Source organism: Dermacentor variabilis, chromosome 7, assembly GCF_050947875.1.
Source record: "Dermacentor variabilis isolate Ectoservices chromosome 7, ASM5094787v1, whole genome shotgun sequence".
Taxonomy (NCBI): domain Eukaryota; kingdom Metazoa; phylum Arthropoda; class Arachnida; order Ixodida; family Ixodidae; genus Dermacentor; species Dermacentor variabilis.
In genome coordinates, this window is record NC_134574.1 from 136,350,503 (window position 1) to 136,494,681 (window position 144,179).

Here is a 144,179-nt window from a genome sequence, read left to right on the forward strand (position 1 = left end):
ATTAACGGGAATAAAGATGAATTAAAGTAGATTTAGGTCTATTCGAGTCGGTTAAGGTGAATTAAAGTGAATTTAAAAGGTGCATAAGTGACGGCCAAATACTTTTTCCTTCTATCGTCAACTAAAATATCGCCTAACCCCATTTGCTCATTTTGCTTTCTACTCCCCCCTTCAGTGTCATCCTCTCTGTTAACGTCCTTTCGCCTTCGTTGTTCGTTGCGTGGTTCTTGACTCGTTTTCAAACTTCCTTGAGTCAAGTCTCTGCCCCATATGTTAGTACCGGTAGGATGCAATAATTGTACGCTTTTAATTTCAAGGATAGCGGCAAGTTGCCGGTTATCACCTGGCGGTAGAGAGAGTGATTGTGATGAAGAAAAAGCGGGAAAGTGCGGCTTATAACATCCAAGGTAAAACCGCACCGAGGCTTAACAGTCAGCAAAGAGTGTACAGAAGTTTGATATAAATATACTTTTGCAAGAGTTGCACAGAGTGCTCACGGAATATCCCGTGTGCATTCCAGCCATTCCTCTTAAGAAGGACGGTCATTATTGCCCGATCTTTCGAAAGTTTGATAGCACTTCACCGAGAGGAATCACGGCCAGGACCATTCGAGATTCGGCAAAGAACTGAAGGCTTTCTCGCTTATTCGGAAGCAGAATTCCATTAGTGCTCGAACTTGACGAGATATCGCTTCTCGGGACGAAAAGTGCGTACTGTTCTTAAAAATCTCTTCCCTTCGACGACTTAATCTACTTTCGGAACGTGTCGAATGACACGACTTCGTCTTTGTACTGAGCCTTCCGAGAAATCGATGAAATAAAGAAGAAGAAGAAACAGTATTTTGGCTTATCTTAGTATTCAAAGTAGCCGATTAGGCTTTACTTATGGATGTGGGGCGGGGAAATGCGCTTAGGAAAATTTGATGAGAACGTGTTGGTGAATGAAGCAAAGTGTAATAGCTGAAAAAAACATTGAAGGAGGCAGTCTATGCACTTGGGTGTGTTAAATGTTTTGCATTTATGATAGGAAACTCCGGCAAATCATGTGCAAGAAGAAGAATCTTGATTTATGGTCTGACAATTTTCGATAAAACTTGTCATATATAGGTTGGCGTGAGGACATCCTTAAGCACAAGGTTTACGAATCCGAAAGTCTGCAACCAATAAAAGACAGTGGATTTCTACCAATTGCATCTGGTGTAACATGCGAAACGTATAAGTTCGATAAATCAATTTACATGTTAATGAAATATTTACTGTTCTCAGGGATTTCTTAAAAGACTTACAAATTAGCGGCATGTTTCACCAGTGTCGTATTAGATAAAGTAACATTTATCAATTCACAAGTGTCAACTTAAAGACTAGTGTTATAGTTATCTTATTTTTTTAGTTGAGTTAGAAAGTTGGGAACTTGCTTCTTCAGTCTTTGGTTTTTTTTTTTTGTCATTCTCCCAAATTACTGTAAAAAAAAGGTCAGCCAAATTAGTAAACTCCGCTTAATACCCTTCATGACATTTCGTTTTGAGATACATGGAACAAACTTCATGAAATTCGGTGCCCTGGATGTCGAACAACAGAAATTCTCCGTTTTGTGTATTTGGGTAGTGGAGTTCCGCAGATAAACTTTCCTCTAAAAAATACGAACGGAGAGCTGCTGTTATACTATAGCTTCTTAGTGCGCCTGGATGTCATGTTCTTGTAGCAGAATCACAAGTTGATCGAGTTGACTAATGTTCAACTTGAAAAACGGATACCGGTTTGTAGCCGAAGACGAAAGAAGGAAAAAGAAAAGGCGATCTCTGTCTTGAAGAGGCTCGCGGGTATTGGTGGAACTGTACTTTCTTGTTCTAAAAAAAAACATGCCTTTGTTTTTGCCGTTCGAATTTGTGGAGAGAGAGTGAGAGTTAAGCAGAGAAGTTAACCAGATACAAGTTTGCCGTTTGCTACCCTTCACTTGCTTAGGAGAAATGCAGGTTATAAAGAACAAAGGCGCATAGAGAACGTAACAAATAGGCAGTACAGGCGTTCGAAGAGTCAGGTAGAGAGCTTGGGTGTTCCGTTCACCACTTAATACTCGATCTTGGCTCTAATTACCGATAGCGCCAAACGCAATGCCCGTGCCGGGGAATAAACTGTAGAACACCTTCTGTGCTCCTGACCACCGTTTGCAAACGAAAGCGTGTGGTAGCATTTCTGCATCTTCTGATGTGCGGGTCTGCACTGAACAGAAGCGCTACGAAAGGAAGATACGCGCACACACTATACCCAGCAGGGTAGCTTAGTGCCTATGAAGTTTCGCTGCTCAGTTCGAGGTCGCGGGTTTGATCTCTGCCGCGGTTGCCGCATTTCAATGGGGCAAAATGCAGAATTGCTCGTGTACTTAAGGTGTGTCCCAATTCTGGCCAGCACCGCGGATACAGTCTACGTAGAAAGCTAAGGCGACAGTCGAGACAGCTTCGAAGCCAAGTAATGGGACTCGTTTCGAGCCGTCTGGAAGACGCTTCGGCGACGTGGCGCCACCTCGTGGGGACAATAAAAGTTCAGAGAAGCATAGATTATTTTTGTATCTTAAGTATTTGCGCCTGCTAATCCATGAAAAGCTCGACGTGACTAGCATTAAGGGCATAGGAAGGCGTGTCCACGTTTTCTGGTGCGCAGATCAACCTTCCCGTCGAGTTTCCAGGGGCCCTAGAAAGCCGCCATCTTGTTTGGACAGAATAGTAGCCTGCATAGTCTTTTACTTTGATGCCGTCTTCGCGAAACTGCCTACTTTGACGACTTCCTGAGAATTGGAACGAGAGTTAAGATGGCCGCGGTCAGCTTAGTTGTCTACTCTGCCGTCTGCGGCGTGTATTGGAACACAGCCTTAGATTTAAGCCCCCGTTGAAGAACCCCAGGTGGTCAAAATTATTCCGGCGTTACCAACTACGGCGGGACTAACCTTCAGATCGGGGGTTGGCCACGCAACACGCGAGTTTTCGTTTTATTTTCTATTTGAATTTTCAAACACACATATACCTACACGCACGCACGCGCGTGCGAATGCAGCATGAAGCATTTAGTTAGTTGATGGTACAATAAAGTCTGCCTCAACTAAGCAGTTGTACTCCAAATTGACCGTAAATTGCTGCACGAAAACTTTTCCATTCAGAAAATAAAAAAAAAACGCCGGCAGATTTCACGCACTGTGGGAATCGTTATGCGAAGCATTGTGCGGGGAGCCTGCCAAGTTAACGAAACGACCATCAGAGCACCAAGACGTAGGCGGCTGTTTTGCGACCTACATGACACACGTATCAGGATAATCATGTCGCGACCTATCATTTATGTTCGTCATACACTCTTGCCATACTATGCCAGTTTTGGTGCATTCCAAGTTAACTAAACGACCATGAGAGCACCAAGACCTAGGCGGCTGTTTTATGACCCACGTAACACATGTCATGATATTAATGTCATGACCGATCAGTTGTGTTCCTCATACACTCTTGTCATACCACGCCAATTTTGGTACATTCCAAGTTAACGAAACGACCATGAGAGCACCAAGACTTAGGCGGCTGTTTTATGACCTACATAACACACATGTCATGATATTCATGTCATGACCGATCATTTATGTTCCTCATACACTCTTATCATACAACGCCAATTTCGGTACATTCCAAGTTACCGAAACGACCGTGAGAGCACCAAGACGTAGGCGGTTGTTTTATGACCTACATAACACACATGTCATGATATTCATGTCATTATCGATCATTTATGTTCGTCATACACTCTTGCCATACAACGCCAATTTTGGTACATTCCAAATTAACGAATCGACCATGAGAGCACCAAGACCTAGGCGGCTAAATAGATAAATACTATCAAAGTGGCAAATGTTCGCCAAGACATGCTTCTCATATAATATTATCCGAATCTCACGCGCTGTGGTAGTCGCTTTCAGTGAAGCTTTCAGTGGTGTTTACGACGATTTCTGTTGCTGTCTAGGTAATGTTTGCGAGTATATTGTACGAGGAAGCATACATTTCTACGAGAGCCCTAGTTAAAGGACAACTGGCCAGAATGCGTTGTGGGTCGTTGATAAAAATGAAATGACCATGATTTATAGTGATAGAATACAGCGCGCTGTTCGCGATTTCAGTAGCAATTATAATTTTAACTTTGCAAAAGAAGTCTCATAAAACCATTAAGTGACGAGATCTGGAGGTGAAATCTTGGTACTTCGGATGTATTCTATGAGATTACTGTACGTAAGTCTACTGTTATATGACGTATGTCGCGGAGTGTGTCTCCACAAGTACATCATAATTATTGCTTAAAATTGCAGTTGGTATATTACTAGACACTCGCGCATTATTCTAAGCTTCGGAAATCAAAATATTAAACGTGACTACGCCAACACGCTGAACTGTGGATCACGTGTAAAGGCGACGTTTCGTTTTGGATCCGTTTTGAGTGGTTAAATACCAAAGAAGATGGACAGGAAACGACGAGTTTCCAAAGGTGTTTTGACGAGCGTGGAAGAAGCCCACGAATACACGCTAAATGCCTAGAGCTGCCAGTCACGCGACAGTTTTTCGTGTATTCGTGGGCTTGTTTCACGCTCGGAGAAACACTTTTATGTAGCACGCATGGAGCAACAGAAAATTGTACCGTGAGCTTTTCATGTTTCCTTACAATTTTCTCGTTGAAACTTTTCATATAATTGCATTATTTGAGAAGGTATTTAATTAGCTAAGACTATTTATGTGATGAGGCAGAATGAAAAAAATAACCTGAGTATCTCCAAGCGCTGGCAAATAACACTACCTTAGTTCTGTGCAGCTACGCGGCATTTGTATATGTTTTATGTTAGGCTCAAGTTGCATGGGACCCCTTATATATATATATATATATATATACACGCAGCTTCGCCGTCATAATATGCAGCTCTTACACACTTCGAGAATCGTCGCACTTAAAGCTTCTTTGATTTACAACACACGTGAACTAAATGGTTTGACATTTTATTCCCTGAAAGAAGTGAGAAATCGTTATTGCTTCCCATTAGAGCATAGTCCTCGCGCCGGGCACCGCGGGAGAAACTGGTACTCAAGCAGCTGCTCTCCTTTTTATTAAACGTCTTTCTCTCTCCCTTTTATAAGCACATTGTTTTCCATGCCACGTGCTGCACGCGCCAGTCATCTCAAAGCACTAACTGCCACATGATAAGGAGAGTGGTAAGGTTAACGTCTGCCCTCTCATTGCATGCCTGCGTCTGAGGTCCGACGTGTAGACCATCCGGTCATTGCGTTGGAGAGACCATCAAGCGCTAAATGTGCCGCTATTCCAATCTGTTTTTATTCTTATCTCCTGACGTTAAAGTTACGTGGCCAAAGATGCAAGCATCGGGCGGTAACCCGCAGCGTGGTTTGAAGAGCTTAATCAAACGCCCTCCTCGTTTACAGGGGGCCCTTTTTGTTGGCTTTCAAAACGAATAGCGCTGCCTACCTTGACAGAATTTTCTTATCTAATCGGCTGACAAAAGGCGAGGAACACGCTGAAGTGGAGAGGGCTTTACTGGAGCCGAGCTAGCTCAGTTGAAGTAGATAGCTGGATGAGCTGGGTGGTGCCGGCGTCTGCGATTGGTCCGCTTCCCCTTGCTTAGCTTGCGGTGGCTCGCAATGTAAGGTTGAAAATGCCGCTAAAACAGATACTCAGTGAAGAAGTGTTTACAAGAACTGAAATTTCGGCAAGTTTGTAATAATTCATACTTAGAGCCCGAAAAATGACGGCACAAGCACACAAGAAGTAAAACCAGACAGGACGAGCTAGTTTATTCTCGGAAAAATGCGCCTATTTAGCAGTCGACACAGATATCACAAGCAACGTGTGTCATTCCGAAACCGCGCTCCAACACCCTGAAACGTTTGAGAAAGTTGTAATGTTAATTGTGGTAAGGCTATGCTCATAAAAAACACAAAACACCAGAATTTCCGCAAGCGTATAAGACTTCTAGAAACACACTCTGACTCATGCCTTTGTCATGTGGGCGCTGACAGTGTTAGATTTGCCGCGAAAAACGACTGATTGAGATATGCTATTTCACTTGTGTGAAGGTTTATCGAGGGCTGGCTGACGCGCGTGGAACCTTTTTTTTTCATTTTCTTTAATTTTGAAAGCATCTACGACCTCCCTAGTTATCGTGTCTCGGTGACGCAAAAGGACTTATGTGCTTTGGAGAATGGGTTCGCATCCACATTGCCGCCAATGCACGGCAAGATACGAAAACGGTGACCCTTTGAGGGAGCTGTACTGGTCTGTAAGACTAATGTTTCGGCAGTGGCCTGTCTGCCCGGTGTAATTTGATCATCCCGAAAAGAGAATGTGGTACACACTACAGGCCAAAGGAACGAAGGTTACGCCGTGTCTTTTGGTACACTGAGCTTGTCCCGACATCGCTTGCCTGCGCATGCGCGCTAGAAGAGCTGGACAAATAGCGCTATAGCTTGTATTTAACAGTTAAAGCAACGCAAACATTATAGCGGAAGACAACTCTTTAGACGATGCGAAAGCTCATGAATATACTGTATTACCGCCTAGTTATTTCAGTTCTCTGACGTATTCTTTGGTGTACACCCCACTCCTACCTTGATGGTCCTGAGGCACTTCAATCTGGCTGTTGTAATACCAGCTTCATGGTAGCCAACTTCACGAACTATTCTTCAACAGACCATCTACGCTGTGTTTTTCTAGGTGTTGGCAAATATTGGTAATCACACAGCGGGCGGACACGGGAAGAGGCGATGCTATTTTTTGTCAAGTTTGGAATGGCACCAACGAAAGCTTAGGAGGGTTTTTACAGATCGGGGCATGTATTTCCAGCATGCGTGTGATCCGCCAAGCACAAGCTACACGTCTAGGAAGTGAACCTTATGATATTTTGGGGTCTCAAACGAAAAATTCAAAACCAGCCCTTGCCCGCGTCTTCAAAGAGCCCAAATGTAGCCCTTGCCTGTGCGACGTTTGACCTTTTCAAAATCAATTTCCCACTATGAGAATCCTATAACGGTCTCTGTAGGCAAAATGACCTCTATTAGCTCAGAAGAATCACCGATACGATCATATTATTTCTTTTGTATTCTAGCGTAGTCTAGCAATGACGCAATAGTTCTGCGGAAACCAGCAAGGTGGAGAGAAGTAATTAATAAGGAGAAAGTGAGACATCCACCCAAACGTAACGACTGGGCGGATGTCTCATTTCCCCTTTGTTAAGTCTAGCAATTTTGCCAAATTCAATGGGATTTCAACTGCGATAAGAACGCTTCGAGCAGAGTAAGTTAAAACACTCTGAATGTCACCACGACGGAAAGAAAAGACAAACGGAGGGAGGATAATTAATAACCAACGTCAGCATCAGCGCTGCCGTCGAGTTGTTGCCAAGTGCCACGTTGTGTCACACTGTTGTCACACTCTGACGCCACACTTCGTCATATTCCAACATTATCACATTTTGTTGCACTCTTGTATGCTCGGCCACAACCTAACAAAGTATTGCGGCACACTACATTGCCCATCGTGCCATCTGTTTAAACAGGAAGGGCCATTTTTTGACATTCCAGAGAAGATCATTCTCCTCTTTCTTTTCTTTTTGTCAGCGCATATCCAGTGACAATGCGTACAAAGTAAATTTACGATAATATTTAGGAGCACGTGTTAGATTGGCGTCGACTGCTACTTTATTCCCTAAGTGCACAAGACGGTTACAATATCTCTCGTTAGAAAACGGCTGAACTGACTTGAATCATATGTGTTGCGTTTGGGACAAAAAGCCGAATTTCACTGACTAATGGATCGTTATGTTTGTCTTCCTGCGTGCGTTGTCTTTTCGTTACGCTAATTTTCCTCCTAAGGAATGAAATGCCAACTATCCCAGCATGTTTTTTCTCTTGCTCGATCCATTTACGTCTTCATAGCTGGCTTTAACCAAAAGGTACCCATTATCAAAATTTAAGTAAGTGTGAAGCACTAGGTTTACACCTAGATCAGATGTTGCTTTTTATGTAGACGGTCCCTGTTGGCCCATACTACGTCCGCAGAAATCTGATATATGAGTCTGAAATGGCGTGACACTCTTACGCTGTTAATGGATATTTTGCAAAACGTCTCGCCTATAAGTTACTGGTATACTTTATAGAAGTGCATAATACATCTGCTTTGTCTGCTTTGGATGTCTCAGATGTCTCTGTCCAAGGAATAGCGATGCCATTTTCTGCATCTGTGTTACATGGTTGTAAGTTCCATGCAGTATTTTTCTTAACTTTGCAATTTGTAACAATTGTAAGAAAACTAGTTGCTTGAATAAAAAAAAATTCCTTGCAGAAGTGAGTACGTTTAACGGTTGTCTTTTTAAGGCTACCGGCGTTTTAAGTTTGTTGAAGTACACGCCAAGTAAAATTATTTATGCTTTGCTAAGAATTTAGTAATGAGTGCATTAGCTAAAGCTGCCTTTTAATATATTACAGTGATCTTGAATTGGCTTATTACCGCTGTGGCTTATTACTTTGATCGGCGTTTCGTAATTACAGAACTGAAATCCGTTGCACTGCTCTGAGGATTTTTCACTTGGTAAAAAGTCTGAAGACAGCGCACCAGTTTCGAAGTATTTGTCCCGAAATTGTGTCCGAATATGCGTTTGCGTTCCACGTATGTCCGTCCCGCTTCGCGCCCTATAGACACTTTCGAGGCAAATGGGCTCAACGGCAACGCGATTTTCTCCAAATTTTCCAAAATTTATCACAGAGCGAGGTCAGTCCCGGCATTCATCCAAAGTGGAAGTACGTAGAGGGCCGAGTGGTTTCGATTCGCCACGTGTCACGTGAGTCCTAAGCCAATGATTGACCTTAACGTAATCAGTTCGATCCCTTAATGTTATTTTGTGAGTTCATTATGCAAAATAGAAGTGAGACGTGCAGACAGGACACAAGAGCAGAGAAGTGGACAACACGGCGTTCGTGTTGTCCACTTCTCTACTCTTGTGTCCTGTCTGCACGCCTCACTTCTATTTTGCATAATGAATGCTTACCAACTAGCTCGGCTTTCTGTCGTTCTAAGCGTTATTTTGTGAGTTATTTTGTCAGCGTCCTTAGCGCATTCACGGATGATAGCCACCCGTATTAACATTGCAGAAAATGCGAGGTTACTGTTTTATTGCGCCGTTTTATTAATATTTCGGGCTATTCTCGTTTGAAGTGTATAGCCTACTGCAGCGTAGTTCGACGAAACACAGACCTGAGTGGCTGTTACATACGACGGACGTGATTTCACGGGAACCGAACGAAAGGTGCCGTAATCAAATCAATGCCAGTGTAACGTAGGCATTCTTTTCACTCGATTATATTTCTATGTTATCATGCAACGTTCGCGACCGGCCTCTCCTCGTGATAACTTAGGTTGACCGCTGTTCGGGCTGTTATCGCAGGGAACCAAAAAAAAGGGGGGAATTGCAATAGCTCTGTCTAATATACCGGCCCAGTATCCACAGTCCTGCTTCCTGTCCATAGATGAATAAAAAAGAGATGCATGAATACACTTGTGCAGATGAAATTCGTGCCAGAAGGTCGCGATGATGACCACCCGTGCGGCCATGCGAAATAGCCGTGTCCAACAGCACCGGAAGGAAGGAGGGAAAACGTGGAGAAGGAAGGCAGGGAGGTTAACCAGTTTTGCCTAACCGGTTTGCTACCCTACATATGGGAGCGGGATGGGGGGGATGAAAGATGGGGATACGGGCTTGGACAAGCGGCTGTGACAGTGATGTCACCTACCGCACAAAAGTGACAGACTGTAACCAACGATGTGTGTGCCGTGTTATGTGCCATCTATCTCTTCTCCAACAGCATCGGAAGATATCTGCAAAGTCAGTGGCTGCCAGTTGCGAGATCGTGGCCACGCCTGTTACTTAAAAGAAATGAGCAGAGCTAAAATAAGGAGTTTAAGTTGACTCGGCGCGGTAGCTACCTTTCGTCGAATATTAAGAGCTGTAACGGTAGCTCAATGCACTTACTCTGCGAATCACAGCTCCACAAAATAAATATGACGCGTACGATATTGTTCCTGTCGACAGCTAGAGAACACTGAAATGAAATGCTCCCTTTCAACTGTACGACCAAACATGAATAGCTTAAACCAAACCAGGACCGAGCGAAGGGGAGGAAAGTTCTCACAAAGATACATCTCTTTCACTTGTGTGTAGACGGTAATTAATAAACTAAATAGTCTAGCTGCACATACGCACACATTATGAAAAACCCACGAAAGCCAGCCTTCCTAGCGTCACGTTGAGGAGAGAAAAAGAGCATAAACTGGTCTTACCTTCTATAGAATATATATGAACAGAGAGGTTAAATATTTTCCCGCGATGACATATAAAAAAGAAGAAAAACGCAAGGACCGCAAGGAAAGGCGCTTCCCGTTGTACCAGGCACCTATGATTAAAACCTCTCCCAGTCTTCGACAAGGAGGTCCTTCTCTTTTATATATATGCATATCTGTTTTTTTTATTCTATATTCACAGCGTTTCATGAACGCAACCACGAGCGGACGTCGTTGTTATTCAACAACGGAGACACGTCAGAAGTGAAGTTCCGGAGAATACATACCCATACGCGCAGGAGCGCCGCGTGTTATAAAGAGAGAATCGAGCAGCAAAAATATTCGTGCGCGTTGACGTGCCTAAGGTATGTATAACGCACATCCGGAGATTCGTTCGACAGGCAGTGCCATTATCGCGCGAGACCAAAGGTTGTATAAGAATGAAAGGGCCCACCGCATCGCGATGTCCTGTCGTCAACACAATGAAGTCGCGGAGAAAACAAGACGTTTCCCAAAAGGAAAAAGAAAGGAGAAAAAGAAACAGACACAGGGGGGAAACTGTGTCTGTCGGCTTGATTGACGTCTCAAAAGGCAGAGGTTTGCAGGCACCGAAGCGACATCTATGGTAACATCAAGTTTCCTTCGGCGTAATTTTTGTTTTTCTCTTTTGTCTTTCCCCACCAATTATTGATTCTGTCACCTTGCTGCTTCCTCTCTGATATTTCATAATGCTTTGAGACGACAACCACCGGGGAGCATTGTCAGAAGAAAGCGCGAAGGAAGCACGTGATTCTGAGGTGAAAGAAAAAAAAGAAGACGCACACACTGACACGAAAGGTGCGAAAAAGCTAAGAAAATGGTACAGAGATGAACACTATAGATATGGCACGATATTGTGTTGTTCCCATTCGCATGTGTGAGGTTCCTCGGTGGTTAGATAACTTCTTTTTTCCCTTTTTCACTTTCTGTCAAGCAACATTGTCGTGACGATGAATATCTTTCAGGAACACGACTGAATTTGGCGAGGCGAGATGATATGAGAGTGCGCATACTTGATGTCTCAAAATGCCGTTAAAGATACGCTTTAATTAAATATGAAGATCACGTTAAAGAACAATAAAGAAAGAAATTCGCAGTTCTGCCCGAAAGGCGAAGCATCGATTGCAATAGCAATAGCAAATTAATAGATAGCTGTGCGAAGTAAGGATAGTAATTTTATCGGCCGCATAAACTTGTAAACATTTGCTTACTAACTAAATATGTAAGCTTGACTCGGCGTGGACGTAGAAAGAAACAGATACACAGAGACAGCGCTAACTTTGTGCGTCTGCTTCTTTCTATGTCCTTGTTCAGTCGCGCAACCCATTCTATCATTCAAGCGAACTAACCCGACAACGTTTTTGAACTAAATTAACTAGCACGGTGCCATGCGCGAACCCATAAACATGAATACATCTCGCTCGATGAGCGCGGAAACTCGCTGTGAAAATTCTGGAGGGAAGAATCGCGGCAGCAGCAAGTGAATTGACTTTCATGCATCTCTCGCTTCAACACGAACGAAGCGTCGACAGCACAGCGCATACAACGCTACTGGCACCACACGCACTCTGCAAAGATCGCAGATCGCTTTGAAGATGAGGCCTGCGCGGGCGCACATTTTAGCCACGTCGCAGATCGCTTTCAAGACACACGAGCGCCGGCCACGCATCCCTGTGGCGTCCACCAGAGCGTCTACTACGGTGTCCGCGATTCACGTGGCCAACGCCATAGTAGACGCCGCGGTTGTCTCCACTCTGTACGGAGTGGTGGCGAGGAGAACATCGAGGCACCGTAGCAGCAGCAGCCGCAGAAGAACGCCCTTTCTCCCTCTCCTGACGCCCCTGCCTCGCGCGCCACAGGAGAGGGCACGATCCAGGCCGCGTTACTCGCTCGCGCATGCGCGATTGAACCGCGTTCGCTGGCTCACCCTCACAAGCTTTCACTCATACTGAACCCGCCGGCGACGGCGATGGCGACGGCAGAAATGCGCCTGGAGTGTCCCCATATAATTGCTATCGCAATAATATGTGTAGTCGAGCAAGATCGGTAGATTATTCGTCCAGAACTTTATTACCGTTTTCCTGTGTGCCGATACGTGACTTGCTGCGTAGAAAATTGCTACCAAAGGTCCTGCTACAGTTCCTCAATTTTCAATCAAACGCGTCAAAAGAAAAAAAAAGTCGACGTAATCAATTCCTGCGTGACGTCCTACGTAAATTAGCCAGTGCTGACGTCGCAAGTGACGCCTGTATAACGGATAACGTAGTTGAATATAATTGCCGTCGTCCCGATTTCTTTTTTTTGTCATTTTTCTCGCTTACAGGAACTCTGTTCTGGCAACGAATTGCGAAATCGTTACTAGAGAAGCCTTATCTGTCTGTCTAGCTTGACTTAGTATTGTCACGTTCTAGTGACGTTGAAGAACACAGTGCAGCAAAACTGTGTGTCGCGAAACTAACCTTTTTATTGGGCGAACCCGTGCCCACAAAACTGGCTACACTCGAAGCGCAATGATAGCGGCGAGCACAGTAGGCGACCGCCGAAATCTGATCTGCGACTGACATGAGCCGTCAAAGGTTCCAGCGCAATGGCTGGTGCCCGCGCGTCTTCCAGAAAGTACTACACAATTAGTCCATTATGCTTATGTAAAATGGTCGCTCTTCTTTCAGCAGGTGTGGTAGGCCAGAACAGACGCAGGAACAAGAGATGGCTGGTGACGTCACGCTGAAGATCGCGCACTAGCCGACCGCGACGTCATAAATTTTTGGCATTGCTTACTCCGCTGTTCAGTTAAAGGCCAACGGGAGCGAAATTTGACGTTGGCTAAGTGGATAATGAATTAGCAGTATATGTTACTCAAGCAATCTGGGTTCACGGTTTACGTGGCTGGTAATTGTCCACACTCCTATTATTAGCAGTCTTTCAATAGCAACTAAGCAGACGACCATTCCAGCTGGCGGTTACCGGATGTGGAATTTCATCACGTCGCCTCTGATATTTTTTTTTTTTCGCGCTCATTTCCTCATATTGGAGGTCATGTCAAAGAACGACGCGTTTCAGTCATGCGCCACTTCCAACGAGTGGTAGCGACGATGCTTTGTCAGTTTCGCTATAGAAAACCGAGCTATTGCGAGCCTTTCCCGATGAGTACAGTCATATTTCAAGCATAATTTTTTTTTTCACGCAGGCTGTTCGTTATCTACACTTTTTCGAACAATAGGCACATCAAGTGGCCCCAACTTTCATTGCAACTGGCATTTGATATTTTGTCAGCAAAGAATGACCTTACGCTGTGTTATAAGGAAACCAGAGTTAGGACCCTGGAGTGTTTCGGCAAATCTTGTTGGAAGGTAATCAAGGAAGGTAAGTCTTAGCTTCAGTTTCTGAAGTGCTAACGAACTTCCCCTTTATTTGCCGAAATAACCCACCGTGGTGATTCGGTGTTTATAGCGTCGCGCAGCTGAGTTCAAGGTCGCAGTTTCCGAGCCCTGAAGTGGCGGCGGCATTTTGTTAGGAATCAAATTCAAAACACTCGTTGAGTTAAGTTTAGTGCACGTTAGCGAAAAGAACCGGCGGTCAAAATTTATTCGGAGTTCCCCATTGCAGCGTGCCTCATAAACATATCTTGGTTCTGGCTCCGAAAAGGAAATAAAATCTGCTCAATTTAATTTGCGAAGTTGAACGTCAAGGAGAGTTATAAGAAATGCAGATCCAACGTGCATGTTGGGATAAAGGAAATAAACCGCATCGTTTCGGAGTTCTCTGAACAGTCTATATACAGACATATTGCACCCTATATGACATGTCTGTAAACAAGGCACAACGATTGTCAGTAGGTCCGTAGGAAATCCGTGATTTATAATATTAAATCTTGTTTGAGGGTGTAACAGCTGCAGACGTCACAGTGTCGTTGATGGCGTGATGAAATTATAATGGTTAAAATACCAGAATCAAAGCTGACTTTAACAAAATAGCTATATACTACGTATGGCAAATGCCAGAGACGTTTAATTTTGTTTTATGCAGTTACGTGATTTCTTCCACACGAAGGTTTTCTCTCATACCTGTCCCAGGTACTTGTACGTCACGGAATCGTCATCGACACACAAACATAACTCTACCTGGTTGCTCTGAAACATAATAATAAATGATTATAACATAAAGGTTACTTTGCTTATACTCCTCAAACAGACAGACAAAAGCTTCTTTGCGCGTTTTTTATTTAGCCAGCAATGAGTACATTTTGTTTTTCACGTTCGTGTTTTACCGGCTCTAAATTTAAGGCCAGCTAGTAGAAGTTCGTACGGCTGCAGCGGTTAAAGCTGATGGTCTCATTCTGCATAGCCGCTTGCGTAGGAGTCCCTAAAGTCACTAAAGTCCCTAGCGTAGGAGTCCCTAGCGCATGAGCATGGCGTCGGTGATGAATCATCCCCAAGGACAGCCACGAAGCAGACGCAGTTTCGCCGCGTACGCACTCACGCCACACGGGATATGCCTGCGACGACTGGCTGTCTGTGGGGTGCTGTTTACGCTGCACAGCAGCGGAGGCCGCATCGCCTGCTTGTTATCGCTGCTATCCCGGACGGTGCACATTTATGGACTTGTACTTGTGAATGGGCCTCAGAGCGGCTTCCGCTTCTTATAATACACCTTTCACTTTCGTGTGATGGCCAAATTCTCTGAAAGGTGAAAAAAAGAAATTTTAATGTAGATACGTAGTTCACCTAATTTAACAACCTTTGTTATCTTCAAGGGAGAATGGCATGTTTCTTTTGAGAGCTTGTATGCTTATACTCGCCTTGGTACTCACAGCGCCTAATCCAGACCAGACCTTCGCGCACATCTGGCAACAGCGATTACGGACTACGACGGACACCACCGCAATGGGACTTAAAAACGAGCCAGCAAGCGTCCACTTCGGCTACGGCACCGCATCGAGTGTGCAACGTACTCAACTACTGCTATTGCAGGCTAGTTACGTACGGTGTGTTTCATGCATTAGGAGTAACAACTGCGGTTTGATCGCGGTGTCGTGCCCAGTTGAGTGGTTTGATGTGTTAAAGCGTTCTGATTTATTCCTGTGTTCGCTATACTCTGCAATGTTTGAGTTGCTCCCCTTGCTTTCTGGCGACGTTGAGTCGAACCCAGGTCCCAGGTGAAAAGCTGAGGCAGATGCGTTTGCCTCGGCTCTTGAGGCGACACAGAAACTAGGCGCCGCACTAGAGGCGCTCTTGGCGGAATTAAAAAGCGCAAAGGACAAACAAGCTACCACTGATAATGAACACGTAATTCGAACAGCCAGGGTTGCGGCGCATGAGTTAGCCACTTCCACAGAAAGCGCTGTAGACTCGAGCGTGAAGGAGAAAGTGAGTAAGACTTTACGTGATGTCTTAGATCAGCTTCAAAGAGTAACTAGCAAGATGCGAGGACGCAGAAAATAGGCCCAGACGAAGTAATTTGCTCTTTTTCTGGATAGAAGATGATCCTAAAGAGGATAGGGCTACCCCTGAAAAAAAAATGTAATAAAATTGTGCTTGCCTTACACAATGCCCCCAAAGGGCCTGTAATGTATTTTAAATAAACAAAAATGTAAAATAATGTCCCATTGTCGGCTACAGTCTTTGATAAAGGGTAGCGCACCATAAGTACATAAATAAAACTGCGTACCTATGCCACTAATACCCACACAAGCTAAACTTTGGTTAAACTGGGAGTATTTCCATCCGACTGCCTTCTCCCCAAAATCTGACGCACGGAAAAGCGCCGCCCATGTGCAACGCAAGCTCAAGACGTGAAATAAACAGCAGATAAACAAAGACAACAGTTGGTAGGTTTTAATTACACGTTCTCTTTATTTTATGTACATATGCCAACACAAAGCCGTTAGCAAAACTAGAAGGAAAAAAAAAACACTTTTGCAAAGTATATTTCTTGCAACATATATTTTTTCTCCATATTTTTGACACATTTTTTCGCTTACTGCCAACAGGTAAGTAGAAATCTATGAACGAGTGTCACATCGAGGATGTCGTAAAATGACAATTTGATGCACTCGTCACGTGACAATATGTTCTTTTAGAACAACACAGAAATTGAAACAGGTACGGCAATTGTCCATTTCTACTTCGCCCTCCAACATCTACGTAAAAGCAAAAAAAAAAAACAACGTCTGCAAAATGTGAAATATACATGTGTATTTTGACACTGAGACTAGATGAAGCATGTGAATGAGAAAAAAAAAACGAAAGCAATACAATACAACCACTAACAGAAAGAACGTTCTAACACAGCAGCTGCTTAAGCAGAATTGAAAAGCGGTACCGCGCATTCCTCTTACAGGGTAAAAAATCGGAACTCAGGGGCCTTGAACATTTCATGCACTCACCGCGTCACTTGAATATCTCGAATGGGAGACGAATCACGACCTTTCAAAAACGCCATAGCGAAAACTCTTCCAAACTCGCCAACACGACGCTAAATGTGCTGCTGGAATGCTCCTCGATCTAAATGCTGGAGCAAGGGGAAACATTTTTTCTTTTAATCATTTCTACGACGAATATCTTGAACTGATCCCGTCTACGTGTAGCAGGGTGTAAACTGAACAACATTTAAATGCAATATGGTAACAAGTGGGAATATTTTCACTGCCGTTTGAAATGTCCAATGTAAACGCACTTAGAAAATTAGAAACTCGTGTCGAAAGTCACCAATAGACTGTAGCGACTGCAAAATTTTCCGTTTCCCAAAGAATAGAGAACGCTTTGACATAACCACCAAATCGTCTTATTAAACGCACCATTTCTCTCTCGTTGTTGCTGAATTCTTTACACGGCCTGCGATCCCGAGGTTGCGTTTGTATATGTTAAAGTGCGGTTTTACGATGAAGTGAATTGCAACTGCACCCTTCTGTACACTCGTATTCAAATCTGGAACATTATATTTCATAAAGATATCAATGCAATGTTTTATTTTCCTGTGTAATCTCACGCGACGCTTTTTAAAAGGCTACATTGTTGCTCACTGCTAAGCGCACCATTTCACTTAAAGTCAATCTTGCACTGCATCACAGATCTCTGATTCGTTGCAAGATATATCACGTGATTACTACGCCTGATGGAGACACCCATTAGTGAATTATATTCATCTCAGACGTTGAAGTTCAAGTAGCCGTGCGTGTTTTAATTCTAATTCAGTGTACCCTCTGAAAGACGATGATGTATCTTGTACAGGCCAAAACATTAGGCAGCTTCTTTTGGCCAAAGGAAGTCATCTCTTAACAACTATGCCTTTATTATCGCTGTCGTTCGGGATACTGCTTCGTTATTTGGCCAAATCGTGCAGTCCGGCAATGTGAAAAAAATATTTTGGGGACCCCTCGCAAGCTGAACAGATGATGTTTATTAAATGTGGGGATGCGCAATGACTTGGACAAATCGCCGAATACTTTCCAACGATGAGAGCTTTGTAAAAACGCCTCGTCACTGCCTTTTAGCACAGAAGGTGGAGGTGCACATAGTAGGAAAATTTATTTAAACGGCCAGTAAATGCTTAAGCGTAGCATTTTATTCAGTACAACATTGTATGCGGGGCACTAAGTGTGACATCAGAAGAAGGATCAAGCTGTGAAATGCAGAAGCAATAGAACCGTTTGAGGATGTGGAAATCCTCTTTTTTTTTCATTAGAGAGGCAAATGTGTCTTCAGCCCGTTACATTAAAACAAACAAAAAAATCTAAGCCGGGAAAAGTGGCAGAGACGGAACTAGGGAGACTAATTCTACATGGACGAGCTGTAGAATGAACGGGTGTGCATGAAAAAAAAAACACACACACACAGATGTAGGACATGTGTTTGCGCAATTTCCACACTTTGTATGTAAGCGAGGCTGCGTTAAACGCTGACGCATTACCGTGCACGATCGCCCGTGCCAGTGGTCTAAATGCACGCAGCCGTTTACATACCACGCACATAAGCACATGCACACAGAGTTGACGGGTTATGCTTCGGCCCGCAACAAACTTTTTTTTTAAACTCTTAACTTGGTACGCAGGGACTAAGGCACTTTCCCATTCATAGCGCCCCAGAGAGTCTTTCTTTGGTATATGTCAGCATGTTCAAAGTCTACGTCACCCTTGCGGTGTCGTGAACACGGCTTTGGAACAGAGCCCTTGGATTACACGGGCCCCTCGCACTTCAAACTTGGGTGGTCCTTCGTCCTCTCATGAACAAATGCGGGGTATAAGTCGCAAGCCGCCAGAACGGAGTTGCTTCACGTTGCGCCCGCGAGCTGTCCTCAAGTTCGAACAGAATGTATCAGTGGGTAGAGCTTGCGGCAAGAGTGTCTCTTCGACGTTTCGTCTAGGCGTCCTCCTAATCAAGCATGCTGGTGGATATGTTGCTTTTTTTTTCTGTACAAAAGTGTGCCCCACACTTTGCCGCACAAGAATCTCGTTAAGCCAACGTCTGTGGCTACAAGGTCAATGCGTACCAGTGCCTCTACGACGGGGCAGCCATAGTCCTACTGTGCCAGGGTCAGTCAACGTCTTCAGGGAATGAGCTAGAAACCGATGGATAGGGACACCGTACATTGCTGTCTTCATCTGTGGAAAGTTGGTGTTTTGATATGACCACTGTGTAAACGACCCTCTAAATTTTCACATTTAGACCTGCCGATCGAGTTCAGGACTACCTCGCTTTTGAAAAGTATTGCCTAGAAGCGCGGCTTAAGGCGCTCTGGCATGATTCAACTTGGCTTTGGGACAAAAGAGAAACTAAAAAGTTTTAGTCGGATGCTAATCATTCCTTAATGGTGTCCAGTAGTACCGGAGGGAGATAAGCTACAGAGAGTGCTCACTGCCGTGAAGACCCAAAAAGTAGCACACGTGCAACAACGATCGTGAAGACACAGCATGTTCACTTTTTCAAAAGCTTGGAATCGTGTGTTTCGAAATGTTCCTTAGAAGGTTTACGAGGTTTTCTCGTAAAAGAGATCCTTGTCAGGAACCTTACCTGGTCAGCCGAATACATCATCACTCTGTCAAGTGTAAATCAATGATCCCCGTTTCGATTCCCGATGCCCGAAACCTCTACAGTTCAGTCAACACCTACCTACCGCTCATGAAAGTGCTCCGTGACACTGTTGACGGACCACTGGACTCAAAGTTTCAAATTTTCCTGGTCATGGACAAGATCGAGAATACCGACAGCCGGCGACACCGCTACGCTTGCCTTCACTGTTATACGCGTGCACCGCGTCAGGGAAAGTCGCTTGTACGAAATTCGCATTCGACAGTCAACTGGCGCACAGAGCATTACACAACCCCTATCGTGCCTGCGCGAGGACTTGAGACGGAAAATATTGAATCTAAGCTGGACACCGTGTACGCTCGACTACAGAGTGTACTGTACATAGTTCCTTCAACTCTGCCAAGCATTAAAGGAGTTGTCACACCATACCTTAAACAACGACAGTAGCAACTGCAAGCCTATGTAATGGAAGGTGGTAGCGAGAATTTGCCTGAGCGCGAATCCCATTTTTTCCAAAGCGCGCGAGTAACGCGCGTAAGATTATCTTTCCTAAAATGCGAAAGAAAAACCTTCTCGCGCGCTGGTCGCTGGCGTCACAGCGTCTTCAAAACAAATTGAATGTTGCAGAGGGGGCCGCAACAGCCCAACGCTGCGTCGCGGTTGCGTAGGCTTAGCGACGTCCTCGGGCAACATCGTCACCACTCCGTAGCGCACACGGCGCGTTCCATTGTTCCACAGTGCAGGACAGCCTTCGAAGTTACATCCATCTCGGTGCACTCGCAAACATGGCGATTACCACTGGTCTGTCTTCCGACCTCCACGGTTGCGCCCGGCGCGACACTCGGCATGCAGCTGTAAGACTGTACAAATTTCTCCACCACATATGTGCAAGGAATGAATCCCAGGCGGTACCAATCGCGGCTAGAAGATGGCGCCACTCCTGGAATAGGAGGAAGAGCACCAGCTTTTTTTTTACGCAACGTTCTCTGTACACGTCGACACGACAATGTCGCGTTGTCGAAAGGGGCAGCCATTTAGCACTTCACCGCTTCATGCAGGGCCAGGCGGAGGGCTGTTGTCGAGAGTGTGTTCGTCAACGCGCATCGAATTCACCACTCCTGTAGTCCACGGAGTCACCTCCGTATCATGTCGACTTTTCCGTCTCTCCGTACGCATCGTCACGAGAATCGTCAAGGGGGGGGGGGCGCTGTCATTCTTTGTGAACCCAGCATCGGATACCAGGACCCCCCCACTCTGTCACCTCTTCAGTTAGGCGCAGTTATCAACACACCGAAGTTCTGGAACTCTTTCGGTCTGGGTGTGACATCAATGTCAAGGGGCCATCGCTAACTTCTTTTGTCACCAAGATTTGTTTCCAACAACGATATCCACTTGAGGTTATCAGTCCTGCACTCCGGACTCACGGTCGCCGTGAGGCGCGTCATCACTGCCGAATCGGCTCACCGCACATTTCGGTCCACGTCATGTGAAACTACGAACCACCACGCACTAACGCGCTAACAACCTCAGTCCTGGACTGCCATGAACTCCGGAGTCGAGTCAGGGCAGTGGTTGCAACCGCGAGCGCCTGTCTGCTCGGTCTCGTACTCCGTTCGGTCCACGTTGAGGGGAGGGGGAGGGGGCGAGCCAAACGTACTGGCGGCTCGCTGTCGGCGGCTCTGTCCCACAGCCTCCCGGACCACACGCAGTTCGCACGTCGCCACGGTCGCGGGGTGGCCGTCACTCGGTTCGTATCGCGATCAGTCCGTCCACCTCGCGACACATTCCTCTGTCTCGGCGTTCACCACCACCTCGGTTGCGGCGGTATCATCGGATGCGAGTAGGTGGGCATCACGCTCCCTCCGAAGGACCCCATGCACGTGGCCACGGCCGCCGCGGCCGCCGAGCCCAGGTCGCCGGGAAACGGCACCGGCGCCCCCGGCGGCGGTTGCAGCACGGACGAGGTTCCGTCCTTGAGCGATCCGGGCTGGCAGGGCTTTCCGTCCCGCACCAGGACGGGCACCGCAACCCGACGAGGCGACGGCAGCGGGTTGCCGGCGCCGGCCGACCCGTCCAGGCCCTTCTCCTGCCGGGCGCGCTTCGTCTTGTAGCGGTGGTTCTGGAACCATATCTTCACCTGCGTCGGCGTCAGCCGGATGATGGATGCCAGGTGCTCGCGTTCGGGAGCGGACAGATACCTGCGTAGCCGGCAAAAGGTGCGCGCGGACTTGTTAAGAACATTCTTATGCGGGGACATTGCACTATAGCGCTTAAAGAAGGACACGGACAGGAACGTAAAAAAGACACACCGAACGCTAGTAAAGCTGGGGAGGGGAGTACAGGGCCCAACGTACTAGAAAGTAATGCATTTAAGGCAGAAAGCTGGGCTAGCTTGTGGTTATTCTTGTAAGGGGACATTGCGCTAGCGCGTAAAAAAGGACACGGACAGGAACATAGCGCTTGGTGTGTCTTTTTCGTGTTCCTGTCCGTGTACTTTTTTAGGCGCTAGTGCAATGTCCCCATATAAGAATAACCACCAACTAGCCCAGCTTTCTGGCTCAGATACTTGTAAGAACACACGCGCAACCCTTTTTTTTTTTTGCCTTCGTGGACATGTCAATTCTAAGAGCACCATTGTACCATAGGCAGAAGATGCGGCTACGATAACGAATAGCGGTGCGATAACGTCTTAAACAGGCAAACGCTGAGTATATGGTCCACGTGAGAAGAGATGGTGGTTTCTACAGGGGCATAAGGTATTCGGGCCGTGGTGCTCATATACACCCAGCAAGAAAACGGGTACCATCCGAAGCCTGTGAACTATCCGAACGCTCAGATGATCACCATCCTTTATAACGAGGACCGCACATACAGTTTTCATTCGAAGTTAACGCTCTTTCTCGACTATACTCTTTCGTCTTCTCCACGTACTCTGGCTGCAATGATCACTTTAGAAATGCTAAAACACCATGCAAGAGAAATATATGCGTTTGAGGAAGCAATGGAAAGGCCCCGCCATGCAGGCCTGGCGTTCTACTTCAGATGTGAGTGACGGTCTAAACGTGGCACACAAGAGGCAAACGAAAACGTAAGCGATACCACAACAACACTTCCACAGTCAGTTATGAGCTCACATTAACATAACTTTACCATAGAGGACCCAAGTAACTTTCGTAGTACGCAATGAGGACAAACGGAACGTTACACGCAGTGCCCAATGGCCAGTCTGACAGTTTTTCCAACAACCAACACAAATGAGCTCACTATTGGCGTCTGTTCTCGCTTTGAAGGCGAGTGGCCTATAGGTCTTCGTCGACGACCTCCTCGGTAACTTGAAGCCCCGGCCAACATGTCATTTCATAAACCATGGCCACGTCCGCCATATAGCAATGTACCTATTACAATTCACTCTGAAATCTCTTGTGTTTCACCTCTCTTCATCTTCGCTAAGACGAATCACCAGCAAAGTGAACCAGCCACTCTTCCACGATGCTTTGTATTTTCTTTTCTTTTTCTTCACTGCCTCGGTGGCTTGGCGAGTTAGCGCGGGACATCAGGCTCCGTTCGTTTAACCATTCAAATGTCGCTGACGTACCGGTACGTTCCCACGTTTGTCCCACCATGTCCCTGGCTTACCTGAGGACCGTACAAGCAGCGCATTTGCCATCAACCGTGTCATCTTTTCCCATCTTTATTACCGAAAATATACCGTTGTGGTTATCAATACCCGACAAAAAAAAGATGAAAAGACGACACTGCAGTAACGTCCCCTGCGAAATCAACCCGACACTGAAACGCTTAATTAGCGTTTTATTCCCCTGATTGATTGACATCAAGCTCACCTCTGCTGCCGGAAACGCCTCTCGAGTTCGTACGTCTGTGCCTTGGAAAACAACACTCGACGTTTCCGTTTCTTTTGGGGTTGTTGCTGGGAGCCGGGACCAGAGGACCCACCGTCGCGGTTCTGCGCGCCGCCCACCCCGAGGTCGTCGCCCTTGAGGTCGGAGCCGTCCTCGTCCTCGCTGTTTGAGTCGTCCACCGCCAGATCCACTGAGGGTTTCGATGACTCTGAGTCGTTGGGGCTCGCCGGTCCTGCACGATGGCGGCAGCGCAATAGTTTATAAGCATGCAGAGCTAACACTCGGGTGCATATGTACGCAGTAAAACGTCTCCCAGGTGTCACTGCAAGCGCTATACCAGTGCGTTAGAGAACACTTTATGGAACAGAAAACGTGTAGCGAGGGCACAAAGGTTGTAAGTCTCGCATGTGTCATTTCGCGTATGAAATGGTTCTTGCTAGAGGCCCTGGATTGCACTTTTTAGACATGCTTCAATTGAAGTATAGACACAGCACCATGTGAATATTTTGGTTTTATCCGGCGTTGCCGTTACACTCACGGGATGAGCAGTGAGTGAGTGAGTGAGTGAGTGAGTAAGTGAGTGAGTGAGTGAGTGAGTGAGTGAGTTGAGTGAGTGAGTGAGTGAGTGAGTGAGTGAGTGAGTGAGTGAGTGAGTGAGTGAGCGAGTGAGCGAGTGAGCGAGTGAGCGAGTGAGTGAGTGAGTGAGTGAGTGAGTGAGTGAGTGAGTGAGTGAGTGAGTGAGTGAGTGAGTGAGTGAGTGAGTGAGGGAGCGAGCGAGCGAGCGAGCAAGCAAGCAAGCAAGCAAGCAAGCATGGCTTGTTCATATATAAAGCCGATACCTCAGTGTCGTAAAGCTCACCCTTACAGCATCGACGTCATGTATTGCCTGCCACTTTGAACCGCACTGCATGGCCCGTGTAATAAAAAAAATTGATTGCTCGTGTATTGAGACATCGCTCGTATGATGACGCCCAAGTACACGTTCAATAAACTGTGGAAGTCAAAATAAACTAGTAACCTCCATCAACAGCGTTTATCATAGCCATGCTCCGCCACAGTTGTTGGTTTTGCATGCCCGGAAGAGTGCTCTCTGAAGCTGCTGACAAGTTCCACGACTGCCCATTTTCTTAAAAAGAGACAATAAACATATCGAAGAGCCCAGTTGCGAAATGACATAAGCAGTGCGCGCGTTAAATGTGCAGCTGCTGCTCCTAACGGAAGTGTGGCAGTCTGACAGATTGTTATTGGTTATTTTTTTTTCTCGTTGTGATGCGGAAGGTGCAAGGGCGTACTTTTCACATCACATGCATGCCACTTTTTCGCCATTCTTCTCCCTTGTTTCATATTTTTTACATTTCTTTTTGTACTCTTCCCTTTCTCTCATTTGCTTCATCTTTCAGTGTCATAAATAACCCTTTCCCTACTAAAGAATAACTAATCGGATCTTTAATAGCTAGTTAGTTCATTAGGCAATAGTTATTTAGTTGATGATTATATTGCGCTTAGTGTTACACGGGCAATTTTAAGTGGACAGGACGTGGACGTACATAGCGCAAACTACCAACTGTTTAACACTGTTAAAGAACGCCCTTATATAAGCGCGTTCTTTAACAGTGTTAAACAGTTGGTAGTTTGCGGTGATACAAGGTGATATGGCGCGGGGGGGGGATATAAAAAGATATGACAAGGTGACGACATGTGATCATGCTTTGGGCCATGCATACATCGTTCACTTGCACCCGTTCGCCCTGGCAAACTCGACCTAAGACGGTAATTTTCTAACTGTATATGGTCGCCTTTCTTGAAGATGGGAACAACACGAGGCCTCTTCCATTCAGCACAATGCGTTGGTGGGCTAGTTGGTGCGAATCCATGAATACTTTGTTTAGCGCAAAACGACACACACAAGAATTCACTAGGTTGTTTTGCAGTTAACAGTGAACGTCGGAACTGCTCAATGACGAAATTAGCAATAATTTCCACATAATGCCGAATAAATACATTAAGTATGTTGTCATCGGTGCCTCTCCCTCTCCTTGTTATCTCTCACTCTTTAAAAGCTAACTTCCATGTAGCGTCGGCACATTGAATCAGTGTGCCTACTACGTTGACACTTCCTAATTCTCTCTTTTTTTCGGAAGGAAGACGAAGTGATTCTTTGATAGAACGCTTCTACGTTTGTCTCCGCTTTTTCGCTTTGTTTTCCTGCATTTCTGGGAGCTCCCGCTCCCTCCTTGCGGCAATGGATGAAGAAATCTCCGAGGACTTTCCTGATGTGCAGCCGTCAGGTCGGTTAGCGTCCAGGAAACGTGGAAGTGCGTCAAGCGCTACAGACAGCGAGGCCACTGAGATATGCTCGGACAGCTACGACTCATCGGACGATGACTTCCAGGTCGTGATGAGTAGATCAGCGAAAAGAAGACTACTGCAGGCATCTTCGTCGCCAAGTGCTTCTACCGTGAAGAGTGCACCGCTGCGCTGGCCGCACACTGTGCTCTTCATGCCCGTGGACCCGGCGACCAATTTGCGGCTCCTCAACAGACAGGTCCTCTCTTCCTTACTTGAGAGAATCGCACCAAATGAGATTAAAGACGTGCGAATAAACTCGCGGAAGAATGTCCTGGCAGTTGATGTTTTACATCGCAGCGCCCTACAACACCTACGTAATATAACTGATATCGACAATGTAAAGGTGCGATCAATGATCCCCACAGGCGGCGATGGTACTGCGGGCGTCATTTATGACGTCGACGTTGCCATTTCTAATGACGACTTGCCAACGTTGATAAAGCCAACGACAGAAGGCACTTTCATTACAAGGATTTCCAGATTGGGAAACACACGCTGTGTGAAGATTTTGTTTGAAGGAGACAGCCTTCCTTCCCACGTCAAAGTAGGACATGTCCGCCATCCAGTACGACCATTCGTACCGAAGCCCCTCCAGTGTTTCAAATGTTGCAAGATTGGCCACGTGAAGGGTGTCTGTGTGAACAACGTCGTGTGCCCGCGGTGCTCTGAGTCTCATTCAGAATACGCCTGCAACGCACATGTTCTAAAATGCCCTAACTGCAGTGGTCCTCACAAGGCCTCATCAAAGGATTGCCCGCGGATGCGGACGGAATTCACCATTCTAAAACGAATGGTGCGGGACAATTCAACGCATCGAGAGGCTGCTACCGCTGTACGGCGACGTCGGCATCGACACAGAAAACGTTCGCGAAATTCCGAAACTGCAGATAGGTACACGCCAGCTACCGTCAGAAGGACTGCCGCATCACCACACTGCGCCACCAAGACAGATACAAGGAAAGAAAACAAAGCGGGGAGGCTCGCCCGTCCTGAAGAATGGCCTGAGCTACCGAGCGCACATCTCCCTGCTAGGTTACCTCAAAACGCACCGACTTCCACGGCTTCTGCACCTGTTGAAGCGACGCTGATTGATGATCTCCAGGTCATCAACATTCTGCGGTCGCTCACGAATGCCATTCGCGTTATACTTACCAACATGAAGTCTTCGTCTGCGCAAAGCGCACTACAGGTGCTGGACACTTTGAGTCCAGTACTTGCAGTTCTTGGTTAAAATCATGGCTCTCCAGAAGCCGTCGTTTCGTGACGAAGTCCGAAACGCGTCGATATTTCAGTGGAACGCCAGAGGACTGAAGTCACGCATGTCGGACTTTCGACAGTTTGTGTTCACGAATAAGTTCCCAATCATCGTCATCTGCGAGCCCTTATCAGATAACATCAGACTGTCCGGGTATGAGTGTTTCATGTCAGCCACCCACGGAGAATGCAGCAAGATCATCGTATTCATGCGACGTGATCTTACGTATGTCCATCACCCAGTGTCGCCTGACCAAGAAAACCAATACGTATGTCTGACAGTAAAGAAAGGCGAGCTCACTTTCACATTAATTGGAGCCTACATATCGCCCTCAAGTCGGCTGGACTGCGAGAGATTACGGCGAATCACGACGGCGACTGCGCAGCCTTTGGTGATTACTGGAGATTTTAATGCCCACCACCATCTCTGGGGAAGTTCTAAGATAAACTCGAGAGGCAGAAAATTAGTGTCATTTGCCTCCGAACAAGAACTGTGCTTGTTAAATGATGGAAGCCCCACCTTCCTGCGTGGAACTGCCTACTGTAGCTGCCTGGACCTGACCTTTGTTTCACGCTCTTTCACTAGAAAGGTCAGGTGGTTTCCGGATATTGAAACGCGGGGAAGTGACCACCTACCCACTTATCTTAGGGTTGAAGGGTTGACGGACTCCAGGTTAGCCGGCGTCACACAATGTATCGACTGGCCAATGTTCAAGTCAATTGTCGAAGACGGCTGTCGTGACGACTTGTCCTCTAGCCTAGAGGACATCATAAAAGGTGCCCTAGAGGTTGCGAAACATTCGCTTCTGAGAACGTATACACGCACCGAATACGACATCGAGCTAGAGAAGCTTCGTGCAATTCGTCGTCGTGCAGAGCGAAGATACAGGCGCACGAAGTCTGTACATGACTTGAGGTTGGCCAGAAGAACTCAAAAGAAGATTCAGCGTCGCATGGACAAACTCGCATTGCAAAGATGGAAATCATTCTGCGAATCTTTGGATCCACGAAAACCTTTGTCTCACATATGGAGAACTGTTCGTGGTCTCCGTGGAACCCCTCAGCAGCGCCACCCTTTTAAGTCTTTGGCCCTTCACCAACAATGCAGCGAGATTGACGTAGCGGAAGCTTTCTGCAGGAGGATTGCTGGCGAAACTAGTTCCGCTGGAACATCGACGCTCCACCACTCACCGGTTTCACGCGACCCCCGCATGGATAGTCCTTTCTCCATGGACGAGCTCGAAGCTGCACTGGCCTTGTGCAAGCGTTCATCTTCACCAGGACCCGACGGTATAACCTACCGTGCCCTATGTAATCTTGGCGAAGAGGCTCGAAAAGAGCTCCTGCTCTTGTTCAACAGCTCCTGGCAGACAGGTACGGTTCCGCAGGAATGGAAGACCAGTCGCCTAATTCCACTACTCAAGCCTGGCAAGTCGCCTGTAGACATTGCATCATACCGACCAATCGCGCTTGCCAGTTGCATCGGAAAACTAATGGAGAGGATGGTTCTAGCACGGCTAGAATGGTACCTCGAACATTACCAGGTATATCCAGATGCAGTGGCCGGCTTCAGGCGTGGCCGTTCTTCCATAGACAACGTTATCGACTTAGTGACGTACGTCGAGCACCAGAAGTCCTGCAAAAGATTATCTGCTGCCCTGTTTCTGGATGTTAAAGGAGCGTACGATAACGTAACGCACGAAGCGATTTTCAACGCGTTAGAGGCAGTAGGACTTGGCGGCAAAGTCTATCTCTGGATAAGTAGCTATCTACATAAGAGATCCTTTTTCGTGCTTACCGAGGACGGCCCGACCTCACAGCATTACAGTAACCGTGGGGTGCCTCAGGGCGGAGTACTCAGCCCAACGCTCTTCAGTCTAACACTCATTGGACTCTCCGACATCCTGCCAGGCACCGTTAGGCTCTCCATCTATGCCGACGACATTTGCATTTGGACGTCGGCTGTGACGCGACTGCAGCTTCGCGCGCGGCTTCAAAAGTCAGCCACTTTAACATCATCCTACCTTAGAGAACAAGGACTTCGTATATCATACGAAAAGTGCGCAGCGGTGGCATTTACCAGAAAATCAATGTCTCCATACATGATATCCGTCGACAGACACATGATCTCGTACAACACGAGTCACAGATTTTTGGGGGTGGTCCTTGATAAAAATCTCTCCTGGACCCCTCATGTGAATTATGTGAAAAAGCGCCTGACAGGAATTTGTCATATGTTTAAGTTCCTTGCAGGAAAGACCTGGGGAGTACCAATACACTCTATGCTGCAACTGTACAGGGTCCTCTTTATTGGATTCCTACGGTACAGTCTACCGGTCATGTCCAACACCTGCAGAACTAACCTGAATATAATTCAAAGCATCCAAGCCCAAGCCCTCAAGATATGTCTCGGTCTACCGCGGAGTGCGTCAACGACTGAGGTTATTGCAGTCGCTCAAGATTTCACTATTAAAACGCACATTATCATTGAAACAATGCGTGTGCACATACGACACTTTGCCCGGACCCCTACCCACCACCTAGCAAGTCTCCCAGTAGATAGGCCCCACACGACATTCAGTGCGACTGTCTTCGCGCACTGTGCCTCTTTCAGGTCAGGTTACACACCTGCGGCAAGGCCTTCCATTCCTCCATGGTGTATGCGCCGTACTCAAGTGAACCTTACAATCCCAGGCCTTCAGAAGAAGTCGGACTTGCCATCATCAGCGCTCAGGCAACTGACTTTACTTCTCTTGTACGAGAAATACAGCGACTGCACACACGTCTACACTGATGGATCAACTACATCAACCAGTTCCGGCGGCGCTCTAGTTATACCAGCAATGAGAATAATCAAGCGGTTCAAGACTTCCCATGTCACTACGTCCACAGCTGCAGAGCTCGCGGCTCTCCGCTACGCGCTTCAAGTGATAAACGCTGAAAGTCCTAGAAAATGGGCAGTCTTCTGCGATTCAAGGCCGGCCTTGCAATGTGTGGAGTCGTTTCTCCGACATGGAACTCACGATCAGCTCACGTGCGAAATCGCGGAACTTGTTCATCACTTAATAGCAAAAGGACATGATATCTCTTTTCAGTGGATACCAGGTAATTGCGGTATCCTTGGAAATGATGACGCCGATAAGGCAGCTCGGACGTCAAACCAAGAAGACCGCTGCGTCCCCATTCCTCTCTCAAGGACCGACGCCGCGAGGCAACTTGGCATTCTAGCACGCACGATCTCCTTGACAGAGTGGAACACCGCACATACAAGGCGCACAAGACTGCACAGACTAAACCCGTCACTTCAACTCAAACCTCCAGCGGGTCGACACCGACGTGAAGCGTCTCTTCTGTGTCGGTTATGGCTTGGAGTTGCCTTCACGAATGCCTACTCAGCACTAATTGGAATGGCTAATACTTCTGCATGTGATGTTTGCGGATGCGAGGAGAACATTGACCACTTATTGTGCCATTGTCCACAATTTCAAGCACAAAGACAGTCTTTGTCCAACACATTGAGGAAACTAGACGATCGTCCTCTGAGTGAACAGACCATATTAGAGCACCGTCCCGACCGATCATCGGCTCAGAAGGCAGTGAAGGCACTTTTGTGTTTTCTCAGAACTTCTGGTTTGCTCGAGCGACTCTAACTGAAGTGCTGTCCGTACGCGTATCTACACCTTCTCTCTGCCTTCTTTCTCTTCCCCTTCTCCCACCTCCCAGTGTAGGGTAGCCAACCAGACTATTGACTGGTTAACATCCCTGCCTTTCCTGAATTCTCCTCTCTCTCTCTCTCTCTCTCTTTTTTTTCCGTTTCTCTCTCTCTGTTCTTGTGAGAATTCCTTTGGCCATTTGACACTGGAAGTTCAGCGGAAAGGGTAAAGAAATGTTGCTTTATGGTGCTTGTTGCTTGGTCATGTTACTATGCCAGCCCGTAATTCTTTTCGCTACTACTACCAGTGCGCTGTAAATTGATCGAGAGATGCGCAAGCGGGTTTGACTAAACCACGCCTTCCAAGGTTTGTAGCGTCGACGATTTCTTCTATTCATCATTCTGTAGTTGCGTTACCCTCAGCAAGCGGCCCTAGTGTGTGTGATCTGTATCGTGTGTTCTACTTTATTCTTTTAGATTTGTCCGGTTTCTCTTTCTTTCTCTTTCCTCCCCTCCTTCCCATCTTCCATTTCTGTCTTGCCGTCTCCTCCTTTCTGAGAGTAGGCAGGCGTTGTGCCCCGTCCGGTGGCAGTTGCCAGCCTGCTCTTCCTTTTCCCTTTCCTGCTAGATGTACATATGTTTTAAAAACAAATAATAATGATAATAATATACCAGCCACCTGGCCGGGCTCACACTCACTAAAACCAGCACAAGGAGCCACCATTTTTGTTGATTGTTCAGGTTCAGTTGAAAACTTCGCTTCCTTCTGGCAGCGCAACTGACTGGGTGTAACCGACCGGGCGTAACTGAGAGGAGAACTAGTGTTAACTGCCAGCTTCTTGTATACCACTACAGTTTCGACATAACCACTTCAGGAACACAGTTCCCTGATTCAAAGCAACTAGGACGAATATTCTCTGCTATTTTTCTGATTTTTTCGTCTTTTCAGAACTGACAGATTCCGCTAAAAAGATAAGGTGTTCCTTCCATCCCTTTATGGTACAGACGTCCTGTATTGTATCCGCGTCAATCGAAGACGATTAGGGAATCGTGTTATCGACAAGGTCACCGGGACTTCACTCACCCAGGAGAGGTCTCATAGATCCCGGGGACACGGAAGAGGGCGCCACCAGCGGCGTGCTCCCGGTGGGTAACGCTGGCGACTCCTGGTGGGGCGAAGCCGCGAGCGCGGGGGGTTCGCCCAACTCCCCGGCCTCCGAGAGGAGTGGCGATGGGTCCGAGCCCATGGGAAGCTGACCCTGCAATGCGTCCATGCCTCCACCGCCCATCGAGCCCAGTGCTGCGCGCGTGGCAAGCGGGAAACGAAAATTACAGGGTGAGTACACAAAATAAAAACTGAGGCTGCATTAAGCAATTACGTTTCGGTGATAAGGAAACGGACAGCTGCTGCTGTAAGATGATAATTAGCTAGCCCATTCGCAAATATCTCTTCCTCCTTCATTGGAACTGTCAAAGCGCGGAATTTGAGCTTTCAGGCTGTAAAAGAAAGACGCTTAGCGTGCCTTCTGTGTGATCGTTCACCTTTCAGTGAACAAAAAAAACGCGCTTCCCAGTGAGAACCTCCTTCGTAATCTATAAATTCGCACGAGCGCTTGCTTCTTTAAGAGCAAAAGAATGAAAATGAAAATTCCTTTGCTAAAAGGTATGGCTCAACTGGCTTCTCTGCCCTCCATAAAATGGCAACAAAAAGTTCAAAGACTGAGGGGGGTAGCGATTGTGTCTGGGTACACCAGTCCTGAAAAAAAAGGTTATTTGCGGCTCGAAAAGAGAAAGGTTCTCGAAAGAACGAAAAAGAAAAATGACACAAGGAGAAGCCATGTCCTCTGAAACAATAGCCAAAGGTTGCGGCAGTTTCTTTTTCGTCACGTGACAGGGCCAGCGTACGACAAAAAATTGATAAGCGCACGTACATCGCCATTGTGGTTTAGCTCGAAGTGACTAACTCGCGCAGTCCAATTAATGACGTAGTATTCAGAGCGCTTACCATTATCAGAAAAAAAAATCGAACTTCCTTAGTTCAGCTTAACCGCACGGGTATGCCCAATCTTTAGCCTAACCTTACCAAACTTCATGCTTAAAAGGTCTGGTTAACAAAACGATTACGTCAGGGTTAGTCTAACCTAAACGAACGCAATGTTTAACTATTGAGTTTTAGCTTAACACAATAGTTAGGTGAACCTAACTTATATAGCTGAACGTAAAATCATAGCTTACTTAGCACGACACCTCAGGCACTTTTGCAATGACCGGCGTCACATGTGAAGTGTAACATGACCCATTGCACTTCTGTGAATCCGTATGTATTATTTCAACTTATGCATTGCGTGTGACAAAATCACACTTTGAAAAGGAATTTACTCTTACGAACGCCGCTTTGTGGACGCTCAATGTTACTTATAAAAGCATCGGCACATGAACGAACGTTGGCTGAGGCCGCCGTGCCATATCACACCTAGAGTCCCCTAGGCTGGGGAATTACGCAACGGGTTTGCGATTGTAAGCTTATGCAAGTCACGCGATGTAAGGTGTGACGTAAGTCGTATACTGATAACGTAAGACATCTTATACTGTCGTCATATCGGGCGTTTTTCTCGCGCGCTTTTTGTTTCCAACCGCGACCCTTCGTCCCGATCATCGCTAGATATATTTTCTTTTTCTTTCTTCCGTCTTGTCTTTTCTTTTCTTTTTCTCTATTGATACTCTCGTTCGTGTCTTTGATCGAAGACGTCATGGCACGGAGTCCATCCACGCACACGACCTTCTTCAGATATCGTCTGCTACGCGGAGACGCATGAACAGACGACTTGGGGTTGCAAAATAATTGATGCCCTCCATCCAGTACGAACAAACACCGTCTTCGGGCACGTTCGGGTGTAGTACGACATAAAAGGCGAGCGGTGGGAGGTGATTTCCAAGAAAAGGACAACGCGATATCAGATGATAGACCGGTCGGGTCCTGTTGGTCTTATCGTGTATAGCTTCGAGCGAAAAAAAAAACGCAGTGTGTGGCTTGTATTGCGTTAGGTCTTGCAGTCGCTCGAAGGTTACGAAAGGGGGTGACCTTACCTCGACAAATCCCGAACCGCGTCGTACTTTAAAAATGACATTGTGCGTGTGCCTGTATTGTACGTCTATAGTGTTTGTCATACTTATAATGCACAATTTTATAATACCTTTTGTTGCCATTGGAATGTGTGATTCATGTTCACGTTAATCATGTGAAAAGGAGTGGCTGGTGAACTCTTATTTGTGCCATTATCTCCTATTTATTCATGTCAATGAAAACAAAGATACTTTGAACTTGTCACCTTCATTTGTGACACCATGGACCGCACATCTGTACTAAAAAAGAAAAAAAAACATTCAAATTGTATTTAGTTATAATTTATTTCGTGTGCTGATCATAAGTACAACTGACAGTCTGAATTATTCACGACTCAAGCTTTGCTACAGTGTAAAAAGACATTGCTCTGTGTTTCCAGTTGTGTGTATCGTGCTTGCATGAGAATTCTAAGGAATCGAATTCGGCGTATCAGCAGTAATACACGTTAGGCTTCCGTAGAGCTGCGCAAAAATTGCGCAGGTTCAACTCACGTATTCCAAGCTTTCTTGAATCGCCTTAGTATAACCGCTATACGCAAGGAATACCATGAGACGTGAATTTGCATTTTTTTATTTCCAATACACGTAAGCTTTTTACACAAAGTGTTTTACAAAAAGTGCTTCAACGTAAAAAAAAAACTAGATCGCACGCCTCTGATGATTGAGATTAAATTGTTGAATTTAACATCCCGTGCTACAATGTGTGCTGCGAGGAACGGCTTAGAGGGGCGGGGTAGAGGTTTGCGGTTTAATTTTGACTACAGAAACATTTCTATCGTGCTATCAATGCACATTCACGAGAATTTTTTTTTCGCATTCGGCCGCCGTCACAATGCGGCCACTGCAGCTTGTTATCGAACCTGCAACCTCGTACTCAGTAGCACAGCAGCGCCGTGTTCACTGAGCCACAGAGTCGGGTGGTCACGTGGTGTGCGACGCGAATGCACTGATGAATCCCGGGCGAATGCGACGATTTTCAAGTCGTTACAAGGGAGTATTGTGCGACGAGGTGTATATGGGACACAGATAATTATTAACCGTCGCGATGCGCGTCCAATGCTTGTTCGAACATCTCTGATTATGGCACGGGATCAGTCAGTCCCCCTCACCCGTTGCCGAGAGTGTTGGAAACCCCGGGAGAAACTCTGCGAGAGCACGTATTGCGCTCTGGTGTGAAAGATCCTCCCACCAGCTCCCGCCTCTGATGACGCAGACTGCGGGATAGGTCCCCTTTGCTATTTGTCTACTACCCACGGTATCACATAGCTAAGCAACAATCGGGCAGACAGAAAACTTGGGGGAGAGGGGGGGGGGGTGTAAGGAAACCTTCCCTTTAAATTATGTCTCTTGCACTATAGCTTGGAGAATAATGTATCGCAGAGGAATTACCCGGGACAAATTTGGCGCAAATCCGGGCCGAAGGAGTCAATGCGAATTTTTGATCGACTGAGTCATTGGTTGATTGATCAGGTGCAACATCCCAAAGCGACACCCGTGCAAATCACGCATGCGCATGCTGTCTCCTCTCTTCTTATTCCCCATTCCAAACAATGAAATTAATTATCTGCATAATCACATTGCATCCGTGTCAACACTCTGTTTGGCGCTACGGGTGATCATTCAGGAGCTTTTCGAATATTCTGGATTGATGGCAGTGTCGTATTTTTTCGCTCCATCGTGCCCACTACGATCTCTCTGAATGTATCGTGTGCAGTCGATCAATTTTTATTCAACATCTTAAATATGTTGTGGTGCACGGGCAAAAATAGAAGTATTCGCGGATTTACGTCAGCTGGACAACGGCAACTCATGCGAGTACATGCCTAAAATGCGCCCCCATCTTTCTCGAACTTTAGGCGCACTGCGTCGGCGTTTATATTTGGCACACCGCTACGTTCCCGTTGCATGTTGTATAACTACTACAACTTGCTCACCAACGTGGACTTGCTTCAGAATGAGTTAGTTGTTAGCGAGAAGCTAGAATATTGAAGTGATAAAAAGAAAATTCACGCAGAAACTCCTCTGGGATTTGTCTGAGTATGCGTAAGCATTGGGCTACTTGCTCATCTCCACACAGCCCGGTGTCGTTACCGATGTTACGAAACGTGATTCGACCAGCATCAACACGAAGAGTCTATGCTGATTATCAATTTTATCGGTCGTTATCAACCTTATCGAACATAATCCGACCCCTATCAACTCTTATTAGTCCCTATCAACCTGGATTGTTGCAAGGACACAGTGCGAATCTGTTGAGAGGCCATCGCTACAATTGCTGCGGGGTATGCAATGCATTATTGACTGTTCGGATGCTTGTTTTGAGCTTGTTCGATAGCTGAAACGTGCGCTTGTTCTGTGTGTTGTATGGGTGATTTCAATGAATGTATGCACTGTTCGCTTCCATTATCTGAGCGCTTGCAGCCTTTGCTTTACGTTGGTATGAGACATTCCAATTTTTGGTTGGCTACGGGGGTATGAGCCATTGCTTATGTGGGTATGAGCCATTGTTTAGGGGAATATGAGCCATTGCACTCGTCTTACGTGACGGACGGACAGATTTCTGGTAGGGTAGGCGTAGAAATGCCTACGCATTTGAAATGGTCGAGGAAGCGATGCCTCAGACTCGAGCGCCGATGTTCAACTTCATTGAGCGCAACGTTGTCGCAAAATCTTACTTTAGCACCCTCTTCTGTTTGTGTTGAATGTATACCCATTCAGTGTATCTTAACGGATGAAAATCTGAAATGACCGAAACATTTGGACAAGGGGATTTGTGTTTGTCAGTGACATGCTTTAAGCGTCAATCACGCTGCAGCAGCTCACATCACCCAAACTGGTTTTGGTTCAGAAGTTCTAAACGTATTAATCGGGTATTATACGTGTATTCAGGTTAACGGACGGACGCTTGGCACAAAGAAAAATGATGGTCCGGGCTTTTTAGTTATCTGCCACACTTCAACTGCTGTCGTGGCATTTGTGAATGATGACATATATATGGTGAACCATCACGGTGTCCTTGCAGCGTGGAATCTCATCATTTCCACGCCAAGATTAGAGTGTCATATGTAAGCGAGAGTCGACACTCCTTGTCAATGTAAGCTAATAGCTGAAGATTTCTAGAAGTCCAATCGCTTCGATGAACGAGTGATTGACGTGTTGGCGAACATTTGTCGAAGTGCAAGAAAATTGCCTTGGTTGAACGCGGTCAAGCCAAGTCTGTCGAGCGATAGCACGGTTTTTCTTGCTTTTGGAAAGGACACAGAAGCTTCTCGGTGCGGCAGCAGCAGCGAGCGAATTGACCTTCGTGCTGTGTCTCGTGTCAACACGAACTAAGCGTCGAAAGCACAGCGCATACGAAGCTAACAGGATTCAGCGCACTTCGTCCACATCACAGATCGCTTTTAAGATATGGGCGCCCACGCGGCGTACGCAGCAGCCGCCGGCAGTGGCAGGCCATGTCCCAGTTTGACCTTGACTGAGCTCGAAGGTCAGATTTACGGAATCGGGCGTTTTCTGGGTTTGTGCCTGGAGCAGTACAGCTACCGCTCTATAGAAGTAGGAGTCGCTCGTTGTTTGAGTGCGTGATTATGTGGACAACGGAGTCGTTAATAGGCACATCTGTAGCGTTAGCACAGGTGGCTTTACATATATAAGCCTGTTGATAATGGGCTTGTTGTGTGCAGCGGCGGGAGTGACGGCGTGGCACGCTACAGCCATAGCTCCCCTCAATTTGGAGCACTCTCCCGCGGCCGCCGCAGGGAAAGAGAGCGGAATGCAAACCTTTAAACGGCACGATACTCATGTGCGATCGCGCGTACGTATCAAATGGATATAATCTGCGTAAGGTGACGAACCGATCCCGCAGCTAGGTTGGCTCGCAACTCGACGCCTTTAAGTTCCGAGTCGAACTCCTTCAGCTATAGTCCGGCCACCGACAGCCAACCGCGAAAAATGGGTGAAAAGAGGCAAAGAAAGCTATTCGCGTTAATAAAAGGCATCGGCACGGCGTTTGATGCGATACTCAAGGCTGTGCTTGAACTTCTGGGCACCGTGTCCTATAACGATACGCGGGCGCGGCATGTTTGGCGCGAAGCAGCGTACGCAAGACCACTGCTGTAGCCCAGGGGAAACAGCGCCCCGGCAGCTATTACGCGTCGCACAGCGTGGCCGCCTCCGAGATCTGTTAGTGCGTGCGCCCGCCGATCTTGGAGGCCGTGTCCACCGCACTGACGTGGTGAGGAGTGGCGCCAGCATCGTTGCAGGCGTCGCGTATGGACGATTCGCGGGATGAGCCCGAAGAAGTACTGTCGGCGTTAGCCAAGCGCCTGGCGAAATATTATATAGAGTTAGCTTGACGTTTACCCTCCGCTAAAGTCGACGTCAACGCCACCCTTCGACGAAAATTGCCAAGTTTATCTATAGCGCACGAAAACGCGAGGACACAGAAAGACGTGGTACCCACAGGCGCTTTGTGCGTCACGTTTTTTTTTTTTTTTGTCCTCGCCTTTTTTCCTGCCCTATGTAAACTTCCACGTGTCATGCCAACACGCCCAAAGCGCTACGTAGCAGCGAGTGTCGTCTTTTCTTGTGTGTCTTCGCTGTGTCCGTGTCAGTGCGCTGCTTCAGCAGCAAGGTATGATTACTGAACTTCGACGAAAGCAGTCACATGTAGACTCTCCCTAACATTCCTTGAAAAGCGTAGCTTCTTCTTCAGTCGAGGAGTGGCGCTACGCTCAACTGAGAAGAGGGAAGGAAAAGCTTCGAACGAGGTATTGTGCGAGAATAGGGGGGTACATCAAGGAGGTTCAAGAAAAACTGCTAGAGTGGAAACTATGTCCCAAAGGTGAAGCTGCACTGGAGGGGGCACACGATAAAACTATACATACACGATAAAAATGGTGAAGAAGCACTATTTCCGCATCTTACCAAAGTTAATCAACCTCCTCGGTTAATCACGGCTTATTTTCACCGGACAGACACTCATCTACGTGTATCTCTCTGGTACTGGTTTTATTATGAAATATGGCTGTCCTGGCATGTTGTATTGGGCAGAAATAACGTCGTCAATATTCAGAAGTTAATATTTTCGTTGGCAACAACCAGCTTTTTATTCAATTAGCCAAGCATTACAATAACAGAGCTCAATCACTTAACCTGCAAGCGGACATCACCCGACAAGGCTCTTTTTCAGGCGAAGGAGGTGCAAACATTGGCTTCATATTTCGTGGTAAGAAGCTACGGGAGCTTCCACTGCAGCAGCTTTTCGTTAATCTCCTTGGGGCATATATGCTTTACAGGCATTCGCCGCGCGGGAGGCAATTTCCGCACCCAGAGAGAGAGCGGCACCACACGAGCAATGATAACAAAAGGCAGGCGAAGAACGAAGGTTGGTCTTATCACTTCGTCGCACAGGAGAGCACAGGCGAGCAGGGTTAAGCCAATCCCGCAACGCGTGTTCGAGCGTCGACCAATCGGTGTACGGACGACGCGCGATAACGCGTGACGGAGGGAGCGCGATTAGCTGAGGTGCATGCGGCAAACAAGACAAGAAAAAGAAAAGAATGCGGCGATAACGCTTCGAATGCGCTCTGGCGCTTGCTGGAAATTCGGACGATAAAAAAAAAACGAGATAAAGATCCAGCGCCGAGATTTCTTCCTTTCTTTGCAAGAGCTTCACGCGCAGCTCGGTCTTTTTCTTTAGTACATCGAAGTTTGTGCCTTTATGTAAGTCGGCGTCAAAAGTTTGCGGGACGAGGGTATCGCGGTAAACAAGCTTGAGTACCGAACAGTTCGTGCCTACAAATAGTAGAGAGAGAGAGAAGGTAGGAAGGAAAAGCGGGGAGAACTATAAAGTCGTTTTTTCACTGGTCGATTCGGAGCAGGATTTCTTGCTCCGTGGCAACGGATCCGAATTTCATTGGTCGATCTGGAGAGGGGTTCGCGCTTTCCGCTGGTCGTTTCGGACCCACTCGCTCCGCACCGGATCGCTCTCACTTGCTCCGCCCCCGAGGCGCTGATTCGGGCGGAAGTAGCTCGCGTCACTTCCGTCTTCGAGCGTAATCGGTAACCCGTCGGTACGCACAACATTTGCGTTGCTTCGCAAAATGGCTGCATTCGGTGCTGCAGCTGTATAGCTCGCGTTTAGCGGTGCATGCTAGGACTATAGCGATTACGAGGTGACGCAGGTGCCGTACGAAGCCTTCTGTGCACGTTGTCCGGGCACAATCCTTGCGGGCGCGACATAGAAGGGACGGACTCTGCGACTGCCGCGGTCAAATTATGCGCGTGGGTCGGCGAATTTGGTTGCCGTGAAAACGTACTGAGCGGAAGTCGGGCATGGTTTCCGGAACCGGTTTGTGTCACGTGTACGCAGACTTCCTGTGCGATCCTCCGCGGAGTGTTTCTGCGCTCCGCTGGTCGATTCGGATTTCTGATACCCGAGCGCTCTATCGAGGATTTCGGCGGCCGCTCCAGATCGACCAGTGAAAAACGTCATAAGCTTAGCTCAATAGGTGATGTCCAAATCCAGATGGTTCTGTCTAGATAACAAATACAGATCTCAAAGACTATATATATACACAGACTCCTATAGAACATTGTGAGACGTTATATTTCTGCATTTGGGTTACATGACTTCAAATCTGACCTGTCTCTTTTTGTTAGCTTCCGTTTACTCACTGCATACGTGTCTCTGACGAAGGCTGGCCCACTAGCCGAAACGTTTTAGACCGGTAAATGCGTGTTTGCACGTATACGTCGTTGTCGGTTTTTTTTTATTCTTTATTTATTTGCCGCTGCATATTTTATCCGAATCCCGAACGCTTACGCACCATGCGGCTGCTGGCAAGAAAAGCAAATGAAAAGGTCAAAGAACAGCACCACGCGATAACAAGCGATGAAAATAGCACCAGAAAGAAACATTTCCGCACTGACGTTGAAATAACGTACGAAATAAGCTTAACTGCGAGTTGGCCTAGTTGAAACAGATTCATCTTAAAACTTTTTGTGCGCAAACAAACAGGGTTGCACCTATTCTTCGTCCCTGTTTGTTTGCGCACAAAAAGTTTCAAGAAGTAAGCTATAACGCGCACTGCAGCGCCTGCCAACCTCGTATAATGTGGAAGGCTCGCTTAAACTTCTCTTGTCAGTTCGCTACTGCGCCGCGACATAATAGCTATACCGTGGCTGTGTAATATCCACGACAATGTTGCAGCTGATAAGGCTATGCGACAAGTGCATTAGGACAATGTAACATCCGCACTTCATTTATCATAAGGCCTATTGCGCCATCTTCATGGGCACTATTCCCGATCCCAAATGGTATAATCCAGTGTGGCTGTGCCTTATGCGACCCTTCACGTGATCGTCGTATTTGCGTGCCTTCCTGTGACCCGACATCGTGTTATACGCGGGGCTGACGTCACATTCCAGAGTGTTTCATGCGACCTCTATTGTGCGCTATCTCCTTGGCGCATTTATGTGCGCTAGCTTTAGATCCCAAATATGCCCTCTTTTCTGATTTGCCTTGCCCGGCATTACGTGACCTGACTCTGTGCGTTCCAGTGTGTTTTATGTCACCTCTGTTGCGAGGAGTTGCATTTGAGCATTTCCGTCCCGTGACTTCAAATCTGAATTGTTTGTTCTTGTCAACTACCGCTCACTCACTGCAGGCTTGTTATTTATATTTTATTATATACCCGTTCTATTCGAAAAGGTGTTGCCGGCGCAGGTTAAATATCATGCAACAGAAGTCCCTAATGTCGAGGAATAACAACAACAATACACGCCTCCAGCGGGGTACTCAATAAAGTTCTTGACTCCAATAGGCATGCGCGTCTTAATTCGAGACTGTTGAAATACGTTTCACAAGGCAGCTATAGAAGAAGCATTGCAGCATCACTTCGTCAACGACTTCGCGAAGAACTTATACACGTGGTCGATATAAAGGCAATATATCGGATGTGACTTCCAAGATGGCCACGTGCCCAAGCTTCATACGAGATATTATACGCTTCAGATCTCATTGTTTGCACTCGTGAGATTCAAGGAGGCCACGATAAGAGCAACCGCAATCATTTGCCTTATCTTCTAATCGAACGCGGCGCCAGCCTTTTCCGTGGTATATCGTCAGACAGCGCGTCAGCATCGATGAATTAAGTCAGGAGGAAGCCAATATACACGCCAAGCGGAACTTTGTCCTTTTGCAGTATGGGCGCTTCCACAAATTCTTGATTGTGTCGAAATTCCTGTGTGTGCATTTTGCGCCATCGCAGCAGCTGAACGTCAGTTACGCGTTTGGCGGTCGCATTTCGTCATACACGAAACTGAATGCGTCAAACCGTCTTCCTATAGCAGGGAACACAAAATTTTAGCCCTATAGTGCAGGCTTTGCGAGCCGTCGTCTTTTGTAGATGTACAGTATGGTCGACTTTTAAAGCGAGCACTGAATTATTATTCCACTATACCGATTAGAGCTAAAATAGGCTCCAAGTCACGCGGCCAACGTAAAAATATATCAGCCTCCTATACTGGTAGCCGTTGTTTACCAATTCGATAAAGCAGGTGTTTCTTTTTTTTTATCATGACTTTGGCCGCTGCGTTACCTTCAACTTTGCAAGACAGATTTACGCGGTCTACCGGCTTCCTACCCCCCATATACAGATCCTGCATAACTTCTCTCTTAACGTGCCGCGCTTGCTCTTTCTTTCTTTCTTTTTTTCTTTTTTTTTTTTTGACAGTGCATAACATAGAGAAACGCCGTAAGTACACTAGGGTGCAAATTGCGAGACTGGAGAAAGCAGTATGCTCACGGACAGCCCACGGAATTTGCAGATTCGCACAATTCAAAGGCAAACGCGTGTATGGCACATACGCAACGTTTGTTTTTTATTACAGGCCTACAAGGAAACCCATGAAGTTTCTGTATATATCATTGTGTCTCATTCAACGCTTTCGCCGTTGCAGAATGTTGCAGGGATGTTGGAGACAGCAAGACATATAATACCTGCGTGATATATTGCGTGTTACCAGGGGTGCACATCTTGAACTGATTCAAATGTTGAAGTGTATTACCTGTTTTAAAAGTTTATGTAAAGTTCAAAAGTTAATGAGTAGGGGCATACGTGGAATAGCGCATGTTTCACTTACTCGATCCATTTAATATATATATAGTGTGTTGTTATCCACGCAAACATTCATGGACACTCTGTACAGAGTTACAAAGCTGATTTTTCCTAGAGTTAATTGTTCGCAGTATATATATATATATATATATATATATATATATATATATATATATATATATATATATATATATATATATATATATATATATATATATATATATATATGTATATATATATATATATATATATATATATATATAGGCAGATTTGGCATGGTAAAGATGTTAGGTAATATTACAAAGATATTTTACCTTGAGCGAAAAGGCGACACTGCATAGGAGTGCGCGCACTTGAGTATTAATCAACTTTAATCCACAATTAATCAACAATTAATCCAACTTGAGTTGGATTAATTGCAAGAAGTGAGCCCATATGTTGCGTATACGTTTGTCGGAGTAATCTGTCGTCTCGATAAATGAGCTGCAAGTACACATTGAAACTGCTGCAAACGGCAGGTCTTTAAGCAATGGATTGCACGCCAGTTCACCCACTTCCCGCGCGGTCGCTGGCTGGTAATGTCGTCTTTAAGTTAAAGCCAGTTGATAAGCCTATAGACAGTGGTGTTGGTAAAGCGCAATGGGCCTATACAGTATAATTAAGCGTGCTTCTTACCGTGTAGAAAAAAAAAATGGTCATAATGCCGCGGGACTAGCTTAATAGCCAACTGCATACATACATATCCCGCATACCGTAAGTTAATTTACACCCTTAAAATAAAAAAAACACGTAAATCAATCTTTAACTTACACCAAAAAAGGTGTAAATCGGTGTATTATTCGCTCCCTTACACTCAGGAATGATGTAGGAGTAAGACCGATTCACACATTCTTTTCTTTTTTTTTTGCTTTTAAGGATGTAAATTATTTGACATTGCAGATGCCCGAAAGACCGGCTTCGCTCGCTACGTAATGAAGCAAGAAACGGTGCCTAAATATCCTCACCACGACGAACCCCCCTTCAAGCGGATAATTCGTTTACTATTAAAGCGAAGCTTCATTTGCCTTCGATAAAACACGTTGTTGAGTTGTGTTGTGCATGATTATTTACCGGAATTGTGGCAGCAGACGAGGGAGGACCGAAGCAGACGAGGGAGCAGACGCAGCAGCAGACGATCGAGGGAGGAGAGAAGTAGCGCCTGTCTATGCTACATTCTGTCGTGTCTCGTCTCTTGCTGCGCGCCGTAGTTCTCGTAATTAGTTTATTTGTCTTCCTGCCAGGTGTTTTGCCTCTCTTCTCGGTCGGTAATCCCGCCCAGTACATGCACTGTAAAATAATTTACTCACTTTAAAGTAAGAAAAGGGTGTAAAATGCTCTATAAGTCACACTCTTACACCCTTTTTGAGTGTAAAGGTGTGAATCATAGACGTATTTGCACCATTTTTTTTTTTGCTTTAAAGGATGTAAATTATTTCACAGTGTAAAGCTGTCGATCCGGAAGATAGTGCGAAAGGAAGCTGGGTCATATTCCGGATATTGTGTAATTAATACTGGCAAGTTCCTAAAGGTTGTGTAATCTGCGGTAGCTAAGGTGAGGCCCAGCATGTTAAAAAGCACCTATTTTTTCTATCGCTGTCAAAGCGTCGCTCGTCGGTGTAAATAGCGTTGACTTTCTTTTTCCTTGCGCGAATGTGCCTGTCGAATGGGGGGGACAACTACGCCCAAACAAAAACACAGGATCCCAAGACGATGCAGACTTTAGGTGCACCGCAAAAGTCAAATGAGGGATGTTGATTGCTTGATTGACCTTGATTGTTTTTTTTTTCGTTTGTGCAAATCAAAAAACTCAAAATCAAAAAGCAAAAAACTTGCAAATCAGTGATACGATCCACCACCCAAGGCTATAGTTCTGGTTCATATATAACTCAACCTTGGGCCCGGTTACATGCAGCTGGAGCCTGCCTAAGTTGCGTGCAGTGATGACAAAGAAAGTAATCGTTATGTAAAAGCTACTGCTACGCAGCGTTCATTTCGACGTGCGAAAAAGAAAAGAAAGTTGTGTGATGCGTATAAATATTCCAATTTTCTTTTTATTCCTCTCTTCTTTCGTCTTAGACGTTTCCTACGGAAATGAAATCGACTGTTAGAATAAAGAACGATTGATTGAAAGCTTCGTGGTCAATCGGGCAAACAAGTTAGCAACTCCTCCTGTCATTTGTCGCTCATAAAAGGAAAAAAAAACGAGGAACGCATGCAGACCGTGCAACGCTGATGCACAGACAGACAATCGCGCATAAGACCAGAGCTGACGTCTACGAACAGATTCGATGGCGGCGAAAAATAAAAATGAAAAAAAAAATATATTCAGTGGCGCATCAACAAACGCCACAAGAGAGTGGCATACGCCAATTCCACGTTTTTAGACTCACTTTACGTTTTTCAAACTCATCACCAACGCCGCATCGGTCTGCCGAGAAACAGCGCCGAGCACATTCTGCGCAAAACAAAACAAACGCAAAAGAATGCAAAAAGGAAGTTTCGCCCTAATAAAGCTGGCCCATTCCGCGCGAAAGAAATTGTACCCGGCTTTGGACCAAATGAAGTTCTCCCGCCGTCATGCAATCGCGTGTTCGGCGACTCCGCGAACGTCGTGCGCGAATTCCCGATCGGGGGATATGCGCGATCAGCAAAACGAATCGGCGACGAGCACGACAGTGTTTCGAGGCTTGCTCTCCGTCCTCGGTCGGAGGGGAAAAAAGAACATCCTCCGCCCCGAATCCTTCGCTCCCCCGACGGGAGCGAGAAGGGCGGAGTCTCCGGATCGAATAGCTCCGCCTACACCGGATACCTTCCCCTCTCTTTGCTCGTGACCCGGAGAGGGGCATGGGACGGCTCAGTGGAGAGGAGAAGTGGCGTATAAACCTTCCCTCCACCTACATGTCCTACCTCTCTCTCTTTCTCTCTCTTTCTTTCTAAGTTTCTCCTTTCAAACGCCACCTCTTTGTACTTCTACCCACATATGCTTTCCTCTCCTCCACCGTTTACTCTTTTGCCTTCCCTCCCTTCTTTTCCCTAACAATAGCAGAGCGAGCGGCATTCCCTTTTCTCCTGAAACCGCTCTCTCTCTCTCTGTCTCGTCGTTTTCTTTCTATTTACAAGCTTTGTCACTGCGCCTATTCTCTCTCTCTCTCTTTCTCTATGCCAGAGCACCAGATGTCCATGTTCCTTTCCCTTTCCCACCTTCGTTGCTCGGTTCTTGGTTTTCTCGAACCCTCCCTTTCCCAAAAACATGAAAGAAAAGAAACTACACGAAAAAAAAATCACGTTTTTCTCTTGCTTCCTCCTCGTGTAACCCCTGTTTTCTTTTTTTTTTTTTGCGAGTGTATCCCGGATTTAACTTGCCTTCCATCCGATCAAAAACCCTTTTTCCCCAGCTTCTCCTCCTCACCCAATTTATCGTCTCGATCTCCCCCCAAAGACACTCTCTCTCCGAGTCTGTTTGGAACGGGTTGACGGCAGCGTCGCGGCGGTGACTGCGCGCCCACATGCCCGACCCCCCCCCCCCCCACACCCTCTCCATTTTATCTCTCCTTTTATTTTCCCTCTCTCGCGGAAGGTGTGCCGGAATCGACGCATTCTGTGCACTTCCGAACGCCATTTCCGGTGACGTCACGGTGAGTTGTCACTCTGATCGCTGCCCCGACCGACGCACTCCTTCCCGCCCTCACCCCATCGCTTTTCGTCTAGTTCCCCTTCGCACTGTTACTCTGCTGCGATACACACCTTTTCCCGCGTGCTGTACTAGATGCATGAAAGAATTCGTGCTTTCCTCCGTTACGCATCGAACGCCGTTAGTTAGCTTACAGCAGCGTTGCTTGCGCATGGAACAAGCCTCGTTCGTTTGCATTATGTCTGCGGAAACGGTATGCCCGTATGCAGTGTAGCCTGATCGCCGAAGGATATAAATGTTGGAGTAAGTTCATGGCATAAAAACGACCGTTAGTGATGCCTGTGGTTCGGTGTGCGTGTGCACGGAAAGGACCCATGCATTTGTGCGATCATTAGATAGATTACTATTAGATAGATAGATAGATAGATAGATAGATAGATAGATAGATAGATAGATAGATAGATAGATAGATAGATAGATAGATAGATAGATAGATAGATAGATAGATAGATAGATAGATAGATAGATAGATAGATAGATAGATAGTAAATACGGCATGTAACAAGAGCTGCTGATGCGCCGGATCACCGACATTCCGTCCAATAGTTTGTTCGCCTGACCGAGGTTTAGGGTGGTACGTTAACTTCATCGACCGTGATTCTCACACGCGACGGATGATGTCAAGATAGCGTGCGCGATCTGAATGCGCACGTTTCCGCTTGGCCCGGTTTCACGCGTGAGCTACAATAGTGCTAAATTAGAGCGCGGTGTCGCGGTTCCTGTGGGGGCGTGTTGCGCGGGAGATTTGCCCAAATTTAACCAACCAAGGGTGCGCCGCATATACGCGTGACAGCTGAGTCATAGTGGGTTATCAGGTACGGGAGATGGTATTACGGGTGTCCGGCGGACGCGTGAACATATCAATCTTTATTGCTGACTCGCAGTATGAGTATGTCGTTTACGGTATACATGTGTACATGTGTATACATAATGTGCGGTATACATTACTACCCCTGTACATATACAAAAGGTTTTAAAAAAGGGTGAGATAGGGCTCTTTCATTTATTAGCCAATGTATTCGACTGCGGAAGTTTGGGTTGGTGAGCGCTGCAGGAATAGAGAAAGTATAATCACAAAGTTGTGTTCAAGAAGCAAGGGAGTTGTCGATGGCCCTATATATATATATATATAGTTCATATACGACCAGCCCCGTCACAGCGTTTCCTTGACGGTTCCGAAGACACTCCCTCCTCCTGCTCTTCGTCTATAACGTCAACTGGTTTACCTAACTCGGTCCGAACTGATTTTTTTTTCTTTTTTGCCTTGGATGCATGCGCTTGTTTCACGACGGGTCCACGGGGTGTCGTATAGCATATAAAACACAACAAAATCCGGTGCGTCACTGTGGCTTGCGAATGATAAATCGAAACGGTAACTGGAAGGTTTTTCCAGCTCCCACTTGATCGGGGCCGACCGATAACGGCCCGTTTAGCAGGGAACAAACACGAGTTAGTGATATCTTAGTTGAAATCAAGAAGAAGAAATGGGCATGGGCAGGACACGTAATGAGGAGGGAAGATAACCTATGGTCATTGAGAGTTACGGAGTGGATTCCAAGGGAAGGGAAGCGTAGCAGAGGGCGGCAGAAAGTTAGGTGGGCGGATGAGATTAAGAAGTTTGCAGGCATGGCATGGCCACAATTAGTACATGACCGGCGTAGTTGGAGAAGTATGGGAGAGGCCTTTGCCCTGCAGTGGGCTTAAGCAGGATGATGATGATGATGATGATTATGAAAGCTGCATAGAAGGGTTCTAATGCATTCGTTAGGGTATTCGTCCGTGAACGTGAATGCGAGTTTAAATCGTGTCGAAACGCGAGCTCCGGCGAACAGTTAAGACCCGAAATGACCAAGGAACGCGCCTTAAAAGCTCTTCAATCGTAAGCGCTATATTTCCCATTGGCCGGCTTCGATAATGATATGTCCACAATTCGAATCGGCTGAGTGTTTTTTTCTTTTTTTCATAAGAAAAATTCTAGTCCAAGAGCTTTCGTAAATATTCGGGCCCAGAATTGTTCATGCCTGGGGCCTTGTCTGGGTCCTTGAGCGTTTTGCGATATTGTGCGCACCAGCTTCGGTATTGCACGCAGTTACATCTAAAGCTCGTAGAACGAGGGATGTAAAACCGTTCTGACAAGTTGGTGCGTTTGTGTACGTCTATGAGCGTCACAAATGTACTTTCAGGGCGTGAGCAACCACGAAGAAAGAGCATCGTATGCGTATGGTTGCGCGAAGCCGCGCCAATCCAAGCCAGTGACATGTTGAGAGCCAGCTGTGCGTTAATTGCCGTATAGGCTATAGCCTTCTTGCCCCGATGTAGAGTATGAATTTGGAGAACATGGTCGACGTAATGTTGAAACATTCCTGCCGAGGTTAGATGAAACGTGTGGACACATTATATGACAGCATTCACTTGACGAACAGGGGGCAAAAGAGTCACAAATTGCTGCCTGTTCGATCCGTGAAGGGTTAATTGGCTCGGCTGCCGCCATTTTCTGTTACTACTAGCGTTCCAAATGTGAACATTCTTGTGTGGATTGCGAACATTCGAGAAATAGGTCCCTCCAAACATCGAACTAAATGCTGAATGTTACTCTGTGTCTAAAAGAGTAAAAAATAGAACAGCGGAGATATAGCGGTAAACATGAGACAAATACGTTATAGGCAACACGTCGCACCGTTCTGTGTTCCCGGATCCAATAAAACCGCGTTCACCACATTGCAAAATGTTGTTGAGGAGCTGGTCCCTCCTCGGTACACGTTCTGCCACTCCGTCCCCTCTCTACCTCTACCACGTGACAGACTTACCACACTTAACATAGACATTTTTTCCACCCTGACAGGCGTAATGCCAACGCATTAAAAAGAAACATATAGGGCAAATGCGCAAGAGAAATACCGATTTATGTTTTTTTTTAATGTTTTCGTTCAGGTAAAATGCATTGTTTATATTACCGACTCAAAGACAGCTGTGAGTGACAGACGAAAAGTTTTCATGACATTCGTGTAACTGTTGTTAAACGGTGACACCCCCAACTGCGTGATCACCGTAATTGTACTCCCAATCCGTGTGAATTTTCGCGAATGCGATGACTGCATTTGTAATATGGGAAAAATTGAAAACAAAACGATATATCATTTCAAGGTAAAATGCATTGTTTATATTACCGACTCAAAGACAGCTGTGAGTGACAGACGAAAAGTTTTTATGACATTCGTGTAACTGTTGTTAAACGGTGACACCCCCAACTGCGTGATCACCGTAATTGTACTCCCAATCCGTGTGAATTTTCGCGAATGCGATGACTGCATTTGTAATATGGGAAAAATTGAAAACAAAACGATATATCATTTCACTTAGAGCGTGTGTCTGTTAACCTAAATAAGATATCCAATAAATACGCTTGCGAACTTCTATCAAAACGCCTTCTGGAAAGTGTTAGAAATTGAGCGATTGACGCTTGAAAGATGTCGCTGGCGAAGACAAATTTCCTTGTCGAAACCTTGCGCTCCAGGCAATGGCATCCCTTGTTCGACTAGTGCCGATTGCTTGAAGCGTGGACTCTGAGATCCATCTGAGTTGCCATCTCGGAGGCCATTCTTCTAGACTATATCGTCTTGCTAACGTCTGTCTTACTGAAGGAATGTCAACGCGCGAAGCACGTTCCGGTTGTTACAGCGTGGTATGTGACAACCACTCTGTGTGAAATACTCCCAAGTGCCGACATATATAGTGCACCAAAACTTCGCGGGATGAGAATGCATTCCACGTATGCTTTTCCCACTCGGAGAACAGAGCGTAATTAGGAAACCGTTCGCTCTACCCTTCGCTCAGCTCTTCAATAATAAAACCTTGTTCTCATTTTGATGAAAAATTTCCTTCGTCCGTAGCCCGGCTTTAGTCACAAACACGCGAGCAGACGCGCTCCTGTCTGCTTCGGTTTCAACGCAGACGACAAACGGGTTTGCTCGCAGACGGCGGCTCAGTCGCATAACCCAACGGCTCGAAAATGATGATGGCCTTCATCACGCGAACGACTTCTGTCGACTCAGCCAAAGCCTGACGGCGTCCGCCCGCCGCCTTTAAACGCTCTCTCGCACACGTAATGCGTGCGAAAACTCGTCGACTCGAAGAAGATTCCCGCACATCAGCGTATATAGGGACGAAATCTGGTGAGAGAGAACCGCGAAGGAACGTGTCCGCGGCTCGCGGGGCGATGCATGCGTGAGCTAGGCCTAACGAGTGGAAACCGCATCGGAGGACGTCATCATCGTTAGGCTTAGCGTAGCTCGTTGGGGCATCCGCACAATCCTGTATAGTCGCCGAGCCCTCGTCGTCGAGCTAAAGGATTGCGCCCGAGCATTTGTACCGCGCTGTAAATCGCCGCTCATGCCGCAACGCATACATTATACACCGCATGAACTCGGCCGTTGGTTTCTCCTCCCCTTCAAACGGCAACACCCCCTCCCCGCCACCGCCTTTCATCCCCGCTCCCGACTTCGCGTCTTCCCAACGGCAATAAAGCACGCGATGAGGCACACAATCCCGTTAGGAATTATTACATGCCCAGAGTAATAATGCCAGCGATTACGACCACCATTATGTACGGCTCTGTCGGTATATGTATAGGGAGCAGTTATAGCTAGCGCTTTGAAATTTCTTTGCATGGGTATGTAGTGTATATACCTCTCGGCGCGTATATCCCCGGAATGCTGAGGGTTGGCGGAAAATATAATGTTTCGCAGGTTTAGCAAGCACTGTTGGAGCCATACGCACGGGAGAAAGAATGTCTATGCGTCGCGTGCGGGCACTGCGGCACATACAATGGGAGCTATACATTTATGGCTGGCGATTATTACAGTCCCACGCACGCCGCTGCATGTGGTTGTAAAAGCCAAGCGGCGGCCGTATTGTACGAGTTGACTGGGACGGCTTCCGTCACAGGTTTTCGTTGCTTTCGTCTCCACCAAATGTACCGGAAGCGGCTGCTGAAATGTGCATTTGGCGAAACTAGAATCTTCCGAGCTGAAGAACAATCCTTCTGAGCGAAACCGGAGTGGAATGGCCCTTGCCCCTAAGCTGAAAGGCATGGCTTAATGTACCTGTGTACTGAATCAACTGATGTGACAGACGCGCCTCCATTTACCGTTGCGTTTAAGTCTGCCTTGGCGCGCCGCTGATATGTAGAATACAAGGAGTTGTGCCAACGATGCCTTACGAAACATTGCTTGCTGCGGAGCACTATTTGTCTGAAGTAGGGCTTTGGATTCCGCTTGCTATTAACCATTTATTTGTGTTTTTAACCAAGCAGTTCATGTGCAACAGAAATTTCCAGCCATTCTTTGGGCCTGCTTACGCGTATCGTCTCAAACGAACACTGCGAAATATATTAAGTGCGCTATTCTTAATAAATCGCTGCTTTTAGCATACCGAACAGTTGGATTCTAGCAAGTGTGAAATTTCCGCAACACATTAAGCACTTTTCAGGCCTTACAAATCCTGACAAATATCATATATGCAGTTATAGCTTAATGAATTATACCTGTACGATGACACATTCTCTCAACAACAGCCAATTCTGCTCGCATGGACAAGCACGTTGCTAAATCGCAGCTATATTTAGCTGCGATTGCTTAATGCATGGCGCAACGATGACGTCATCTGCGCGCGTGGCACATGCACGGTAAAGTAATGGCTTCTTTCCTGTACACAACGATATACGAAAGTAAAGTGCGTGGTTAGCATTGTTCGAAAGCTATAAGCGATAATGCTAAAAATGTTTTTGTCACATTGACTGTAGCTAGCGACTCCCTTCGACCCTTTCTATAAACACGCTTCACGAGAAAACTTGCTAAAATTATGAATTATAAGATGTGATGACCACATCATGTTAATGGAGAATTCAGGTGTGCTTGTCGCGAGAGTTATTTTTTAAAAAATTGTGAGCCATTCCACTCTGTAAGGTGAATGACCAACGGAGCTGTATATAACTATAATAAAATAAAACAACAATGCAACATAACCCAGATATGCATGTTGTTATGTTTATTTGCACAAACGTTTGCCTTCTGACCACAGTAATTATGACTTCATAGTCGCTATGATAGCCCGCCATGGGCTCTACGACGACACTGGAGATGTTCGTAGCGAGCGTTAGGTCTATGCTCGAGCTACGGCGCGTCGTGGAGACATTGGTCTTGGTGCAGCGCGGAAGGCCGAACCTTTCTTAAGAGAAACGGCAAGAACCCCTTCCCGTCGGGACGCGACACATCGACGTTAACTAAGCACACCGGCGCATAAAGGGGTCTCGCCAACCACCCGCGCAGTATGCTGACGCCCGCTACCACTCTGATCCATTGTAGCCGAGTGTTCATCGGCGTTAACGTCACCCGCAATGACAACGGGATTGGGGTCCACCGGGAGGATCCAACCAAATGTTGTCGATCACAAAGTGTTCAAAGTCCCTCTTTGACGTTCCGGGATGAACGCCTACGGTGGCGACAACTAACGATTCCGACCCCGGTCAGTACGGCGCATGCGTCGGCACATTCCACGGCGAGCCTCCCTCGCCCGTCCTCGGTAAGGCAGGGGGTGCAACGGGCACCGCTGTCGTTCTTTGCGTAAAACCCCCTAAACTTCGTAAAGTATAGCGACACTCTCCTCCTCCGCCTTCACTCCTCCTCGTTTCTCCTCTCTTTCACGCTCCCTCCTCGACCGCGGCGCCGCCTACATCGCTCGAGCGTAGCAACGACGCCAACATGCGCTCCTCTCCACTCCGTAGACGCTTCTCGAGCGAAAGTGGCGCTGAAGCACGGCGCGAGGGCCCACGTGATGCTATTAGGCCAATAGCGACGCGGCGTCGGTCTCGGCCAGAGCGCGCGAGGAGGAGGCGGCATTCATCAAAGCGTGGCACTACTTTACGAAGTTTAAGGAGCTTATCTTTGCGTAGATCGCAACACCGCCCGCTCGGCAATCGACACACCGCTGTCCCGCCGTTGCTCTTCGCGCGCGCGCTGTTCTTCGGCAGTCCTGAAGACACGTGGCCTTTACCCATCGTACGGGTGAAACGGAACTGAGATAAACTGCGTCTTTCGCCTGTGTAGAGTCATGATGTCAATCGCCCTTGATAAATGTATTGGTTATTCGGGTTTTCCTTTTACTATTGTTTTCGAGACACGACGGCATAAACGTGCCATGTATACCCGTGCTCTCTGAGAAAAAAAAAACACGTGGCGAGGAGGCAAGAACGCTGCACATCACGAAACGCTGGAAACAAGCCTAAGACAGTTCCGGTGTAAAAAAAAAAAGATAATCTATGTTCGATTCGATTCACTTCTGACTGGCACAATTCAATTTGCATGCAGTGCGGTCTCAGAAGTTAGTATTCGCACACTTCTACATAGGTCTCTGGAGGACCGAAGAAAGCGAATAATTAAAGCAAACGAAGACGTCAGCCGGAGATGTGGCAGGAATTCATTGCAACCAGCATCGGCGAACAATCACGCAGACACTGTATAAGAACGAACGGAAAGAGTCGACGGCGCGAATACATATATAGTAGCATGTTTGGCTCGGCTTGGCTTGCTGGTTCACGGTTCCAAACACTACCAAATAGGTGAAGCTCTCGCTTGGGCTACAGTGAGATCCCACGCATACTCCCCTGCACTCCCGAAGGACCCCTCCTCCAATATCCTTCCCGTTGCGCACAAAAGCAGAAGAAACACGCGCAACCCACCAGCAGACGGCCGCAGACGCAGACGAACGCAAGCACTAACGCCTGCTTGCAACAGCGCTAGCAGAAGGCCCCAAAATACAGACGTACACAAGCAGACGAGCGTGCTATACAGACCCACGCACACACTAAATAAAGGCGAAAAGGACAGAAAACACAAACACGCGCACAGAGGCGGCGGGAAGCCTGTGTTCTCCGACACTGGGCTTGGAGCTGTAGCTATAAAGACCCCCCGCAAACGGTTCCTGATGACTGCCTTCTGTCTTTTTTTTTTTTTTTTTCGTCTGTGGGACCCGCGAGAGAATGAGATCCCCGGCGCTGATAAGAAGGCACAACGGGCGCATCCATCTTCAATTCGCGACCCTTCGCCGCAGCGTTGATCGTCAACGTTCTCGTCGCCGACGCCGCGTGCCGCTTAAGGCACATACGCTCAGACACGCACGAACACGCACGCACATACATATAACGCGATTGTGCGACGCGTTCGTGCGAGCAGGCCGCGAAAACCATCATCGCCGAACGAACGCCCCCGGAGCAACGTCGGTGGTGTCGCTGCTGCTGCTGCTGCTACTGCTGCTGCCGCTTCCTAACGTTGGGCGCCATCTTCTTTTTCTTTTTTTCCCCCTTATTTCTTGCCGTATGGCGTCCTTTTCACTTAGATACACACCGCTATTGTATAAACGCTGCGATATCTCACTACTCCGTAGAAGAAAAAAAAGAAGGACGCTGGGGATGAGATCCGTATGGTTTTTAAAGATGTGTTCGGGAGCGGTCTCGTTGCATCCCCTTTCTTGTCGCCTTTTGTGCTGAATCACTCCTCGGTGTCGTGAACAAGATCCTTATGATTTGTGGTGTGGAGGCATCGTGGGCAACTCTGACGTGACGGTGCCTGGCTGTGCGCTTCTTTAGCATCTATGTTTATCTTTTTCTTTTTTCTCGCAGCTCGATTGAGATGTCGTTGCGTGGTCAACCGCGATTGAAACGCGTATCGATTTCGGACGGGATGTCCGACAAATGATGCATTCCTATCGGATGGTCGTTTTTTTCCCGCGCAGGAGAAATGAACCGCAGTGCCATCTGTGCGCGGGCGTTACCGATTTCTCGGACAGAGTTTTTCCTGAACGAATGCCAATCTTTCTCTCCCTGGTCCGAGGTCGCGCTTATCTTATCAGTGGCGGTCGGAAAAAGGAACGGCCGCGTCCATTTAGTTCCTTTTTCTCGTGCGTGTCGGTGAATGGAAGCGACGTCCTATGCAGTCCTGTTGACGGCATGGCGACCTTGAGATCGGCGCCATTTTTTCATTCCCTGTCTTCTTAAATGTGACTGCCGATATTACTGCGAACGTTTATTTCCGGCTAGCTGTTACGATCTTTAACTTCCTATAATGTCTGCAGCTTCCAACAAATTTGGATAATAGAAAGCTGAGCTTAGAGAGAAGTGCAATTTCATTCTTTAGGTGCTTGTGAAAAGCAGCCTAAAACCATATGGGAAGCCTTTGACGACTTGACGTACTTGACGAACCACAGAAGCCGGACGCTCTAACCGACAGGCAACGGACGCATGCTTAAACACACGGAATAAAATAGCCTTACGAATTTTTTTCTCTCGTGCGAACCAGGGTTTTGAGACGCTGTGCGCGCGCTGGCCGCACCGCATGGCAACAATCATCAAAAGTAGGCGCACGTATCCCTGTATAGCTGTCATTGAACACAGACGTTAACAGGACGCGTTAATTTACCGAAATTCGTCGGGCGTGTTTCTACAAGGTCGAGCGCGTCGTGTCTCGTGATTCGACATGTTTTAATGCCGAATAAAACTAATAAATAAAAGCGAGGTCCACCATGGTGACTGAGGGACGCTTTCGTCGCTGAAATCTGGAGCGTGTACCTCTTGTCGTATTAATGCACGATTTTGCCCCGCTGGCTCATATGAAATCTTCGCGCGTTCCGATGCCCACAGTGCATAAAATATGCATACATTTTCGGCGCACGGTCGTCAAAGTTATCGCTTTGTGAAATCTAAGGCGAATGCACGGCGCCAATACTCCGTCTGTCCGGACAGAATAGCGGATACGGCGGTATTAAAGCTTTTTCTTCAAATATTTCTTTTACGCTTACAACTGATCAAACACGAAGAGTAGATTAAACGCCGTTTTCCATTTGCTCAGTTCACTTTTAGTCTACTTTGCTATCACTTTACCTCCCCCTCCCCTCTCTCCCCTGTGTAGGGTGTGGCAAATAATAAATGTCGCGTAATAAAATTTAGTTTTCTCGTATAGCCAAATTGCAATCCCACGCTATCATGTCTGTAGGCTGTGCGTAAGTCGTACATTATGATCATTCTACGTATTTTAGCTTGAGAAATTCCATTAGTTCAGTAACTTCCTGGCCCCACATGGAGGGCCTGGGTATGGTTGGTTCGAAAATCTTTTTTATAGAAATGACGTTCGGCGCTGGACGCCGACGCCGGATTTTCTGCGACATGGGGCCCTTAACGTTGTCGCGTTAAAAATGCTCTTGCACTTACGCCCGTATTCATGAACGTGAAGCTCATGCGCTACTTGATCTAGGTGATGCGTGTCGTGAGTGAGCCGTAGGAAAGGCAATGAGCGTTTTGGACAATTTCAAGCCAGGCGGCATTCAATTAAATCAGTTCAAGATGCCTGGTTTTCAAGTTAAGGTGCATTTCTGTATACGGGAGCTTAGATTTAGGCGCACAATAAAGAACCTCAAGTGGTCAGAGTTATTCCGTAGTCCCCCGCTAAGGCCATGCCTCGTAATATGGTCGTTATTTCGGCGCCTTGAAATCAAGAATTTAATTTTGAGGCGCTTGGACAGCGCACCTCTGCTTCTGCTGCTATACTATTGTCGTTCAGTGTTCACCGATGGAGAAAAAGAAAATTGAACTCGATAGGAAGGTTTGTCATTGTGGGAAAGGCGTTTCAGAAAGATGTACAATGAGGAGCCAAGCCAACGGTGTTGCAGGCACCGTATACGTCTATGGTGCACGAAGTCAGACCGAACCAAAAAAAAAAAAGAAAACGTGGGAATTTGCCAGCACCCTCAGGAAGGGTTAGCTATAGACGAGCAGAACATCTTGCTGGCCTATAGGCGACTCACTCTTACAGAGAATGATACTTATTGAGCGAGACGGGGAAAAGACAACACACAAGAGAAGGAACATGAAGACAGCGTGAGCGCTCATGGCTTTCTTCGGGTTCCTATATTTTTTGTGTTGTCTGTTTGCCGTTTCGCCCAGTTAGTATACCAGTCCCTAATAATGGTTAGGTAGACAGCTTGACGCTTACAGTACGTTCCTCTCGCACCAATGCGTTGACCCAGGTGGGATGTGAACAGAGCCGTTGGGCAGGAACGCCAACACGCATGCGCGCAGCGCTCATCTCAGCGTCCTCGTGCCAACACATCGATTTCAATACAGTCAATGTCTGTAGTTAGTTCCGAGAGGGTTATTTCGCATGAGTGTCAGTCAGTAATTTTCGCGAGTTCGATATAAACAGTATTTCGCTTTTCACGGGTCCGCTATATGCATATAGGGCTTCCACCGTACAGTCCCAAGCTGATGCTGCTACTGAAATTCATGACGTCCCGACACCTTTATATGGTGTCGGAAGTACAATATGGCGCCAGAAGTTGACTCCCCTTCCCCTTCTTCCACACCATTACTCCACCCCCCCCCCTCTCAATTTTCGGTTTTCCAGCCTACTATAACGAAGCAATTGACATTTTATTTTCGACGTTCTACGGGATGTGCAACCTGCCGTGCGGTGGTTCACATGGCACATTGTCACTCAGAACGAGGTCCCGTGTTCGATTCCCTTGACTGCCGCGTCGCCATGAGGGGCAAAGGCAAAGTGCATATATATATATATATATATATATATATATATATATATATATATATATATATATATATATATATATATATATATATATATATATATATATATATATATATTGTGCGCTTAAAGCTACGCTCGCTTTATAGAACGTAAGGTGTTCAAAATTATTCCAGAGCCTTTCCCTTTACGGCCTCTCTCATACAGCTCAAGTCTTAAAGCCAAACAAACCCCACGACTCAATAAAGTGGTAACTCACAAATTTACCAAGCTTGCTTATAATGTTCGTGTTCAGCACTCCTGTAATGAATTCATATATTTGGTGTAGTTAGTCATATATTTCACAACTTTAAAGAGAATGAAAGAAAGAAATACGCCTATTCTTATTTACCAGAATAAGTTCTTCAACGTTACGCATTTTACATCAAAGTACACTGGAAAATGTGGAGTTATTTATACGACGGGCCCATAAACTATTTTTATGTGATAGCACATCTATATTTCGATTGTTTGCTGTTAGTACAATTGCTGAGTGCGTTGGCCGGGAAAAAAAAAAAGATCAAAAGTGTGTCTCGCATCTTGCCTCAATGCAAGGTGGATTACGCGAAGGTTTAATCCATCGCCAGATACGTTCGGATCCGAGTCATTCTTTTTATAATGTGGCTCTCGGAATGCCAACTAATACATATTAACCTAATACGAAAGTACATTTCCATTGCACTGTTCGTATAGCAATCGACTAAAATGTTCAAACGACGAACCTTACCTACGCCGTGCACTCAGCGAATAACGAAAAATAAAGGCACAGTCCCGAGAACCCATGAAAAATAGAAGCCTACTCCAGATAGACGCGGACACAATCACTGTGTTCGCCGTTTCTTCGATTCAAAAATGTTTACCGTTACCCTATGCGCCACTCGAAGCTTTTATAACAGGTCAGCATATAGCCATATCGCCAACCGGTTGTAAATTATAAACATAATAAATGAGAAATAAACAAATATAGGAGCGCAACGAGCGATGCAGCTTGTCCTACTGATATTGCGTGCATGTACATGTTCGTTCTCTGCGTTGTGACAAAACATCGCAACACTAAGGGCTACTGCATTACACACACATGCTCAGACATTTACTCATCGTTTACACAGGCACCGGGGCAGTTACCAAATAGAGCTTGCAGCAGGGAGCGACAGAGTGTGAAAGCGAGAAGAAAGCAAAAATTGATACAACTGGAGCTGACAGCAACGTCGAGTCAGCATATATCTGCGCGAATTCCAAACTTTTATTTACAGCCTGCGCGAAGTGAAATTTTGGCGTCGTCGGCAGCATTATTGGCCTTTTCCTTTTGCTAGTGTGTTTCGGCATACGTATATACAGTCGTCAGTGCTTGCAGACAAAAAAGTGAGTGTGCTGCTGAAAACTATCAGCTCACGTTAGCGCTATTGTCTGTGTTATCTGCTCTTTATATTTGCATCCCTCTTTATCATATTTTAGTTCGAAACCTAACCGCTTGTGCTTGTGCTTAAGAGAGAGCAAGTACAAGCGCAGCTGAGTCACGCGAGTTCTCTCTTCACAAACTATACCACAGACATGTAGTCAGATTGTATTCACGTATTTTTTAGTTTTGGATACTCGTTCAACCCTTAGCTGGTTATCGGGTCTTTCATTACATATCGGCTAATCTTTCTTTTAAAGGCAAACGAATAGATTATTAACACACAGAGAGACAAGGCAGTGTCTGACTCGTATTCACGTGTTCATATTGTAGGCGCCTTTAGCGCAGCAATGTATAGTTATTTACCAGCGTATAAAACAACTAGCCCTGCGACATAGTTTCAGCTCATTCTTCTTTGCTCATGGGCAATGACTGTTGGTGACATTCGCGTTAGTTTCTTGCTCAGGGCAGTTTCTTTTTCTGTCGTTAACTGGGAAGTTCAGCTATATGCTCCGTATGTTAATCTATGCCCAGTAATCGCATAAAGAAAACCTGTCGTCGAGTTTAACTAAATGTCGGCGCATGGTAAATCAACAACAAAGAGCCGCACAAGAACAGTTGGTGCTCGTAGAGCATTCCTTCGAAACACTGTTTTGATTCACTTGGGGAGGAATGACGTGTTATTAGTATACTATAGCGAAAATGAAGGCAAAACCTTCTTATTTTTTCATTTCCGCGCACATTGCATTATTTACATCACTTCGAAAGTCGCCCCATGAACAAAAAAATAAAGAAACGGTTAGTTCTCAATGAACGCAGGCCCGTTATTTACAACGCGAATTCTGCCCATTTTCTGTATATAGTATACACCTTACGCTCTTAATTACAAAGCGCTTCTTGACTGACTTGCCACGGATCTCTTGAAGTAGAGGCCCGTTTTCTTCGGGACTGGACCTTCCACTGTAGATGTTTGAGGAGGAGGAAATTGGGATAAGAAATAATCGTGGTAAAGTATACTGCAACTACATATAATGAACTTGTCGTGAAGTTTGATTACTGCTGTTGCGTGTGATGGGTCATCTGCCCCTGCTGATAACAACAACCGCGCGTTGCACTCTACAAAAGTGTTTCTGGTTTTTCTATAAGGCACGCGTAGGTAACTCGGTGAATATAGCTTTAGCGTCTGTGTACGTGCGCGGTGATCCTCCGACTCTGCATGATGCAGTGATAGGCGCAAATTATGTACATTTTGGCAACTTGTAATTTTCTCGGTGTACTTATGTGGTGAGGGCCTTTTTTTAAAAAGCAATTGGGAAATATAGACCAGTCAGTGCTTTGTATTTACCGTCTACTTCGAGAGAGCGGCTTTCTCAATTGCCGGGGAATGTCCCACTTTGTTGAAGTTAATAATGAAAAGCAAAATGATGTGCGCATGGGCAAGGGCCATTCCTGCGTCCGCGATAAGCGTACGCATATTATACCAACAGATGGAGTATCATGCAAGATCCAGTGGGGCTAAGATAACCTTATGATTAATCTCAGCACTTCACCCTACATCGCGCCCTTAATAAAGGAAATGCCGTAATGGCTGCTTCCCTGCCTTCCCCCCAATCTGAGTCATGAGCGCAAAACATTCGCAATATACACCGTAAAATATTTTACACCATAAAAAGTGAAAAAAGTGTGTAAATGTGTCTATAACTCACACCCTTAGGGTGTTATCTATATAATGCAGACCCTAATGGTGTGAGTTATAGACACATTTACAGCCCTTTTCATTTTTTATGGTGTAAATTATTTTACAGTGTATCGGGCAGACGACTGTGAAGTTCCTTACGGAAACTGTCAATTATCCCTTTGTACAAGGTTTCAAACCTAAATTTATTTGTATTCTAAACTTGGACAATATCGTTGTAGAGTGCGCGTGACAATATGCGCTTCCTTTTGAGTCGTTTGCGAGTTGTTTGTCCGGGATATCAGCCGTTGCTCTTATCTGTCCTTCGACGTTATAAGAGCATTTCAAGTGTCTGTCCATTTGTCTTCACAGATAAACTAATGAGCACTGACTAAACCTAAAACTGACAAGCTAGTGATAAATAAATTCTATATACTCTAGTGATAAGCAACCATCTCTCGCGGAGGCGCTGCAAAAGAAAACTTTAAACATTCTCTGGGAAATTTACAAAAAGGAAAGAAATACACTCTCACCAATTTACGCAATTGGGCGTCAGTGTTTGGCGCCAATTTTAGGATACCAAACGTCAGACGTTAAACCGCAGCGCATTTGAAAAGCTGAGACCAACAACCAAACGACATTGTACAAGATGATCGACATGTACTACTTACTGATATTATTTTATGGCGACGGTTGTTGCTATTTGTGACATTCTCAAATTTTCTTCAAAGCCAGGGAAAACGAACCACGTTAAGGATACATAGCATCACAGAAACAACTGCACTGGGTGTTTTCTGACATTTGTTGAACTTTCTGCATAATTGGGGCACTGCGATTAGCACAGCTGCAAAGAATATTGTGAGTTATATTATTCGAACTGACTTCGAGCAAAATGTCGCCGGATATCTTTGCCTACGATGTACTATACCTTGAAAAAGCAGACGTTTTGACATAATTACTCGAAATATTCTGTACCGTACTCGAGCTTCACAAAACAAAACACAAATGTCTACTTTTTACTGTTACACCGGCACGCTGCATCCGGGTGAGTAGCAAATGCATAAAGAGAGCTAGTAAGGAAATATTTGAATAAGCAAGGACACATCGGATGTTACGCATAGTCTTGGAATAGAGGCGTCCACGCTTCAATCCGTTTTTGCTTTCATGACTGTGCCTGGTTACAATCCACGCAAAAAGAGTCTAAGATCCTCATTGTACCGCTGAGTGGTTGTAATGTAACAGCAATAACGGCACCATATCCTTTTGTGATAAGACAGCGACAGTTACACTAACTTGTCCCTCTTGCCATGGTCACCGGAGAAATATTACCGCCTTCTGATCTACCGATTCCTTCTATGATCATTCATTCATGTATCCGTCACGGTGGTTGTTACTCAGGACTGTTAGTATTGTGCGCCTGCAATAGAACACTAGTACTGCAGTTAGTACGGGATTAACCATCACGTAAGGTATGTTATCTAACATCCCGGTTACATCGTCTATCTTGTGTAAGAAAGTTTACGCGCTGGTATGGGCAAACTGTACGCTTTTGATTACACGGCCTCAAAAAATTGGACCCGCGGAAGTGAGTTTTCCGTCGGCATCTTAAAGGAAGGCGTGGTGACTGTTCTATAAAATGCTATCGCGTTAAAGGACAATGAAGTGCATTGACACTCACCAAGGGCGCCGTACGACAGCATGTCCGGCGTCGGGTGGAGCCACCGGTACGCGGTGTCCGGGCACACTCCGCCGTAGTGCAGGGAGTACGGGGACGCTCCCAGGTCCTGGCCCAGGCCGCCCGTGGCGGGGTTGCAGCCGTGGACATGTCCGGACGTGGTCCAACCTCCAGCGGGCCCGCCGCACAGGTCAGCCGCCGAAACACCGCCGCTGCCGACCGCACCACCTCCGACCGAGGTGCCTCCTCCACCGCCTCCAGGTAATACCGGGGACTGTCCGTTGGCTCCGAGGAACGAGTGCGGGCTGGAACAGCCAGATTTGACCTCGGGTAAGTCCAGAATGTCGCGCACCGAGAAACTGAGCTTGGCCGGCCGACCCTGGCCGTTCCTGGACGACTTGGCAGCCGCGGCTGCCGCCGCGGCCACGGCTGCGGCCGCCGCTGCATTGGCTTCGGCCGCGGCTGTGGCTTGGGCCACGGCCCGCCGGAGCACCGACACGTACGCAATGTTCTGCAAGGAGATGGGCAGCGCGGCGACGCGCGGTCCCGCCGACGGAGCCAGACCTGAGCCGCTACCAGCACCACCGACCGCACTGCCGTTGTTGTTGTTACCACCAGCACCGCCAGCGGCGCCACTGTGGTTTCGTTCTTTGAGAAGCGGAATGGCTAGTTCCCTCAGCGTTTGCATGTGGGCCTCATCGCGGGACGCGCTGTGCCGGTGCAGCTGCATGACGCTGACGACGAAGCGAGACGCTAGCGCCGGCGACCCAGCAGGGCCGGTCTACGAGAAGCGCGGAGTCGGAGACCTCGGACAGGGACACGTTGTTGTCTTCTGCTGCGACTCGGCTCGGAGGCATTGCCGCGCGTACGTCGCGTTTCCCGGCGGTCGGATGCGTGAGAGACGTCCTTCCGACCTTGCGTACGAAGACCACTCGCTCAGACGTCACCGGCCTGCGCCTATTCTTGACTCCCGACGCGAAACGACGCGGCTGGCGGGGGAAAGAGAAAGCAGACCGACCAAGTGTGCGCCATTCCTGGGGCTCTCTGCGATACCTTTCTGAGAAGCATCAGCGAAGCTTTGGTCGGGTACACACCTCGAGAGCACTCGACGTTGGCGCAGAAAGAACCCTACTTCTCGTCTCTTCTAGACTCGTCTTTCTGGTGTTTTTTTTTTTTCCTTCAACAGCTTAGGATGAACGACTGGTCGCAAAGGAAAGTCTTAAAATAATAACGTCAGGGCAAAATGAATTGCGAAAGCAAAAGTTACGTAGAAAGAGCGGGAAACAGCCGGATCACTTCAAATGCTGTCTGTCTGTGCAGCTCCGGTGACTTGAAGACGCGCACGCTTCGGAATCGAAAGAAGTCGACTTATAGGCAGCAGCAACGTAGGAACAAGTCTCAAGCGACCACGCAACACAAAACACACACTTTTGCTCTCTCGATGAGTTCTCGTAAGGCGCCTCACACAGACACACGCACGCACAAAAGTAAGAAAAGAAATAAAATAAACAAGATTAAACCGAAGAGGAACCGCAGCTCCGAAGAGAAATGTTCCGGTGCTCCCGTAAGCCGGCAGGTATAGAAGAACGCAAGTGCAGCCGGAACGCGCACTCAACACGCACTCGTTCCACAAGAGGGTGGCACTAGTGGCGACCGCGGGGGGTGCGATGCTTCTTGACGAGAAAACGTCATCGCCGCCGTTGAACCAACAAACGAGCGGGCACGCAGGTCCGCAGAGCCGCTCAGACGAGAAGCCGAGATGAGAGCAGACCTCTTGAAGCGGTCGCGCGCGCCGACTTCGACGAGTGCGTGCGGTAAGTAGCCCCGGCGAGCGTGCTGGCCCACGTCGGTCGGCCTCTCGAGCTCGTTGTAAATCCGCGCACTGAGGACAAAAACTGACAAGCACCGCCGACACCCGCGCCTTGTCTCTCTCTCTCTCTGTCAGTCTCGTGCTCTGCCAGCCCACTCGTTCACACCCTCTCACTCCGCAAGGCCCTCCACCACCACTAGCAGCGGGAGCAGCAGTGTACCCCCTTGTCTGTCGCCGAGCGCGCTTTGGTGTTCGAGTGCGAGGCTCCGAAAGTAGGGAGTAGAGAGATGGTGGGGAGGAAACACGTAAGAGGGGGAAAAGAAAGAAATCGCGGGGGAAAAGAGAGAGAGAGAGAAGGGGGAGTCTCGAAAGATGGGGAGGAAAGCGCACGAGAGGGGCTGGACGACGGACCGGGCCGAGGATCCTCCCGCTGACAGTCGTGAAGCGCCAACGAGGGGCGCTTCTGCTAATACCACTTGGCCCCCGCCACCGGAGAGGGGGGTGGGGGGCGACACATACTCTCTAGAGGAAAGCAGAGACCCACCCATGTTCCCGACTTGCACCCCTCCAACCTTCCGCCCCCTTCAAACCCCCTCCTTTCGCCCGCGTCCCTGGTCGTTTCGTTCCCCTCTCTCCATTTTATACAGACGGGAAAGAAGGGACAGAAAGACTCCACTACACGAAGGAGAGGTTTCGGCGCTCTCTTCTTTTCTCGAGATCTGTTTGACTCCCCTCTTCTTTTTCTCAAACTCTCGTGTCGGGGTCGTCAATAACATCCCAACGTATAACGCTAGAAGCAGCAGCGGACGGTGGGGTGGAAAAGCGGCGTGTGCATGCATGGTGTGGCCATGCACGTTCCAGCGGGTTGAGGTTGGGGGTAGGGGGGCAGGATAGGGGGGAGGGTGGTTCTCAATTGGCGCCCGGCTCCGGTCCGGAGGAGCGCCATTGGCCCATCGATCCCGAACTACTCGACCAATGGGGGAGACGCGCGCTCTGTTCTCAACCTCCCCCCCCCCCCCTTCGCCCTCGACACCGGCGTCTCCGCGGCCACCCCTTGACTTAAGTGAGAAGGGGCTCTAGAAAAAGACGAGGGTTTTGTCAAATCTTATGTCGCCGTCCACGACGAGCGCTTGCGAGAGAGAGAGAAAAAAAGGTGCCCCCCCCCACCATCCTGCGCATTCTGTTTCGCAGCAACCCTCTTCGCATGCACTCCGTACGAACTTCCCCGCACCCCTCAATGCGCAAGTACCCCCCGTCCCATTCTCTCTGCCACTGCCTTGGTTATCCTACGCTGGCCCCAAGCTCTCTTGCTTCTCGTAATGGAATAATGACTTTCTTTCTTTCTTCCTCGTGTTTCCAACCAAATTCACTGTTTGCAGCCGCATTCTGAGACTCTTGCAGACGAACTCCATTTACTCAGCTCAGGCGCAGAATGTACTCTACAAGAACGTGACACGATCATCCTGACGCATGGCTTCGCCGAAACGGACATATGTACAATCGATATACTGATCTGCAGAAAGCCAATCGGCACATACTTTCTGGAGACATCGACAAGTACATAGATGTAGAAAGAAATTAGGGACATAAACTGCCTATCTAAACCGTCCAACTCCTCGTCTATCAGATATTAAGAAGAACGAAACTTGAATACGCACGCTCTGTTTGGGACCCTCCCCAACGCAACCTTAATAAAACGCTAGAATCTGTGCAGAACCGTGCAGCCCGTTTCATTTTGTCTCTATAGTGTCAACGAACTGAAATCCGCAGAATAGATGCGGATGCGCGTATTCTTCAAATCTTGTCACGCGTTATTAGTCCTGTACTCCTCCCATCAAGCTAGCCCGCCGTCATTCAGAATGCGTCAATCACGAAAAAGCTGTGTACCCGCCATCTGCTCGAACCACTGCGCGTCTATCTTCATTACTTGTCGAGACATCACGCAATTGGAATTACCACCCCGCTGACGTTACGGGTTACGGACTGGATCCCAAGGGAAGGGAAGCGTAGCAGGGGGCGGCAGAAAGTTAGGTGGGCGGATGAGATTAAGAAGTTTGCAGGGACGGCATGGCCACAATTAGTACATGACCGGGGTTGTTGGAGAAGTATGGGAGAGGCCTTTGCCCTGCAGTGGGCGTAACCAGGCTGATGATGATGATGATGAGGATGACGACGTTCTGCTCCATGCACTCCAGCAGCACCGCCTTCAAGGCAACTATCGAAAACTTGTATAACATTTAACACATCTATAATAGCGAACCCCATCACTGGGGTCTTTGAGGTACTGAAAATAAATAAATAAATAAATAAATAAATAAGCAATTTCCATAGTCTGTTTACAGCCCAAAGACTGTCCACATCCATTGTGTTAACCTCTAACCTGAACCTCTGCAACCTCTCAACGTCCCTCTTAGCAGTGACATCCAGAGGTTGCATGTAGAGAAAAGTTTTAAAACATATCCTGAAAAAGCAGCTCTAGCACGCGCAAGATTAGGAGAGTAGCTTAGGGCTCGACTATCTACAGAAAGTCCGGCTTAAGCTTATTTTGATCTTGCCCCGACTGACTGGCCAAAGCCTTCCCGAAACAACCTACCGATGCCGCATCAAAGTAACTGGGCTTTCCTCCGAGAAACAGTGCGGCTCAACGACAAACTCTCCATCAAAGGAGCCGACCGTCGCGGGCCCTCGATACTGGGGCAGCAGGCACGCGGGCAGGCTATCAATTCATGGCCGCTTTTCAGAGGAGACGTCCTTCACTCCCAAGTTGCTGCTCTTTATGCCATCTCCCGTATGCACATTCTGTCGGCATAGCGCTTCCCGTATAGGGAGAGCCGGGCGTTGCATATCAATCACAGCGAAAAAGCGCCGCAAACGCTGGGGAAAGCAGCAGCCCGCATCGACGTAGAGAGCGAGTGAGACGGGCCGGACAGTCGGCGCACACGCACCCCTAGTCGACTCGAGCGCACGCCCTCGCAACGACAGCGCAAAAAAAGGAGAGTGGCGCACAAAAGTGGGTCCGCGAGCGAAGCCATCCTTTTCCTCTCGACTCCGTACGCCTTCTTTCTCTCCTCTCAGCTCTTTCGACCTCTCTGCTACTTCCCTTGCCCCATCGTATCCATTTCCCTCGGCTCCTCCCTCTCCCGAGCCTCCTCTCCCCTTCCCTAAACTCCGCGTTCGAACTCTGCATATTCTCTTCCTCGCGTCCCGCTTAAAGTATCCCTTGTCTCCCGAAGCCCCTGCGTAAGAAAAGAAGAAAAAGAGAGAAAGAGAGAGAGAGAGAGGCACCGATCCAAAGGAGAGGCTTCCACTCCGCCGCACCAGATGGCGGCGGTGGGTTTTCCCAAATGTGGGAGTGAGTATTTGCACAACGCTCGGACTGAAATAATAAAAGGCCCCACCGTGCCCTCCGGGCTTTGAATGTCTGCGTGTCGGAGGGGGGGGGGGGGTCGTGTAGATAAAGTAAAGAGTCAGAAAATATAGCAGACAAGGACAGAAAAAAAAGAGATCGTGAGCTCGAGCTTCAACCACACCACCACTGACTGCCAACACTATTTGGCGCAGCACCTCCGGAACAAAAGTAGTATACTGGCTTTGGGCGGGAGCAAAAAGCAGGTAAGAAAGAGGACAGGGGAAGGGCGTGACAAAAAAGGAGAGAATGGAAGAAAGGCCTTCGCCAGAGGCGGACAGAAGAAAAAAAAGGAATCTCCTCGGTCACTGTTTGAAAAGCGACTATATGTTTCTCTTCCCTTCGCAGCCTGCCCCCCTCCCCCCCCCCTCACACCACTGCCATCCAATTCTCCCATCAGCGCCCTTTGCCTTCTTTCTAAATCACCGACGTGTTCGCGGGCGCATTGCAGCCTGGCGTTGACGTCGAGACCGGGCTGCAGCGATCTCCGTGCTTGCCGCCTCGACGTCGAAGCGGCGGACGGCCCCACAATGGATGAGGCCGTTTCCGACAATTTGCCATTGTCGCGAGCGCCTCGGTCGCCGAATCCAGGTGGTACGAGATCACCGGGCGCGCCGCACATTGTGCGTGCTGCAGCACGGATTGCCTCGTGTGTGTGTGCGCACACTTCCATCGCGCCTTCTTCCACAGTCGCCCTGCATTTCTTCAGCCTCTCTCTCTCGCTCTCTCGTCCTAGCGTGTCAGAACGGTACGGAGAAGATGAGAGGAGAGGCATCCTTGCATGGGCCGGTATCGTTTTAAACACCCGCCGACACTATGGGCCTATTGCCCTCCTGTACGCTGTTTGCCGCTTTGCGCCTTAGAAATATAGGGACTGACTGGCTTCTTATTCTCTCTCTCTCTCTCTCTCATTTCCCTTGCAAAGCGCGCTGCGTTTAGAGCACACGGCTCGAGAGCGATGCAGTGGTGTCTCATAAGCACCCTCGATCTTGCCTTCTTTGTATGGCGCGCGATTTTTGAAAAGAGAAGCGGCAGATTTTGAAAAACGTGCGAGGGGGTTGTCAGAAGTCAAGCGCTCTCTGCTGCGGCTCTTTTCGTTGTTGTTGCGTGCGCGGTGGCGAGCCCTCCCACCTCCTCCTTTCCTTCATCCCCCCCCCCCCTCTGGAAGACTTCTCGCGTTCTATTCCTCCACGTTCGAGGAGAACGTACACGTACACTTCACAGAGAGTGCGCGATTCCTTTGCGTGGCGGTGAGATGAGGTTGGATGGAGATTTAGGATGCGGCGGAGAGAAGAGGGCGTGAACGCGAAGGCCGCCAGCCGATGAGCGAGTTGAGCTCGAGGCAGTCTGAAAAAAGAAACAAGAAAGAGAAGAGGAAAAAAGAAAAGCGCGCCGTTGGTCGTCGAATGTGACACTCCCTTCTTCGTAGGCACCCCCTCACCCTCGTTCCTGCTTGAAGTTCTCAGGAGAGAGGCGCCCCGCCATCTCGTCGCTCTAAGACGAGAGGAAACAGCACTAATCCCCACTCCTGACTCGAGCATCGGAGCTACAGCTCGCACTCCTGGATGGATGGTTCGAGGCACGGTCGGCGCACCTCTTTAATATGCCCCCACGAGGTGTTTGCGAGAGGTGTTGGGGAGGGGGTGGGGGGACACCGGCAGGAGGTGTTTGCCCCCGCACCTCTTATTCTTTTTTTTTCAGATCTTTATAAGCCCTCTGCTAAAGTTGCATGTTACATATATACATAGCTTGGTAGAGAAGAATGTTCCTGAAAGCTGCAACGCTTATCATTACCTCCTCCATACCTTCATTTGCCTATTTTCCTTTTCGTTGAGCTCCTGTCAGCTGTCTATTGAAAGCGTTTCGTTCGCACCTTTTGGACCTGCTTTCCCACTGTTTGGGTGCGAGCCAACTCGGCGAACGTTGGGACATCGCAAGCGCTAGAGCGAATAAGGGCCAAGCCTTCATGAATGCGTGGAGCCGGAGACCCATGGAGGACCTTGGGCAATGTCCGGGGCATTCGCGATCGTATGCACTTAATGGCTGTCGCCGAAGACCCGTCGTGTCTCCGCATAAGTGCAGGGAATCTCTCGACTGCGCTCTCGATGAGAGGACCGCTTAGATGAGATTACATATCTGTGCGGCCAAAATCCTTCACACGCGCGGGTTTCGATGCATTGGGCTTAATCCGTATGGCGTTCGCTTTATGATTTGCTTTCTTCGCGTTGGGGCTCTCTCTTGACGGGGCTGGAGGCGCTGCATACTTAGGCATGGCTGGCGGATTGAGCGAAGTAATGGTGCGGGGTGTCCCGCGGCAGCTGCTCGGGCTTGAGCTGAGCTGAACGACCGCTTTGAAGCTTGAGGAGACGTGTTATACATGCGGCACTCGAGAACTTTCAAGTGGTGATCTGTTAAGGGCCGCAATCAATGTTCGTGGGCCTTATCGAGCTACCATCCCCCCCATACATTTTGTTATTGTCCGGAGTATCTCAGTGCTGTGAAACTTCAGCGTTAAAAATGCGCGTGTCCACCTTTCGCATCAGTCAAAAGTCGAAGATAACAGTTTCCGTTAAAGATGAAAATAAAGCTCGCGCGTTTTCATGCTGCACCAGAGTAGCTTATGCAAATTACGAGGTCCCATCATTCGATGATTGTTAATCGACATCCGTATGAGTTACTCTTTATTATCAGTCTCCCAGCAATATGTGAGTTATGACACAATGTATATGCTGTGGAAAAATAGCATGAGACGTCAACTAAGGTCAACATAAACACAACAGCACAAAAACTGCTATTGGTTTTTCTTTGTTTTTGTTTGATGTACAACATGTTATCACTAGTACATAACGTACACCACGCCGCTATAGCTGTAGACGTCACTACACGCAAAACATACGTGTTGCTGTTTAAACCCGCACACTTATCAACCTGTGTAAATCAAACTCATCGCTGTAATACAAACGCCTCCACAGCGCAGTGTGGTGGAAAGCAGTGCGCAATTTAGAAATTCCATTGCTTTACATGCGGATAGATAATCGGTGCCTCACCATTCGCGCATATGACTCGAAGTCATTAATCGAAAGAAAACACCGCGCCCGTCTCCAGGGTGCCACAAGCTTTGCAGAGGCTTGCTGTTGTTGAAAGCTCAGTGATGGAGAGCGTCCTGTAGAACGTTTATGAACCAGAAAAGTGCGATAAACGCCTCAAACTAGCGTTTGCAACTTGTCGAGAAAGTCGGCGAATTTAGGGTGTTTTTGGGTGCTTTATCGGCAACTTTGCCGTCTTGGAATCTGTGGCGACATTTTAGTGACCTTTTGCTAGTGGTGTTAGAGTTTCCGGCAGTACTGCCAGAGTAAATGCTTTCTGAGACTATGGAAGGAGTCAACTGTAATGCGCAAATAAATGGGGAGATTCTCGGCGAGCACGCATGTATACCGCATTTGCCGAGGTGGCCATCTTTGCTTATGCAAGCTCCGACTTCACCGTGTGCAGCAGGCTGCGCCGTCTTTGGAAATGCCAACACACTCGCGCTATGCCCTTCTTGCCGCTACACATATAAAGACAGAGCGGTTAACTTATTAGAGAGTCTTCTGGATGCCATGAAAGCTCTAGCTGCTTTATTAGGCGAAGCAAAATTGTGATGTCTGCTGTTGTTATCCGGCGAGGAAGAGCAAGAAGACGGTGCTGGCTACAGTCGGCCGTCTATATAAGTATATATCGTTGAGAAGGCATGACGGCGAATTGCTTCGCCAGGTTGTCTTTTATTTAGCTGGTGCGCACGGTATTGTGTGATTATATTGTGACGGCTGACTCGCCGCCGCTGAAAGTAATTTAAACCTATAGCTTCAAAACTAATAGACAAGATACCCAGCAACAGCCTTTATTCCACATAAAACGCTCAAATCTGAGCAAGTGGTTATCATTATCATCGTCACAGAGATAATTAACGCGGATTTGAGACTGTATATGCAAATGGTCTGATGCACTATATTACTACCATCCCTTCGTCATGTCGTTGGATTCAGTTACTTGCATCAATGATTGCGCGAGTTTTTATCGGAATGCGTCTTTCGTTTCTATAGCAGAAACTACGCGGTAACTTTGTCGAGGATGCATTGTTCATAAACCCCAACACCTTTAATCTAATTCTTATAGAAAGCGATCGGAATGCAGGACGATGCTGAAAATTGCCTACTCACAGCTCACCTAATTAAAACACGGAAAATAGGACGACTAAGATATAAATACCTTTGTGCGCTAGAGACTTATTCTCGTCATCATCACTACAGAGTGAATTATGCAAGGATTTTTGCATCGACGATGGTTTTCAAACCAAGCAATATAACTGAACACTTATTAAAAAGCTGTTCACGTTAATGAAGCAACGATGCACCGCTCGAAAGCGCGTATTGATTTCGGTGAGGTCATTTAGCTAGCGCTCGTTTCGTTGCGTAATTCCGCAGAGAACAACAGAGTCGTTAACCGGCACATCCGTAGCGGGGCCAAAGCCCTCTCCTGCTGCATTCGTGAAGGGGAAAGGGCGGCAAGACCGGGAGGAGGAGGGCTGTCCTTCACGACGGTTCCACCGCCGTATCCATAACCGCAGCATGTAGGCATTCAGGCGCCCTTTAGCCCTCGCGTGAGGTCAGTCGCTAAGGCACGCACAACTCTGTTACGCTTCACGGGCGATGCCAGAGAGGCGCGCAATTTTAATGCGGAGCGGTGATTCTACCTCCGCATTGTCACCTCCCCCCCCCCCCCCCCCCCGTTGCCATACCTTCGCAACCTCCGCAATAGGCCTGGATGCTAAAGGAACATTGACGAAATATTTGCTTTACCGTCGCAAGTGCCACCCAAGTTTTCGAGAGATACTAGTTTGTGGGAAATCACGAGTTTGTGAGAACCAAGTTGGTGTGGAAGGTTCTTCTTTTTTTTTAATTTATTATAATTGCTGTTGACGTTCGGCAAGCGCACCGCAGCTCGGTTGCCCGAAAGCACGTGCTTGTCGCATCGATGCCATCGTTATCGGTGGTGAAGGCCGGATCACCATGCACCGACTACCAGCCACACGCAGCACCAACCACGGAGCACCGGTCCTCGAGAAGGGGCGAACGAGCCAAAGAAGGCTATTCGCTTTAAGAGTGGCAGTTTGGCCCGAAGGCTATGGCAGTGGAAGCGATGTCAAGGCCTTTAGCGCGGCGCTCCAGCTCCCCGCACGATGTTATAACGAAACGCTAGTGCGACATGGCGCGACACATCGCGCTAGACGGCTATAGCTGGCCAGCATGCACCCTTAAAAACTCTATTTGGACAGTCTACGGAAAGTCCGATCACATTTGACTGTCACGTTAACGGGGTGTCTATAAACAAATTTCATAGACCGTGTATACACAAAACTTAGACTAGTCTACAGGCAGACTAAGCACTTATTATGTTGCACTTTCTACAGAAGATATTCCATAGACAAATACTTTACGCTGGTCTGCAAGTCTAAGGATTTATGCTCTTGCACTTTCTTTATCGATTATCTTGTATTGAATGCCTCTATATAAATATATCTACATTCCCTGTGCTCTTTGTAGCATATTGCATTGCAATTTTTTTTTCGATATTGTTTATTGTCGGTCTGCAGAGGAATCCCACAAGCTTGTCCGTATAGGCGGTGTAAATTTCTTTTTTGTAGGCCCGGAACAGAGGCCCGGAAGATAACGGGAGCGTCACAATGCTGGCGCGACGATGACGGCCTGCAACGGCGTTGCAGGACTATTCGCGCCACCAACGGCGCCCATTGTCCGTGCAATTTCTAATCACAGTGATGTTTACACGTGATTGCGCATTTCCTGAATCTGCAGAGCACTCTATAAGTAACGCCGTTAGTGGAGCCGTTCCGAATAATTTTGACACCCATATGTTTAACGCGCTGCGAAAGCACAACTACACGAGCCTTTTTTGCATTGTGCCATCATCGGTATGCGGCCGCCGCTGCAGGGGATCAAGCCCACGACTTCGCGCTCAGTATCGATTGATCGATCGATCGATCGATCGATCCATCCATCCATCCATCCATCCATCCATCCATCCATCCATCCACCCATCCATTCATCCATCCATCATTGATTGATTCAATCAATCAATCAATCAATCAATCAATCAATCAATCAATCAATCAATCACACTTTATCCATCTCGAGAAGAACAGAAACAGCCATATCCCCTGATCCATCGCTGCTTGTCAGCCTACTAAAGGGAATACTAGTCAAACATATTCGATAGTCACTCGTCGACTAGAGACGGTGTTGGGCTTTAGCCTGTAGGGTCAACATTGATCGTCTTCAACGTCACGAGTGGGGGCGCTTATTCCAGCTTCGGCGCTTGTTCGATATCTTGAAGTAGTTATTGTATATGCGCTAATGCTGACACCTACTGTTGTTCGTTCGCTGTTCGCGCGCTGACGACTATATTTTTTATGTACCCTTGAGAAAACCGCTTAATATTACGGCGGTCGCCAAAGGTGGCTTCTCCGGAGGGGTTCCCTTGATGCGGCGAAACTAAGCTTGACGAACGAGCGTGCTAAGTACAGGCACGCCCTTGCGCGGACAGTTTTTGGGGAACGTCGAAATAACGACCCACAGACTACAGTATCTCGTCTAGAAGCAGGCGATTGACTAGCAGAAATAGCGTCTTTTCATAATTGCCCACTAGTTTTGTAATGGTGGTTGCACTACTCCATATGAGTTTTTTCCCCAGTTATAGCGATCATGCATCGGTACTAATGAGGTAACGATCGGGTTTGACCAAAGAAAAGTGGTAAGTGCCTGTTGTACCAAGAGAGGCTAGCTGTTGTCAATCCATGGCTGTTTGGTCGAAACCGCTTCTATTTACATAAAGCTATACAATACAGACAATACAGTACAATACTAATATTGCAATACAATAAAGACCCCGCAACAGGCGATGGAACAAAGAAATGTTAAACGTAACGTTGAGTGACACAAAGACAGCGATGTGGACTAGATTGCAAACCGAGGTAGGCGGTATTCTAGTTGACATTAGGAGGAAAAGGATGTAGCTGGGTAGGCCATATAATATGTAGGGGTAGCTAACGGGTGGTACATTACAGTTACAGATGGCATGCCAAGGGAAGGGAAGGGCTGTCAATGATGGGAGAAAATTAGGCGGGGGGGGATGAAATTACCAAATTTGCAGGCACAACTTGGAATCGGCTAGCTCAAGATAGGGGTAATTGGAGATCGCTCGCAGAGGCCTTCGTCCTGCAGTGGACATAAAGAAATATAGGCTGATGATAATGAAGGTGTTGATGGAAATGGGGATAATACAATATGGGAAACGCTCGTTCATTTGTTCGTGTCGTTACTGCTACACTCATTAGCTCGCTCGCTCGCTCGCTCGCTCGCTCGCTCACTCACTCACTCACTCACTCACTCACTCACTCACTCACTCACTCACTCACTCACTCACTCACTCACTCACTCACTCACTCACTCACTCACTCACTCACTCACTCACTCACTCACTCACTCACTCACTCACTCGCTCACTCATCTGTCCATCCGTCTGCTCTATCATTTATTTAATCAAGACTCACGGGGACACCGGCGGACGAGTTACACGTGACCTTGATAACGGCCTGCAATATAATCGCCTAAACTACAACAGAAAGCCTTGGCAATCAGCCTGCAAAGGCCCGTTGTATATGTTGCAAATCCTATAGGAGACAGGGGGCGTTGCCCCGAAAGCGGCCGACCTGGGACAGATAACGTAATTGCTAATCAAGCACTATCTTCCCCTCGCAGGTACCGGCGCCCACCGAGCCGTGGGCTCCGAGCTCGTTTCGAGTGAAACAGTAGCCGCCGTTTATCTCGGCCACCACGCATGCGAAGTGCCCATGCGACCAGCCTCCTCGCCCACGGACCACTGAAGACACAATGGCGAAGAGAAAGCGCCTGTTTGCTATGTACTAAACACGACGCGTTCCACTTGTGGTTGGATCACGCAATTGACAGGGCCCCTGTCCACCCGCGTTCGACGCCGTCGCTGCGTTTCGTTCCTTCGATAAAAGTTGCGCTCCAAGCCACCGCCCTCGCGTGCCACGAGTGGTCGAGCACTTGTTTCAAGCACCGATGCTCGAGTCGCGTACTCCTCTGTTTTGAATGGGCCACTCAAACGTGGGATCCCCGTATGCGACGCGTCGCGGCATGTGACATGCTGGTAGTGAGAGCGGTGCCAAGTTACGCACAGTGGCTTAGCGATAACGTTCAAAAAAAGAAAAAAAGGCTCGTTTATTATTGACGCTACATCGGAGTGACGCTAATGCGACGTCATTGCGGCGTTAGCCGATTGTCCATCTACTTCTAATTGAACTACCCGCCTTCCACCTCTCTGCAATGCGGAGGTCATCCGTGAATGATAACTGTCTTACGATCTGTCGATGCTACCTTCTTTACCCTGCAGCGCATCATTATCTGCTGCTGATTCTGTTAAGCTAAGACCCATCGCTTATGTGCACATTAACCCAAGCACCTCTTAAACCAACAGCGGTCGAACAAGCGATATTGCTGAAGCGAGTGTTTAGACCAGTTCCCTTGCCAAAACGTCGACGTAGCGACATCCCTTGATTATCAGACCGCCGATATCTGATCAGTTAGTGTCCTCCATCTTCCTATGGTAATTTCTCTTGTTTCACTTTCGACACCACCAGTGCTCATTAAAATACACCAGTAAGTTAAAGAGTTCAACTGCTGCACTTTAACGCGCAGAGCGCGCGGTTAAGCATCACTCCATTTGTTTTGTCATACTTTGATTCTCCGTCACATTATAGAGGCCAGATGAACAGTGGCCGTAAACTCAATTGAGGGCTTTTAATATGCTGCCGCATAGTAAAAGGGGCTAAGGAGAATGTTTACCTCGGGAGCCTCTTATCTCCAAGTACTTGAGAACGGAGAAACCGTGTTGCTCAGCATTCAGTGTATTGATTTCGATGTAGTTTGTTAGACCTTAAAAAAAAATGTGAAGTCTACCGACTGCGAGAAGCAGATTTTTCTTTTCATTTTAGGCTGTCGACTGTTAAACGGTTGCTTCAAGTCGTAGAATTAAAAAGCAAGACAAAATAAGAAGAACATGAATCATGAAGATCACAACTTTGTAACTCAATTAAAAAGCGATTACCCATTTCTACAAACTATGATTATTGAGACATCTAAAGCGGACAAAAGTGAATACACTACAATTGAATACACTGCCCTTACAATGCATAACCCTAGTTTGTTAGTAGGAGTTGACGAAAACCCTCATAAACATAGTAACAATTTCACGCCAGATCCAAACTGTTATACAATCATTGTCCGCTACAGATGTCCTAACACTTGCGGTTTTGCAGAACTGCAATATCTATATTTAGGGCAGAGTGAAAGTTTGGTGAACTCAGTGGTCTGAATTTTTTTTAACTTGCCAAATGTTGCCAATGTTCGCAAAACTAGACGGGTCTTCAATAAAAATTCTGCTCTCTACAATAAGTACAATTGCAAGTATATATATATATATATATATATATATATATATATATATATATATATATATATATATATATATATATATATATATATATATACCAAGGTTTATATGGTCCTGATTAACAAAATCGAGCCCCTCGGTTTCATTTCTTCTCATGTTCATATTTGTTTGAAAAGGAAAATCGATGAGTTACCCACGAGGTACACCTTCCTTTTAAAGTGAACAATGATCAGTCTTCTCACACAATCGGCTACATGCGTTGGTGTATATCGGTCGCTTTTGTCTATACGACCTGCGTGCGCGCCAGAAAAAGCGATAAGGAGAGATAAGTCTTGGCAGCTCGAGCCGAATACTCTCACTATCTCCTTCGAGCTCTCTTCCTTTGTTTTTGTCAATTCGTACTCTACGCAAGATAACAAAGTGCTTTTTTTTTTCGAGGGTTCGTCGATGACCTAACGTAGACACCTACTGACGGCAGATTGTGCCGATGGCAGTGTTCTGGGAGTAAGTCGCGATAAAAGAATGTGCAGATAAGGGAACTAGCTGATCATATCGGTTATGCGAAACAAAGATTAAGCCCCGCTAGCAATGCGTAATTCTCGTAAGATATTGAAGCCCGACGACATCACTTACATGAGCATGCGATGGCTTGACTGTATTAGCTAGACAGAAGTAATTCGATTTCCTTTCGAGACGTGTCCGTCCTGAGGTGAACATGTTTAAGAAGCAAAGTGGTGAACTGGGCTAGTTGGTACATTTTAAAGAAAATGGATAAGCATCTTGCAGAAATGCACAAGAGACCAGATTAGCTAGACGACGGGACTAACTGGAACTTACGAGCCACGTTTTGACGCAACAACAACTTACAACTATACCAAATTGTAAGTCCTTTAGTAGCGAGTTCCAGCGATAGTGCTCCCGTCGTTATTATCTGGTTCCTCTTGTGTTTCCGCTGTTTCTTTAATCCGTTTAACATGTATAAGGCTGATAATGACGAAGCTGCTGCTGATAACGATGACGCTGACGGTGTTGATGTTAATGACGGCGACTTCCTTTAGTCACCAAGTGTTCGTTTAAGTGAATACATCGTTATGACGTTCACAGCGTTCTCTTTGCTGAATTTTTTTTTGCTGAACGACAGAGCTCTAGATTTGAAATCTCCAGTCTCAAATAACGCACGCTTTCTCTACACAAGCAAAGTAGACCTTGATTCGCGCCCCTTGAGCTAGACGGAAACGAACGAACAAAATATATAGAATTGATTGGCAGGAAAGATAGGGAGGTCGACCTGAACTAGTGTGCTCTAGTCTGCTACTCTGCAGTGGGGAAGAGGGAAGGGGAGTAAAAGTACTGGGATAGGTGATGATGATAAGATAATGGTAAGTGCTTATGTATATTAAACAGTGGCCCTACTACAGGCGCTCGTCTAGCTTGATTGTTTTAAGAACTTGTACAGCGCCTAAACATAGATACCGACCCGCCGTGGTTGCTCAGTGGCTATGGTGTTGGGCTGCTGAGCACGAGGTCGCGGGATCGAATCCCGGCCACGGCGGCCGCATTTCGATGGGGGCGAAATGCGAAAACACCCGTGTGCTTAGATTTAGGTGCACGTTAAAGAACCCCAGGTGGTCAAAATTTCCGGAGTCCTCCACTACGGCGTGCCTCATAATCAGAAAGTGGTTTTGGCACGTAAAACCACAAATATTATTATTATTATTAACATAGATACCCTGTTTGACGGGATAGCTGCTTGGCCCTAGTTAAATATTAACCTGTCATCACTGAGTTCACCGTTAACGAACAGTTCATTGCATAAACGGAAGTTCTTGTGTTGCTCACAAATGTATATAAAGTCTTACACGGTAAGAAAAAAAAATATTGACTTCAACTGGATGGATGGATGAGTGCTATGGTCGTCCCCTCTGAAACAGGGCGGTTGGTTGCGCCACCAAACTCTTTTTCTTATTTTTGCCGAGTGTCATACCTATCTTACTATTTAATTTTACGGGCAAATCCTTCCCAGCGTGAAAAATTCTGAACCATTATTGGGAACTCTGTTTTTGTACGCTTCCGTAGTTTGTAGCCTCTCTCCTTTTTTTTTTTTCTGCCACCATACCTCCAATCGCCTTCTACAAATCTGTGCAGCGGACTTGTTTACTTTCCCCTTCCTATCCCTGAACCGAAGGGCTTTAGGGAGGCCAGCGGAGCCTAAACCGACAGCCGGGCAGATATCGTTTATTTCTAATAAAACATGTTCCATGGTTTCCCTAGTTTACCGCAGCAAGCCCATGCTTCTTCTTCTTTGAAAGATCTCGCCTTGTTGCTGTACTAAGGTTACCTGATCTAAGGCATTCCACCATGGGCGAACGTTTTCTCCCCCTAGCGGATTTTCGTAGAACTTACCTTCAACAAACCACGATACGTAACCGACCCGCCTAGGTGGCTCACTGACTACTGTGTTCTGCTGCTCTGCACGAGGTCGCTGGTTCAATTACTAGCCCCCTTCCAAAGGGTATGGAATGTAAACGCTCTTGTGCATTCAGATTTAGATGTGTTAACGAATCCGAGGGGGTCGAAATTAATCCGGAGCGTTCCACTTCCGCATCCCTCTCACTCGTAGCCAGTTCTTTGCCTCGGGACGTTAAACCCATAAATTCATTTCGTTTGCTGTCGTTGTTGTTTTTAGCATGCGTACGATGAAAAGTGTGAGAAATGTGAAAAACGAACCAACACCCGCCCACGTAACCGCGTTGACGTGGATGACCACGGCCTTTCGACTCACCGCGTCTGAGGAGCCTGACCAATCCCAATCAAGAGGCACGCAGTGGCATCAACGTCATGCCCTCGTCCCAGTTTCGCCGTCCACTCTCACCACCATCCAAACGCACCGTCGCCTATAAATGTTATTTCTCTCTCGGTGCTCTGAGATTTGAGCGGCAAGATCTGTTAGACAAACTTGAACGCGAGAAACTCAAAACGTTTTTCTTTTTTTTTTCCTCCAGGAGAGCTGTCAAGCTTCGAAAACTGGAAGTCCCTTCTAAAACAAATCACGGCTCTGCTCGCGATGCAGCTACCGCTGACATGCAAACGACATGCGCGGTGAGCCAGATGTCGCACTGCATTCTAAGAGGTCTGACATTCTTCCATAGCGACGTAGGCACACGAGCGAAAAGAGAGCCCGCCGTCTCGACTATAAGCTCTCTGAATGGCCCGTTCTCGAGAGCTTACTTGAAACGGCGTCTTCCTCCTCTCCTGCGCTCGGTATTACACTCCAGAGTGCGTGAACATTCGCACGCGTTCTCGAGTCCAGGAACGCCAGACGCACCCAGACGTTCGAGGGATCAACAATGGCTGCGCAAAGTGCGGCATAAACTTGCAGACGTATTATATAGGCAGAAAAGCGTGCCTGTACGCATATTTCATAGCATTACAAATCTCTTTAAAGCCCTCTATCTAAAATCGATGGCCCCTGAAAGGCGACGCTCGCGGTAAGCCCTCGAAAGTCAGTGCAATGCGTTTCTCCCAAACAAGCAAAAAACCGTAAGCTTGCCACCAGTTCAATGTGCGCGAGAGTTTCTTCGTTACTGACAGAAAAGGCAACAAAACGAAGTGCACACAGCTCTCTCTCTCTCGCACACACACGCACAAACACACACGAGAAAACACAGACACACACACGGCAAATGATCACACAAAATAAAAACCCTGGTGTGCCGAGAGGACGCAGCTGAAGCAGCAGGCACGACACGCAAGGAGTTGTACGCGCCGTTCTCGCACGGAGTATATAAGGGAAAGAATATCCACCATCTTGACCAAGCCCCTCGACGCGCGAAACGTGCCCCGCGGTAAACAACGCTTCTCGCGGAACTACAGTTGCCTCAGCGTGTTCTTCGCCGAGTAAGCAAACACAAACGAATGATGTGCGCGAACGGCCAAACGCACACGCGCACCACACTCAACCGACGCACGTTCCACGCTGGGAGCCCAAGCAAAGTTCCTCTCTCTCTCTCTCTCTCTCTCTCTCTCTCTCTCTCTCTCTCTCTCTCTAGTCTCTCTTGTACGAGACTTGAGCTCGGAGAGCAGACGCTGTAGCCGAGGCACCACGTGACGCGAATCTGGAGGGCCTCATAAACTCTTCTCGTGTGGCCTCGCACTAACGAAGAATAACGTCGGTTCGAGGACCCGCGGGCTCTTACGTCGGGACTAATCACGCTTTACTATAGCCTCTCTCGCTGCTCTGTGTTGTCCGCGTAGTGCGCTGTCCGTCGAGCTATAGCGAAGCCGTGATGAGGGTCTAGCGTGGCGCGAAATGAGGATCACTGGAAGCCCGAAGTGGCGAAAGTGTCTGCACTACTCCGCCTCGATAGCTCCGTGCAGTGCGGTGAAGGCCACATATAGGGTTCGTGTCGGCAGTAGTAATGAGAAGCCTACGGCGTGTTCCAGATAAGCCTGGAAGGGGAGGGCTCGACCATTGCACGGTACTAATTCTTCAGCGCACGGACCGTGTTCAGCATATAAGGATTTAAGGAGATCGCTCCGCGACTTTGAAACCTGCGGACTGTGTGACCTACTATAGAGCTACGTTTATACATTAAACTCGATAAAATCGGCTCGAGTTGGCTTGTCGGCTCGAAACTTGGCCATCGGATTCATGTCAATGTTACCGCGGGTCGGTTACAATGAGTGTCGAAGAACCCGGCAGCAATGAGTGGGTTGAATTATCCAACATGCTTGGCGAGATGCGTGTAAACAATGTCGGGTCGGTCTGGGTCAGATCGACTTGTGACTCGACCAGCTGGGGTCGAGTTCTTGCAAGCGAACGGACGTAGCGCGTTGATTCGCGTTTGTGTGCGCACTTTTTCTTCTGTCTCTTTTGTTCTATTTCTTCTCTCCCCTCCGTGCCTTCTCACTACCTTAATCCCCTTTCCCCAGCACAGCGTAGCTAGGCGGTGCTTAGAGTGCATGACCTCCCTCCCTTTCCCACCCTTTCTGCGCCTCCTTTCCTTGACACTTTCAAAGACGGCCAGTGAAGGAGCCCTCATTCTGGTTCCCTTGACACCGGTTGAGTGACGCGACCCGTAGCTTTAGCCGCACTGCGCAGAATTGGCAACACAAGGAAAGGCACACAGCTCTCCCTCTCCCTCTCCCTCTCCCACACCCTCCCCCCACGTACAAACACGCACACGGCAAAGACGATGGCTGTGGCGTCGACGGCATAAAGATGTTGGCCGAGTACGGATGAGGATGTGTGGGGGGCAGAGGGCTAGTAGGGCCAGACTATGTAGCTGCGCAAGAGCTGCATCTGAGCAGCATACGGAGTTCGTACGGGCACACAGTTGCCAGCACTCCTGACGAGGAAAACACAGAGGCTTTCGGCGGTTGTGCTTAGTTTTCTCTCTTTAACTCCATTTTTGAGGGCTGCTTCTTTTATTCAATTAGTGCTACCTGCGTTCATTATTTCTCGGTAATCGTTGTTCTTTACCGTTGTCGTAATTTCGATTTTTTGCCTTATTTACCATCGCGTTCTTTTCTTTTCCCTTTCACTCCTCTCTTCCCGTCTTTCATCGCTATGGTTTTGCCCCCTCCTTCCTGAAGAAACAGGCTGTCGTTATGCCCCTTCCGGTGTCAGTTTACAGTCTTTCCCGTTCCTTCTTTTTATCTCTGTCAATACTTACGCACATTTACAAACGAAATAATGATAATTCTCTTCTGATTCGCCATCTTAGCAAGAGCAACCCGTGTGCTCAGATTTTCATCTCACCCACCATCGACATAATTATTTTGAGTTTCAAGCAAGTAGTCAACCACTTCGTGATGGCTCAGTCGCAATGGCGTTCTTCTTTTGAGCACGGCGTTGAAGGTTCAATTCCGACTTTCCGCGGCAGGACTCGTTTTAATGTGGCCGGAATGCGAAAACGCTCGCGTACAACGCTCCGGGTGTGCTTCGCAGAACCATACGGGGTCAAGACATACCCGCAGCCCTCCACTAATGGCCTGCTTGAAAACCACTCTGTTGCTGCGGTATCTGAAAAGCCGTCACTCAATCGAATGATAACTGATTGATTGATTGATTGATTGATTGATTGATTGATTGATTGATTGATTGATTGATTGATTGATTGATTGATTGAGGGATCGATCGATCGATCGATCGATCGATCCACGGGCTAGTAGAGTCCGCTTCTTCCGTGATGTCAGGTGGCACTACCCCCCCCCCCCCCACACACACACCAGTGGCATCTGCTCGGTGATAGGTCCTGCAGTTAACGTGTGGAGAGTTCTTTTTCTTTCACCTTCTGCAAATGCGGCCTACAGTGGCACTGGGACTTGAACGACACTAGAAAGAGGTAGCCTCACCTTTCCCTCTTCATTTGTCTCTCTCTCATCCCAAGCTCTCTCCTCCATGATGCCACAGAGGTTCGCCTTCAGCTGCCACGCACTTGGACGCAGGATTCTGAATGTCCGTTTGTCTAAGCCGAGGTGCAATTCCACCCGAACCCGGATCCCCTCGCAAACGCACCCCGGAGGGACGATGGGGCTAGTAGAAAAGGCTTTGTGGAAGGCTACGAATGAGCTTTGGCCCTCATATGGCTCCACCCCGATCGAAATGAGGCCATCGCGGCCGGCAATCAAACCCACGACCTGATCCGCCGTGGTTGCTAGTGGCTATGGTGCCGGGCTGCTAAGCATGAGGTCGCCGGATTGAATCCCGGCCACGGCGGCCGAATTTCTATGGGAGCGAAGAGTGAGAACACCCGGTTCTTAGATTTAGGTGCACGTTAAAGCACCCCAGGTGGCCCGAATTTCCAGTGTCTCTTTGTACGGCGGGTCTCATAATGAGATGGTGGTTCTGGCACGTAAAACCCCATAATTGTTTTTAACTCGCGACCACGTGTTCATTCACAGAACCTGATAGCCACTAAGCCACCACCCTGTGGTTAAATGATCCGTGAGTCAGTCAGCCGGTCGGTCAGTTGGGCGGTCAGTCGGTCGGTCGGTCAAAGTTGGTTGATCGGTCGGTCGGTCGGTCGGTCGGTCGGTCGGTCGGTCGGTCGGTCGGTCGGTCGGTCGGTCGGTCGGTCGGTCGGTCGGTCGGTCGGTCGGTCGGTCGGTCGGTCGGTCGGTCGGTCGGTCGGTCGGTCGGTCGGTCGGTCGGTCGGTCGGTCGGTCGGTCGGTCGGTCGGTCGGTCGGTCGGTCGGTCGGTCGGTCGGTCGGTCGGTCGGTCGGTCGGTCGGTCGGTCAGTCGGTCGGTCGGTCGGTCGGTCAGTCGGTCAGTCGGTCAGTCGGTCAGTCGGTCAGTCGGTCAGTCAGTCAGTCAGTCAGTCAGTCAGTCAGTCAGTCAGTCAGTCAGTCAGTCAGTCAGTCAGTCAGTCAGTCAGTCAGTCAGTCAGTCAGTCAGTCAGTCAGTCAGTCAGTCAGTCAGTCAGTCAGTCAGTCAGTCAGTCAAAGTCAAGTCAAGTCAAGTCAAGTCAAGTCAAGTCAAGTCAAGTCAAGTCAAGTCAAGTCAAAGTCAAAGTCAAAGTCAAGTCAAAGTCAAGTCAAGTCAAGTCAAGTCAAGTCAAGTCAAGTCAAAGTCAAAGTCAAAGTCAAGTCAAAGTCAAGTCAAAGTCAAAGTCAAAGTCAAGTCAAAGTCAAGTCAAGTCAAGTCAAGTCAAGTCAAGTCAAGTCAAGTCAAGTCAAGTCAAGTCAAGTCAAGTCAAGTCAAGTCAGTCAGTCAGTCAGTCAGTCAGTCAGTCAGTCAGTCAGTCAGTCAGTCAGTCAGTCAGTCAGTGAAATATTTCAATGAACAAACGAATGACTGTTGCAGCAATTCATAGCAAACCTACGCTTGTCTCCTGTCAAAAAGCTATTTCCATACCCCCGTCAGCATCGTTTAGCACTACGTCTGTATAATCAATCTAGCGGTGAAACGTGCAGCAGCTCACAGCAAACGTGAGCTTGTGTGTATGTTTTTTCGCATACTTTGTATGCGTCAGCACCGTCAGTACCGCGTGTGGCATCGCTGACCTCGAAAAAAAAAAACAGTAACCTGCGCCTCGTTTCAGCGCCACTCGCGTTCTTGCACTGCGGGACACCTGAAGTGCGCGGCCTCGAGGCTTCGATTTTCAGACGTCCACTGCCGATACGCGCACCGCAGCGCAACGTATTTCGCATCCGTTCGGTCGGTCCCGTCCGCAGTGCCCGTATGTGCGCGCGACCGCCTCCGCAATCTTATCGCCGCTGCTTCTTGCTACTTCTTCGGTGAGCCTTTCTACTGGCCATGCGCAGAGGACAGACACACGCACACCTATGCGCACTGCGTCTCGAATCTAATCTCGAGTGCGGTGCTCCCAGGCAGCACACTGCAACTGGGAGTCCACGTTGCTTCTCGGAAACAGGGTTCGGTCTCGTGTGAATCCCAAAGAGAGAAAAAGAAATCTAAGCCATTGAAATCACCGCCGACAAACAGTTTCGAGAGCTTGCCGACAGGGAGACGTGGCGCTGTTGTCTACTGAATTTTCGCAACGGAAATCGGCGATGTCCTGCTGAACATCAATGTCGATGCTGCGATGAATATAAGCATAGGATTGATAAACTTTTTATTGAACACTTGTCCGGAACTTATCATTTTTCTTTACTGCGTACATGTACCTCTTGTTGGCAGTCTTTCGTTGACTATAATTTTTTTCTTTGTGGGCTGTGTATTTATTGTGTATTCACCTGGGCATGTAGTTTCTTGTGTTGTGTTTTTACTTGTTGCTTCGCTATACTGCTTCACATACTGCTTCACATAGTGCTCCTGATACTGATAATGCTGGTATTAATGATACTTCGTTGTACTGCTTGCTACACGTTACGTTACAGCGATACGTGACATGTTAGGGCCTTTATGCATGCACGTCGTCTACCGCGAATTACTGTGGTGCTCACCAGACGAGGCGGCACAGATGCATTAACACATATCGAGGGGCAGTCGGCCTTCCTGTTGGCTGAGAAGTCCTGCAGCTTCCTCAGTGCTGCCAACAACTTGTGGGATGGAGTGTACAGTTTATGAGTTTAAAGTGAAAAAGAACGTCATCCCATTCTTAGAGTGGAAAAGTTTCAATATAGCAAGCTCTGGTAAGTCTTCCTGTTCCATGGTTGTCAATGCAGGAGAAAATACATTGAAACCAGTAATATTCAGACTACTTATGTTTACAAGCATTGAGGTTTTGATGATAAATTCTTCTGGTTTGCAAGCTGCAGAAAGAAGTGTTTTGTCCAGCGTAAGGATATTTGCGATTGTAAACTCTGTGCAGTGAAGATAATTACATCTGCGTCCGCCTATACCTCGAGCTGAGAACTGCAAATTTATCGTTTATATTCACCAGAAATAATCGACATTTTCCCGCCTAATGAATGAACACTGCTTTGAAAGAGTACTTTAGCCACGTGAACTGATTTCGGGTGATACTATATACTGTATAACCTTGCTGCAACCGCTATCCGTTCAAGCTGTACGAAGAGACACGTCGCCTAATCGTCCATTCGGAGGGTCGCAGAGCCCCACAGTGAAACTTCGCAACTGCCCGCATCGGCAGGACGGTTAACCGCCACCCCAAACTTCCGGTCCCGACCGCCACCCTCCCCCCGTTTCATGGACCCGCAAACGAGCTTTTCCCTCGGCGATGGAGCCAAATTAAGGGACCACCGGATTCGGGAGGCATCGGAACGACGAGACGTGCATTTATGGTGCGGCAAAACTACCCTAGATCTGTCTGTAGCGAGAATCACGAGAAAAGAGAAGGCTTCATTAAATTTTCCTGGTCTTAACGCGTATATGGCTTCCGTTCATCCACGCCGCGTCCCAACCTTCTCCTCCCTCACCCCCTTCAACTCGCACGCTCGCCCCTTCTTGCTCGTCCCGCCAACTTCCCACCGCTCCTACAACCTCCGCAAAGAGGAAATATACTACGTTGCTTTTCCCTAATTACGCGGAATCTAACTGCTACACCGGGCCCTTCCCATATCCGAACCCCGAACGTATCGGATCGGCCAGCGCCGGCTTTGCCGGGCAGGAACCGGAAGCCGGATTCCGAAATGAATCCCGATGATCCCGTCTGATCTCGGCCGAAATTTTAGTGGGAGTCTAGGGAGAGGGGGGAGCACGGGCTCCCCCGCAAGACCGGTGCTCTGGGGCTTAATCGATGTCCTCCGTCGCACACCTCCATCGCCGTAGCTTCCGGTGACGGCGATCTCTTCCGTCAGCCTATATATGCATTCATCCGATTGCACTGGACCGCACGACTTCTTGAACGGGCAAACGAGGAGGTATGTGAAGAGCCAGGCAATTTCAGGAGCGGACGGCGTCGTCTTGTTGTGTTTGAGCACGTGCGAACGCTGTCGCCGAAAACGTGTCGGGACAGTGCCATTCCTCCCCCCATTCCCGTATAATGTTTACTAGCAACGTCTAGTTAGTGCTTGTACTGGTTGGTGAAGCACTTGTGTGAAGCCGCTGTCATATCTGCATCTGAGACGTGTAACTACGCAGAATGTTTGCTTATTATAGCAAGGAAGAATTCCGGTACGCGTCATTATCTTTGAAGTCGCTTGTCTGTCGTACGTGCCCCCGCCCCCTAGACCTGTAATTATGCAAGATTTTACTTCTCATAGGACAAAAAATACACTTGTTTCGGTCGCCTTGTATGAAGCCGCATGCTCGTCATGTGTCTAATCACGCAAAAAACAAGAAACAGGAAAGGCAGAGGCACAGGTATGGGAGTTGGTATCTCGGAGGCAACAGCTGTAATTTGCCAAATGCATGCTAGATGGCACCAAAATCCGGCGCGGCAGCAAACACTGAACCTTAAGACGATGCCTGACGCCAAGACGATGCCTGACACTTGTCGAGAGAAAAGATGAGATTAAGTGAGAGAGGTCGGATAAGACAGGCGGGAGGTTCAGTAGGAGTGAGTCGCCTGGTCAACTGCTCCGCACTGGGGAAAAGGGAAAGGGGACTGAAATAGGAGAAGAAGGAGGGGATTCCACGGAGCGTGCACGCTCAAGCACGTAGTGTAGAGTCAACCTCTCTGTACGCATAGGCCGGTACATAAAAAAAAAGAGAGAGAAACGCAGCCACGCTTTTTTGACTTTGTGGTACGCCGACGTAGGAGGCGCTGCCTGGATCCTCTCTCCTGTTAAAAACCTGTAATCTAATTATCATAAGGCTGTCCGAAGGCGAAGATTGTGATCTTCGTATGCGCGCAGTCACGCAGTAGGTGTTTTCTAGGTTTCTTTCATGCCGCATGGTTACATTTGGCATGCTCCGCCATATTACAATTGCAAGTGGTGATGTGTGTATGCACAAAGAAGTACGACCCATATCTAAATTCAGTTAAGGCTTCTATGCCGTTGGTATTAGAGTAGTACACAGCCGTTGTGGGAGATACGCCAAAAATGGGCACTTACCCAGTGGTACAAGAAGGCGGTAACCCCAATATAACAAATTTAAGAAGTTCAAAGAAATCATTTAATATGTCTGTATTTCTGTTAAGAAACTTATGTGAGTTAAAGCTTTGTATGAGCAGGCATTAAATGTAGAGCTTCTATGTCCTTACTTAATTTGCTGCTATGCGGCATCCGGGTATGCTCACTGGCAATTTTGTTGATGAGCATTCATTCCAATACAGCCCTGTTTCTTCTTTCAGAGAGCACCGATGAACAGGAAACTAGGTATGGTAGGCAAAGGTGTTCGTTATGGTGCGTGTGTTTTTGCGTGCGTGCTATTGATCGACGTATCTGTGCACACATATAATTCATATCAATCTGTGCAAAAAGAGAGGGAGCGCAGTCGGCCGAGGCACCGGATAAGCTATACTTATAACACTAGGAAGCCTGTATGTGTAGCGTTCTACTTCTTCTTAAGCGTGCTACACAAAATTAATCAGGGAAGCCAGTTCCTTTCTTTTTCCGGTCCTTCTTTTATTCAGCTAGATTTATGAAATTGTAATTGTTCCGTCACATTCATCAAGCTACTTCAAGCACCTGTAAACCGCGTGGAGGCACCATAACATGACTAGGCATTGCGTTTTTCCGTGAAAGAAGACTTGGGTTTTGCTTTCAGTAAATGTGTTCTCGGTCTTTCAAGTTGCCGAGAATATTGACAATGATGATTTGGAATCGTGGCGGAATCCTGGGAAATTCTCGGTTAATGATTTGTAAGAAAGCATGTGACCACACGTGTAACGAGTTGACAAAGTGTAACGGTATGCGCCATATCAACTATATTTGTGCCATGTGTACTATATATAGTTCACATGGCACAAGATTGTAGGTCTCGAGAGACCTTCGCCCTACCGTGGACCTATATTTCAGCTGCTGCTGTTCCTGATGCTAATGGTGGCGACTGCGGTAAAATCTACTAAAGCAATTCCCGCCTTCTTGGCGGGGTTCGTTATTGTGTATTTCTGTTCGCATTCTCTCCTGCCGCCGATAGCAAGTGGTTCCGATGCGGTTAAGATAGTCCGCAGACTGCAGGGAATTCTTTATAGGCCAAACTCGAATAGAGCAGAAGGCATTTACAAGAGCTCGACTTCTCTGCAACTCTAAATGCTCCAACGTCATCTTGCGAATCGCTACGTGACAGCGGGCTCAGATGTTAGTCAACGAAACGTCTTCATCACGCAGCCGTCGTCCCCATGTCCTCGTCGCCATCGCCGCGTAATCGTTCTGCGTAGTCGTCGTGCCGTCGTCGTGCCGTCGTAATCGTGTTTAGCAGTCGTCGTTGTCATCGTCTCGTCATCGTCGTGCAAACGTCATCTTCACTTCACTTCACTTTTATTTTCCTTAAAGACCCCTGAAATGGGGGTATTACATGCGATCGTCATCGCGCTGCGCTTCATTATCTTTGTCACATTGTCGTCGTCGCGTCGTCGTTTTCGTGCCAGCCTCATTGCCTTTGCACTCGTTGCTCACTGGGTGTCGTCATCGCCATTGTGCCGTCGTCACCATAGTCATCGTCTTCGTCGATGACGCGGTGTCGCAAAGTTTCCGTGTCGTTATTACTTAGTTAATTATTTTTTTTACAGCCCTGCCTGAACTAAATGACAACGAAAGAGCGAACATACCAACAACTATCCCGGCCTGTTTTCTCATTCGTAACTGTTGGTCACGGCAACAGAAAGAAGAAAAGAAATGAAAAAGAGGCAAGTGCCACGTTTACCGTCTCGCACGTGCAACGGCGTGCTCCTCCCAAAGGGTGAGGCTGGCGCTGTCCACGTGATACGCGAATAGCAGCGTTCGCCACCGTCGTGTCGCTATCGACGCATGCTCGCGCGAGCGTGTAAACAGCTCGCACAATGCACAGTGTAAACTCTGAGTGCCGCGCAAAGAAAACAGAAAAAAAAACCAGGCGAGGTCACAGTGTGGCCAACGTGTCCTGTCTGACCCTTCTCGAGACCCGCCCGGATGATATCGTTGCGCTCGCCGCCGGGTTCCCACTCGGTCGTCCCTGGTCGGAGGTCAGCGGTGGTACGACTATAAGCGGCTCTGAGGGGCCTCGCTTGGTGCGCTATGCGGCCCGCACGGTCAGATCGAAGTGCCTTAAACCGCATTCGCACTAAAAGCTTCGAAACTTCGAAAAAACGGGGTCGAGCTTCACAGTCTTAATTGCTTCATGAACTTTCCGGCAGCAGCTGTTGCCTTAGTGACTAGTAAACTAGCTTGTGATAAAAAAAAAACAGAGAGAGATTTTGATTACAGGAAAGGCTGAGAAGCTGTCCTGAGCTGTGGAGCTCTAAGCCTGCGACCCTGCACAAAGGGGGTGAAGGCACAGGGACGTATCATGGTGAGTAAGACTAGGTAAATATACTAATAGCCTACACAACTTAGTAGTAATAATAGCAATGAAATGAAACACTACGGTAATGTCCCAAAAGCTAGTTCTATAGATATTCTCAGTTTCTTTGCCGCATGAAATCGCGCACATCTACCGCTGTTGCCCGAGCTGCCGTGGAACATTCGTCAAGTATGTCTGGACTGAATTAAGTAACACTTAGAGTATTTGCCGCAGAAACAAGGTGGTTCAATGTCTGCTCGCTACAGCGCGGCGCCGTTAATCTCGAGGTCGTGGGTTCTTGTCTCCAGGTTGGACGCCAGTGTAGAGATCAGGTTTCCTGCACTCAGCATTGGCCTTTAAGACCACTTTCAAGGTTATATCCGAGCTTATCATCCCAGGTTACTATACCTCTTTCGGCGAGACTATATTCTGGCTACCTGGACGCTTCGGGCGCTTCGGGAACTAGCACCACAACCCGGACCGCCACAGCGTACCATGGGCTGCAGTAGCACCTGCAGCAGTGGCCGAGGGCGCCCCTCGCATTTTGGCGAAGTTTACTGTTACAGTAAACTTAACAAAGAACAAAAATGTGCCTTCTATAACGGGCCCCACATTACACGAACTTAGGGTCGCGGTATTTCATGCAAAAGGGAATCTCGTTTCTGAGCGACCAAAACAGGCATTACCCTCGTAATCACGTAGAAAGTAAACGAGCTTGAGACGCCGGCATGTATGCCACCCTCTTGCTGGCCGTGTGGACCACCAGCCTATTTTGCCAGCTTGAGGTTGATACACGAGGTTCTCACGTACTGACACCCCTCGACGGAGTCCTGACACTGCCACTCCAGTAGGCGACCTACGTTGCACAACCTACCGACATCCGGAAACGGACGCGCTGAGGTCTCCAGCGTGCGGCAGCGCCTGATGACGCACGCTCAATCTGCGCTCAGAGCGCATCAATTGTAGGGACAATTAGGGAGAACCACCTGGGGGGTGTGGATAGGGAAGCGGGGGTCGGTTTCCAAGGACAAGCGGAGCGCGCGCGCTGGACAGGGAAAAGGGGATGAGGGAAAATGAGGAGGGACAGCGCGCTTTCTTCCGGGAGGCTGGGAAATTCGGGACCCGCGCGCGGCTACATCGATTTGCCCTCCCTAGTCTAATGAGACATCACCGCCTTCGCTTCGTTAAATTGCTCCATTACCCGGGTGACGTGGGAACACCCTCTCGTAAGGGATTTTTTTGTTTCTTTCTCTCATAGTTCCCTTGACATTCCTTGAAGGCCGGCACTTTTTCTCCGGCCGAGACCGTAGCACAATTACCTCTTTCTGGTGATGATGATCCTAATGATCCCGATTTCGTCGGAAAATGACAGGAACCAGCACTCATGGTAGGCGAAAAATACCGTACTGAAGATACAACCGGAACAGATTGTAAGTCAAATAAACGAGCGCCTAATAGGATAATCAGCCTTGAAAAAGAAAGAAAAACTATAGAAAAGCAAGGAGAAAGTATGAAAAGGGGAATCTCCGGAATATCAAAACTTAAGGATGCTACACTCCTGTTTTCAGAATATGTGTAAAATTTTTGTAGTAAAAGGAAGAGCCATCGAGATACAGCATATAGGCAATGTGCAGTAAATTATAGAAAATTATTAACGTGGTAATATTGTCGTTTCACCCACCGTGGTTGCTTAGTGGCTATGGTATTGGGATACTAAGCACGGTGTCACAAGACAGAATCCCGGCCACGGCAGCCGCATTTCGATGGGCGCGAATTGCGAAAACACCCGTGTACTTATATTTAGGTGCATGTTACAGAAAGTCAGGTAGTCCAAATTTCCAGAGTCCCCACTACGGCGGGTCTCATAATCAGATCGTGATTTTCGGCACGTAAAACCGCATAATTCAATTTTTAATTGATATTGTTGTTTCGCAGAGGTGGCTTGGCAAACGTGCCCGCGGCTGGCCGAAGCTCAGTACAGAAGCTTCAAACAGAGTATAGCTAAGCTGCACAACCTCACCGAAAGATTGCTGAGAGGAACTTCCAGAAGCTTTTCTTTCTATCTTTTTCAATTATTAGCAAAGATTGCAGCCCGCCTAAAGACATCTATTCTTTCTTTATATACATTAGATCAAAGGAGGTAGTGACGTACTGATGTGACGGCCGTGCTTTATTACGGTGTGAATAGAAAATATAACGCGGATGAGGCGGCAGACACATACACGTAGCTGTCGCGGGTTATCCGATACACTATTTCATAATTATCCAGGACAAAAAAAGCCGCAGCAACAGTAAAAAAAAAAGAAGATTTAGAAATACTTGCGCAAGCACAACCTGTGCAGGATATAAAATTGTACACCTGTGTATACCCAGGCGATTGTGAAGCAAATAATACGTCTAGTTTAATGATTATGTATAACGTATATTGCATTCATTATGTGTACATAGTGCAGACAACACCGGTTAAGATATTGTTTGACGACATAGGGTCCGACAGGGCAACTATCTCCTCAAATTTTTTTTCGAAACTACCTAAAGCACCCATTTGGATCATACTTATCTCCAAAAGGAATCGTAATCTTTCAGACTGAAATGCCAACTACATAAGTACATGGCTATCATTACGGACATCGGCCGCTGTCTTGTGGAAGGCAGATGTCATGTAAAATAGGAGGCTCTCTGCATGTATCATTTTTCTCGTTGATATAATTAATTTGTCTGCGTGTGCTAGCCTCTCTTAATTGTCGCGCATTCCTCAACCTTCGCTGCTACTAATTGCACACTCATCAGCGATTCAAACGTGAGGATCAGAGCTCGTGGCTGCCAGTGCCTTCTGCGCTACTATTGGGCGCTGGCAACACCATACTGACACCTTGCACACCTGCAACTTTCCCGATTTGGGAGGGAGGCTCCCGAATTCTAGCCAATCCTTTCGATTGTACAGGCGTGGACCTAAATCTCCCGCAAACTGGCCCTACTTCGGGGCAAAAAAAGAACATGATGTGGCACACCCGAATCGTAAGTGCCATTAAGCGCTAGGCATCAAGCCGAAGTGGGATTCAAACCCAAGACATTCTTTCGTCGACAATGCAGGCCTAACTGAGTTCGCTTCAGATCTAGAAATGCGCTTAGGAGTGCATGTGAGGCAATTGAAGGTTGAATATGTGTTGCATGAACGTTTCTGTTCTTTTTTGAGGACAGGTTTTGTGCAGTACATCAGTGTTATGCGCCGAAGCATTCGCAAAGGATTGAAGTTTAGCGTCTTGAGAGTAAAACTGGGCTGCTGTCACGGCGACATAGTATGCAGTCATTTCTCAACAACGTACGAGCGCCTGCACCTTATCCGGTCATAGTACGAACGCCGAGACGTATAACAACTGTTAATGGCAGCTATTGACAGCTGTTTCTGATGTCATTGGGACCTAGAAACAAAAAAGGCTGCGAAAAACTTATTTCTCTTATTGTGTGCGTGTGCGCAAACGCCTGATCAGAGCATTCGTATGAAAGCCGGAACGGCTAATGCAATTGCTAATTCCTTTCCCGTCCTTTTGATGCAACCAAAATGTGTGTCGAGATGAAATTGCGCTCGTGTAAAGAAAAAGTTGAGAAACTTGTCTGAAGACACAACTGAAACATAGGTTTCGGTTGCGCAAGACGAATCAACATTGGGACGCCTAAAACGTCGGCACACCGAAGAATTACGAGAGGGATATCTAACAACCAAAAAAAAAAAGAAGTATAAATACGAATTGTTGTATATTATGCGAGAGTTTATGGTACGTATCAACGTTTTGTTTGGGTGAACGCTTACTATCATACTCCACACTCGGTGCTCATTCGAATGCAGAATGAGTTCCAAGTGCCAATTTCCCCGATTTGTCCCATCGCTGAAACGCTCTTATTCTGTATCGGCTACGAGATATGGCAAGTTTTGCAACTGAGAGGGGCATGTATTTCTAAATACGTAGGCAACAGAAGTCAACAGCAACGAAACGAAAAGAGGTAACGACATAAGATAACGGTATCCAAGGCAGCCCATATGCGGCAAAGAAAAAGAAAGAAAAAAGTGTAAATCCAAAAGAACAACACATCCCGGAAGAAGTGATGGGAGCGTGCATCAAAAAAAGGAAAACTCTTCAGTTGACAAATAACGGATTAGTCCATTGTCCATGACGAACATCTTGCTGACGTAGACTGCGCATGAGTGTAAGTAGTTCCTTGGACGAAAAGCACGAACACAAAAGGTGCGGAACTAGTGTGTTCCGTCCATTGCCGCATTTAAAAAATATTATTATTATTATTATTTGTTATTTTGGGTGATCGTTTGTTTCAGGCAAAGATCTACTTATTCACTGTGCGGCCGAAAATCCCGTAGACATTTAAGTGCAAATACCTGCTTACTGAAGCACGGCAAGGGTCTAAGTTTTCTGAGCACAGAAGGATAGCTACCTAAAACACTGGGGACGAGTGCGAAATGTACGTTCCCGAATGCAGTCCGACATTTCCGTACGGTGTATCAGGTTGTACGTGGGAATAGGAAATTTTCAAATGCATCTGGGGAGTTATTCCGCGAGGATCACATTCGGGCGATAGCATCGTGGTTAGGCGCGCGCTGATTGGCTAGTTGAGGAATATCTGATGAGCTGATTGGCTGACTAAGCACTACGCCACGCAAAGGCGGTTGTACCGCCGAAGTGACCGTCGCAGAACACGTCCCCCGATTTGTTCCGCCTCTTCGTAACGATGTCACGGAAGGATTTTTAATCTTCTTGGTAACTGAGGGTCCCGCTGCAGTCGTTTGACTTCGGGATCCTCGCCCCGTGTGCCACTAACAATCAACTATGCATTTCGAATCAACAACAAACTGAATCCGAACACCGAAAAGCCTTGTGGAATCGCAGGACAGGCGTCAGGAGCGTTTCGACAGTGTCCCCACATGCTCGGCGCGTGCTCGAAGCGATTTCGTCAACAGGAACGCGCCGGAAGATAAAAACGAGAAGGGGAAAAAAAACGAAAGAAAAAATAACCAAGATGGCGAGGCCGCCTTGCAAGCTCGCGCGCTACCAGTAACGGCAGAAGCGAACGAATGTGTAAAAACAGTAAAAAAAAATAAATAGGAGAGACGAAAGAATGGAGACAGCCCGGAGCGCCGATAAGCGAGTGGCTTTTCTTCCATTGTATTCGCGCCAGGTCGGCAAACCCTGGTTAGAGGAAAGAAGGTGGCCGAGGTTTTTGGGCGAGAGTTGGAGGGGAGGCAGCCAAGGGGGTTCGTTGTTTGTCCCGAGGAACAAATCGAGGCTTGCAAGTCTTTAGCGGCGCGTTAGGCCGCAGGGAAAGGGAACAAAGGCTTGGCCCGGGTGTGCGTGCGCATATTCGGGATCAAGCGCGATCGACGTGGAAGCGACTCGCATGTTGCGGAACGCCTCCGTAATCAGTTGCCATGGCCTTAAAACTAATCTCAATGTAGTCCGTTCGGGAAGTATAATGTGGCATAGGGGGAAATTGCAGTTGTTTCGAAACGAAATAAATGACGTTCCCTACGAGGAGGAGCGGCTACAGGCGCCGTTAAAATGGTGTTCATCACGGACTGGCACGGGTCCATACACGCGAGTGCGAGAGAGAGAGAGAGAGAGAAACAAGCATGAGACGAATACACACATAAAAAAATCTTGAGGCGTTTGACATTTGACGGAGGCCACATTAGCGGGCTCCAACGTGGCGCGATGGTCATGTGACAGCGCGACGTTCTCGAGCTCTCTCGTCCGACGGGAGCAACGCCGCGAGAGGGCGCACCCTGTTCTGCCTCGACATTTTTGGCGCGAAAACGACGTCATGGCGTCGTGACGTCACATTCGTCGTTTTCTATTGGTCGTTCGACTCGCGGCAGCCAATAAAAGAAACGCAATGAAAACGAAAGATCCTTTGGCGGTCAAAATTAATTCGGAGTCCCCTGCTACGGCGTGCCTCACGATCAAATCATGGTTTTGGCACGTGAAATCCCCGAATTCAATTCAAATTGTACTCTGAACTTTATGGTGGTAGTTTGATCATATTCTTACAGCAAGCTTATGAGAAAACCTACCTTAATTTTGTCGAGGTCGTTGCGTCGTAAAGGAAGACGAAGACAAATATGGAGTTAGTTTAGAATACGGCGAGAATACTTGAAAATTCAGAATGCGCCTGTCACCACGTAAACTCACAACGCGATATTCCAACTTCATCTCTGTGTTTAACCGAAGAGAAGCAGTTTTTACAACATCAAACTACAGGAGACGTTTACTCTGTTCACGCACATGGAGTCGCAGCTTCGTCATCTAACTGTGCGTAACTGTGTATTTAAAAAGTGCGTAAATGCGAGTCCGTAATAAGGAACAGCTTGAAAAGCGATTATGTTTGTGAGCTGTCTTCGCGGTGCAGGGATTCGTGCACCACGCAGACTTCTAGAGTGGCGGCGTCTGAGCGCATATTTCGGAGGCCACTACAAGCCATACTGAAGTGAACGAAGACGTTTCTTTTTTTTTTTTCTGGACTGCCCCTATAACGTAAGGTAACGCTGCATTTCTCAACCAACACCACTGCCTTGCAGCAAAGTATTCTTTCTAAGATAATGACGGGAAAACGGGTCACGACGCGGCGTTGTTCGGTAGCAAGTTAAAGGATGTGTTTTAGGGTGCAGTTGGTAAGGCGACTTTATCGTTCCAGAAGCCCTTATCACGAGATAGTGGTGCAAGACCAGTTAGTCACTTAGATTGCTGCTGAGTGCGCCCCTAATCAGTTTGCGGGTCGTAAACTTCAAGGAACACACACACTGACGATGGCAGCCACGCCCGAAGTGGTGACCTTATCTGGCCTGCTATAGTTCTTGCGCTACAGCATTTCTTGAAAACTGGCACCTGTAAATCACATTGACTAGAATTATGATCAGCGAAAGTGGTTGGCCCAATACAAGGGCAATTACGAACAGAAAGCTTAAACACTCTGTCTCTGTCCTTTCCACAGCGAAGCTGTTAATGCGACTAATAGAAACGCCCGAAAGCGTGTCTTTAGAGTAGAGCACGTGATGCAGCGAGAATGAACTTGGATAAAGTAGGCCCACGTTACGTCTCGTGTGCGGGCAAAAATTAAATTTTGTGCGTCAACGGGGGGCTTGCTGAGATTGACAAAAAGAAAGAAGCTTGCTTTCTACCTGTTTACAGAAGCGTTGTATTCAAAGCATTCAATGTTCCCTGGTGTTCTGGCATAAAGATATGTGGCAACGGTATTATACAGTCGTTTAGAAAGGATATGAGGGCATGTTATGGCTGATGTGCGTCGAAAATTTGAAGCGTGTGGGATAATTACGGTTCTGATTAGGAAATTAACTTTGGCTCCTCGTTTGGAGTTGTCGTAAGAAGAGCGCTGTTTCTGCGGTTTCCTGGGAGAACTAATCTTGGCACGTAGATTGTAGTGACATGGGGATATAGGGCCTACTATGAGTTATGTACGATCAAACGTTAAATTTTGTAGGACAATTACAGAATTGGCATAAAAACACTAGTACGAACGTTCTAGAGGAGAGGAGGGGGGGGGGGGGGCATTATAACTTTTCCCAATGCCCTGGAAGAAATGCGGCACCGAGCTGACATTTGGCATCAATATAGGGTGTGTTAAAGGGGATGTGCAATCAACGTTTAATGTTTGCGGGTTAATTAGGGGCTTTGTAAGTAATTGCTAAAAACTTATTACACGGTACTTCGAGGCGTTATACGAGGGGCTTGAAAGGTTTTTGCGGTGTCGTCAGTGTACCTGCAGCGGCGCCTAGTTTATATTTCGGAGAATCTGGGGGAACGTTACGAGTAACGCGGACGGCAAAGTTTCAAGTGAGTGAGTTAAACAAAGCGTTTGCAGCAATTTACTCATACCTGTGCTATAAATCGTCTTACAGATGCTATGCGCAATGCTTCCCAGTTTCTGAGGGCAGCCAAATCGAGCACCAAACTTAACCAGCCTGGGAATTGGGGCCACGCTACAGATCTTGTATCGGTAAACTTCAAAGTGCCTTGGATAACGCAGGCCTCGAAGTAAATTGTTTATGCCAGCGCCATCAAGCTTCATACGCGTGTTGTACGAACAGCGCACAACGTTTGCCGGCTTATGGGCCCCATCGTAACATTTAGCGGAAAAGCCGGGCATCTTATGGCTGATGTGCGCGAAAAATTGTATGTGTGGGGGTTAACTGCACCCTTTTGAACAAATTGTTCAATTCAGCGCCCGAAGGTGCTATACAAAGGCTGTACGTATGTTTTGTCGGTGTCCTCGGAGTACTAAATCAGGGCCATATTGTTGGTCAGAGACTTACGTTTCATTAATTGTTCAAAAAGTTCGAAGCATGCTAGTTAATACCAGTCTTCGCAGGTAAATTATTATTCAATGATGCGCTCTGCCTTAAGGGTAAAATAGGCGGTTACGATGAAGACGACGACAGTCTGCCCGAGTCTGAAACTGCGCGGCTTGAATTATTACATGCTGTGGCGTGGAGCACTTAGTTTAAGAAAGGCACAGCTAGAGTAAGGCACACAAATAAAGGAATGTCCAGTTTGTTTGTGCGTAAGTTTCACTATGTCCACGTCTTAAAAGCACACACCGCAACGGTATGCAGTTGCAACTCATCCAAGAAGCATCACTCTAAATTAATACAACTGCTCGGAAGGAATGAGTCTGCTGAAAATCGGACTGTGATTCTGAAAGGTCGCACAAGTCTGCAGTGTTTTGGTCTGACCGCGTCCATTAGTCTGTGTGTGTGTGTGTGTGTGAGTGTGTTCTTTTTTCTGACCTCAATGGCATGCACGTCAAGTTTCCGTCAAGATTTTTGTCTTCTCTCGCCCCCTTTTTTTTGCAATACTGCACGTGTATGTAGATTAGATCAACCACGACACTATATTTGCCAGTGCGTGTTGCTTAATTTAACAGGTGTGTGAATGTCCTTCAACAAATGGCCCGCAGTGTCAACGAACCGCAAGAGCTTCTGAAACTAGATTTTTTTTCTCGATGCGAACCGCGTTTCTCGCACAAACCACTAGCCCAATCAAGTCCGTAATCGCTCAAGCATATCTCCCAGGGATCTCCGAGAATATGAGTCTCGCGTGAACCGCATACACCCTATGCCCCCTCACATCTTAAGTATCTACCACGTTTAAACAATTTTTTTTGCTATCATCGGAAACCTTTCTGCAACTAGACCGATGTGTAACCTTAACGACGCTTAACACACGACATCCCCGCAATCACCTGCCCATCCACGTTTTTGAATTGTATAAGTAACATATTTACCAGCGAGCAAACTTGTACCTAAACATCGTTCCCTTGTGTATATAATTTATTTTATTAGCTACCCACCCGTTATGTAATACCCCCAATCCTGGGGGCCTTTAAGGTAATAAAGTGAAAGTGAAGTGAAGCGTGTAAACCAATTTACAAAACCAGCCAATGTTTTTACAAGGGCTAATTCTTATCAAAATGCTTGCTCCAGCTAAATTTCTTGTTATATCACTCCTAATATATGGGCTAAGTCAAAAGGAGTAAAGCCTGTTGCTTGAAAAAAAAATGCTAATACACATAGAGAAAAAAAACTACATCAATAACTCAAGACGCCATGTAACACTTATACTCGAGACTGAAAAAAATAAAAGTTGAAGTGCATGCACACTCCCAGTTCTTTAAAGCTTAGTTGCACGAAGCAAATACCCCGTAGCACATAATGCCCTCATTGCAAAGCCTGCAAAAGGGCATACTCCGAGAGTAGTCCACAACAAGAATGCATGATTTCCTATCGCCCTAAACTTGACGAAGAGTTCTCGCCTTCGTTGGGCGTCTAGCAACTAGACCAGTTAAAAGCGCATGTCATATTATCTCGCCTTGATAACCATACACAAATGAGGATGATTCACCATGCCCAATTTTGTGCGGGAAGTTGTCGTTGAAAGCCGCACATAACTCAAGCCACTGAAACCAAGTTTCCATTCCTTTCAGTAAGTCAACGCGAAGGCAGAATCTTACTTATGGGTTCACTGTGGGTTTCTTTTTATAGTTTTCCTTTGTAGCTTAGCTTCACGTTGTTGTCACGTGGATGACATTCCTTTCTTTTCGAGATACAGTTCCCTGAAAGACACCGTAATTGTGTGCTCCGGAATACTTTTGACTGCGGGTAATTTTTTTCAACCTGCACCTAAACCTCAGAAGGTACATGCCAACCTGTGAGCTCTCAAATTCGTTAAAATTCCAACCCATACAACAATGAGAAAAAGTAGCACGCTTTGTTTTTCGCCTTGAACACACACCTTTTGTGAGATTACCTACAAATTTTATTAAATTTGTTTAGAATTTAGACTTTTCCCGCAACCTTGCTGTTGCCACTTGCGCCTGCTTGTGTGAATAAAGTTGTCCGAATAAACTTGCCCTGAGCAAGTACCCTTTTAGTCACCCTTCAGCGAACCGCAAAGCTACAGTCTGAGATCGATGACCAAAGCGTTTTTTTTTTCAGCATAACATAGTTTTGCAGAAATTGACGTAAGATTGGTAAAAGTCGTAGAACAAGTCGAAATTCGTAAACCTTACGAAATGTTTCTAAGATTTGGCTTGCATGCAAGTACAGAAATGCCATTTCAATCCTTCTCCCATCATAGTTTGGCCGCTCAAGCCAGGATTCGAACCCACCACTTCGTTATCAGAGGCACACCAACGAGCCACCGCGGCCGACAAGACTACTGACTGCCAATTGGTTTCGTAATGCAGGACGAAGGGCACGCTGCCAAAACTCACAGTTAGCACAGACAAATGTTTTCACCATCGCAAACAGGTGCTTATACGTCGTGGAACTGATGCCAAATCTATATATAAGCCCCAGCCAAGCAACGGCTGAGAAGGAGGGACAGAGCAGTCCCCTCCCTGACGAGCAAGGCCCGCAAGAGAAAAGAACTTGGTCGAAAACGAAGAATCTTCGTTATCCATGTCCCGTCTGTTCTTTCTTTTTCTTTGGTCAACACGGTACTTTATCAGCGGGCTTGTTGAGACTACTCGTTGAGAAAAGGGCGTGATTGGAGGGCGTCCTCTTCGCTTGCCAGTGCTTGAGCTCGAAGGCAACAACTGTGAATTATCGTCGTTGTTGGACAGGTGAGAATGCTTGACGCCACCGCGGGTCAGCCATGGCCATGCTGCGAACGTTGCGGCTGGGTAGTCCGCCACACCGAGTGGCTGAGTTCGCGTGTTTTCTGCGCTGTTGTTGGGATGATCAGTTTTGTCCTATTTTGTCACCGTTTGCTAACTTGCGTGCCCGAATCGTGGAAGGAAAGAAACCTGAAAGTAACTTAATGATCGCGCGAGGAGTGATACGTGAGGTGTTACCTTGATAGAAGACAGCATCAAGAATTCGAACGCAAACGTGGGTAGTTGATACCTTGGTTGGGAGTAAAATGAAGTAGTGGTTTTTGATAGGTCATGTAACGCCTATAACAGACAGCCATTGTTTTATCAGAGATTGCGTAATCACTGCCAAGGGAGGCTAAACGTCGCACAGGCGATGAGACCAGGAAATTTGAATGTTTAGGATAACATTGGCTGACGCAGGACAGAGGCTACTGGAGATGGTTGGGAGAAGTTCACACCCTGATGTTGACTTATGTGATCTGATAATGATTTATATATTGAGTTTAACCTCGCATGTCCTACCTAAACATAAGTCGTAGCAGAAATATAGAAAAGTAGCAAACGCAATTTGTCACCCCCACTTTACTGCCACTGTTTTGTTGAAAACCAAAGCTTCGTGTTGTTGCTTTCGCTATATTTATGCAACAAACCTCCAGTAAACCATTTTGCACATGAAGTGGCGTAAATGGTTACGTCATTGAAATTTAATGTGTCCCTTCGGCTGCCTGTGCTTGGCCTCGCATGCAACTGTGATGAATCATCTTTTTAGCAGGCCATCCGAAAACAGCTAACCTCGCGAAACGGCGCTGCCAGTTTTTGGGCTATTGTTAGAATAGAAATGACATGTGCACAGGTGCGTGCATTTAAGCCAAAGAAGACGCATGTTACCTTAAGTCGTTGGCAGGTTCTTGAGTTCTTAGTCTACGTCTGGCAGTCAAATGCACCATTGACCCATAACAAACAAAGAGGCTGGTTTTCCTTTGGAGCAAATCTTTTGTCTTTAGAACTAAATCAACGTTATGACTTAAGAAACGTAAGGAAATAATCCTCATTCTTTATGCCGATTCACTCGATGTAAATTCTGTGAGTCAACTAATACGACGTCTCTTTTTAAGCTCTTGCACACGTCTTTGCGAAATATTTGCACATGCACTGAACTGTTGATGACATGAAGAAGAACTTATTTCCATTTTGTAAACTTTCTTTCGCACAGCAGTCATATTACAGATAAACAGTTACTGGTCTTGACCTGCGCTGTGGTATAAGTTTCTGTTCATCATCAGCATCATCATCATCATCATCATCATTATCATCATAATGAGCCTGGTTACGCCCACTGCAGGGCAAAGGCCTCTCCCATACTTCTCCAACAACCCCGGTCATGTACTAATTGTGGCCATGTCGTCCCTGCAAACTTCTTAATCTCATCCGCCCACCTAACTTTCTGCCGCCCCCTGCTGCGCTTCCCTTCCCTTGGAATCCAGCCCGTAACCCTTAATGACCATCAGTTATCTTCCCTCCTCATTACATGTCCTGCCCATGCCCATTTCTTTTTCTTGATTTCAACTAAGATGTCATTAACTCGCGTTTGTTCCCTCACCCAATCTGCTCTTTTCTTATCCCTTAACGTTACACCCATCATTCTTCCTTCCATAGCTCGTTGCGCCGTCCTCAATTTAAGTAGAACCCTTTTCGTAAGCCTCCAGGTTTCTGCCTCGTAGGTGAGTACTGTTCTTCAAACACTTCTCAACTATTATGCAGAATATATGCCTTCAATTTGTATTAATAGAAAACAACGTCGGGGGCTGTTTTTCAAATACGTGACAATGGAGAAAGTGTCTGGCTTGGTATTTATTTTTATTTTATTTAATACATACTCTGAACACGAAGTCCATGCAAGGTGTGTAATACAATGTTAGGTCACAAGAAGTAAAACAATGTCAATACAACAAAATGCTGCTACAATACGACAACAATTCTGATACAAAAAGGAAACAATCGTGATTCAAGTTTCAAAAAGGCAAGTCATTCCAGTCATTAAAGGTGCGTGGAATGAAAGAGTATTTGATGGAAAGCATTTGATGTCGTCCCGCACAATCTACTTTGCTTAAAATTATCATTCCTAGGCCTTCCTGAACATATTTTTGGCTGGATAAAGGATTATTTACACCTGCGCAAACAGCAAGTTGTTCTTAATGGGGTAAACTCGGCTCCAATGCAGGTGCTATCGGGAGTGCCTCAAGGCTCTGTACTTGGGCCTCTTTTGTTCCTAGTTTATATTAATGATTTAGTAGTAGGCCTTAATTCAACAGTTAGACTGTATGCCGATGACTGCGTCATGTATCGTGCAGTGAAATGTTATGCCGATATGTCTGTCTTACAGGACGACCTTGAAAAAGTTTCTATTTGGTGCAAGCAGTGGCAGATGATTCTGAATACTGGTAAATGCTACCATGTGCAGTTTACAAAGAAAAAGAAAAAATTCCCCAGTTCCTATTGCCTAAATAATATTGCACTCAGTACCGCTAAGGATGTTCAGTACCTCGGAGTTACGTTTTCTGAAACGCTTGACTGGACTAATCATGTTAACTCAATTAGCGCGAAAGCTTACCGTCTTCTTCACTTTTTCCGACGAAATTTTAAGCATTCTCCTTCATCACTGAAGGCAACCTTGTATTTCACAAACATCAGGCCTATTCTAGAATATGCATGCGTTATCTGGGATCCATACACTACAAACCTCACAGAAAAAATAGAACGCGTCCAAAAGCAAGCAGCACGCTTCGTAACAGGAAATTATAATTTTACTACCAGAGGATCCAGAATAAGGGAAGGGTTGGGTTGGAAAACTCTTTCTTCACGCAGGAAAATCCTAAGATTCAAATTCCTTTACAATATATATAAAAGTAAAACTGGTATCGACAAAACACTGTTCATCAAGGAGCCGCATTACGTTTCATCTAGGAGAGACCACGCTAAAAAAATTAGAGCTTATCAGTGCCGTACCAATGTGTTTAAGTATTCATTTTTTCCTAACACGATTAGCGATTGGAATGAGCTCCCTAATGAAGTGATGGCAGCTTCTAGTTTTGAAAATGCTATTGAGAGTCATATTCTTTGATTGTTCTGTTATTCATCTCTGCACATACGCTACTTTTTTTTTCTGTTTTGTTAGTTAGTTATTTTGTCACTCACTTTGTTTTGTACTTTGTTAGTTTCTATTCCGCTTTTGCGAATTTCAGTGCTTAAACTATGTTCTATTTACTTATGTATTCTTTTGATGTTGCTGAATATGTTTCCATTGTGACCACCTGTATTTTAACCCCCCTACGATAATGCCGTACAGGCGATGTAGGTATACCGAATAAATAAATAAAAAATACGTTTATTCGGGCAAAGTAGGGGGTTAGCGCATTTTGGTGATGTTGGCGAGTAGGTCTCTTACTAGTGGACTTGCATGCAATGCCAGGTCCAACTCCAACAAGTCCACTCCATAAAGTTCAGTTAGGTTTCTTGTATTGAAAATAAATATTGCAAGCAGTTCTATTTTGTTTGTGTTCCAACTTATTATACAGAAATTGATTAATATTGCAAAATAAAAAAAAATCTACAGTACCAAGGTTTCAACAAGGTATTGCAGCAATAAATTAAGATACGAGAATAGTGTGAACTGAGCTACTTAAGGCATTCAAAGCAGGCAAACTTGAAGCACTAGTACCACACTGACGTGTCATTGGTTTGTCAGTAGTAGCAACGTGACAACTTCACGAAAGGTGTAAACTCATATATGATATTCGTCTGCTTCAAATGTTCTAAGCGATGACGTTTAGGTAACTGTGATGTCTGTTTTTAGTGCACAGTTTCGAATTGGTAAACTTCATGCTTCAATTTTTTTTAAACATCGATTGTAGCTCTTTTTGAAAAAAGATACGGTGGCCCTAAATCAAAATTTCGCTTCCCAATATTTGCTAGACCTTCACTCCATCTGCAAAGGCAACACATGTCGTTGAAGTCGTTTCACTGTTTTGTCTCATGAGAGAACGTGTATATTTCCCATCTATTTCGATAAGGAAATCGGAAGTTGGCACCGAATTAGAGCTTCGAGTCAATATGCACGCGCATAAATGGCGTCCAAGTCCATGTCCCAGCAACGGCTTCATTTGAGTAACGGACACGAATATCAAAGGCTACGATCTTGCAGGTTATAAGCGCCGGACGTAACTTTGAAGCCAAAAAACTAGTCATGGTCGCCATATTTAAGACATCACCTACCGCCTACAGTAACATATTTGGTACCCGCCTTGCATGCAGAAGTCTACTATGACGCTGCGACATAGCATTAGGCTTATCTCATGCTGGAATACCAGCGTGGCAGAGCTTATGCTCATGTCTTTGTGTCCCCGTCACAGCGTCTACCACGTTTCATTGTTCGTAACTTACAACGCCCATGTCTACACATCTTGAGTCTTCACTAAGCGTCTAGGCTCCGAAAGCTCACTGGCCGATAATGAAGCGTAATCACCAGTACTCATTAAATGCCTAACGGCGTATTCGTATCTTGGTCACATGAATGTGTACACCTCGTTCAACTTCAACAATACCATTCCTGACTTGTGCAGGTCTGAAGCATTCAACAAGGGTTCCCACTGGAGGAAGCTTGTTATACCATGCTGCAATGCTAGCATACCGAAGTGTTCGTTCATGCCGTCTGTTCCCCTGTCTCAATGCTCTTACCGCTCAAATCGTAAAATTAAGTGTCCATAATAGCGTGGCTCTATAATGTTTGAGTAATTAGCCTCTATGTTAAGTTCAACAAGTGCACTCACCGATAATCAAGGGTGTCCTCCAGAAGCTGCGACTCCTGGCCACTGCCACATGGTCCCGGCTGCAGACCCATGGTGTCGGGCATGTACGTACAGTCAGACCAGCGGTCACCGTACATCATCGTCGAAACGGGACCTAGTTCCATCAAGGCTGCTTCTGCTGCTACCTTTTGCAGGACTTTCAAATTATTTCTTATGGCCTGCGGTCTTTGGTTCTTTGGACCACAATACAGCAAATGTCCTAAATGCTTGTGGCCTTTCTCCTATATTTATACTTCTTTGCAGCTGCTGGTGCGAAGATTTATATATTTATGGCAGTACGCTGATGCGCTGGCCCACTGCGACTGTCGATTGTTTGTAACCTTGGTGAGAAGAACTCGTCAAGCTCACAATTGCAAGTAGAAGGCACACTTCCTGAAATGCTCACGAAGTTAAGGTTCCAAAATACACATTTTATATTTTATATGGCTCCCGATAGTTTGAAATTACATTTCTGTTGAGGAACAGCGTGTAGTCAATGCAGACGAAATTGTCGTTCTTGATGTTTTGTGGAAGTTGCTGTACCTGATGATTGATGAAACTGACAGAAGGTGTCGCTCTCAGTTTAGCACACGCAGTGAGTGTAAGTAGATGCTCAAGAAGTTGTGAACGTTGACGGAACTGAAGTAGTGGTCGGTCTGAAATGCTCCACACTTTGATGTGCTCCTACATGGGCACTACGAACACACGTGGTAAAAGTTGGTAGGCTGTGATGAACATGGTGCTACAGGCTCTGAACTCACAGATGAATGTTTTTGATTATAAGTTTCGTCTTGCTTCCGGGCTGCCACTCTTTTTCAACCCGAGGCACGAAAAGTCCTGAAATGCAGCTTCCTGCGATCGCGCTCTGTTCCGAGAGCTCAATCACTGCGGCTCCCTTGTGAACACGCGGAGTGCACACGTTGGCGAAGTGGATGATTCAAGCACAGTACATGTGACATCACTCACGGAAACGTTTCTTTAACGTAGGTGCCGCCTGAATACGCTGCGAAAGTAACGCCGTACCTTTTGATGTATTGGCCCGCAGCATATGCAGGAGGAATATTCAGTGTAATACACGCCAACAATTTTCTCAAAGCACCCTCAAGTGCCTATACTTTTTATTCAATCACTGATAGTATATCGGTTAGTTATACAGTCGCGATGAGACGGGGAACGTGGGATGCTATCAGCACACTGTTGTCAGCGGTGGACCTTTGTACAGGCTTAATGACATGCAGGATTAAAGGGCCCCAACCTTCCTTTCGCTAATCAGACTAGGCAGCAGAACGAAAAAGCAGCCCGGAGTGACAAAATTGGGCACGCCAGCACAATCTCACAAACTTCGCTCGCCACTAGAGCTTCTGTAGAGGGTTCAAGATCCAAGAAAATTCACGGGTTGTACCTATATAAGACTTCTCCAGACGCGGTTGATATTCCACATGGGTTCTTGAAGGAGTCTTTCAAGCGTAGGCAAACAAAACACTTTGATGTTAGACTTGGAAGTGCAGGGGTGCGTCACGCTAAGCTCGTTGTTCAGCTTTAGAAGTTGCGCATAATCCTTGACGGCCACATAGAGTGAAGAATGCCTTCTGTTGATTGGGAACTGAAAAGCGGCTGCACGCTGTCGAAGGCACGGGATTGGTCTCCAGAACGTTCCACTCTTAAACACGCGGCACGGGGTTTCGATTCGAAGTTCCGCTTCAACGAGGACGAACGGTTAAACGACCACGATACGAAGAGCACTTGCGGAGTGTCCCCGACGACGACGGCGAAGCATCGCCGCCCTTTCCAGAAGGGTCCAGGACAGGGTTGCGGGATGCCTCGGATTCCAGCACAAACGGCCGGACGCGTTACTATCTCGGTTCGTCGGGGGCCCAGGGTTGGCAAGCGAGCGGCTTCGGAGCACCGCCGAACGGTCACTGGGGTCGCGACTGTGCGCGCACATCTCCCGGAGGCAACCGATAGTGACGCCGCCACAGAGACGACGTCGGCCATGGCGACAATCTCGGTTCTTGCCCGCACAGAGCCTAGCACTCCCCCTTCCCCCTCCCTCCGCATCACTTCTCCCACCCACACCCGCCGCGCTTATCTTATCTCGCATGTCCCCCTGCCTATCACCTGAGCCGTACAGCCCCGCAAGCGAAGCTTCCTGCGGGCAAGCAGCGGCTCCCGAAGAGCAATACGTATTGCTCGTTATCCATAGCGGGGAGGGTGGCCCGAATGGACGTTGGACGGGCAGCCATCGCTGCCACGCTCTGGCGCGGATGGGGGATATAGCTTGTGATCGGCAACTTGTGTCACACGTAAAATACAGGGCGTCGATGGCTGGTACGACCATGTTGCATCATAGGGACGAATAGTGAACAGTGAAATTTCGAACAGTGAGATTTTAAGATGGATTACAGTGCCTAATGGAATCGCAGTGCCAACCGCGCAATATACAAACGCGTCATTCGTTGATTTTGCTTTTTTCCGTAATTAAGTTCTTAAGTACGTTGACGCACCAGAAATTCTCAAAAACGCCGACGTAACAGACGTTCACTTTGGCAGTGTACGAAAACCAAAACCCTTCATATACAAGTGTCGTCACATGAGTCACTTTCGCTCGGCACGACCACAATCAAATGCACCAACTAATCTGGAAGCGATAAGGGTCTAGAGAACTTCCTGCAGATTTGATAGTCTTTAACTGGTAATATCACGTTTTCCTTGCGCAACTCGCCAGGAAACGCGCGATTGGCTCCTGCTCAGCACTAGGCGCAAAACAGACGACTTGCGAACCGGATTGTCATCGACCTTATTGAGTCACTTTATGCAATCCTGGATGCTACTCGAGGCTTCCCTTCAAACGACCCTTCTAAGTATGTTTATTCACTCCCTTGCAGATATGCCCCGATGTACCAGTGAATCATCGTTTAAGTAGATTAGGAATAAATTGTGCTAATAAACAGAACAGAGCACACGACGTTATAGTTAGGGTTTCGGTGACATTAACGTTAAAGAATTTCGCTCAAAGCTACTGGAGCCTCTTATGCGGCAGAAGAGTAAAACTTTGGGTCCCTTTGTGCATACGTGGCTTGAGAGAGTAAAGGGTTTAGGACAGGCAGGGAGGTCAACCAAAGTAGCACGGTTAGCTACTCGCCACAGTAAAACAGTAAAAGGGGACTAAAAATGAGTAGAAGGAGAAAAGAAAGGCTCACAGTGGGCATGACAAGCAGATTCACAAGCATCCATTGTTCTGTTAGCCATAAGCCGTCTTACAGGCCGATGGATCTCGGGAGACACAGCAGCACTTTCCTGGCTTTTGCATCACCGGCGCACGTGACCCAGTTCCGAGGGATTTACGTTCTATAAAAGGCCTGCCATTTTGTTTTCATAATGCGGTTCAAAGGGCGATCCATTGACCCTCGTATGATTGCCAGTCACACAAAAGCTGATTTAGAAATAGTTCTATGACGAGGGCATGCAGAACACGATTCACACACGCCGCTGGACGGGGGTCTTCTGTGTTTTCTGCATCCTGTCCATTAACGCTGTCTGCCAACAGAGCATTCCTATCCTGGTAGCTCTGTATAGCTGCGCTTTAAGCTCGCACCTTGCTGTGGAGGGTTGGGGGGTGAGGGTTTGGCGTAGGTGTTAATCGACTGACACACCACCAGTGAGCGCCAAGTTGAAACTATTCGTCAACCATGGCCTGCAAAGAAATGCCAAACATGCTTCATTTGAACTGAACAAAAAGTGCTGATTGAAAATGTTCCAACATCCGATTTGGTTGCTCTCCTCAAAGAGGGGTGTTTAATATTTAGTTTTGTTCTCCATAGATGGTGTGATGAGAGAAGACCCGCTCGCTGCTCACCAAACATGGTGTTCAAATTATGAACATAATTAGAAGTTTCAACCACAGTAGTAGCTCAGTGGGGGTACCGCGTTGGCATCGAAACTGAGCTTGAGATCTCCGGGTTTCATTTCGGCCACGGCAGCCATATTTCGATTGAGGCGAAATGCAAAAGCGACCGTGTAATTAGGTTTATGTGCACGTTAAGATACCCAGATGCTCAAAATTAATCCTGAGTCCCCCACTACGGTGTGCCTCAGAATCAGAGAGTGATTTCAGCACATAAAACCCCAGAATTCATATTTAATTATGGGGAAGTCACATCTGTCTCAATATACCGGAAACTATGTATTTTGTACTGTTAGTTTCTGTGCTGTGACATGCAGCTTCTATGTGTCGCTCAACGCACACAAATGAAATAAGTTTGACAGCACCTGTGATGTGTATTTTAACGTTCGTGTGTCCAAGCTTGTCATATGGTGCAGCACAAAAAATGCACGCCCAAATAACAAATGAAGTTTTGACGACTCACATGCAGCAATGGACGTGTCTTATTTTTCACGTCCTGTAAATACGCACTATTTGTTTCTTTGCACAGTTATGCACCGACCATCCCAAATTATCAATCTGATGCCACATTAGAGATACCCGTATCTCACTAGAATCGCTTCAGCTTGAGTCACAGATACCGCAAGTGGAGTTCCATAGCTTCTAGAGGAGTCTGCAATGAAAAGCGCCGATAAATACGCCTTACTGAACCTACTCCTTAGCAGCGAAAGCCACCTGTGGCCCACAAGCAGCGCTATAGCAAGAAATCAACACCAACAACTCCGAAGGCCCAACCCGAATCTCTCTTCTAAAGTCTTTAAATCGCGACCAACAAATAAACGCGCGTGTCCGGTAACATTCCGCGAATTCCACGTGCTTCTACCAGCAAAAAAAAAAAGAAGAAAGACGCCGCCGAAGAGGCAGGGAGGACAGCGCGCAGAAAAGTCAGCGCGCAGAAAGGTCAGCAGCAATTTCACGCAGCGTTTAAGCTGCCCAACAAGCTTCGATAAGTGTTACCCCCTTGGCATCAAAATATATTGCGAAAGACTTACAGAAGAAGCAAACAATTCTCAGTGGGCTAAGAGATTGCGCATGACCAAAAAAATAAAAGAAGAATCTTCAGCAGAAGCACACTCTAAAGACGTTGTGAAGCGCAGGAAAAGAGCTACGACATCTCGCTAACCATATCCATCACCCCCTTGGTCTCTGCACGAAGAGGGCCTCAACTCGCAGGTGCGAGTCTCGAGGGAACTGAGCAAAGTGTCCCACAAAAGGTGGTCGCATTCTTGACTCCTTTCGAATTATTCTTCTTTCTCCGCGTGCGCGCGCACACGCGAGCGCCGAAGGGACGTTTATGTTCGCCAGGTCTCTGGCGCAAGAAGGATGAAAAGAGCGGGAGTCAGTCAGTGGCGGTCAGCGACTCCTCTTGCCCCACCGAACCCCACCATCTTACCCTTAAACCTTTGTCTAGGCCGAAAAAGAAGACCGCGCGTACGCGATCTCGAGGAATCCACCGGGTACCTCTGGATGCCGGGAGCGCCTCTGCAAATTGGCGAAGAATAGGAGAACGTTAACGTTGTCGAGAAAGGCAATGGGGTGTGAAAAGATCCGAGGTGAAAAGCTGGAAAGGTATGGTCGAGACCCGGAGAAGGGCAGATAAATTCCGTTGGCCGCACGTGCGGAATTCCAGCGCGGGGGAGCGGAGGGGGGGGGCGGGGGAGGGGCGCTGGCTGGAGGTTAAGGGTGGTAGGACGAGAGCCCACAGCGTATACGTACACAGGGAATGTCCACAGACTTCCGTGGTGTGCTGAAGGGGGCGGGCGACGTTCACAAGGGCCATAGCAGCAGCAGTCGGGAGCGGATAACAACCGGATCAGTTTACAGCGTTTCTATTCGAACCGGCAAAAATCTACGCAGCAAGCAAAGCAGCGAGAATGCTTGGACGTCGAAGCACGAGAACCATACCGCTTGAACCGAGTGGAGGGGGAAGAAAGTCAGCCCCGATGGCCTGTAGGCTGGCTTTCTGCTGGGACCCGGGCCATCGTCGAGTCGCGCATGTGTGCCGACCCGGATCGATGACCACAAAGCGGGCCGGTCGGTGGGCCATCCGGTAGATTCGGACAATGGCCAAGCGACGAAGAGCGTGGCGAAGGGGGAACGGGGCCAAAAGAAGAAAGTTTGCCGCCCTTTACGGAAGCTTCTTCGGGGACCCCTCAGCTGTTTGGGCCTGCTCTCCTACCTGCGAGGCGTTTGCTTCCCAGATTGATGCTTGCGGTGGATGCCAGCAGGTCTTGACGAAGAGGAAGAATTGTATTGGTGTCTGTTCCCCCCTGTTGGCCCAGTGGACCCCCTTCCTCTCTTTCTACTCTCTCCGACCAGGTTTGGCTTCGTTCTTAACGGTGCCATAAAAAGGGTGGAAGTTACAAGGTTGCTGAGAGGACAGCAGTGAGGGAGAGTGGATTCTGGGGGGCTGTCCGTGCTAGCCGCAGGGGGGAGGGGGGGTACATTCTGCCAGACTGCTTGACGTCGCTCCGGTTTTGCCAGACTGCTTGACGACGGAGCGCGTACTTCTTCTCTCCTCAGTGAGGAAAACAGGAGGGAATCCCGAATGTTTGCTGTGCTGGAGAGGGGGCAAACTTCGTTCGTTTGGAAAAGAAAACGCCGTCCTCTAGAGAGAACGAGAGGGAGAAAGGGAAAGAGAGAAAGTGGAGAGTCAGAGATTCAAAAAGCCCTCTGGCGTTCAGGGCCGAACGGCATCTTTTCGTCCCGTCAGCTGCAGCAGGCCGATCGGGGAGAGCTTGTATTTGCATGGGACCTTTTGTCGCGGAGGGGTGAGGTCTTTTCGACGGCCGGCGATACCTGCGGCGAGCAGCACAGGAGGGCTCACACCAAGCCGTTGTCGAGGCTTCTTTGTTTGGTGTTGTCGTTTCTTTTTTCTTTTTTTTTTTTTGGATACGTCTTGCGGGACCCCGGCATCTGTCCTCGCTTCGCCATACCCCGTCCCCTAATTTGTCAGTCACTGAATGCAACAGTGAGAAGAGGAGAGAACAGCGCAGAGGTCATCAGTCACGGGGAAATACGAGGCACGGGGCACCGTCACGTGACCCTTCATCGGTAGAAATTGGCAGCGTTCTCAGCTGTCCAGTTCGCATTGTGCGAATGTACATCCTCGAGAGACAGGATATACTATTGTGAAATCGTATCGAAGGATACTGTCTCACTGTCGATTGCGGAAAGGTGAACAAAAGGACATTTCTCAAAGACCGAGCGCTTTGTCGGGCTTACGCTGTTAGCAAATATGGCGCCTAATGTTATCGTTATACGGCGGTTTGATTGCCGCATATTTTCTGATACAATAGTAATATAACTGATGACTACTAACGACATATATCAGGAATATTTAAAACAAATGTGCTCGTTGAAAAGGAAAGGAGAATTTGGCGTGTTCATGTCGGTTCATGGTTACGAGCAGCGCGAAAGACCAGGACGTAGAACCAAAAAAAAAAAAACAGCAGGAAACAGCAGGAAGGAAAATAAAAACAAACCGCGAGCATAACAAACGCGTGACTGTCTGGGAAACCTCAGATACGTACACCACGGACATCGGACCGTAACCCACTACTTCAAAATTGATTCGTGTATCACAAACCTCTCGCGTGCCCAGCCTTTCTCTTTTGAAAAAAAAAATCCTATTTCGCTTTCTCTAAGGTAAGCTGATGGTTTGCTAGCACGCATGATCTCTCTTTCCTTTGTGTGTCATGCCTCAGCATGCACGGGCGTCCGCCGATTTTCGCGCTGTAAAAGCATGGACGCATCTTAGGAGACACGGCCCCGAAGAGTGCAGGAGAAAAGGGGAGCGAGCACGATCGCAAGCAAGAGGGAGCCATTCCGCATATTAGTGCACCGTCTGATTGCTCGAAGAAACAAAAAAAAAATATCGCCAGCAATTGCAATGACGTGAACGCAGTGTTTTCGTGAAGCCGTAAACTGGGAACGATTTGATGATCAGTGAGAGCCCGACAGCTACACGGCTGACCGAGATGTTTGCAAAATAAAAAAAGAAAAGAAAGCATCACATGCAGCTTGTTCCTGCAAACGCACGGTGTGACGACCCTTCTATCGATATTCTGTGGTCGAGTATACGTAGGCAAAACTGGGGGCTGCATGAATACATAAATAATGGAGCGCCATAGCTCAAATTGAAAGGCGCAGCGCGTTCTGATTTGGTCTTGTGATGTGAGAGCTGTGGTCGCGCGATGGTTTCCAGAGACGCTTCCAGGATGTTGCAGCGCGAAAGTCACGAGGGCGCGCGAGCTGCTTGAGGCATACCGAGAGTTCAAGTACAAAGAGTGTTCAAAGAGTGTTCAGAGTGTTCAAAGAGTGTACAAAGAGAGTACAAAGTACAAAGAGAGTTCACGTGCGCCAGCGAGTCATCAGCATCGCATCTAAAAGGCTACGTGATTTTTCTAGAAAAAAAGGCTGCATGCGCGAGGTTCGTAATGTGACTCAGTTTTGAAGTATTGTGAAACGATTTTGTGACCGTTAGTGCGTTAAGCTCCTGGTTTGTTTTCCTTTTTTTTTTCTTGGCACGTGAAGCTTGGCTTTCGTGTTTTATGTTCGCGTTTAAACGAGCGTTGTTCCTGGATAAAGTTCAGCGCTCGTCTTGTGCGATTTCCTTCTTTGTCTTCGTCGTTGAAAACGCGCATGCTGCCGCCTCAACGTTCAAGCACCGAACAAATTCTCAGTTATGGGACACGAAAGTCCTTCAGCAAAGTAATGCTGCAGAAAACGTCAACTCGAAAGCCATAACCCGTGTTCAGACCCTTATTTTGTTAGTTTGCATTTCTGCCTGGTATAGGTTGTGGCGGCTTTTCAGACTTCCTGATTTTGTTGGGGTGAGAGAGGCTTATTATTTAACGGATACTGGAGGTGCTTGCACTAGCGATGCTCTTGAGGTTACTCCAGGGCATTCAGGATTACTCCAGGGCACTACACGCCTTGGGGGTTAAACTCTAGGCGCCGTTTCCAACCTTGCTGGGGAAGCTGCGCCTGAAATTTGTTCATGCTCCGTGTGTTTGTGTGTCTGTGTGTTTGACTGTGCTTGCGTGTGTAAGTGGATGTACGCTGTAATTACAGTAATAAAACACTCTACTTGGCTAGTTAGTGTATGATTTTTTTTTACCAGAACTGCGGTGCAGCGTAAGATCAGGCACGACAGGAGCGAAATCTGACATGTACAAGCGCATGAGCAAGCCAATCAGCTTGTTATATTGAGCTGTCTTTTGTGCACTGTAATTCAATGTCTACACTACACACTGCTGGCATTTTCTTGCATTAAAGAAGAAAGAAAGGAAAAGCATTTCGGGATCAAGTGATGTGCACCATCGGCTCTGAAATAAAGTACTTGATTGAATACCTTGCCTAGCAAAATTACTGAAAACAACTGATTAGCAGCCATACAACAAAATTTGTTGAATTTTACGGATTCAAACTTTTTTTCCTTTATTACCGAGCTGACGCAAGACACCGCATTATGTTTTCCTTGCGAGTCGCACCCACTGCAAAATGGGCTCCACGGCGTCGTACTCGATGTACGAAAAGGAGCATAGATGACAAGGGCGATGCGTGAAATTTTCTACTCATACAAAGCACGCAGAAACACACCACACGCATGCTACACAAGCACAAAGCTGGTAACAGGCAACTACACAGTGTCTGGTTTACGCAAGTGTTCCCGAGGGAGGGCTAGAAGTGTTTTGGTTGAGAAGGCTGGTAGCTAACATTTTGATATGGGCAGTACAGACTCGTTTCTTTATGGGAAAGGGAGAAACGACAACAAAGAAGGGAGGTACACACACACTGGACCCAAATGAGTGCATGCAGGGCAAGCGGGGCTCCATTCACCGCGAGAGTGAGAGCTTAGGGGCATCATGCCTTCGGGCTGTTTTCGTTTGTTTTTGTTTTTGTTTTGTTTTTTGTGGTGAAACTGGAAAAGCAGTACGCCACGTTTACATGTGGCATGGGACCAAGGCTGTGTCGTCATCACACTCAGGTAACGCTGGTACGTTGCGTACACACAAATAATTGTACGTAGCCATAACTACATACGTGACGACGAGGCGCGTATACGTCGGTTGCTATGACAACCGGGCTAACTGCGGGCTAACTAAAATTTTAAAAAGATGTATGCGCCTAACTGTTAGACAAGTCATTTTAAAGAAATCAATGGAAGATTAAAGCGAGTATTTCTAACACCCATCTCGCTCACACAGCATGGCCTTTTACTCTCGTCATCGCCAGGACAAATGTAACCGTTACGAGCGCATGGTCACATGTGCTTTGTTGATTAAATGGTGCTCTATTTATGTGCAGTCCGCGCTACTCACATGCCGTGTAAGTTCAAGCTCGCACTGCCAACGAATATAACAGCTTACATATCTCTTCTCTTTCTTTTTTTTTTCTTTGTTCACGCTGGGAAACAGTCCAGCAAAGTTACATTTCTTGGTTGAAAGTACTTGAACATCTAGTTGACTGTCTTCTGTGTCGTTTTGGCGTTTTAGCTGGAAATGCCAACACTGTGAGCAGCAGGTCGCGTAAAAACAGCCACCCCCGAATTTTCGTATTTGCGACGGCCGCCGGCATAACGCTCTTACGCTTACGATGATATTAGAGTGGTTTAGAAGAGGCTGCGCCCGACAAATCGCAGTTTCAGGTTATACAGAACTGTTCGTATCTTATGACGTCACAATGGCTCCTCAGCATTTTACGTGAATTATTTCTGTCAGAAGTGTCTACGAAATGTTCCCAAATCATGTAGCTACAAGTGCCCGAGCCCAGCGGGTGCTGTGCGCACAAATGTGTGGACGCCTCGCATTGGGCGCTCACGGGAAGACTACAAATGAAGCTGTGCAGGGTGACATGGGCTGGACTAGTTTTGAAGTGAGGGAAGCTGGCAGTAAAGCTTATTATGAAGAACGACTGAGGAATATGGAAGAAAGTAAATGGGCTGGGAGAGTGTCGAAGTATTTGTACAGGAAAAACATTGATTCACAGTGGAGGAAAATAACTAGGAAGCTTACCAGCAAGTATGCGGCCTGTAGGGTGAGCAAACCAGCAACAAAGAACGTCAAGCGGAAAGTCACAGAGGCCGAAATAATCTCATGGGTGGAGGCAATGGAGAAGAAACCTGCCATGAGTAACTACTTTAGAGGAGAAAACGAAATCAGGAAAGAAACAATTTATGGTAACTCAAAGGGGGGCTCATTAATTTTCGAAGCGAGATTAGGATACCTTAAAACACGCACCTATAAAGCGAGATGTAAGAAGGAAGGAGAAGCATGTGCTTGCTGCGGTAATGCTATGGAAAGAATGGTGCATGTATTATTAGAATGGGAAGACATGCCCAGCGCTTGATTTAGGCACCACTGGCCTCCTTGAAGCCCTTGAGTACAGCTAGAGCTGGGGGAAAGTAAATATGTCCGCAATAGAGATTAGTAACAGGCGATTGGAAGATTGGTGGAAGAAAAGTAGGGGAACGACAAAAAAAAAACGGAGACATAAAGAAACAAAGCTCACAATGGGTGGTCAGAAAATTTTGGTATGGGAATTGATCGAAGGGTTTTTTCTCTCTTTTTCTTTTTTTTTCTTTTTTAAGCTGGCTAGGAAATTAGGCAGTATAATAGCAAGAGCTTGGTGGCGCAACCCACCATCTCGTTCTAAAGGGGACGCTCATAACATCCATCCATGTGCGTTGAGAATGTGCATCAACAGCAAAAAAACATTAACGAAAGTAATGATATTTAAAATGTGTCACATGCAACTTCACACATTTCTGATTGGAATTGTGGTCTCGGCTTAAATAAAATATGCAAATTTGTTAGTAAAGTGAGTAGGAAGGTAAATAGTTGGGTATTTTTGATCGGTACACTTGATTATAATCGTTGTATGCAGCGAATTCACTTCTTGCATTGTTTTCCACAATGTGTTGCACCAGGCATAATTTTCAGTTTGCTCGATATGTGCTTTCTAAACCTGCTACGCATAAAATAGTGGATGTTATCGCATCTTGTGTCCTTGCAGAGAGTGTCCCCATGGAGCCCGCATTCTGTAAACTGAACAGAACTCAATAAAGAAGTTGAAATTCTTATTGTATTCTTAATATTCTTATTCTATTCTTTATGATTCTAAAGGTGCAAGAAGCGCCGTGAAATCAAGTTTACTTCAACAGAATTAATTGGTGCCTGGAAGGTTTCCGAAGCTCTAGTTCGCGGTCAACTCCGATATCCACATCTAAATGCATTTAACGTGCAGAAGTACTCTCATAAGAAAAGCGCTCAATTGATTTGAATAAAATTTGCTGCATATAAGAGACAAAGCTCAGATTTACTGCAGAAACCGAAATTTGAGTTTAGTGGTACAATTTTCTTTTTCACAAAATCAGTTTTTTGTTGTTGCTTAAAGTCGGAAACCCCACACACAGAAAAGAAAGCAAGCTCAAGCATTTAAGTTCAGTTCTGAAACCCATGGGTCACTACCAAAAACAAACAAAAAATATCACAAATCTGTAGGCTACATATTTAAGAGAAGTACAAGCGGACAAATGGGATATGTGAGCTCACAACCTACGTGAAACTGCTACATTGTTTAGGAGGGTGTCCGAAAACGCCTGCTCACAATATTACCGGCACATTTTAGAGGATTGTATAAAACATCAATTTTGTGAACTTTAGACGCCTCAATAGGTGCACTTTGCACAACTGCTGACTTACAAAGCTGCAACTTGATTCTTCAGTTGTTTATTTAAGCGAAGCTTTGCTTTGGCAACCTTCCCGCATTTTCATCAACTTGTTTGCTGGGTGCTGCTGTGTGCTGCTGCTGTCTCGCCCAATGGCTTACACTTAAAAACTTAATTGCATACTCCATTGTGTGACTGCACCTCTGTGCCCCAGCACAACAACCCAACGCTCTAACCATAAGGCAACCACCGCTCATTTTTTGATACGGTATATTTGTTAAAACGCCTTAACATTGTATCCAAGTATGACGCAGGAAATAGGCAATTGAGGTCACTTTAGAAATAACAAACAAAAGCGCGATTTTTATGCGTAGTAACTAATTTTACAAAATGAACCTAGGTTACCCTAAAATTGTGTTACATGCAAACTCATCTATCGAGTTAAAAGTTCACCGCAGATTGCGATACTCCCAAATGCGAAATTCGAGCACAGCTCTATGCGTGTTTTCCTTTTGCGATATATTGGCTGGCGCGGACAATCTGTCTCGTGCGGCGCGTTGTAAATGGAGCGAAGTGGGGTGCGACTGCCTCGCTAATCTGGAGACCGCAGGAGGCAGCGCGTGGGTAACGCTTGGCCGCGGTTCACAGCAGCCGCCGCCGGCAGACCTCCCAGACGACGCGCGCTACTCTGGCGCCATCTTGTAGCATTGTCGCCGCACTACGGTAGTTTCACGCTTGCGCCTTACCCTCCTCCGCTTTCCGCCTCGCGTGTTTCAGCGAGCTCTAGAAGTTGGTGCATTCGCCCACCCAACGAGAAATTAACTCGTAGCACTTACAGGATTCTCTACGCAATGCCGCTTCTTACGAGAACCCGCGTCCCTTAGGCACATATTAGGGCGTTCCGGACAGGCACCACCAGATCCTCCGAACCCTTAGCACACCGACGGGTTAGGGAGAGAGCCTTGGCCAGCTCCGACCTCGAGGATCAGCAGCGGCTGATCGCGAGGGCCCAGAACGCGACCCGAGCTCAATGGAATGAGGACCCTTTTTCTCCAAAGCCACAGTCATATAATAATGATGTTTATTCTCTCTCTCTCTTTCTCTCTATCTCTCCGTCTCTCTCGAAGAAATACTATAACGCCGGCTTGGAGTAATGGGTTTGTGCCATTGTTTCCTAGATATGAATACTGGGTACGGGCCACTGTGCTTGTCTCCAGTGAACAACGTCGGTGCCAACTTGGGTCTCAGGGTATGTGCCATTAGGTGCGCGCCCCTCTTCGATGAACGCCTTTGACTCCAACTTGGGTAACGGTAGGCACGTGCCACAGAGAATGTGCCATTGCACAATGACTAAAAAAGATATGTTAAGAGGAAGCTTTAGCTCGAGTGCTCCTATCTAAATACATGTAAAAGCAGAATTCGTTTTTCTCGGCAACCACTGCACCAAATTTGACGAGGTTTGTTGCATTTAAAAGAAAAACTTGAAATCTAGTGACTGCTGGTTTCGAATTTTCGGGTTAAGTCGTCAATCTTTTATTAAAAATTGGCGAAAATAAAACATTTTCAAAGAACTAAACTATCAAGTTTACAACTCTGTATCTCAACCACTAAGAATGATAATACAATTCTGTGAATTGCATCTAAAAGTACATCCATAGCGGACAAAATTGATATGTTACACATGAATATAAAAAAATTTAATCATAGGGAAATACAACTTTTGTAAAACCGTTGTAACCAACTTAACAAATTCATGTAAGATGTAAGATGACATATTGAATTTGTCCGCTTTGAATGATCTAATGGATGCCGTTTACAGAACCGCGATATCAGTTCTTGATGCATAGCTATCAATTTGTAAACTTCGTGCTTCTATTTTTTTCAAACGGTCAAATATTTGAAAATCGTTTTAAGAAAATTCAAGCCCTAAATCGAAATTACGCTTCCAACAGTCACTATAATTTAACTTTATCTTTCAAATGCAACAAATTTCATCAAAATCGGTCCAGGGGTTATCTCATAAAAACGGTTTTGCGTTTTACATGTATTTGAATAGGCCGCGTCGGAGTTGGGTCCGAGCTAAAGCTTCCTCTTAAGTTTCTCCAATGCCCAACTGAATCGAGCTTACATCCCAAGCGTTCCTCAAGCACAGCAACCTGACGCGCATTAGCAGGCTGCGGCCACAAATGCACTGGATATGTTGCGCTTTTCATTGAACCTCTCGCCAAATTGGAGTCGGCGAGTATGTGCCACTAAGAGTGCGGCAAGCCGGCGAACAGTTCCCAGCGTTCGAAAGGCATCGGCTCGCTACGCTTCTCTTCTCGGAGGCCACGCCCGCTCTCCTCGGCAGTACCACCAGATGGTGCAGCGTGCCCAGAAGTAAGCTCGAGAGAGCAGCTCGGTCGCACGAATGGCGCGTTTCTCAGCGTTGGCAATGCACCGGCGCGCCGTGCATTTTGGAGGCCACGCGCAGGCTTCGCGGCGGCGACGCTAGATGGCGCCGAGTTTTTTTTTCCTTTTTTTAGGGGAGCGCGAAGGAGGAGTCCCGCCGCAGTACACGCCTCATACGTAACTAGTTCCGACGCCGACAATACGTTGTGTCGCTTTGTTGGTTCAATGCTAGCGCACTACCATCGACAGTCATCGCAAGATGGGTTTTGACGCATTTTTTTTCTTCAATGTTATTTGCAACACGCCCTAAAACAATATTCCATCTTTACAACTGATAAAAACTATTCTGTATCGTGACCGCTAGATTGCAAACGTGGCAATGCTCGAAAACATTCTTCTACGCAAGTACGTTACCTGTTAAACCCTGCCTACATAGAAAAGGTATTTTTACGTCTCCTGTAAATGCCGCCATTAATTTACAATATCACGTATACTTCTATTGTGCTAATTAGCTCTTTTAGGCAATCAACGCGTCTCCAACAATCCATATTAACAAATTTTCGTACATTGATCAATGGTATATATTTAAATCTTGATACGGTCAGTCTAATTTACCATTTACATTTTAAAGGAAGCTATTTCATCAGATTAAGTGCAGTACATTTGGATAAATACAATATTATCCGCTCTCATACATTAGACATGGAGTTACTGAGATGCAGCTGGAATGAGTAGAACGTGAATCATTTTCTTTCTCGTACCGACACTGATTCATCACGTTATCTTACGCCGTGCGTTGTGAGTAGGCCGGAAGCAATATCTTTCAGATGTGGCTGATATTTGGGTAAATGAATATGTGCCAATTGTGAGTGTGCAGTCACTTATATGAAAATTTAAAATCAGTTTAGCGTAAAGCAAACGACCAGGCATAGAAGTACCCACGGGTGAAGTGCTCGTATAGCCGGTATCTTTGTGCGTGGTACCGGCTTCACACTATTGTAAATGATCATGCACAGACTACTCCAACTATATACCAGTTTTACTTGCAAAACTTGCAGGTGGACTATTACATACATTCGATATTTCTAACACTACAAGTTTCTCTAGTTTCTCCTACTGATTTTTTTTCAGGTGAGTTTCGGCCAATCAAAATATCCTTCTTATTGATATGTGATGATGAGTCAGTATACCCGATACGCATGCTCGTCATGCAAGTATTTTGCTGCTGTTTTGCGGTCGTTTGCTCGCTTGTTTGTTTATTTGCGTGTTTTTTTTTCGTGCTCGACTCATTCTCACCATACCTACGATGTGCAATCACACGCACGTTATCAGATCAATGGTCCTGTAAGTAAGCTAGAAATAAGACAACTATACCACAAGTGAATGAGCAAACAACAAAGTAGATAAACAACCGATAGACAAATAATTACGCAATTATGTATCGCATAACAAAGCGAGTAAGTAAACTAGCCACAAGCAATTAAGCGAGTACGTAATCGAGTTTGCAGATAAGCGGGCAAACAAATAAGCTAATTTGTAAGTGTGTAAACAGCTATGTCAAGCAAGCAGGTGTGTAAGTAGGCACGTAAATATGTTTGAGAAGTAAGTGTTATAACAAGTAGAGTAGGTACAGTACATAAATGCACAGTTTGTACACATTGTGACGATGCGTAAATACGTTACAATTGTTTGCACTTCAGCTGGAATCGTACATACGTTAAAATCACTGAGAACTCTCCGTCAAATTGAAGTATACAGTCGGCGCGGATCTTTTTTTGACAGTGACTTTTAATCGCTGCTCAGCCTACACGTTAGTATTTTCTTTTTTCCTTCCTGATCCGGGATCCGTCCAGAGATTTCGACACACACTGCTCAGCTTGATACCCAGTGTTGCCAGCGCACAAGCGGCCACCCGTGCACTTATGGTGTCCAGCCTGAAAAGCGTTCGCACCCTGACCTGAATATAAATGACGGCCCGATAGGCGACAATGATGGATACGTCGTGACGAAGGAAAAAAAGAACAAAGAAAAAGAAACACTATATTCATGCGCTCAATCCCAACTGAGAACGGGACCAATAAAGGCGGATAAAAGCTCGCAAAACGGGCTCCGACAAACACTGGACTGTTGGTGTCAGGGGGAAACGAGCGGGCTGTTTGGGTCGCGTGTGCACATAGGGGGAAGGGGGGAGCCGAAAAGGAGCGGGGGAGGGCGGAGGGCGTGCGTCAGGAGCTCGGGCTTGTCTGAGGTCTTCTCTATAGGCTTGTCAGCGCGTGGGTGCCTCACGTGCGGTGGTTTTGGGCCCGACAGGCATCACGGCGTGCTGGCTCGGAATTGGTACGGCAAACACCAGAGTTTCCTACCGGACCGGGCAGAAACGGAACGGGAGACAGAGGAAAGGTTTGCCGAAGCGGCAGCATAGTTTCGACGACGACAGCTCGGACCCTATCCTGTTTGACCGTTGTCCGTGAACGGTCCGACCACTACCGTACACGTTCGAATATAATCCGATTTCTCTTGTTCTTCAGAAGGGGGCGATATGACTGCTCGAAGGTCGGCTTAGTCTGGAGGATATAGCACACTCCGGGCAGCACCTTTCGCTCGCGCGGACGCGTGGTCCGTGTATGCTTGATGCGGACGCAGAAGGTCGAATATAATCGATCATGAAATGCACAGGGTATATTATTTACGTGTCCTTGTTTAGAACAATGTATATCGAAAGCAGGTCAACGCGATACGCAAAGTACGATGCACCGATGTGCTAGGATTCATCAATATGCAAAGATTGCCCACCAACTTTTCTGTAACATCCGAACAGAGAACAATAAAAATTTAATCTCGCGTTTCAACGTGCACTATAAAAAAGAAATTATGGGGTTTTACGTGGCGAAACCACGATCTGATACGAGGCACGCCGGGGTGGGGGAACTCCGTATTAATTTTGATCACCTGGGGTTATTTAACATGCACCTAAATGTAAGCACACGGGTGCTTTTGCAATTCGCCCCCATGGAAATGCGGCCGCCGCGGCCGAGATTCGATCCCGAGACCTCGTGCTTAGCAGCGCAGCACCAAAATCACTAAGCAACCACGGCGGGCGACGGGCATCATGCCAACGTCAGCAATAAGATAATTACCGCAGACACGTCATGATCGGTTTGTGACGTCACACAACCCAGTGTGTCCGAGGAACACGAGTTCATACACATAAAGAAAGAACTTTTGAACGCTCAGCAGGGCTGCTGATAGATTTTGCACCTTGACCGAGATTAGGCTTTCAGTACACGGAACGCGTAGCCTGTAATTGTCCGCGTGTTGTGTGTGTCTGTTTAACACAGATACGTTTATCTCTTGTTTCTGCATATGGGAAGCTTAAAAATACCTGCATTGCCTTCTGAATACGTATTTAGTCATAGTTTCTAACGTTTACGTAATTTTTCTGCACTGTTTCTGTTCGGTGTGTAACCGAGATATTGGGCCCTTCCATGCTATACTGCCGTTTACAGAGCACGTTAACACCGGAGACGCACGCGACAGCGTCAGCAGCAGTCACATCTTGCGATATTTTGTAGAACTAATTAAAACTGTTCGGGAAAATGTTTGCCTTGCAGAAGTTTCATGATCGAAGAAAAAATAAGAACGGCTATATACATCGATGACACTGCTATCGAAGAGTTTTCGTTTGCAGCTGGGTAGGACGCAGTCGGTAAATGCAATAATAGGCGTGTGTGTATGTGTGTGTGTGTGCGTACGTCTGCGTTCATTTATATACCTGCGTGTACCTGAACTTAGTGTGATGGAGAGTGGCCTAACGAGGAACGCCTCGCTTCAGGATGGAGCCAGTACTTCGACAACAGGGCTTGTCTGCCTCCGGGTGCTCCTGACGCAGGCAAATTCCCTCGTAGAGACAGGATGCCGAAACAAAACAAAGAACAGCACCACACGAGAGCTGCGATTGAAAATGCAGTCCTTCGTCTTAGCGTTGAGTTTCGTTTGTTACCGTGAATCCAACCCAACTATAGCTCAACTTGCAGCCTTAAGTCTAGACACTCGTTCCATCCTGATGCATCCCTCGTTCAACTATTGTCGATCGCTTCAGGCCTCCATAGTATTGCAAGATCCTTTCTCGTGTTCTGTTTCTTTTTTTTTTTTTTACTAAACGCCACAATATAGTGGTGTACGTCCAGGTTGAGCGATTTAATTTCAGTCTGTTCCTCGAAACCATGGATGCTTAAATGGCAACACGACATATCCTAATGAAAGCACCCATAATCACAATAACTGCCACATGCAATAATGCAACAAAGAGAAAGAAGGCAAAGAGCTTGACTTGCGCTTGCGAGCTCTAACCTGCTTGTCGTATGACTAAGGTAGCTCAGCCTAAATGACAAACTTACACAAGGACCACAAAACAAAACGGACACAATCGGGGCGCTAATAACAACTGTTTATTCGTAGGCCACCCACTGATATTTGTACTACGCGCAACTTGGTGCGCTTGCCCATCGTGACCTCATCGCATCGGAGGGCAAACAACTGCGACATTAAGTTGTTCCATGTCAGAAGGAGGCTTGCGTTATGTCGTACTTCAGAAAGAGAAAGATACTTTATTTCACAGCGCAGCTGTATATGGCTGGTCGATTCGTCCATCCATCCGTCCGTCCCTCTGTCGGTCGCTTGTACGCCGAAAACTCCTCCTGTGCAACCCCATGGGCGTGCGCAACAACAGAAAGAAGAGAAAGAGAGGCGCGCGATTGATAGTTAGGACGGCGATAGCGACGTCATTGCTCTCCGTCGCTGCCAAGCGCGCCCTCAGCAGTTTCTCTCCGGCTCCGAAATGGATCGGCCACGCGTCACACGTACTCCTGGGGAACAGGCAGCTTTCTATCAGCAACGCCGCGAGGAGAACCGGCAACGACCTCGTCTACGCCGTGCCGATGATGCAGCCCGGGCCCAAGAACAGGCTCGTGCAGCCGAGCGCAAGCAGCAACTGCGTACCGAGGATCCGGCAGCCTACCAAGCCGTCGTTTAATGAACCATTGCGATTAACCCAGTGATCAGGGGTTAAAACACCGGGGCAGCACGTTTCAGCTTCGCTGGTTAGCCTATCTCTACGCAGCGCTTTGGCGGTGATTTTTTGATAGAGAAATGTCTCCAAGGCCAAGCAAGGCTACTGCCCAGAATCTTTGTGTCCCGCTTTCGGGGCCCGCTTCCGTATAGAAGTAGCATGCGCGACCAAATGTGCGTACTGATCCTCTGTTTTTTTTCTTCTGTTTGAGCATATTTCCTAAGATGGTCGTTAACGGATCGTTTCGTCTGGTCGATGTAAACATTTACGCATGACATGGAGTGGAGTAAACAACTACGAGCGAGCATTTCTCAAAGGGACCCAAGTGCTCTGTGACGCGATGATGTGACTCTCTGCGCATGCGCTCTAAATTAGTGCAGGCAGCGTCACCCTTGCGTGTAGAGCGCGGGAACGGTGGCCTCCGGGATGCTCAGCTGCCAGCCAGCGACGTCTAACGCATAGCTGCTGGGCGCGTTTCGGCCCAGCAACTAGCATTAGACGTCGCTGACTGGCACCTGAATGCCCCGACAACCGTCATACTCGCGCGCCACACAAGGGTGACACCGACTGTACAAATATCGGCGGCAGGCCTCTGAATAAGCAGTTGCAAGCATAGCGTCCGTCCGTGACCGTTTTGTCTCGTTGTCTTTGTGTCCGTTATTTCGTTTCGCTAAGCTACCACCCTTACATAATGGAAACTCAACCACCCAAGCACACTGTCCTCTGGAACTTGCTACAGTCCGCGCTTGGGAAAAACAACAATGACAAAAAAAAGAAAGAGGCGTGAGGAATGATGGTGATAAGAATAGTGTCGCGATGCGTGCCGGTCGCTAACGCAGCAGTATGCTCGAAAGTCTCGAATCCACATATGCGCATCCCGCTGCGCATTAATAGCTTCGGGCTACTGGATATGTCAGTTTCGTGGCCCATGGGTTACCCTCGATTACATTAAAGGAAGCTGCTTAATCCGTCACTAAACGCGGGGAAATACATGCATTCAATGCCAAAATGCTTCACGCAGGTCTCGCCTTCACCGACGCTGTGTACGCACGCAAGGACAAGGCTGAAACGCCGACTCCGGTAGAAGTTTCGAAAACTTGTGCGACAGCGCGAGAAAGCGGGGCCTAAAAACGAAATACTCTAAACGCAGACGTCAAGTGAATAGTGAAAGTGGATCCGTAAAAATAATCTCTCACTGTGGCCGGGAGCGGCGTGTACTGTTATTCGCTGCTTTTCAAAAGCGCTGAAAGTCACTCCGACAACCGCGTTGAGCGGGCACCGCTTCCAGCGCGAGCGGCAGCCGTGACAGGTCTTTTCTTTGCCGCTGGAGCAGAAACAGCAGCGCTGCGTGAAAAGAGAAATCGAAGCGGCGTTGTCGTTCGCAGAACGCCGCGCGCGAGCCTCTGAAAGCTTCCGGGGAAGGTAGGCGCTAAAAAAAAAAAAAAGGAAACTAAGCCGACGCTCTTTTGGTTGAGTGGCCACTACAGGTCGACACCGCTGACAGCATTGCGAGTCGAAATCGATTAACGCGCGGCAAACGAAAGGCGGTACAAAAAAGAAAAAAAATCAGAGAAGGCGAGAGAGACGGGAAGCAAGTCGAAGTGCATGACAAGAACAAAAGTGTGTAGAAGTGATTGAAAAAACAAAATCAATGACGGCACAATGCGGCGTGCGTAACGCACACCCGACACCCCAGAAAGGCACCCCCACCCTTTTTTCTCATTTCCCATTGTAGGTAGTACCGGCGTCCTGAGGATTTCTTTTTTTCTTGTGTATATGCGATGTTATTGTACGCCTGAACAACAACACCCTCAAGAGCAGAAGATAGCAGCGTGTCTGTTGCGGTGTGAAGGAAGTTCACAAACAGGCGTTTAGTTTTCCTGACGATTGCGCACGGAACAAGCATAAACATGTGTGAGCTTGCTTCCAGGGAAATGCCGAGCGTTTCAGCAGAACGGCGAGCTCCAACTTCATTATTTCTCTATGGCTTTATCATTTCGAATATCCTCTGACTTTTCTTTTATTATTCTCTGCCACAGTGCAGCGTTCTCGTCAAGCGTTTCCTTTGTGCGTCAGACAGAAACCACGCATAAAATAAAACAACGTTCTAATGCAGGCTACCGCTATGCAGCTAGGGAGCAAGGCTTTCCTCGAAATGTGAGCAGCAAAGAAAACCCTCTACGACTTTTCCCATTCACATATTTTATTGTATTTAAAGTTACTTCGACGTCAGCGCTATATGTATGCATGACTCACTCTCGGAATCACATAAAAACACTCTCACGGGCCACATCGACTTGCAGAAGCGGCAGCAGCAGACGACTACTTCATGCAGACGATCATAACTGATGGAGGGGAGGGAGACCACAGAGACAGGAGTGGGGCAAGGTGAGGGTGTATGCAGTTTATTATTACGTTTAAAGCGGCTCTCCATCGAGCGGGGTATCCGGCTTATTTGTGGTCGTATTTCCGGGATTTGTGTTGTTCCCCCGACACTTCCGGTACGTGCGAAAGGGGGTGGTTGTGAATGGGCGGGGCCCGTCCACCCGCGCTGCCGACACGGCTCTCAATTTCCGGTTCCGGTTCGCGCGCCGCATTGCAGACGACGCGAGCGAGCACGTCACGCCTCTTGAAGCAGACGACAGGTCGGAAACAGACGTCGAGGCGGGTATGCGAGCATTTCGAAAGGCTGAAACGAAAGTGCAACACTCTAATTTCTTTCTTTTTTAATTTTTGTATGTACGTTTTCTTTCTTTCTTAGACTGGAAAAGGGGGACATGGAAGTGAATGTCTCTTGTTCCATTCTTGCTGAGGTGCTGTTGAGCTAGTTACCAGGTTTCAGACTTCTTTCAAGAGAAAGAAGCCCTTTTTTGCAAGGCAGGCATTTTCACTTGCATGGGTGTGGATCTGTGACGTGTTAAGTGGCATAGGCATGCGATTAAATTATTCACGCTGAAAAGGAAGAAAAGGAGAAAAGCAAGCACTGTGCAGGTAAACCTGGTAATGATATTTAGTAGATGCTTGCGAACCACAACCACAGTACCGCCGGTAGGATGGTCAACCGAATGCATTGCGATAGAATGCGATATGAATAAACCAAGCCCCTAGCCATATGATAATGACATCAGATCGGCGATACGTGAAGATTGGTGTCGCACGGCCATTAAGTAGCAACGTCGCCTCAAGGTCAATACTTTGTCCGTAAATGCTTGGAGTATGCCTTTCATTCGCGCAGTCGAAGGACGAAAGTGAGAAAATGAACCCCTCACTGTCTTTTTTCTTTTTCGAGTGCTGGCTCATTGCTGCTGCTGCTGCTGCTTACTCGAAAACTGCTCAGTAAATATTAGTATTTTTTTTTCTTTTCTTTCAAATATGAAATATTCATTTTGAACAGTTAGCCGAATACAAATATTTTCGCTTTTCTTTATTCGAAATTGTTCAGCGTTCTTTTATACAGGTGAAACAACGGCGACAAATTCAATCATTTTTTTTTTATCTTGACGCAAAGTTTGGCTAGAACTTTCTCAGAAGGTGTCAACAGCGAAACCAAGGCCTGGCAGTGTGCCGAAGGGCAGGGTGTAAAAAGTTAAGTCCATTTGGCACTCAAGAAAGAAATCTCTTGTGGTGATACGCTGAGCATTTAAGTAACATGTTTTCCAGTTACCAAATTAGGGTTCTATGGCACGGCTGCTAGTCCTTACGACGCTTATAAATCAATGCTAAGAAGAAAATGTTGAGTAATGCCAAAGCCGAAGGTATAATGTATCTTACTGACTACGAAGATGCTGCCGAATTCGCAGTCTTACTCCTGGGCCATCCAATCACAGGAAGTTGTTGCGGTGAAGCGACAGACTCCAGAGCCCTTTTTTTTTCATAGACGTATATATTCTTTCTGCCATGTTCGAAGTGTCGGATATCGTAGAACAGCATTTGTCTAACCCTTTTGTAGTGAAGACTATTTCTGGAAGCTTCGTCCGGTTTTTTTGTTTTGCTAAATATGGCAGTGGCCAGGTATTCACTGCAAAGTGATCCAACGCCAAGCAGTGTTGTCTTGTGGGTGAAAATATGCAATGTCACAGGCTGAAGGTTACTTGCAGCGTTATAATGAAGGACATATGCCTTTTTTATGAGACGCGGTCGCAGGCAGGAAAAGCCTTGCTGTCTGATCCACAATATACAAGTTTACAAGACGAAAAACGAAGAAACACGTTAGCTCTGATTTAGAAACAGAAGTTGTCTTATGCGGAATACTTGATGCGTGGAAAGAATAGGATACGTTCCTTTAGACTGTCAGGTGAAGAGATAAGTGACCAGTTTTTAGCGGATAGTGAGGCTTGTCAAGCTGCTGTCACGCAGCTTTATCCAACTACCTTTTTCCACTTATGGGCATATTGGTGCCTATCAGTGTAGTGATAATAAGTCAACTACACTCAATGATTCACAGAGGTTCTTGCTCGTAAGAGCTATACGAGGAGTAACTGAAAATTTGTCGGCCTAACAACGATGCACTCTTTTTCGCGGAATGTTAGCTTTGCAATTTACAGTGGAGGTTTTTGCAAGGCCTCAAGTAAAATTTCAACCTAAAAGCTTGTTCTTTATTTTAGATATTGAAGACTGAACTGGTAGAAGGCGATCATTGTCTGGAAAACGGATACAGCAAACAAACGTGCAGTTAACCAATACCTACTGTAAAGAGGCGTGAGTCGCATGACATTCACAAGGACATGGGGAAAACATTAAGGCCGGATGGTCCAGTCTATTCTACTGTGAAAGAAGTTAGTGGCTAAACTCAAGGTAGGATTGTAGAAAAAGTGGGGATGACAGCGAATGCTGCACAGTGAAGTGCTGGCGGACCAACTCAGGGCTGTCCAGAGGGCCCGTGTGATGGCAGAGGGGCTCGGCCTCTCTGTACCGACGTGGGAGCGGCCCGCATCAGTCCCAGACTGATCCCTCAGGACCTAAATAAAGTTCTTCATACCATACCATACCATACGGAAACTAGTTGAACACGTCCTAACAGTATGACTGGGCATGCACACGGTGTCAAGACGGTGGGTCTCAAAAATGCTAACTGCTGAAAACAAACGCCAGAGTTACGCCACGTCTGCCAAAAACTTGGCCCTCCTTGAAGCAGATTGTGTGAGTTTTCTCAAACATTTCGTGGTCATGCTTGAAGCTTGGGTACACGACTTTCATCCGGAGTACAAGGTTCGATGAAAAGAGGGAAAACACCCTTGCTCCAATCCCCTCCCGAAAATTCAAGCCAGTCCTATCAGCTGGCAAGGTGATGGTCTCTGCTTTTTGGGATAAAAGCGTGTCATTCTGACTGAGCACCTCAAAAATGGTGAAACAAAGAACAGAACATAGTATGCTGCCAAACTCAAGCGTTTGCGGGAGAAACGGCCTGGGGTGTTGGAAGAAGCGTGTCCTTTTCCATCAATGCAACGCACCAGTGCGCAAGTTCATTATTGCAATGTCGGACATGAGCCCTGTAGCTTCGAACTGCTTCCTCAACCTCCGTACTCGCCATATTTGGCTTCCTCAGACTTTTATCTCTTCAGTAAACTTAAGCAATACTTAGCTAGGACTCATTTTCTGCCAGATGACGAGGTCATGGTTGCGGTGGAGGGCTTCTTTAAAATGCAGAGTGAATCATGGTACAAGGAACGAATAATGGGCCTGCAGCATTAGTGGAAAACAATGTGTGGTATTGAAATGGCACTGCGTGAAAAAATAGTTCGGTACCATTGCGTTCTTGACCACCTGACTGATACGCCATGAACTTTAAGTCGTCCTATGTATACTTTTGTTCGTTCGCCTTCCCTGCTTTCCCCATCAGCCCGATTGGCTGACATTTCCTCTGACCAAAACTTCTAGCGTTACAGCACTTTTCTGAATACGGGCCAAGAAATAACACGACTTTCACTGGCGTATCACACCCTCTAGAAATTCTACTGATACATTTTTCTTACAGTGAATTCAGCACGTTTGATTCTGGCGAGAGCAGTGTGTGTTGCCTACCGTCAAGGCTTCAATTTCAAACATAGCTCGTAAAAATTTATACACCGAGCATTTTTATTCGAGAAGTAGCCAGATAGGTAGAAAATAGTGAAGCCATTAGAATACGACAGCACACATCATACGGATGTCTGTGCTTGCAAATCAAAGAGCAAGGGTGTCATAGAGAAAGTAGTCTGGCACTGACGGGCCTACCACGCATCTTTACCAAGCATCTTTACAACTCACGGACTCAAATTTTATTCAGTTTTTGTGCCCGCAAATATTTCGCTCGCGCAAAAGCATCAACGCTAAAACAAGAGAACGCATGCATATACTATTTCGGGCTGTCCGCCGAAACACACATGCGAAAATGAAACCATGCATACATCACACATATGAGCGGCGTTTAGGATATGACAAGCAGGACGTGTTTCCGGCTCCCGCTGCCACTTTGCACTCTCAAGTACAAAAAAAAAATAAAGAAATGTGAGCCTTCAAAATTTAGTTCCATTGCTCCAGGGTAGCTGTCGCTCGTTATTTCGTCGTTCGAAATAAAATTTAAGCACCCAAACGTGGCAGCGATGACGTCTTCCCGGCTCCTGCAGTCTCTTCCGGCGGTTGCAGTACACGAAAGCATGGCCTTCGAGATTGGCTTCCTTTTACACCGAAGGAGCTGACGCTCGGGAAGCAATTTAGATGCCACGTGTTGACCAAGGTTGATGACGATATTACATCAAAGCTTTTAAAAAGCACGAAGCGCATCTCTGCCATGTGTCTAACCCTGCTGTATTCCCAATCACTATCGTCAGGCACGCTCCCTAACGAGTGCAAAAAGAGCAAGGTCGTTCCAGTCTCTAAATCAGGTAACCGTAATTCACCCTTAAATTATTGTCCAATATCCATAACTAGTATCCCTTGCAAAATAATGGAACACGTCATATACTCACGCGTAATTAATCTCCTAGAGAGTAATAACTTTTTCCCTCCGTCGCAACATGGCATCCGTGAAGGCCTGTCATGTGACACTCAATTAGCTACATTTCTTCATGACCTACACTCAAATCTCGATACTAACACTGTGACCGATATCATCTTTCTTGACTTTGCAAAGGCGTTTGATAAAGTAGCTCATCAACGCTTATTATTAAAACTTTCTCGCTTGAACTTCCACCCCAATGTCCTAACATGAATAAAAGAATTCCTTAGTAACCGACCACAGTCCGTCAGTGTTAACAATACTACCTCAGAATTTCTTCCCGCAACATCAGGCGTACCGCAAGGTTCAGTCTTAGGTCCCCTCCCGTTCCTAATATACATTAACGATCTTCCATTGCATGTTTCATCTCAGATTCGTATGTATGCTGATGATTGCGTTGTCTATCGGACTATCACTAACATAAATGACTGCATTTAACTCCAAAATGACCTGAAAAACATTACAGCCTGGTGTGATCACTGGTTAATTAATGCTCCTAAACAATAATAAATGTAAATCTATGTCAATTTCCGGCAGCCGTAATCGGCATGACTTTACGCAATTAATGAAATCCCAATCGACACTGTAAACTCTATTAAGTACCTAGGTATTACGATCACGCATGATTTAAACTGGTGCTGGCATATAATTAACATCATATCATCTGCTAACAAAACCTTGGGATTTCTGAAATGCAACCTCCGCTATGCTCCTCAACAGGTAAAACTACTAGCATATAAAACCCTCGTTAAGCTAAAACTCGAATACGCATCACCCATATGGCATACTCACCAGATTTACCTCAGCAACGTATTAGAATCTATACAGAACCCCACCGTAAGATACATTCACTCGACATACTCATATGATATCAGCGTATCACCATTAAAAGTGGAGTCTGGCTTGGACACACTAGCGCATCGTCGCCGTATCGCGAGCTTATCATTACTACATGAATTCTACACAAGCTCGCTTGACCACGCACCTTACATTTTGCCACCTTCACGCATATCGCTGCGCACAGGCCACCCACTAAAGGTTGCTCGCCCTAGCGCATGCACTGTCACCTGCTCGTCGTCATTTTTTCATCGTACAGCTAAAGACTGGAACGGCTTTCCCCACCACGTCACTGACATCGCCACCAAATCTGCCTTCGTGGAAGAAGTAACAAGTGTTCTCTCTGTAAAATAACATAGTGGGCAGCCTCATGTATTCTTGTACCACCCACCCCTTATGTAATACTCCGCAAGGGGTCTTTACGGTAATAAAATGAAATGAAATGAAATGGAGGAGAACGCAATCCATATAATCACCCGTAGGTGTTGCCGTACCGCTGTGCGGTTGAACTGTCGTATCAGGGAAATCGAAATGCAAATTTCCGACCGCGCCGAATGCGCTCGAACTTTACCATCTTGCAGCGCGGTGCATACGGTTGAACATGCAATGCATCACTCAAGTCAGGACATTTGGTGTCATGTCCATTTTAGGCAAAAAGAATAAAGAAGCTGCGAGATGACCCAACGGCCAGCACTTGCGCCTCCCAAAAACATATTTTTTTGCAGCTGGGTGAGTTGTAATGCCAGTGGCCGTAGTTAGCTGAGCTCCGTTTTTTCGTTAACACGCGGGTCAGGTTCACTTAAGGGTGATGAAGTGCCCTTGAGATGGCGTAACACAGTGAACAGGTGAACAGAATAAATCCTGATTCAAGCTTTTCGACTGCCCCAGCATTAAAATCACGAGGTCCTTTTATAAAAATTTAGGACCGTAACTCGTATCACTCTTTTTCTAGCGTAAAAATGTCCCACGCGTTCTTCTGGTGGCGGGCCCAACACAGGAATGCGGTAGGCAACACGTTTCATAGATTCCTCACGACCGAGGTAAAAGAAAAAGTGCGCAATTAGAACTCGTGCTTCGCTCATTCTGAATCGATTCGACACCAGAAAAAAAAAAAAAAAGCTCCCAACTGTAAGCGTATAGCGGGCGTCGACACTGAACATGGAAGCATTTGAAAAACCTCCTCGTTCCGAGCATGCCGCCAGCCTTGAAAAGCCGCATGCGTATATGAGTGTAACTTTGCATACGTAAGAACGATATGTTTTTATATACTTGGCGCCGGCGAGAAGCTTTCTCATAAAGATGCGTTTCACCTCCGGCCACAGCGGTTTACGACGCCCGTTTCAACGACCCCCCCGAGTTCATTATCGCGTTTGTTCCTCGCGCATAAGTCAGCGACCGTAATAAAACCACCTGGCGTCACTCTCCGATCGCGCATGTATTTAAGCCCTTCCGTTACATCGCGAGGGAGTGATGCTCGAACCGACAGCGGCAGCCACAGAAACACTGTATCTGTGGTGGAGCTGGAGGATCGTAAAGAACGCCGAGGCAATCTCAAGCAAACGAACGAAATAAGACTGAAAGACAGTGAAAGAAGGAACGAAACAAAACGAAGCCCCGCCCAAGGCTTTAAGGGCGATCAACCGGCTGCCGAAGAAAGGGTTGTAAAACTTCCCCCGAGTACCTGCGCTCGCGTCCGGCGACAATAAAACGCGAACTAAGCAAAACACGGGAAAGAAAATTGCGATGACTTGAGCGGTGAGGGGTTCGTAAGACGAGCACTCTGCGGCACAACAAGGGTGCACCGTTGTAGAAGCTACCGCAGCGTGGGTCTGCAACTGTCTGGAGCGAGCGAGCGCGTAATCGAAAGTATAGTACCCCCATTTCGGGCCGATCGCGAGCGTTTGAAAGCGCAGAGTTGCGCGATGTCCAAGGCTACATATTGTATGGCGGCGGTATTATGTATGCGGGCTGTATGTGAAAAACTATGGCCTCAACTGTGTCTGGGGATAGCCGGCTACAACGCGGTCCAGTTTCTTGCCTGCATCTTGGGATTTCCGGCCACAATGCAGCTTACCTTGTTGCGTAGGATTAAAACCGGTCATGTATAGCTTAGTTGCGAGTTAGCGTTTGTCCCGTGACATTCTTCGCCTTGCCTTTTCGCGCTGTCTTGTACAAAATGCACTTATACCAACGCGTCGAACTTTCGATTCCCTTTGCAGTGTTCACATGCGAAACGATACAATCAGCCGACTCATTTCCCGATATTATGCTGAAAGGTGAGCATCAAGACACCGCCACCTTCTCAGTGTAGGCTGTCCGTATACCTTCTACGAGTGGGGTCAGTCAACTTGCGCTTATAAAGAATAAATTGCGTCATCATGCTCGCCTTTCGTGGAAGCCTGACGCACAAGTTCAGCTTTCGCAATACCGCACGGTACTAACTGAAAAAAAAAAAGGTGCAGAGGGTGTGCGCGCGCGCGGCAGTGTCGTGTACACGCTCCTCGTGTGTGTTTATACCCTCGTCTTCCTACCACCCTCCACTCACTATCTTGCACGAGTACGAGTAACGGGTTGCCGTTCTCTCGCTTCCCTCTTTCTCTCTACGAGCTCGCATATAGCGCGCCCGAATCGGCCGCCGTCCATAGCGAAGCGAGACCGAGGCACTTTCGAGTTTTACGACTTTCGCTAAAGTGTTTTCCCACCCTGGCGGTCTCGCGACTAGTCAATCCTCGCGTCTCGTCGCGGTCGAGATGCTTAGACGAGAGAGTGAGAGAGAGAGAGACGACGGAGGAAGGAGAACTACGTCCGCTCGTCCAGCGCCGTCGTCCTTCGCGCGGCGGCGATTGGTCAGGGAGGCTCGATTGCTTCCGGGCGCCTCGGGCCGGAAGTGCGACGCGATTGGCTGATGAGGGAGGTCCTGACGCGTAGCCGTGCAGGCGTTTCTAGTTTACGGCGTCGTCGGCGACGGCAGCAGCGGAAAGGCGTTGGGGACGGCGGCGTTTATGACGAGGTGGCGAAGAGGAGATGAAGCCTCGTAAGATAAGGGTCTAGTCTCGTTGGAGAATAGTCGTAACGTTATCGCGGAGGGAAAGACACGCACCCGCCAAGTGCGACGCGCCGAACGCCGCGCACGTCGGAAGCATAATAAGCTGGAACCCCCGTGCTCGCCGCACCGCCTTCTTACGTTACGGCTTAAGCCTCGACGACGACGTTGCCTGCGAACTATCGAAGCATGTGGACAACGACATTTCATTCTCTACTCTGCTCTCGACCGGTCGCTCTATTTGCTGCACAGGCTAAACTCAGCAATTATTATAACTGTCAGACATTCAGCTCTTTCTACGTAGCCGGCACTTTTCAGTGTGGCACTCGAGGCGCACATCAGCCGTCGGCGTCAGCGTCGCCGTCAGGTTCCCGGTAAAGTCCGAGGGCAATAAAATCGTCGCCGCGCGCCGTATGCTGCACATGCGAGTGAAAGCGTGCGAGGTTGAACCCTGTGATCGCGGCTCAATTTCGCGCACGCAACGGCGGAAAGCGGGGAGGAAGCGCGCCGCCTTCCGTCGCGAGCAAGGTTTTCGGGGGGAGAGGAGGGAGGGAGCCGCGTTCTACTCCGTGTGGCCCGGGCGGCCGTGTGGCCCGCGCCGCTGTATCTTGAAATCCATCTGACACGGGAAAAGAGTCTACGTTGCACTGTGTCGTTGCGGCATACTTCGCGTTGCTGCGAGCAGCTGCACGAAGGTCAATTCGCTCGCTACTGCTGCCGCACACCCTCACGGCAGTGTGGTGGTGGTGGTGGTGGTGAAGTGTAGCAAGAGGCGGGTTTAGCCTGGCGAACAAGGCCGGCAATTGCTCCGCCCGAGCGTCTTGCACAATACCGCTGAAGCATTTCACCATATGTCCATCAAACCGGTCTCTCTTAAGAAATCGATGAGGAGATGTGAAGTTTCTTTGCGGGCTATAACTGATCCCTCGGGAAATATAAGGTCTTGCAGGCGCGCATGCGGAAGGTCCTTGTTTTGCAGATTTTTCAGGAGAGTGTCTCTTTCATCTTGGAATTGCTGGCAGGACCACAAAAAGTGCTCAATGTCTCCTGTCTCGTTGCATGCCGTACAGTTCGGAGAATTGATTCGCCCCGTTTTAAATAACCCGGCCGGTGTATTAGTAGATCCTGTCCTTATTCGATATAGAAGTGTGGCTTCCTCTCGGTGCAATCTCTTGGTTACGCAGGGCATATGCGGTGGAACCCAAAGCGACGCAAAGTGATTTCGAATGTCAGATTTTTGCACTTGATTACTCTTTCGAGCCTTGATTTTGGGAGGTTTATAGAGTGCTGCGTATGCAAGCGCATCAGCTTTTTCGTTTCCTGAGATGCCAATGTGGGAAGGAATCCACTGAAACTTTACTGTGAAGCCTTTGTTATTGACTTCTTTCACGATGGCTAGTGATTTGCGTGGGAACTTGAGGGATGGCAAACCACGGTGTATTTGTTGTAATGCGTCCTTCGAGTCCGTAAGGACAACCACATTCTGCGGAGGCCAAGTGCGGAGGCAGTGTTTTGACCACGAGTTTCCGCGGTACTCGAGTGAGATGTGTTCATGTTGGCTTGTGCGCAAGTGATACCATGCTTGTCAATTTAGTTAGTATTATCTGTGTTTAGAAGTTTGTACGGCAAATAAAACTACTAACCTCAATTCGCATAGCTGTCCACTAATTTTCTAGCGCAATCGATGCTTCGCCTTTCGGGCGAAACTGCGACTATATTAGTTTTTTTCTTTTAATTGGACACTATAAAGACAAATATTAAGCCAAGCTAAAGTGATAGGGTAATGCTCGAAAACGTCAAAGGCGTCCATATTATTCTGGACAGACCCTTCATAAGTGACAAACTGAGCTGAATGTAGGACAAGATTTGACAGGTTAGCGCGACGTTCTAAGTCCTAGGCAGATGATATCGTAACACGTCGTCCTGTGTCGCTACTGTTTGGCGACTATAACAACAATAATTATTGCATTGAATTAGAAGCTGAACGGAAATGCTACTTATCCTTATCTACTCGTTTCTTAGAAGCAAAAGAGTCACACAGATGGTACCCTCGACACTGACGTGGGTGGCCAGAAAGGTTTCGTTTTCGCTCGACCCCGCACGGCCCCCCGTTCTCGCGTCCTGTTAGTTTCGGCACATGCGTAGTTGCTGCACTGATTTTGCTGGCTCACTTAGTTCCCAACTGCGAGCACCAGAGTATGCAGCGTTCACGGGACGTCCTGGCTCTGTTTCTGAACAGGCCTTCGTGTTTTATTAAAAAAAACGGTAGTGCCTATAGGGAGCGTGCGTGCAACTCTTTTTTGCATGTAGGCACCCTAGTAGCGCAGGCTCTCGGACGCCACTTTATTCACTGACAGGTCGGTGATGACGTATGTAGCGTCACGTCGCCTATCTCGCGGCGGACAATTTGAATAGCGCTAGAGAAATATGTGTTTAAGAGGTATACATTAAAGCACAAAGAAACTGCAGCACCCGTGTACATAATCGCACACTTTGGCAGTGAATAGCTGTGAAACGGTGCCTTCCTAAAGATCCATTTTAAGTGTATACACACCTTGGAAACTCACCGGCTACAATTCGTCTATTGCAATTTGCGCCGTAACGTCAGGAATTAAGAAGTTAATTAGTGTTTTCCCGTAAACTCTTAAAATGCATTTTGCGATTTCTCATGCAAGTAATGTTCGGCTCTGAATATTCCCACTCGAGGAATCGAATTGTGCTGTCTACCACTGATGATATATATTTAAGTTCTGTAACACTTCAAAAATATGATCACTCCGTATAGTTAGACATAGACACTCTCTCTACTAATTCTTTTCTCACGCCATTGCCGTGATGCACTCGTCGCTGCTTTAAGTGCCAGGTGCTCTGCTCCGACGTGACGCGGCGGCATTGTCTTTCGAGGCTGGAATACGAGCTCGTCCGCCTGCCAAAAGCGGTAGGCGCACGGGAGGTGGGGGGGAGGAACGAGTCTGATCGCGGTGGTTTAGCGTTGCCTGCGTTTGTCGTGCGAAACCCCTTTCCCTGCCGAAACACAATACCCGCGATGGGTAGAGCTCACACTTTGGAAGGACGATGATGATGCCGAGCGAGGGCCCAAAGTGGTTGCTGGGCGCCACAGCGCGGACTGTCTTTAACCGTTACGCTAAAGTCAAGGGCATGCAGCTGGCTCCGGTGGACTTAGAAGGCCGCCACCAGGTCGGGCCATTTTTACCTGACAAGCGCAGTGCACAAAGTGAGCAGTAACGGTCGTGTCTTATAAGTACTGCTAAGTAATACGCGCGGCGCAAAGAGCCTAAACTTCGAACCAAACACCGCTTGCGCTTCCCTTCGGCGGGCGCCTCGCTCCCAGCCGTACAGCCGACGTACAAGTGTATATCGCACAAGTGCGCCTATTCATACAAGGCAGTGCTGTGACGGCGATCGTAGTGAGACGTGACTTGGAGAATTATTCGAGACAACATCTTTTATTCATCTAATCTGTTGGTTCAATAGACGAGATAAAGTTTAGTGAAATAATAAAACGTACAAACCGAATGTCTGCGTGTTCTTGTTTTACTTCGTGCCGTAGAAAGGGAGTTGTACTTCTGGTTCGTCCGCTTGCTCCCACGTCCTGCAGTCGAGCGCAGAAAGGCAGCGAAACTATGCGATTTTCTACCGTGTTCGAGCACCTCGATCGTGCTCTTTCATTCTCTCATGCCGGCCTCATTGCTTGCGACTGTGGCACTGATCAGGTGTTCTTGCGCAGAGTGCGCAAAATCGAACCGCTGCTCGAAACGAGACAAACGCAACAGCTCGCGCGCGAGACCGTCACCGGAAGTGCGCCACTCAGCATAACGCGCGCGTGTGAGAGACACAGAGAGAGAGAGAGAGATAAAAAGGAGGCGGAGCCCATGACGTACGCGCCACGCGGTCCTCAGGCTCCGGTATGGAAGAACGCAGGGAGGTATTTAGCTTGCGGAGGCTAAACGGGGCAAGTGGAGAGAGTGTCTATGTTGGCAGTGATGCTCGCCTCCTGAAATCACGGGCTTGGGCCTCTTCAAATACTTTCATCGCTGGTAATAATAACATATTTTTAAAAATTGTTGCGGTAGAACACTCCTTTAAGGGCAGCATACAACTTCGAACGTGTAACCAAAATATTCTATGCGGCCTTGTGAGCGGCCCTTTAAACGGATGCAACACAGATACACTAGATCAAAAGAGACTGATGAATTACTAATTCGAAACAACATCTTTATTGACTCGTGGAAGGAGGTTCGCTACCAAAAAGAAAAGAAAAAAACCAAGTCTGCGCGTTCGTTACTTCTTTCTTCTTTATTATTAAGTGCTGTGTGGGATCACCACTGCCCGTACATAAGTGTGAAGTCACGCATTTTAATGTACTCTCTTGTATTTCGACCGTTTTGGTGCAGTTAACGTCCGTGAAACATTATGGAACCAGAGACGACGCTTTTGCTGTTATAGATGTCTCACGTTAAGGTTAACCCGCCGTGGTTGCTCAGTGGCTACTGTGTTAGGCTGCTGAGCACGAGTTCGCGGGATCGAATCCTGGCCACGGCGGCCGCATTTCGATGGGGGCGAAATGCGCAAACACCCGTGTACTTAGATTTAGGTGCACGTTAAAGGTCCCCAGGTGGTCAAAATTTCCGGAGTCCTCCACTACGGCGTGCCTCATAATCAGAAAGTTGTTTTGGCACTTAAAACCCCATAATTTAATTTTTTTTTATGGTAACGTTACTGCGAGACCTAATGCCACAAAACAAAATGCTTCTCTGATATTGAGCGCGAGGGATAAGGGGAGCCTTGGCTCTGCATATTTTGTCAGTTATCACCCAATGAAACAAACAGCTAATGAAGCCAAGAAAAGCGTAGAGCGAAAAAGAGAGAGAGCGAAATATTTATTTATTTATTTATTTATACATACTGCAGCCCCATAGGAGGGCTATTGCAGGAGTGGGTAAAAACAGCGTTGAACAAAAACAAAGTAAAATCAACAATGACTCTTACAACATCGTTACAATCGTTTACAAAATCTTACAAATGGTTTTCATCGATTCATAAAAAGCAACGACACAGCAACACGCACACATAAAGTATAAACTAAACCTGATTTAAGTAGTTACCTATACTGGTTTTCATAGACAGCACTTTCGAATTCGCTTATCGGGAGTGAACGAAGGCAGCCAGGCAAGGAATTCCATACTTCTATTGTGCGGGGAAAGAAGCTGTACTTGAAGGTATTTGTACGGGCATAGAGAGGGTTACGATTAAGCTCGTGGGAATTACGCGTGCAAGAAGGCTTGGTGAAAGGTATGCAAGCTGTGTTTGAAGTGTGGTATGACTTGTTAATTATGTTGTGCAAAAATTTTAATGATTCCACATCACGACGTACTGAAAGTAATGTTAGATTCAGTGTAGGGAGGGCAGACGAGGGTGAAAAATAGCGGTCATACCGGTGAAAAATGAAACGGACGGCTTTTTTCTGCACTGCTTCTAGTTTGATTATGTTGTTTTGGTTATGTGGTGACCAGACTGTTGCGGCATAATCGATAATGGGGCGAACAAGAGTTTTATACATTAACAGTTTTGTTGCCTTCGGAGCCTTTTGCATAGTACGACGTAGGTATCCAAGCTGTTTTAGGGCCTTTGAACATGTTTGGTCAATGTGTGTAGTCCATGAGAGATTGTGAGTAAATATTACGCCAAGGTATTTGTATTGTCGAACTCTGGTTAAAGGTGACCCATTCAGTGAATATGTCGCAATTACAGGAGCTGCTCTTTTCGTGA

The 144,179-nt window shown here is 47.1% G+C and overlaps 1 protein-coding gene across 1 annotated transcript; it reads right to left on the bottom strand.

Annotated features, from left to right (window-relative positions):
* Positions 1–16,228: 16,228 nt before the first annotated feature.
* On the bottom strand, positions 16,229–109,448 carry LOC142587960 (uncharacterized). Its single transcript, XM_075699361.1, has 5 exons — positions 107,440–109,448; positions 62,893–63,194; positions 31,626–31,841; positions 23,269–23,518; positions 16,229–21,624 (listed from the first exon to the last, which is right to left on the bottom strand). The coding sequence occupies exons 1-5, from the start codon at positions 107,580–107,582 to the stop codon at positions 21,228–21,230; spliced, it is 1,308 nt and encodes a 435-aa protein (XP_075555476.1). The 5' UTR covers positions 107,583–109,448; the 3' UTR covers positions 16,229–21,227.
* Between the last annotated feature and the right edge of the window lie 34,731 nt (positions 109,449–144,179).

Excerpts from the sequence above, each read along its gene's own strand:
- LOC142587960 (XM_075699361.1), bottom strand. The coding sequence starts at position 107,582 with ATGGAACTAGGTCCCGTTTCGACGATGATGTACGGTGACCGCTGGTCT. Across the intron at positions 63,195-107,439 it reads GAGGACACCCTTGATTATCG|CCCGCACTCGTTCCTCGGAG; the intron begins GTGAGTGCACTT and ends TGGCTGTTCCAG. Across the intron at positions 21,625-23,268 it reads AGGCGTTTCCGGCAGCAGAG|GTATCTGTCCGCTCCCGAAC; the intron begins GTGAGCTTGATG and ends CCGGCTACGCAG.